Source organism: Microcebus murinus, chromosome 2 (assembly GCF_040939455.1).
Source record: "Microcebus murinus isolate Inina chromosome 2, M.murinus_Inina_mat1.0, whole genome shotgun sequence".
NCBI classification, from domain to species: Eukaryota; Metazoa; Chordata; class Mammalia; order Primates; family Cheirogaleidae; genus Microcebus; species Microcebus murinus.
The window spans coordinates 97,040,190-97,170,201 of NC_134105.1; the positions used below are offsets into that span (position 1 = coordinate 97,040,190).

Genomic DNA, 130,012 nt, shown 5'->3' on the forward strand with positions numbered 1-130,012 from the left:
TACTTATAAAACTCAAAGAAATAAACTGAAAAAAATGTTAAAATTAATAAGAACAATGGCAAGACCCAAGGCAAATATAATTCAATAGTTTATTTTGCTAATAATAATAAAACCCATTTTACACGAGCACATGTTGCGTGGTAGGCACTGTGTCAAGGGCTTTACATGCACAATCTCATTTCATCTTCTTAAAATCCTTCAGTCATTAATTAATAAAACTTCACAAATCTGATGAGATACATGCACTGTTATTATCTCCATTTTATAGAAGAGGAAATTGGAGCTTCGAGATACAAATTACCTTGCTCAAGGCCCAAAGCTAGTGTGAAGCAAAGCTACAATCCACTAAACTTTCCTCTTCATTATTATTATTATCATTATTATTATTATAGCTATTGTTGTTATCATTATTGACATTATGACAGGCTGAAAGTGTTGGGAGACAATTTTTCATGAGCTTCTCCTATTTCTGCTCCCCTTGTGAGCAGAAGGCACTGGTTACCTTTGTTCTTGACTATCTTTTCCAGGCTATTTATACAGTGCACAGCCTTGGGAAGCTAGAAATGGCATCTCCACCCCGAACAAAGGACAGGTTTGTTTACTGTCCACTATAATAAAGATAATGTCTCACTTCAGGAAAAAGTTCCTTTATAAAATAGAAACTTATTAAACCATTAGCAAATACAAACAAAGCCTGGAAGAAAGTCTAATCTCTGGATAGGGAGCATTTCAGAAAGCTTTTTAGAATTTTTAAATTAACATGTCTTTGACCCAGTAATTTAACTGAGAGAATGTAAACTTCATCTTTATGGATCTAAGGCAATTGACCTGCTTGCTTATTGCTGCACCCACAGAAGAGTGGGAATTCAATATATATTTATAAATTTAAGAAATGATGCACAAACATTTAAGGGCATACGTTCAAGGATGTCCTTGTGGTCCTGTTTGTGGAAGTCAGTTGCCAGCAGCCATCCAGTGCCTGGAGGTTTAAATGAAGTTCTCTAGGGAATCCTGAGGCTGTGGAATGTTCATTGCCCTCTCTGTGATTTCTGCGAGTTTTGGCTGTTTTATCTTCTCATAGTTACTTCTGTCTTGCTCGAGCTCTGGCTGAATCCCATTTGCATCTCCTCTCTTATAGCCGGTCTTATCTTTTTGACCTGAACCAGCCTAGGTGTGGAATTCAGTCCTTTTTTCCTTAACCTTTTATCTTCTTAAAACAAAACCAGACAAAGAAAAACAACAAGAGCGCCTCCCAAGGCATTTGAACATGTATCTCTTTTACAGGCTTGATGATAACAAACGGGACTTTTACAACCACACAAATTGACTTATTCAAAAATTAATATTAGACATTCTCAGACATAAAAGTCCTTAGTCCTCTCTCCCATGAAGAGTTTTGCACCAGCCCCATTTGTGCGTGGGCTCCGGTATCCTGAGTGTCACTTGACCTTCCCTTCCCACTTCATTGTCCTCACATCAATTCTGCATTTTCAGCACTTGCTTTCCCATGGACTGCTTAGGGACAGTCAAAATGCCTCCCTTTGGTAATGTTGACTAAAGAAAAAAATAAACCAAGCTTTTAAAGAATTAAAGACTCAGAATTAGTCTTGCTGAGGCCTATAGAGTGCGACTGATAGCGGCAGGAGGAGTCTTTCAGAGAGGCTCTGTCAGACTTCCCCACAGCAGTGTTTCAGCCGGCTGTTTACACAAAGGTGGTGGTGGAGTTTCAGTACGTGCAAAATCACATCTAAGTTTGGGTCCAGGAGGACATCTGGTTACCGTTTACTAAAGCACATCGGGTTATAGATTGGTGAAGCATAATCAGTAACCCCATGAGATGATCTTATGTGTAAGAAAAGGCAAGGACGAGGGTCATTGTTCTTTTAAGGAATATACTGACTCAGGCTAGAGACGTGGGAGCTGTGTGCTGCTATCTGGTTTTATCTTCAAAGTATCTTTCCCTAGAGCTGCAGTCTCACAGAGTCAAGGGCTTTGGGAAATTTTGCTGGCAAGCAGAAACCAGCAGCCAGGGTTTGTTATGTTTGCTACTTTATCTCAGTATGTAGAGCAACTCCGCTTTCTAGGCCTTGACCAGTCCTGGACCCATCCTTGCATTTCTAAAGCTTTGATAATATCTATGCTACTCAAAGGGCCATTAATTTGGTCTCAAGTTTGAGCAATGCAGAAAATGAGTAGAGGTTTCCATGTTTCAGACTTCCTTTGCTCTTGTACCCATCAAGATTTTTGTTTCGCCTCTGCTATGCAATATGGCTTTCCTCTTTCCTTAAAAGTGGCTACAGACAGCTTATGTTTTAAATAACATTTTTTCACCCAGCTATGTTTGTAAAGGAAATAAAATTAGAAATGATCATTAGTAGGAGATACCACGTTAAATAAAATCACAATACAATAAAGAATATATTAATAATAGATCGAGAAGTCCTGAAATGAAAAGATAACCAAAATCTATTTTTAAGATTAAAAAATTAAATTTCATTTAAAAAGCAAGTTGCCAGAAAGTCTGTATAGTAGGAAACCATTGGGCAATGTCTGGATACATTTTTGGTTGTCACTGCTAGATGGTTGTGGTTGTCGTGGTGCTTCTATTGGCATCTAGCAGGTAGAGGCCAGGGATGCTGCTGATCGTCCTGCAATGCACAGGGCAGCCTTCCAAAGAATTTCCTGACCCCTAATACCACTAGTACTGAGATTAAGAAACCCCATTCTAGATGAATATACCAAACTTAACAATGGGTGTTTCCAAGAGTTGAATTATGGAGGAATTATACTCTTTCAAATCATTAATCCGTTTGCATTTCTTTTAATGAGTTTATTAGAAACCAAAAAAAAAAAATTTGAAAAGCTTGCTTGGAAGAGTTTGCACATTTAAAAAAAAATCAATATAATAAAATTATATATCAGATGAGCAGGCAGGGAGAGGGCAGGGCGGCTAGGAGAGGAGAGCGATGGCGGCTGGGTATTGCACTCACTTAAGCAGCCCTGCCTGCACTGGAGGGATTTCTTACTCTGGAGCCTGAGCCCACGCACCACCTGTTCTCCCCCAGTCCCAGGCTGAAGACTGCGATGTTTGAAGGGCACGGGGTGGGGGGGGGGCGCGCTGGGGGTGCTTGTGTTCCTCCCTGTCCGAGCAGTTTGGGGAATGTAACAGACGCTTCACAGGAAATGAATTAACATTTAAGTACATGTAAAATAGAAGTCACAGTGCTGTTTGTTCTAACATGGGGTAAATTTCGCGTTTTTAACTTTTCTGTAGTTGTTTTGTTACATTAGTATCTCTTGGGCGCCATCTGGTGGAAAGATTTTCATCGCCCAATCAGGTGGTCTCCTGCTTTACCAACAATCAATTTTAGCCACTGTTTTTTAAAGATCCTTTCATGCAGGACCATGTTGTCTTCAGTTCCCCAGCACTTTGTGCGGTTGACACTTCATAGGCAACCAGAAACTTCTGAAAGTTATCAATCTGTTATAAACTGGGAGTGAATATGGAAGTCAAGTATGAGCTGGTGTGTAGCAAAAGGCAAGCTGAAAACCAGGAAAAAGCTGTCTTGGCTGTGAAGGGTGAGTGCAATGCCTATAACTGAAGAATAAAACCAACTCCAGGCTAAGGATCATCGGAAATCCCAAACAGGCTCCCTGAGGATACGTGGGGAGCCTGATACAATTTCCTGGAAGCCTAGTCAACTTCTGATAGGAGAGGACTTGGGACCTTCCCAGATGAGACACCATGAGGTGCACAAAGAGCTCTAATATGTAATTTGAGTCTTTTCTGTCGCTTCAGCTCTTCTCCTTTCAATTCCCTAATAGCACAATTCCCAGCCTCTGAGAGTGGGCCCCACGGGAACTTGGAAGCACTTCACCTTCTAAAGGGACAGCAGCCACTGAGTGGTCCCCGATAGAGAAAAGGAAAATTCCACTAAGCAAAACCCCTCCCCATGAATAACCCCCTGTGTAACTGCTAAACTGCTGCCGCTCTTGCTTTTGCAAACTGCTTGCAGCAACTCCTGCCATGGTAAGATAAGGCAGGAAGAAATTCTATAGAAACTCTATACCAGTAACTGGGGTTGCTGGACACCCTGCCCCACTAAAAATAACCACGTTGTAACTGTGCCCTACACCCTCCCTAAGACGAAATGTATGAAAGACTGCTACGCTCTCTGTTCAGCGCTCAGCATTTGGAGGCAAGCCCCCTCTGAGCCCACCGGCGTAAATAAACCTGGTTCTCTCCACCCTCTACGTGCCATTCGGTTTGTTCCCAGTCAGCCTGGCTGTAACAGTCCCACTGGGTACTTGAGGCCAGTGTTGCAATGTCTTCAGACTTTTCCAAAGAAATGGCAATCTTGATTATCACGTGAAATCCCTTAATTTTGCAATGTTGGCTCCGATGACTTTTGAAACACTCCATGGGCCAAAAAACACATGTGTTTGTGTCCAACAGTTTGTGACCCGTCAAAGAGGATCTCTCACCTTCCTTCAGCTCTTCTGACACACTGTAACTCTGACCTCTGCTCACATCTATGTGTGGCTAATTTTTAAAGGAGGTCAACTGATAATCCTAGGTCAGCAAAAACCAGGATGTTCTTTCTTTGAAGTGTCAGGACAGTCAGCCTCTCTTTCGGGAAAAGACCAAGGTTCCCTCTGGGTAAAATATCTTCTAGAGCAGCCCCCTGCTCCCCATCCCTCAACCTCACCTGAATACAGTTGTCTCCTCTGCCGCTCTCTGCTACAAATCTCTGCAGCCCCATGTGTTTGACACATCTGAACTCTGCATTCTGATCGCTTCCCCACAGTGGGACCTTTCCCTTTCCTTTTTTATTTTTTTATTTATTTTTATTTTTTGAGACAAGGTCTCTCTCTGCTGCGGGGCCTAAGAGTGCAGTGGTGTCATCACAGCTAAATGCAACCTCAAACTCCTGGGCTTAAGCGATCCTCCTGGCTCAGCCTGCCAAGTAGCTGGGACTTCAGGCATGTGCCACCACGCCCTGCTAATTTTTTAAATTGTTTGTAGAGACAGGGTCTCACTGTGTTGCTCAGGCTGGTCTCAAACTCAGTCCTCCAGTTTTGGCCTCCCAGAGTGCTGGCATTACAGGTGTAAGCCACTGTGCCTGGCCTGCGCTGTCTTTTTCTAAATTTTCTATTTTCATTTACTTAGAAGTAAGTTCATGATGTTATCAAACTGATTAAACTCATTCCAATCAAACGCCACATTCTGAAGCTAGTGAATCACTTTGACAGCTGGGCTTTACAAAGAGCAGGGCTGAATATGGACTCTGATATATTTTATGTGTGTGTGTATGTATATGTATTATATATGTATTTATATATGTAAAGCTGGGCTTTACAAAAAGCAGGGCTGAATATGGACCCTGATATATTTTATGTGTATGTATAAATATATATATATGTATATATATATGAGAAATGTTTGACCCCTTATCTTAACCTTGCTATTGTGAAAAAGTTTCTAGAATCTAGAATCTTAACTCATAAGCATACTATTTCCCAAAGCCTAAACATAGACCTTAGGCATACATGAGCCCTGGGTTAGAATTCCTGCTATCTAGGTGAGGGGCAAAGCAACTGCTCAAAGCCTGCCTGTGTACTTTGATCTGAAAGTGGCTTATTGACCAGAAGCTCTTCCTCGGTACATCACACCTTTCAGAAGAACCGAACCAAGATTCTGAGACACGCTTTTTTATGCTTGCTTGGAACTTAGGGCCCTGTACCATACATAGCTTCTCTGGGTATAGCTTCTTATACCAATCAGTTCTCTGACATCAACGGGATATCTAAAACTTCTACCGCAACACTAACTGCTGGGAGTTTGTGCAGACCCACAGGTTGAGGGCTCAGTTCTATGAGGCTGCACCCACTTCTGACGCCATGTCCCAGGCCACCCCTACTTCTGACCTGCCAGCTATATAGTAATCAGGCCTTCCCAAGACCTCCTCGTCAGGTTCAATAATTTGCTAGGTAAGCTCATAGAACTCAGAAAAACAGTTTACTTATGTTTACTGGTTTATTATAAAGAATACAACTCAGAAACAGCCAAACGGAAGCGATACATAGAACAAGGCATGGAAGGCGGTGCAGAGCTTCCATGCTCTGCTGGGTGGGCCGCCTCCCGGCACCTGGTGGCTCTCTGAATCTATTGTCTAAGAGTTGTTAGAGAGTTCTGTCTCAATAATCCCACTTCCCAAAGGTCAGAGGACAGAGCTGAGAGCCCAACCCTATCACTTGGCCTTTCTGGTGACCAGTCCTGTTCTGGGGCCATCTAGGAACACTACCCTAAGTATCCTCATTAGCCTAAACATTGGTGTGGTCTAAAGGAGCTCATTATGAACAACGAAAGATACTCCTATCACTCAGGAAATTCAAAAAGTTTTAGGAAATCTGTGCCAGGAATCTGGGACAAAGGCCCCAAATACATTTTTGTTTTTTATACTACCGCAGCTTCCCCGTGCCATCTGGGCCTATTAAGATCATACATGACCACTAAGCATTCCCACCTCTGACTTTTTTGCTTGGGTACTATCTCCTCCTTTCATCTGTATCTGTCTCCCTTCAGATGGATTAGAATTGGGTTTAGGGTCAGAACCAGGGTTCTGTTGGCATTGGCGATGGGTCAACCAGGAGAAGACTAAGACCTCCAAACCCGATCATTCTACCAGGTTGGGACCAGCTTCAGTAATAGGTAACACAAAGATATCCAGGGAACTGCAGCAGGCAAATAACCAGGCAGGCGGGCAGTGCAGAGCCTCCAAACCGCTCAGCAGGGTAGCAGGTGGCATCAGAGATGCCTGGCAGCAGGAACATTGCCAGAGGATTGAAGTTTCAGGCCAGGACTTTAATCCTTAGAATTTGGAGGGGCAAGACAGACTCTAGAGTTTGAAGTCAGCAGTCAAGGTAGCAAATTAACACAAGGGAACAAAGCAGGCTCCTGGTCACCAATGTTGTGGTACAACGTAGTGTATTTAAAATAAGGAAATGCTCCATAAACAAAAAGTACAGTGTCTAAGCAGGGCTACCAGTAAGGCTGACTTTATTCCAAGTCAATGAGTTTTCACCCTATTCTTCTTAACACTCTTTCTGAGGATCAATGTATCTCTGAGTTAGGATGGAGCTGAACCTGCAAAGGGATATCAAAGGGATCTCCTGGGTCTAGGAGGTCTTCAGGGAGCAGAAAGCTAGGCAGAAACCAATAGGAATGTCATTAGCATCCCCATCCTTGTTAGTATTTTAAATAATAATCAGTGTGGGAAGTTAGTGCCAAATATATCTTGGACCCGAGGCAGATAGTCTAGGGGTTTTTTCTTGGTTTTATTTATTTATTTGTTTTCTGTAAAGCAAGTAGAAAGACAACAAGGTGTTGTGGTTATAGGTATGAATCTGGAGCCAGGCGGCCTGGATCCAAATCTCAGGCTTGCCATGAGGTTAGCTGCTTGGCATTGGCAGCTCTTTAAATCTCTATATTCCTCATGTAGAGATCAATATAGTGTTTATTATGTCATGGAAGAGAATAAGAAAACCCAACTCATAGAGTTCTTATGAGTAATGAATGAATGAATTATATAAAAGTGCTTGTAACAATTCCTGGCATATAATAAACACTGTGTTGAAATATGAATAAAACAATTAAAAACATTTCAGGACCCAGGACCCACCTCAGTACGAGTCCCAAGTCTCAAATGAAAGCTCTGTGGACAAGGAGATGGTTAAGAAATTGTCCAGAATGAGGGTAATACTAGAGTGGCAAGACCACAGGACTCAAGGGCCCTATTGAGACTTGGCCCTAATATATTTGATTTTATATAATGCAAAATGTCAGCCTAAGAGTGAAGAATTAGAGTCAATACATCAACAGGGAGAAGCAACTATCTAGGACAATTCATAAGGTAATATTTGTCTCAAACAACACAATTCCCTTAGACTTGTGAAATTTTAAGGAGGTGAAAAAGAAACACATGATGCATCCAAATATCATTTTATTCTAGTTGATTTCAGTTTTTTCAGGACTAGGACAACATTCAATTCTTGTTTATATTCCTTGTACATGGGAGCGGTCCAAAATTTTAAGAAGTAGCTGTTGAATCAAGTGTGCAAAAAAAAAGCAAAGGTATTTAGTCCTCCTTTTGTCTGTCTGTGTTCAGGTTTTTTTTTGTTTTTTTTTTTTTATTTTGGCATATTATGGGGGTACAGATTTTAAAGTTTCAATAAATGCCCATTTCCCCCCTCCCCCCAAAAGTCTGAGTCTCCATCATGACCATCCCCCAGATGGTGCACATCTCACTCATTATGTATGTATATACCCACCCCCCTCCCCCTCCCCCCTCCCCCCTCCCACCTGCCCAATACCCTATTACTGTAGTACCTGTGTGTCCACTTAGGTGCTAGTCAGTTAATACCAGTTTTCTGGAGAATATATCTGGTGCTTGTTTTTCCATTCTTGGGATACTTCACTTAGTAGTATGGGTTCCAGCTCTAACCAGGAAAATATAAGATGTGCTATATCACCATTGTTTCTTAGAGCTGAATAGTACTCCATGGTATACATATACCACATTTTATTAATCCATTCTTGGATTGATGGGCACTTGGGCTGTTTCCACAGCCTTGCAATTATGAATTGTGCTGCTATAAACATTCGAGTGCAGGTGTCTTTTTTGTAGAGTGTCACTGGATCATTTGGGTAGATGCCCAGCAATGGGATTGCTGGATCAAATGGTAGATTCAGTTGTATCGCTTTAAGGTATCTCCATATTGCTTTCCACAGAGGTTGAACTAGTTTGCAGTCCCACCAGCAGTGTAGGAGTGTTCCTCTCTCTCCGCAACCACGCCAGCATTTATTGTTTGGAGATTTTTTGATAAAGGCCATTCTCACTGGGGTTAAGTGATATCTCATTGTGGTTTTGATTTGCATTTCCCTGATGATTAGAGATGTTGAGCATTTCTTCATATGTTTGTTGGCCATTCTTCTGTCTTCTTTAGAAAAATTTCTGTTCAAGTCTTTTGCCCACTTTTTAATGGGGTTATTTGATTTTTTCTTCCTAATTTTCGTGAGTTCTAAGTATATTCTAGTTATCAGTCCCTTATCGGATGCATAGGATGCAAAAATTTTCTCCCATTCTGTAGGTTGTCTGTTTACTTTCATGACTATTTCTTTGGCTGTGCAGAAGCTTTGTAGCTTGATCATGTCCCATTTATTTATTTTTGTTGCTGCTGTGATTGCCTTTGGGGACTTCTTCATAAACTCTTTGCCCAGGCCGATGTCTAGGAGATGTGTTCAGGTTTTAAGAAGTTTAGAAAGACTAAGCAACATAAGTGGAGTAGGGGTTGCCTCAGGAAAAGAGGGATATGTCATGAGAGGAGAATCAGGGAAGAAAGAAGGAATAAGAAAAAGAAAAAAGAAAGTCAAGAAGGGGAGGATTCTGATTCAATGATTCTGTGTTAAATAGCTCGTTGTTAAGCAGAGTAGCATTGGTTTTGGTGTTAGAGTCCTCCAGAGAAGCAGAACCAATGGGACATGTATAACATATACATAGGGAAAGAGATTTATTCTGAGGAACTGCTCGTGAGATTATGGAGGCTGGCAAGTCTCAGTCTGCAGGGTGGCTGGCAGACTAGAAACCCAGGAAAGCCAATGGTGCAGAGGAAGCCCAAAGGCAGTCTGCTGGAGAATTCTCTCTCTCTCTCTCTCTCTCTCTCTCTCTCTCTCTCTCTCAGGCCAGTCTTTGTGTTCTACTCAGGGTTTCAACTGACTGAATGAGGCTCACCCACAATATGGAGGGCAATGTGCTCACTCAAGAGTTCACAGATTTAACACATTGACTGCCACACTAGAAAAAACAAATTTTTTCCCTGGGGCCATGGTGTTTTATTATAAAAATAGAATAAAAACTTTGAAAACAAAATGAACCTTTCTAATTGAATGAAAAATTTGTTATTCTTTATTATTTTCTGTGCATGAGTTATGTGAGACTCACGTGGCACTAGGATTAATTTTTAAACTGCACACCAATTGAGTTTTATGTAACTCATGACATATTTATTGAATTTGTTTCAGAGAATTGAATCTTCATATGTTTCATGAGGCCCCGGACTCAAAACTAGCATGAATTAAATATAACTCACAAGGCAATTGTGTGAAATGTTAATCTCATCCAAAAACATCCTCTAAATTGACAAATAAAATGAACCGTCACTGGCCCTAAGCTCCTCTGAAACCAAAAATAACCTATTGTTCTGTTTTGTTTTGTTTTTGTTTTTGTTTTTTTGAGATTGAGTCTTGCTCTGTTGCCCAGGCTAGAGTGCAGTGGCATCATCATAGCTCACAGCAACCTCAAACTCCTGGGCTCGAGAAATACTCCTGCCTCAGCCTCACAAGTAGCTAAGACTACAGGCACAGGCCTCATGCCTGGCTAATTTTTCCAATTTTTGTAGAGACAGGGTCTTGGTCTTGCTCAGGCTGGTCTTGAACTCCTGGCCTCAAGCAATCCTCCTGTCTCAGCCTCCCAGAGTGCTAGGATTACAGGCGTGAGCCACCATGTCCAGCCTAAACTTCATTTTTTTAAAAATACTATATTTTGGGGACTTGGTTACAGCAGCTTAGCCTTTACTAACTAATATAAACCATTGGTACCTGGAAATGGATGCTGCCATAGAATGACTTTATATATGTAGCATCATCCTAGTGGTCAGGGATTGGCAACAAGAACAGATACTGTGGCCCAGAAAGCTGGTGAGCCTTGTGCAAGGCATACCACTGTCCCTTCTTTTCTCTTAGGAAAAATGAATGTCTCTCTCAACTATGTTCCACAACACACATGAATACTTTTGACACACAATTGTTTCTATATGCTTCTTCAGAATACTTGCTTAATGGAACTGTTTATCCTCAGCTTATCCTTGAACACAAATGCAGGCCCAGAAATACAGGTTGAATGAATAAATAAATAAATGCTCAATGAATGAATGATTAATGAATGTTTGTTAAGAAAATTATTTTCTGAGGCTTCAGCTAGATAGGATTAACTATAAACACTCGGAATCTCCAGATGTCACGAAAGCCTGTCCCTCATTGTAAGATTCACATTACCTGTCCATCAAGGAAAGTCACTGGTGAGCCGGGGCTTCAGGACATGTATTAATCTTAAGCTTTGCTGACTCACAATGTCACTGCTGGGCCTTTGTTTGCTGCCTTAAATTTTTTTCTATAAAAAGGGCCACGATCAAACTCCAGGAGAATGGTATAAACTTGCTATTAAGATGATAATACAAGATGCAAGCAATTTAAAATTTTTTAAAAAACCTTTTGAAACCCCCAAATATCCTTTATAGTAGATCTATGTTTATTTTAGAACATACACTGGCCAGAGGAGATCGTGATGTCTTGTTCTTCCTATTCTTGTAATGCCGATGCTATGAGAACAGAAGGGATACATTATTCAGGAATTATAAAACAAATAACTGCAGGATTGAATTGTCTATCATATTACATTCCACAAAGGCAGTAATGACATGTACAAAAATCAAAACAAAGAACAAGGTCATCTATAATCCTAGCATCTTACAATGTTTTAATTTTTATACGTTCTGTTTCATATTTTATGTTTGCCTATTTTTTCAAAGGCACAATGAAAAAAAACACACACAGATAAATCTTACCTGTGTTCAGGCTGGACCAGCCCTGGGGTGAACCTCAGGTCACACTAATAGTCATCAGTCAGTATTTCTCCCATTCCACCCCTACTCCTGCAGAAATTCCAGCCCTCCTCAAAACCCTCCCTACTAGTTCTTGAGTTCTCGGGAACTAATCTTCCCAGCGATCATGTGTCAGTTCCAATTTTCTTCTCCTTTTTAGCGTCTCCCTTTGGAAACGAATCCTGTGGCTGATGCGAACACAGAAACCTCAGCTCTCAGAGGCTGTCCAACTCCTCCTCCCTGGTGTGACCCCTCTCTGTTCTCCCACCAGCCAGTGAGGGCGGCCTCCGGTCCGCAGGTAGCTTGCTATCCACCCATCTCCACCATATCCATCAGCAAATGCACTGTGTCAGAATAGGGACTCGGGCTACCAGGCAGTGCAAATGTGGAGATTTTAGTAAAACTGCCCATGTGGTTTGTACAGGCTTTTTTTTTTTTTTTTTTTTTGAGACAGAGTCTCGCTTTGTGGCCCAGGCTAGAGTGAGTGCCGTGGCGTCAGCCCAGCTCACAGCAACCTCAAACTCCTGGACTCAAGCATTCCTCCTGCCTCAGCCTCCCGAGTAGCTGGGACTACAGGCATGCCACCACCATGCCCGGCTAATTTTTTCAATATATATTAGATGGCCAATTAATTTCTTTCTATTTATAGTAGAGACAGGGTCTCACTCTTGCTCAGGCTGGTTTTGAACTCCTGACCATGAGTAGTCAGCCCGCCTCGGCTTCCCAGAGTGCTAGGATTACAGGCGTGAGCCACCGCGCCCGGCCTGTACAGGCTTTTTATTGCAGTCCATACTCCTTTCAGCATCTGTGTGTCCATAGTTTGGGGAAGGAAATGGCTGACAAAGTCTGCTTAGGGTCGTCTTTTTCTTTTTCCTGACCGTCCTGGGCTGAGCTTATCATACTTGATTCTCTTTTCCTTGTGATGAAGTTTTTACTCAATAGGTTCCTTAGTCCCACATGCAAACACATGCCAAGTAGGCCTCTTCACACAGGCCTAAATATGTTTAATTCGTCAGACAAACACAATTCAGGGAGTCTGGGTGTCCTAATACAATAGCATAGATAGAATTCTGTGTTTCGATTTTTTTTTCATTTCACATTTTGAGAGCATTTCCAAGTTACTACATAGTTCTCATAATTATTATGTAATTATTATGTAAGTGGTTATAAATAAATATCATATAGGATGGATATACCATCATTTACTTAATCATCTTTTATTTTGGATGTACAGGTTATTGGTGATTTTTCTCTAGTTGAATAAATGTGAATTGAGCAAGGACAATTTAAATGGTCTGGATTGTGTGTTTTACTTTGGAGACATATATATTAGTCAAGAAAATCATTGCTTCTGTAATCTCACAAATGTCAAGGGTGCAATGCTACAAGTGCTTATTTCTCAGGTATAAACAGTCCAGGGAGGGGTTCTTTGTCAGCAATGTTGGGGAGAGTTCTGCCCCACACATTCACTAGGAGACACAGGTGATGTGGGTTCCACCATCGTCAACAACATGGCTTCCAAGGTCTCTCTGGCCAGAGAGACCTATCTAGGCAAGAGAGGTTCATGTGAGGGTTTCTTAAAATAAAATTTACCCTTTTAATGGTCCAGTTTGATGAAATTTTGGTAATTATGTACAGTTGTATAACCACCAAGAAAATCAACACATTTTTCTATACATTTTTGCTTGTCCAGCTAATTTCTTTCTATTTTTTCAGTAGAGATGGTTCTCACTCTTGCTCAGGCTGGTCTCAAACTCCTGCCCTCAAGTGATACTCCCGCCTCGACCTCCCAGATTGCTAGGATTACAGGCGTGAGCCACCATGCCCAGCCACAAGTCTTTTTATAGACATGTTTTTATCCTCATGAGTATACACAAGAAGAGGAATTGTTAGATCAAAGTTAAACATATAGCTATTATATGTTTATACCTTTAGTAGGAATTGCCAAACTGTTGTCCACATGGTTTGGACTTTTACCCCTCCTCCCAGCCATGCCCCAGGATTCCAGTAGTTCCACACCCTCACCAACCCTTGGTATTGTCAGTCTTTATATTTCATCAATTCTAGTGTGAATGTAGTGGCATTGTGTGTTTTTTAAGTTTTTGCTATATTTTAATTTTAGATACTGTCAATTTCACTTTTTACCATATGAAGCTCTGTGGGGTCTGACAGATGTATATAGATATATACCCACAGTCAAGACCCTGAAGAATGCTGTTACCCCGGAAACTCCTCTGCTATCCCTTGGTAGTCAACCACCCCTCCACATTTAATCTCTGAAAAAATGCTGCTCACTTCTCCAAACCTACTGATATACCCAATAGACCTTCTATTGGCTATTTGTATATTTTCTTTTGTGAAGTGCCGGTTCAAATATTTTACGCATTTAAAAAGATTGGGTTGTTTGTCTTATTATTGAGTTGAAAGAGTTCTTTATACATTCTGCATATAAGCAAGAAGAGTACCCTCACTAGCCAGCACTTTCCAATACCTTTAGGTGTTGCTTTTTCATTATGTTCAGATTTGATAGTTGTTTTCTGTGGGGGAGTTGGTCTTGTAGGATCTTACTGTATCATTATGGGGAAATGGAAACTATGAAGAGGGTATTAAGGGACAGGATTGGAATTGGCTGTCATCAATTCTACTTGCAGTCTGTTGGCTGGAATTCAGTGATGGGACAACCCCCAACTCTACAGAAGGCTGGGAGATGTGGTCTATCTGTGTCCACAGGGTGGTATGCCCTGGAGGAGAACAGGGTTGATCAGCTATGATATCTGCTGTGGGGCCTAGAAGGAACATGCAGTGGCAGATGTTCTGGCCCAGGGACATGGTAAGTCTATTTCTAGATCCCTTCCACAAAAACTAATCACAACATACCTACCATATGCTAGACATGGAGCTACAATAACTGAGGCTAACATTTACTGGGCACTTACTGTGTGCCAGGCATACCTAGACTCTACAAACATTTCTTGACTGTTGAATGGACCTGATTTCTTGGTGTGGCCCAGCGGGGACTATCCCCACATCTCACTGTTACTGCTGTATGATGATGTGCCCCGTGGTACCTCCAATCTCACCGGTCTAGCAGAAGCAGGCTGCTTGCCAAGCACAGTCTGTTCCCGAGAGGGAAAGGATCATTGGAGAATCAGAGAATTAATATTCCCTAAACTTCAAGAGGCCAGTTTTTCCACTCTTTGGCTCATTATTTATGAGCTCCTGCTCACCCTCCAGAGTTTGGGTAAGATTCTAATTTGCAAGCTCTCTCTTTGCTCTCTGCTATGTCTCTGCACCAAACTCATGACTATTCAAGGCGTTCCATCCTAGAGCCGTTCGCAGACCCATGTTTTTTATCTTTTCATGGATTTCCTGCTTCCCTGCATAGTGTTGCCAGATTTATTTGTAATAGTCCTTTGATTATCCAAGTGTATTGGGAATGCTGTCTTTATTATAATTTCTCTGTTCCAAGCAGCTAGATAAAACATGTATAATAATAATAATAACAGCTAGCACTTGTTGGGCACTGTTGCTCACAAACTGCTTCTATTTTGTCCACCCCCATTACACAAATCATTTGCATGACCAGTGGTAGAGCTGCTTCACTTGTTCACATACTTGTTAGAGTAAAATGCTCAAAGTTAATTTATTTTTCCCCCATTCTACTCTTGTTACAGAGATAATTGACATTGCAATGGTCAAAAGATACTCAGCAGGAATGGCAAGCAAGGGAGGTAAAAGGACCAAATGATAAAAATAGGATCAAAGGCTCCTCAATATTTCATAATTGCATGGCTGTCAACACACCCACACCTGGAATCTCTCTTTTGTATTCCAGATAAACTCCCTTCCCAACCTGATCATACTGTCTAGTGCTGTCCTTCAATGCTGCCCTGTCTCTTTTTTGGTAACACACAAACTCCTCTGATCACACAGCTCTTTCTGACCTGGCCAGCTCCTGTTCTGTGTCATTACCCGTTATTATTCAGTAATACCTGGCTTTACTCTGATATTCCCTTATCTACCTCGAGACTGGACCTGCCCAGGAGAACACAATTTCCTTTGACCTCCTTCCTGAAATCTATGGCAGAAAAGAAGACTGGGGAATGCAACCATTCCTGGGTAGACTCTTACACAAGATAACGTATGTCCACCTCTCAGGATCATTCAAATTCTACAACTTAATTTCTGTCTCCCACGTCCATTCATTCTCTAATACAGTGGTCCCCAACCTTCTTGGCACCAGAACTGGTTTCATAGAAGACAATTTTTTCCATGGACTGGGGGTGAGGGTGGGAGGGTGGTTTGGGGATGATTCAAGCGCATTACATTTATTGTGCAGTCAAACCTCTCTGCTGATGATAATCTGTATTTGCAGCTGCTCCCCAGCACTAGCATCACCGCCTCAGCTCCACCTCAGACCATCAGGCATTAGATTCTCATAAGGAGTGCACAGCCTAGATCGCTCACATGTGTGGTTTGCAGTAGGGTTCATGCTCCTTTGAGAATCTAATGCCACCACTGATCTGCAGGAGGTGGAGCTCAGGTAGTTATGTGAGTGATAGGGAGCGGCTCTAAATACAGATGAAGCTTCTCTCACTTGCCTTCTGCTCAGCTCCTGCTGGGTGGCCCTGTTCCTAACAGGCCACAGACTGGTGCCAATCCATAGCCCAGGGGTTAGGGGCTAAAGCTCTAATAATCATGACACAGAAGAATTGCCTACATTCTCCATCTTCCCTTCTCCCTATTAAAAAGGATATTTTTAAGCATCTAAACCTCATAAAGTTATTGAGCAATCATTCTGCTATTTCCCTGTGTTTAAGCATGTGGGTAAACTTGTATGCCTTTTTTCCTGTTACTCTATTGCTAATCCATTTTTTTAATAGACTTAGACTGGAATCTCCAGAGGGAGATTGAACTTCCCTACAGGAAAGAATGAATGAGGAATGGGGTCAGTGCACCCTCTCCCCACTGTCCCCTCTGCCACCTAAGTACCCCAAAGCAGCATGCCCTGTGTCTCAAGGACACCTCCTGCAAATAGCTCTTTCAGATTTTGTCAAGAGTGCCACACTCCAAAGGCTCAGAATTTAGCCCTTTGAAATGACTAGGGGGTGGGCAACATTTCCTATCACACTCATCTCTGGATACAGGAGTCTTTAAACAGCTAATCATTCTGGGAAATACGAATAGTTGTTGAGGAGTGGGGAGCTAGAGTGAGGAGAGTTCTCTGGTCCCATCCATCCTGCTTCATTTTAGGGTAGCTGGAACTACCCAGGTTTTTGTTGTTGTTATTTTAATATAAATTCTCTGGTTAATTGCATGCGAGAGAAGAGGGGTGTCCATTACTGTTCTGTCTATCTTTCCTATCTTCTAAAATTTCTTTTTGATTTACTGCAACTTACTCTCTCTGTCCTTGATGAAATTTATTCTTTCATTTTGCCTGGTTTTTAAGTATATTTGTTTCCTATTGCTGCTATCATGAATCTGTCAGAAATTTGGTGGCTTACAGCAACACACTTATTCTCTGGCAGTTCTAGTGTCTAGAAGTCTGATGTCAAGGGTTCTAGGCTGAAGTCAGGGTGTCGGCAGAGCTGGTTCTGCAGGAGGCTTTAGGGAAGAATCCATGTTCTTGCTGTTCCCAGTCTCTGCAGGCCCTGCATTCCTTGTGGCCCCTTCTTACATTTTCCAAATACATCACTTCAGTTTCCACTTCATCATCATATGGCTTTTATCTCACTCGGATTCCTCCTGTGTCCCTTTTATAAGAATCATTGTGTTTATATTAGGTCCATCTAAATTATCCAAGATAATCTCCTCATCTCAAAATCCTTAACATAATCACATCTGCAAGTCCCTTTTGTCATAGATGGTGACATTCGCAGATTTCAGGCATTAGGGTATGGATATCTTTGGGGACATTATTCTGCCCACTAGAGCAGGACTCAGATTTCTTAGTAAATATCAATGTGTTGGACAACTTCCCAGGCTACACAGAATCCCTGATTTCTGCCTGTCATCACCATGACATTGAAGCTTTTTGTGGTATTGTTTCTAAATTTAATATAACACTTTAGAGATTGAGAAAGCTCAGATTTCATTTTGAAAGATTCAAAGGACAGCACAGTTAGAAGGTTAACTAGAGAGTTGAAAGAAATCCAATAATCTCAACTTTAATACTTATTGTTGTGTAACTTCCCAATAAGTCATTTTACTTCCTTAAATTGTAAAGTCTGGGTAAATACAAAGGTATACCTCAGGTTTGTCATCTGTAAAATGAGAATAGTAATGCTACCTACCCCATAGGATTGTTGTATTTACTGATTTATACTTACTTGTACTTTAAAAGGATTCATAAATATTTGTATCATTATTATGGCTATGTTTGCATTATGTTTCCATGCCTGATCCATCTAAAATATGGGTTTTCAACGAAACCCATGGGATCCTAGGAGGCCTTCGAACAGACTTCAGGAGGTACATGAATACCCAAAACTGTGTACATAATTTAGAAGGTGAGAGGTTTTGTAGCTTTCCTCAGATTCTTGTAGAGTTCAGTGACCTTAACAAGTTTCAAGGCACTGCAGTTGAAGGTAAGAACTTCAACTTGAGATATTAGAGGGAAGCTCTCTGATCACTAAACTTCCAAGGTAGCAGCTCAGCCTCCATCCTCAGGTCAATAAGCTTAAGAATGTGATTTTTATCAGAGCCCCTAGTGTTGAGCAGAGTTTCGGACTAATTAAGTCACACAAGACCAGTGTACAAACCAGAATGTCACCACGGTTGTGAATGGAGGATTGGGTGTCTAGTGACTGCAATACCAGTTGTCCTCATCACTGTTGCTTGGTGGGGGGGGTGCCTGAGCAGCACCCCCATGCTGATGGGGAGCCCTTTAAAAAACAGTCTCTTAGCTTCTGCCTGTTTTCTCCTTTTGCCACAAAACTTAAAAGACAATGGGAACTGGCGGGAAACAGTTCCACTGAGCAGCCCTTACTGGCATCAAAGTATCTGGAAAATGAAATAACTATTAAGAAAAGTAGTAAAGAAAGGGGGTTGCAGAACCAGAGGGGATGTTGTTATATAGACTCTGATAAAGTCTGATGAATCTTGTCTGTACCACGTCAAAGCACAACTCACAAATGACCACAGTACCCTTGTCTGTCACACACATGGCCTTCCTCTCTTTCTCTTGGAACAGTGCTGGGTAAAGGCCAAACTTCCCTTGGCCCATTTCTGTTGAACATGCAAACTAGCCCTTTCTGTTAATATATTCTTTCTGCAAAAGAATTATACTACAATTCATTGTAAGTTTTTTTTTTCTTTTTAATGTTCAGTTACATTTTGATAAAACAATTATCTTCTTCCCGTAATTCGATCTGGTGTCCTCCCCAAACTCCTTTTTCAGGCTTTTCCCTTCTCTCAGGATAGGTTACTCTCTCAGGTGGTTACCTTCATTCATTATTCATTGATACTTACTAGTTTTCACTGTCAGAGAGCTGCCTTTTCAAGTTCTCGGTGTGCCTTACCGAGTCCCTTCGTGTGCCAAACAAGGAAACTGTGATCATCATTGCATCCACTGTCATCGTGATAAAGAAAACAGCACTGTGAAATGGAGCTTTCCTCTGTGTGTTAATCTTAAGAGATCTTTTAAAGATTTAGATAATATTAGTTCCCTTCTTATAATTAACTTTTCCATCTTTTCTTCCCACTTAGAATAAAATCTAAATAAAATAAAATCTTTCCAAGGTGGAGTGGTCAATATTGGTGTTCTTAGCCCGCCCTCCAATCCCCATTTTCCTTCTTTTGGCTCAGCATCCTGAGTTTTTCTTGGGGACTCACTTTTCTCCTAATCTTAGCATATACTTTAGATGGAACTAATTCTTTTCTCAGATCTAAAGTGGGTGCTTTGCTTAGGGACTGAGCAATCAGCATATCTATGGTGATTGGTCCAGGGACAGACACACAACCCAAGCTGGCCCAATGAGGATCAGGTCTGGACATTTTAGGGTAATTATTAGAAATCTAGTAAGTCTTCTAGGATCGCTACACTGCAAGAATATATGTATGGCTGAATCTTATGTTCTTCATTAACTTGTGACATTTCTTGCCACATTTCACCTTTCTGGAAATGAAGCAAACCCAGGGGAAAACAGACAGGTGAGAGAGACCCAGCCTGCCAAGATGCCGTTTGAGAGTGTTCTTGTCTACACTTGAGCTCTGCAGACACCTGAGCAGATACATTCCCTCTTTCCTTGCACCAGTTTAAATTGCATTTCTGCTACTTGCATCCCCCAAAGCCCAGACTCTTCACATGGCCTGAGTGGACAGGCTCCTGCCTCTCTCCCCTCATCTTGTGTTACAACCCCCTTGTTCTCTGTCTTGTAGCTGTTCTGACCTTTTGTCAGTTCCTAGAAAAAATCCACTCTTTTCTACTCAAAGGACTTTGTTCTTACTGTTCTCTTTCTTCCAAATGTCCTTCATGGGTTCCTTCTCCACCTTCAGATCTCTGCCTAACCGCTCCTCAGAAGCTCCCCTAACTATGCCATACTGACACACGGCTCGCACACTAGACCGCAAGTTCCCCTGGGGCAGGGACCACATGTGACCTGTTCGGGTTTATTACATCAGTGCCTGGCATTGTGCCTGGTAGGTAGTCAATGTTACAGAAATATCTGTGGGCAGATTTCTTGAATGTGCCATATTTGTTCTGCTTTTCCCTCTGCCTAGAATTTTCCTTCCTTAATTCTTTGCATAGCCAGCTTCTTCTTCTTTCAGTCTCAACCCAAATACCATCTTCTCAGGAGGGCCTTCCCTGATCATAAAGTCTGGAAAAAAAATACCTCTCTTCCTATCCTTTCTATTACATTGTCTAGTTCTATATTCTTCGTCATACTTATCATGCCTTGAGATTATCTTGCTCAATTTTCCATTTATTTATTTATTTTCTGTCCCCAAGCAGAATATAAGCTCTATGAGATCAGAGATTGTCTTCATCCGAGCTTCATCCCTGCTGCCCTTGGCAGCGCCTGGCACATTACAGGATCTCCCTAAATATACGTTTGTTTTATCGAATGGATGAGTGAATGAAAGTCAAACACTACAGATTGCACTCATTTGTATGCTTTGCCTCATTTAATCCTCACAATTGCGTGAAATAAGCACTATCATACTATTAATTAGTTTCATATCACAGGGAAGAAAACTAAGTCTTAGAGAGACAATGTCATTTGTCACATTGTTAGTAATTTGAGAAGCTGGAATTCAAATCCAGATATGCCTGTTCTGTGGATGACAATTCATTTTCTATCTCTTAAAAATATCTGCTTTATTTCTCATAATGCCAAGTAGAAAAATAGGGTTCCTACTCCCCACTCGCCCTCCCCCACTAACCCATTAACCTTATCCTTATGGCTACGGGCAGCTGGACAGATGTAGCTCCTGCAACCTCAGCTGCATGGGGTAGGGCCTGCCCTGCTGGGTTCACTACACACAGGAAGCAGGAGAGTGCTTCCAGCTCCAAAAGGAGAGCCAAGACAGGCTGGCCTGGGCACGCACCAGGAACTTTTCCCCAAACTTCGCTGATCAGAAGAGTCTCTCTCTTCCCAAGGGACTGGAGCCAGAGGAGGTAAGAGAAAGAGAGGTCTGAGGAAAAGGGCAAAACTGTTTTCCTAATACTTCCAAGAGGGCCAAAGTTCTTGTTTAGTGGATGGAGGCAATAACACAGGGAGAGGGAGAAATTTCCCCAGCTTCAGCCCTCAATTATAAGAGAAAAACTCTTAAGTTGCCATTGATGTTGGAGACTCTGGAGTATGGAGCACTATCTATACTAGCAGTATCAGGGCTCAGCTCAGCCAACACAGGTAGTCATATCACTCCTAAAAAATCACTTGGCTCCTCTATACTACTTTTAGGGTCACGTTTAAACTCCTCTGGGCAAGGCCCTCCATGAGCAGCCCCGGCCCCTCTGCAATCTTATCTCCTGGTCCCCTGCTGGCAACCCCACAGCCATGGTGGTGGAGCCATGAACATCTTACAATTCTTCACATCGCTAAGCCATTGCGCATGTCATTTCTTCCCTGTCTGGCTAATTCCTATTCAGCTCTCAAGATTAGGCAGTTAACCACGAGTAGCTCGAAGGCAGGTTATGAACCCTGGGCTTCTCAGAGTGGCTGCCTTGAATGAGTTTCAAGAAGGTGGCTGAAAGGCAACCTTGCTTGGAAGCCTTCCTGGAACCCACAGGCAGTGGTTCTCAAAGCATTCCAGTGCATCTCTATTTATAATTCTTAAGCTACACTTTACATGTTGTTTCCCTTTCTTTCTGACAAAAGAGGTTGTGTCTTGTGCATCAACATATCTCCAGTGTTAAGGCTCAGTACCTAGCACATAGTAGGTACATGATAAATAATTTTTGAATAAAACCTCTTTGAACCTGTACAAAGTAGAAAGCATTGTGCTAAGCACTATTGGGGAATATAAACAAGTGTATCTGATCTTAATGAAATGACAGTCCACGGGAACAAGACATGAAAGGTTGACAATGTATTCTAAGAGGCACTGTGAGATAACTTGAAGAAAATGCTATAGAAATTTAAAAGAGGGAGGGACCATTTCTGAATTGCTTATAGTAATAACAATGACCACATACCCTCCTTTCCACCTGGAAATTGACTCTTATCTGTTAACTATTTTCTTAATAGGTTTAGAAGCATCTTTCATTGTGTGTCTTGGATCTGTTTTAAAAGTAGGTGGGGCATAAATAATAAATAAAGAAAATAATGCCCAACGCAGGGTGATCAGGCTTGGAAGGCCCTTTGAGTTGTGGGCTCAGACGCTATCCTAAAAGTTTGACTTGGTGTTAAGGGGTGGGGTTCTAAGTTAGAGATAGCAGGGTTTAGATTCTACACTGAAAGGAAGCAGCTGGTGAGCCCTGGAAAAAGTTGAAGGAAAGTGGTAACGAAAATGGATGCTTCCCCAGTCCCTCCGGGGATAGCTCTACTGTCTGTCCCCAAGACTCTTGAAGACTTCCGGGCACCTCCTGGGAAGCAGAGAAATGAAATATTTGAGTCCAAACAAGTAAATGGCATAGACAAATTATCTTCTTTCCCATTGGGAGCATTTGGTCTAAAATCTGATTTGTGCCTAGGAATTATCAGTCCAGAATTTTCATTATTTTAGAGGATTGATATTCCATAGTTCGGTAGGATCTGTCACTTGAGTTTAGTGAATATCTCAGGACAACACATGGCAGGCCATGGTTAACTGGTTGGATAGGTCTGTTAAACTGAATTCTTATTCAAATATGAGCATCTCTGATTCTGTTTCTGACCGTAGGTGACTTTAATTCCAAACTGAATTTTCCCAATATTTCTGTTACATGGGGCATGGAAGAGAAAGTTTGTTGTGGGGTTTTAAACATAAAGGATTTAAGAGCTGGGATGGGCCTTCTGGGTCAATATGTAAATTAAGACATACAGAAATCTCATTTTCTTTTTCTTCTTTTTCGTAAAAGAGGAAGTGGAGAGAAAGGAGGATACATAACTTGAACACAAAGTCTGGCTTTTCTAAAATGCCCCAGGTCCTCGCTCTATTTTAAACTCAATAATTCTCATGGCATCGTTCATGTGGAATTAATCACAGCTTGGTGACATCTTAGAAATAGTTTCGTGTTGCTTTTAACTACTCAACTTTTTATGCCTGTGCGTTTGGTACTCTCGGATACTAGGCTACCAGAAGGAAGGTGCTATCTCTTCTTGATGTTCGATCTCCCTTCAACGTCTAGCACAGTGCCTTGCTCAAGAAATGCTTGTTAAGGAATTAACGAATAATCCTTGGAAGGAAAGATGTAAAGATGAAATTTATGTCTCTCACGGTGAGAACGTGCATTTTCTCCGTTTATTTAAGATATGAATCAGCTAGTCAGCGTAAATTGCGCTTTTTATATATGCTCCCTAGGTGTAGGTAAGAGCTTCTGCTGAGATTGAGAAATTCGTCTCAGGAGGATAGCAAAGTGGGCGGGGATCTGGAAGGCTCGGGACCTCGAGGAGGAGGCGGAGTCACGGGGAGTTTGAGCCTTTCTGTCCAATCAAAAGGAGTCGGTAGGAGCCCGAGGGGGAGGCAGAGGGGGAGCGGGAGATCAAGAATCCTGCCCAGTTACGCGAGCCCGCCGGCCCGAACGGCAGCTTCTCAGCTCGGGTGCTTGTGCCCACGGACAGCGGCCGACTCCGAGGCTGACTCCAGCAATGGCCTTTGCAAATCTGCGGAAAGTGCTCATCAGTGACAGCCTGGACCCTTGCTGCCGCAAGATCCTGCAAGATGGAGGGCTGCAGGTAGTGGAGAAGCAGAACCTGAGCAAAGAGGAGCTGATAGCTGAGCTGCAGGTAAGGCGAGCGGGAGAAAAGCGAGGTCTTCAGGGCAACCTCTGCCAAAACCAGCTGGCTGCGCTCGGGCCAGCACGCCCCCTCCCGTGTCCCCTGTGTCAGTTCCGGGGCCTCCAGAGATTGGGGGATAGCGAGGGGTAGGGGAGAAGGAGGAAGAAACGAACGCCGGCGAGCTGCAGGATGCAAACTTTCCATGCGGTTTGCAACCGCGTGTTTGGCGTTGGCTTGCCTCCCGCGAGCATTGCAAAGTGCAGGCTGCTCCAACTGGTCCTGCAGGCTGCTCGCGGGATGCCAGCACTGCTCCCTGCGCCTTCGTGCGCAGCGGCCCAGGCAGCCGGGTGCCGTCTCCCTCCACCTCCCCCACGCGCGAGGGCTTCGGAGGAGGGGCACCAAAGTGGCCTCTCTGCCAAGAACCCGGGGACCGGCGACTCTTCCCGAACCAAGTCCTGGCCCGCCCAGCGGATTCCAGCCTCCCCTGCAGGGCGCTGGCGCAGTCCCAGCCAGTCTCGTGGCTGCTGGGGAGCTGCTGGGGAAGGCGGCCCTCCTGGGGCAGCAAATGCGTACCCGCCTCTCGTCTGATGCAAGACTGCAGCGAGCTTTCACCGCCCCTCGGCCTCCGGGAGCCCTTGGAGGAAATGGGGTGGGCCAGGGACCCGCGGTCCAGGCTTAGCCTCCATCCGGGCCCGGGCTCAAGGCCTTACCTTTGGCTTCCTGCCTGGTTAGGAGAGACCATACTGGAGTAGAATCCGATCCCAACACACCCTCACCCCTCGAGGAAATTTATAGTCTCAGTAAATCTTAGAAACATATCTCCATTTGTTGTGATATACGATTGATTAAACCTATTTCAAATCTTTACCTTGTTTGAAAAGATCCTGCAAGGTTTGGTGGCCTTGGCCAGTACATTTATTTTGTGAACTCTCCACTCCAGTGCCTGCACTTCCTACCTCTTGCGATCCACCCAGCTGCCCAGAGCCTGTGCCTCACCCCGTGGGAGGCATTCTCCCCACACCCGCACCGTGGCGCAGTGGTTTGGGAAGCAGCAGGCTAGTTGGGGAGCATGGCAGACACGCGGAGGCAGCTGAGCCCACGACCCTCCAGCTGCCTGCTTCTCTGCTGCAAAAGTGGAGAGAGGAGAGCCTCCTCACACTCGTCACCTCCTTTCCTGTGTGAAGGTAGCAATAGCTCTGGGCAATGCCCAGGAAGGCAGTGGCGTGGCCTCCAGACCAGCTGCAGACCCTCAGACTCCACCAAAGCACCAGATTGGGAAGAGTAGCCTCCATTAGGGGCTCTGCAGCTCTCTGATGGATATTAGAAATCTTATGCCCCAGTGAAGGGGCCAAGGAAGAGTTGACGACCGGTCATGGGTTCCGTGAAGTCAGGAGTTGGCTGGGTGGGTGCTGGGAGTCTGTGCTGAAACTTGGAGAACTTTTTAAAGGCACTTAAAACCCTTGGCAGGAGAGAGGGAGTGTTGGTTGTCTAACTGGACTGCTGGGCATCGTTGGGCTGTTCAGGGGGGCTCAGCTTTCATGCCTGTCTTTGTAAACCATTTGGTTCAGAATACCAATGAGTCTCCCTGGGCAGCCTGCCGAAAGGTCCTCGTTTCTGCACTCTGCCTTTTTCTTCTGCATGTAGAGTCATCTGGCATAGTGTCTCCTGCCCTCCCCATTTAAATCTTTTTAATGCTGAAAGACGCTTTAGCACCATTCCTTGGTTCCCACATTTGCTCTCTCTCACTCCCCAGTCAGGAAGTGCAATCATCCCTCCCTTCCCTCTCAATGGTGCTTTTCAGACTGGAAGCAAGTCACAGCTGGGTGTCATGAGGCATGACCAGCATTTTAAAGAGCAAAGTAGGAAATATCAGAGAGCAATACAGACAGTAAGGCTATAAGTATTGTTTCATGAACTTTGTTTCAATTATGTGTGTGTATGGGGAGGTATAAAACCACAATATAAAGATGTATTTCTTATTGCAGGTCTCCGTCAAAAACATTTGGAAAACACTGGCTTAGAATAGTAAAGCATCCTGTTCAGAGCTCACATCTTAAACCTAATATGCAGAAAAACATTTATTTAGTCTTAGCATGCATCAGTGGCTTTTAAACTTTGACAATGATCCACAATAAGAAATTCCTTTTATATCATAACTCTTTATACTCATACATATATGTACACACATAACATACACACAGGTTTTATGAAGCGATACTACATCTGATGCATTCTGATATTTTCTTCTGTTTTGTTAAATAACAGTGCTAAAGGACCACTAAATTGAACAATGGTAATGCATTTAAGTTACTGAAACACAGTTATATCTTTATATCTCAGAATTTTAAGAAAAATTAAGAAAGGAAGGTGGCTCACGCCTGTAATCCTAGCACTCTGGGAGGCCGAGGTGGGTGGATCACGCAAGGTCAGGAGTTTGACACCAGCCTGAGCAAGAGCGAGATCCTGTCTGTACTAAAAAATAGGAAGAAATTAGCTGGACAACTAAAAATATATATATATATATATATATATATATATATATATATATATTTAGCCAGGCATGGTGGCACATGTCTGTAGTCCCAGCTACTTAGGAGGCTGAGGCAGGAGGATCACTTGAGCCCAGGAGTTTGAGGTTGCTGTGAGCTAGGCTAATGCCATGGCACTCTAGCTGGGGCAACAGAGCCAGACTCTGTCTCAAAGAAAAAAAAGATTAAGAAGGGAATAAATCTTTCTGTGCAAGAGTTCATCTTTTCAAGGGCTCTTTAAAGACAACAAGTTCCCAGCTTTTACACAGAATTTAGTTTATAAAAGTTAAATGGTCACCTGGTCGAACAGGAATATAGGGTATATCTGCCTCCTCTGTAGCTGGGGAATAGGACTTGGAGTGTTTCAATGACTGATTTAAGACAGAGGCAGGAGCCATGCTAGAATTACCCCTAAGGCCAAGTCTGTCCTCTTGGGAAAGAAAGCTTGTGTGAACTTGAGGAATGAGAATAGGTTTCCACAGCTGAATTAGCATAGTTTGTCTGGAACTGGCATAAATCAAGCAGTTTTCCAGCTGAAAGGCAGCTAAGGGCAGAGGGATGGGGAGGACGATGTGCAGGGAGTATGGGAAGTGCCAGTTCCAGCCACATTAGGATATAGAAGGGATACAGAAACCACACCAGAGAGCAGTAAACTGCAGAATGTTGAGACTTGCATTCTCAGCCAGGAAGTGCCAAAGAGAAGGGAGGACCTCAGGGCCCTGGGGAAGAAAGTTCTAATCGCCAACTGCCAACTGCACCGAGGATGTGAGCAGAAGTGGGCTTTTGATAGTTTGCAGAAGTAGAGGAGAGAGCTGGCAGGGAGCAAAGTCTTTGAAGGAGAAGATTTATAGCCTGAGGCAGGAGGGACCTTGGAGTGCAGGGGTTACAGGGCTCAGCGGGAGGTGGGTTGGCTGTCAGTAAATGTGTGCTGATTGGATGAGTGGATAGAGCAGGTGGGTGAGCTTCTAACACGCTGTCTGGGAACTGCTGTCTGGGAACTCGGTTCTAATGTGGGGGCCAGGGTCTCCTGAATGGGAGTCTCCAAAGGCAGATTCCACCCTGGGGACAGGTGAGCTTTGACACATGTCTGTACCAGTCATATTGGAGATTCTTAGATTCCCTGGCATCAAAGAAGGCTGGTTCGAGGGAAAAGTGGAGACACTACGGGATATATCTCTGTAAGGGAGATCCATCCAGAGAGACTGATCATTAAAGAAAAAATAGTGCTGTTTCTGTGTTTGTTCTCAGTGACTGCAAGGAGGGGTGGACTGCTGGGGTGTCTGCAGTCCCTAGAGCTTGTATTTCCTGTGCAAGCAGATTGGCCAGGTTTGGGAAGCATGGTGGCCACTTTGGAGAGAGCACTGAAGGGCCCAGGGGAATGATTGGGGCCTGAGACATGGGCCCTGGAACTCGATACTAGAGAAGAAGGATGATAAGATGACTCTGGGTGGTCCCTGCTCCACTTGCTCCCTCCCCCCTTATCAGTTGAACTTTGACCTTTGGTCCTGGGTTGACCACTTCAAAGGGGGTTTATTTCCTCAGTGCGTTACCCATTACCTAAGGTGTCCTTGCTGGTTGCAAAGGAATGCACGCTAAAAATTGCTCATGCACCGCCCAGCTGCCCTCCAAAAAAGTTGTGCAGTGTGCACTTCTGTTCCCCTCCATACTCACCAACACTGAATATTGTCAATTTTCTTATTTCTGATGGGGGATTTTCGGGCACACAGAGTGTTGAGATTACTTGGGGAAGGATGGTGGGTGTGAGGATGGGGGCCGGTGTGGGTAGGTTTCCCTGGGCCTCTCACATCACTGAATTCATTTAATCAGTGGGAGTGGTTTATTACCAACCATGAGCTCGCCTATAACCTAAAGGCAAGTTGCTCTTCTAGTTAGAGGCATTTGTCTCTACCGTCCCCCAAAGGCAGGCTGGCTGGGAGGAGCAGGTTATCAGGCGATCGGGACACCTTTGTTAAGGACCCTACATGCCATCTTGGAGAAGCCAAACAATTTCTGGAGTGTGTCTCTAGGTTCAGCTGTGGTTAAATGCTGTGTTTGGGAGATAGTTGAGAACTTGGACTTTGGTGCTCAACAGCCTTGGACTTGATTCCAGCTTCTGCCATATCGTAGGTATGTGACCTCAGCAAGGTCACATAGCTAAATTCTTTACATGTCAGCTTACTTCTCTGTTAGGTGGGGATACGTATAGTATCTGTCTCAGGATTGTTGTAAAGCTCAGTGCCTGACATAAAGTACTTGCTCAAAAAATGGTAGCTATTATGACTGGTATATCCCTCCAACAGATTTTATGGTTTGGTTTCTGCACCCAGCTGACTGTAGCCTTGGCTCAGGCCTTACAATTTTGACATCTTGGCAGGCCCACCAGCTCTTCCTTTATTACAGCCTCAGATTTGGCCAATGACAATGACTTTCCAGTTCTTGGGGCTAGTTTTTTGGCCTGTAAGAGTGACCTTGGGCAGGTTACCTCTCAAAGCCTCTGTTTCTTCATCTGAAAAATGGGGATAATTATGCCTATTCTCCTTGGAGTGAGGTGACCGTCCATGGTGACCTACCCCGTCATTGGCAAGCCCAGGACTAGAACCCTCCCTGGCTTCCTGATTTTTGGTTTGGTGCTTTTGCAACTATGCTTGCTGTTTTCTCACCAACTTGGGACAGCCAACTGGGACAGAGTGTGGACTTGTTCACCTGCTCCATTTCTTGGGGCTTCTCATTTAGTGTTTGGGCAAGAACATCCTTATTCTGGGAAGATACAACATACCCCAGGTTTCTGGGTGAGTCTGAGGAAGGGCTCTAACTTAGTGCAAGTATAGTGGCCATGATGAATTCAGTGTCTTATTTTTTGCATATGTATATTTTAGTCAAATATTGCCTAGGTCTCTAAGCAACTGAAGATGAGTTTAATTGCTGTTATGGCCCTCTCCTCCCCCTTACTTTGGTCTCAACTTCAGGAAATGTTTTTCTTTCAACCATTGTTTCATTGACTTCATTTACTCATTCAGCCAACCAATTACTGAGTGCCTTCTGTGTGTCGGGCCCAGGGGCTTACAAAGTGGAGTCAGATCCCCCCTGCCCGTCTGTAGGTCGACGAGCATCTAATGGAGGAAGTGATGTTCATTAAGCACGGCCAGGTATTGTCCCAGGTGCTGTACCTGTCCTAGCTCATTTCCTGCTCACACCCTTGAGGAAGCTGAAGCTCAGATTCATAGCTGGTCAGGGATGGAGCTTAGATTTGAACCCAAGCTTGATTGATGGCACAGCCTTTCAGATGTGACTACAAATGACATTGCCTTTCTTTCTTTCAATTTATCCAAAGCCAGCCAGCCTGGAAGAACTGCCACTTTGAGGAAAGCAGTGTGCAGGAATGATAGGGTGTGCAGAAAGGAGTAGGAAATGGTCCTTGACTTCATCGTGTGTCTGATAGACACGCCAAGCGTTCATCCAGGAAGGGCTGGCCCTGGGCACGCCCCAGGCTGCAGGTATTGTGGTGCTCTCTAGAGAGATGAGCTAGGCGCCCAGGGACTGATGCTCCCTCTTGCTGGGCATGCCAGGGAAAATGGTTGGTGTGTTAGAGCTGCAGTCTCCCCCCTCTAAATGAAAATCATCATGGGTCCTAGTCCACCCTTCCCTGCAGTCTGTAGTGAGGATGCCAGAGACGTCTATGAGCATCCATCATCAATGACTTCCCATCGTTCTGGGAGCGCACCTCTTACCCAAGCGTAAGCCATGATGTGCCTGAGGTTTTAGGAAGCCTTGCAGAAGGACTTTGTAGACCCAAGTGTTTCTTCTGCCTCAGGATTGCGAAGGCCTTATCGTGCGCTCAGCCACCAAAGTGACCGCTGATGTCATCAGTGCAGCCGAGAATCTCCAGGTGGTGGGCAGGGCTGGCACGGGCGTGGACAATGTGGATCTGGAGGCCGCGACAAGGAAGGGCATCCTGGTCATGAAGTAAGTCTTGGAGGGACGGGTGCAGAAACTGTCCAGGACATGGGGGGAATCACACAGTAGAGAAAGCAGAATGAGTTAGAAGGGCTTCCAGGAGGGAGCCTTGTCTAGGGCCTGGGTCCAGACAAGTGGGCCACACTGACAGCCTAGTGGCTCCCAAGGCTTTTGAGATTGAGGCCTTCTGAGTGATCTCAACATGTTTCACAAACCCACCCCACGTGCAATGCTTGCACCTCTGCAGCCTGGCTCGGGAGTCAGAAGCACGTAAGTGAATTTATCTGCATTCTCTGCAGAAGCTCTGTCCTCTTTGCCTCCTTTGCTCTGTTCCTGGAAGATTTTTTTTTTAGCTGTACACACAACCTGTTTTAGCTGATGCACAACCTTTGCTAGTAGACTATCGACTCTACATTCTTCCTATTCCTCATTGCCCTGCACCCTTCTGGAGCTGAGACCCCAGTTTCTCTTGCAGTGCTTCCGGGTCAAGAGAAGGGTCTCCTTTAGAGCTGTTTTTGCAGAAGCCCAGGGACAGAGGTCGTTGTCAGCATGCCTGTGCTGTGCTGTACCTTTTCTGGCACTCAAGTGGTGTGGCAAGGCCATCCCCAGACCTCTTCTCTGTCCTCAGCCTTTTCCCTGGGGGACCTCACTGTCCTCAAGACTCCCCCCACCCCACCCCCTTGTCTAACTTCCCCATGCACTTCCCCCTGGAGGGTAGGGGTTAATTGACAGGCACCTGACTGAGGTCAATATCCGACAGCAGAAATGTTAAACGATAACCCATCCCACATCCTTGCCCTGGACTCGAGGCAGCCAGCCCCCAGCCTCCACACCTCTGCCCCCTCCCCTACGCAGCTGTTGGGGGGGGGGGGACAACGAGAAGCCAGGTGGCTTCGCAGAAAGACAGTCTCTGAGAGTCCTTTTATCTTATACAGCATCTCTTGACTTTTTTTCCTTGTGATCTTTAGTTCTAGAGATGAGAAGACAGACCCAGTAGGGGAGGAAGGAAGGTGAACATGTAGGTTGAATTCTTTAAAAAGCATAAAAGGACCTTTGAGAAAAGAAAAACAGCTTTGTGCATTGCCACCTCTGTTCTCCTTTCTATAAAATGGGCAGTCTGCATTGCCTGTGAGTTAGGGTGTGAGAAGGCTTTCCTTAGTGAGAGACAGGAGGAGAGGTCAAACAGGTGGAGGTGAAAATATTAGCTTTGTTACTCATGAAAGCCATGCTGGGTAACTTGATGAAGATCTGTGGGCAGTGGGCCGAGCTCTGAACCCAAGACACTTGCTCAGTCATCACGGGCTCGGCGTGGAGCGGCAGGGCATTTGTGCTGTCCGTGGGCAGGTAGATCCTAAGATGAGAGCAGAGAGAAAAGGGCTGAGCCACACACAAATCTCCAGCTCACTTGAGACATTTCTCCTCTGCCTGGGGAGGAGCAAGTGAGTTTGGGCAGAGAGGCCAGATGTGTTTCTCTAATGGAGGTCCCCCCCAACAGGGAAGCATAAAGCCAGGGCCAGGGGCTTTCTTTCCAGGCCTGGGCGTAAGGCCAGAGTACGGGAGAGAATCCAGGAGGACAGAATGGGGTTGGGGGTTTGTACTAAGAACTGGTCAGCTCATGTGCAGGAGAGAGATCACAGCCTGCACTCAAGGCTTTCTCTGGGGGTGGGAGTGGGAACACTGAGTCTTGGCCCACTGACATCACCCCTTTTCTTTGATCTTTAGCACCCCCAATGGGAACAGCCTCAGTGCTGCGGAGCTCACCTGTGGGATGATCATGTGCCTGGCCAGGTAAGTCCCTGACTTCTCAGCAGAGCCAGTCTCCGTTATGCCGATTCTCACCACTTGTCTAGCAAACTGATTCAGAGAAACTCAGAAACATTTCAGCCTGGCGACGTGCAGACTACTGACAGCCTTCAAGGCCATCAGTCCTGTTCTCAGCATTCATTACATAGGTTCCCTAGTACAGAAAAGCCAGGTGGCTTCTCAGGTGTCCAGTGACTGCATACGGGGAGGGCAGTAGATACAGCCATTGCTTGTTACCCTGGAGCAGGCTCACTGGGGAATAAGGGCCTGCATGGCATGATTTTTCTTCTGTTTCTCCTCACTCATTTCCCACTCCACATGCAGACACTGTTCCTTCTCTAGCCGCTCACTTGCAAACGCTCTCCATACCCAGCTGCCTGGAGCATCTTTCTCCATTGTTTGTCTAGGTATTCTCTGCTTATTTTTCAGGATTAAGCTCAAGTGTCAATTCATCATCCAAGGAGTTTGAGGTTGCTGTGAGCTAGGCTGATGCCACGGCACTCTAGCCTGGGCAACAAAGCGAGATTCTGTCTCAAAAAAAAAAATTCATCATCCAAGCATCTCTCTCTGGCTTCCCCAGCTGTGCTGTGCCCCTCACTGATTCCCCTGTCCCCAGGGCTTACTTCTGTCACTGTCCTTACAAATCTGTATTTTAACAGAACGAAATACAAACCTGTTTCGGGATCCCCGTGTCTACCTGTGGCTTCATAACACAGTAGAATGCAAATGGTCAAATCTCGTGCTCTTCCAGCAGGAGTCCTACAAGGTATGGGCCTCTCGAGTAGAGGGGACAGCCTAGAAACCAAAAGGATGTGGCTCATAATGTGCACAAGTCCTATTGTGTTAGGTGGTGATTTGGCAAAACTGGTTGCATTGAGCCCTTCTGTTGAACAGGCAGTTTGAGCATTTCTGCGGTCGGTGGGAAGTGCAAGCTTCCCAGTAAACAAGGCAGGAAGCTGTTCTAGGTCCCTTCGAAGATCCTTGGATCCTTAAACCAGGGGATTTAGGCAGTAAGGTCTCTTTCATTCAGGTCTGAAACCTTCTAAGACCAAACCTTCTAGGAAATAACCTTTTTCTCATCTTAAGACCTGCTTTCTCTCCTGCTGGGGGAGGATCTGGAGAGTTAACCTTTGCTCTAACTCATCCTCAAGCTATCTACCTGAGATCCCAGGTATGTGCGGATCCTCACTGGTCGGTGAAGGGGGACGGTGGGGAAAAGGAGACGCAGGGCAGCTTACACAACAGAAGGGTTAGGGTTATGGTTAGTGTTAGTGTTAGGGTTAGGGTTAGGGTTAGGGTTAGGGTTAGGGTTAGGGTTAGGGTTAGGAGACCAGAGCTGGCCAACTGGATCTCCCAGGCCATCTTGGCTGAGTATATCTCCCCCTGGGGAAGTACAGAACCCTGGTGTCCTGGTTTCACTTGAGCTGTTAAATTCGGTGATTTTAATTTATTTTATTGAGTGGGGAGGGATCTCGCTCAGCTTTCTATCTAAGTAATTACTTCACTTTTATTTTCTGGAGGTGGAAGGAAGGGATGGGGATCCAGGAGTAATTTCCCTGCTAGTCCAGGGCCAGCTTTATTTAAAGGAACAGGTGAAGTGCTGTGATTTGAAGGCCGCTTTCTGTTCTCAACCACTCTTGTCCATGACCTCACTCATCAAATATGCATCAGTACTCAGGAATACACACCCCTTTGAGAAGCCATCACCAGTGCCTTTTTCTCCCTGCAACCTATTGCATGTTGACGCCATCAGGGGGGTTCCTGGCAGGGAAGCAGAGGGGGCAGGGGTGCTACAAATGGTCACACCGCGCAGTGAGGGTGGAGAGCGGGCCCAACGGAGACTCATGGTGGGGACCTTGAGCAGACGCCAGGAGCTCCTGAGGTCAGGGGAAAGGGGAGAGTGCAGCAAATGCCGGGGTCACCGTTTTTGCCTGCTTCACCTCCTCGTGTAGGTCAGGCCAGCTACATTTAACTCTCAGGAGGCCCCTTGCCTGCATCGTGGTCCTCCCCAATCTGGCCTGGTGAGGACCCCCAAGTGTTGAAAATATTGAGACCAGCTGAGTACAGCTGCAATGGCGGGGCGGGGGGTGGGGGGATTGAGGATTTCCTGTGCTCTGTGATGTCGCACACACGTCTCAGCACTGTGGAGACAGGTGGGCAGAAAATAGGATGCGACAGAGAGGCAGGCAGGCCCTGTCTCACTAGGTCCAAGGCTGGCTTTCCTCAGAAGCCAGCAGATCCTCAAGGCACGTCACTGCCCTCATTACATTCCGGGAACGAGGCCCGGCTCCCGAGGCCTGTTGGCCCAGAGCAGCGAGGTGGAGCCCGTGCCCCTGGGGGCCTGTTACTTGAGCCCTGTTGAGCTGACCGTAAGATCACAGGCTCTGTGATGTAGGGGACACGTTCCACCCGCAGCATTACTCTCAGATGCGAATCTATCTCCTGGCGATGTGCAGACACGAAAGAATGTTTGTGTATTAGAAGTTGGTCGAGTGAAGGTACAGGAACAGGATCTTGGAATCTCTCTTTTTACACACGTACACTCTCACACTTACACACTGAGTTTTTGGCCGGCAGGAAGGCCTGCATTTCAGTACTTAGGAGGCTGGCTGTGGTGGGGATGCCTGTCCTGGCTTTGAACCTATCCAGGTACTTCCAGCAGGGTGATGCCGGCAAGTTGGTTGGCACCGGTGCCGCCTTCCATGCAGTTGTGAACTTCAGAGGAGCTCATGTGCGTCTGCACATTTCTTGTGCGATATCTAGAGTAGAGAGGGTGCTCCTTAAACAATGTTTCTCATCCCTCCCTCTTTTGCCCCCAGAGATGCCTTGCTGACCCTTGTCCCCCATGATATATCTTACCCTTTGACCTCTGATTTTGCCCTAATTGCTGCTTTCTCTGTCCCCTCCAGAAAACACACATGGAGACTCAGACCTCTGTATGAACCATAGGCTGTGAGTGAGTGAGTGAGTGTGTGTTTGTATGAGAGTGTGTGTGAGTGTGAGAGTGTGTGAGTGTTTGTGTGGTGGGCCAGGATGTTAGAAGTGTAGGGACCGGGTCATTCAGGACAGAATGGAAGTGTCTGGACTGTGGCCCACTCTAGACTCGAGTAAGACCCTTGTGGCTTAAGAAACGCTCAGGGAAGAATGAGTAATTAGGTAGAAGACATTGCAGGTTGTGGTACTGGGTGAGATAGGAAGATGAAAATAATTCCTTGAACGACTGGAGCACTTGATGTCACCACAGTCACCCAGTAGCCCACTCAGTTATCCCTGCAAACATGGAGGACTGACCATGGCCTAGAGGAGAAAATTCTCCCAGAGTCATTCTGATTGGGACCTCAGTGGCCAACGTGGAATCAGAACCTCCAGACTCCCAGCTGGAGACAGAAATCCCAGACTTCCCAAATCAGGCCTTGCCCAAGGTTTCCCTCTCCTACCCTCCTTTGCCCCCTTGGTGTTTCTGAACCTGAATCCCCAGACTCAGTCTGAGCCTGGTTTCTGGGGCAGTGACCATCGTGGGCAGTGGCTGTGCAGGCCTGATATTGCACCTCACTTCCTGGGCTGGCGGGGTCTGCTGACCTGTGTCTGTCTTTGCAGGCAGATTCCCCAGGCGACGGCTTCAATGAAGGATGGCAAGTGGGAGCGGAAGAAGGTGAGCAGCCGGCCTTGTCTCACCCCTTCTGTGCTCAGGGTCCGAGGTCCACTCATGGTGCTGACTTCAGCTTCTTTGCCTTTTGCCTGTTTGGTTACAGTTCATGGGAACAGAGCTGAATGGAAAGACCCTGGGTATTCTTGGCCTGGGCAGGATTGGGAGAGAGGTGGCCACCCGGATGCAGTCCTTTGGGATGAAGGTAAGAGGTCACTGGACCCCTTTGATGTGGGACTCTGTAGCAATTTTGGAAGAAGCAGCTTGGCTTAGGAGAAGACAAGGGCTTTGTTCTAGGAGGTTAGACCATCCTTTAGAGCCCCTGAGTAAACAGATGGTGAAGCCAGGGAGAGAGAGAATGTTGGCCTGCTGATGTGCACACTTGAACTCCAAAGCTGGGAGAACTTGGGGGAGTTCCTGTCCTACGTCTCTAGAGTGAGTGACAGCTCTGAGTCCCAGAGACCAGACGGGGTTCTGTGTCCTGCTCATCCTTTCTTCTCTTGCTATGAGGGCTTCCTGGTTTTGCTGTGTCTGCTGTCTTGTGATAATTAAGAAAACGAGAGCAACTTTATAGCTTTACAACAGAGCGATTGCCTGTCCATCCTTCTAGTTTCCCTCCACATTCCAGAAAAGACTTAAGGGTGCTTGTATATACACTGCGATGTGATTCTAGAGCCCACGGTGGCTGGAGCACCTCATGCGTGTCTCAGAAACCACGCTTGACCACTGCCTCTTATACTGTGGTTGCTCAGTAGGCTTCCGGCCGAGGGAAGGCTGCTATCAGTAGCAATGCCACCCCCTTAGGCCAATCCAGGAAATCTTGCAAACAGACAAAGCCATTATGCCAAGAGAGGGTGTTTGCAGAGCTGCCCAGATAGGCCAGAGAGACCAGGCAGCTAAGAAGAGGCTGGCGGGCATCTGGCATCTGTATGTTCACTGTGGCTGTTGAGGGAATTACAGGGATTATGGGCTCAAATTGCAGCCAGGAAGGCTGTAGTTAAACATTGAGGGAAACAGTTTAACAATCAGATCATCTCAGGTCTAGTAAAATTTACATAGAGCTGCCATGAAATTTTCTCTTTCTCTCCATCCCCCCTACCTTTTTTAAGTTAGAAGGAACATGGATTATTGCCATCCAGAATTGGTAAACCCAGGGACTCACAGCAAATGGACAGCAGTGAGAGCCTGGGTGGGCATCCTGTTATACACATTGAACATCTTCCTCTTCCTCCTGCCCCCAGTCCCTGCCTCACTTATGTAAGTGAGTCAGATGTCTTTCCTGAGCATCAGCCCTGGGCGAGGGGGCCTGGGGGTGCCAGCTATATTCTTCTAGATCCCTGAGAGCAGTGTGTGGCCCAGTGGGAGCCCTTTGACAACAAGCCACAGCCTTGTCCTCTGTGCAGGGGTAGTGGGATAGAGCACTTTCTCCTCCTTCTTCTTTTGTAAGGGATCAAACGCAAAGCTTAGACCATGGAGAATTCTGATCTTCTAAAAGCAGGGCTCAGGGGTAAGTAAAACTAAGAGCCCATGTAGCCAAACTGGTAAGCATTTCCTTGATGAAACAGCGACTCGAAGGCAGGCTCCAGGCCTGTGGCCATTCCATGGCTCCCACCCGCCCTCTCTGTGGCCCCCTTCCCCATGGTTCCCCTTCCCTGTGGCCCAGTTCCCCATAGTTCCCCTTCCCCAGGGCTCTCCTTTCTCATGGCCCCCTTCCCTGGACCCCATTCCCTGGCCCCTCTCCTTTCTCATGGCCCCCCTTCCCCATGGCCCCCATTTCTCTGGGGCTCTCCTTCCCCACATCTCATTCCCTGTGGCGCTGTGTATCAGACTGCTCTGGTTCAGGAACATTCATTGTCAGGGAGACTTTGGCAGTGACTTAAACCACACAGAAGCCCCACCTCATCCTGAATAATTGAGGGGATAGGCAAGCTTATCTGTTCCTCCAGCACCACTCGGCTGAGCCGCTGCCCCAGGCTGCTTCCGGGGGCACAGGGGCTTGTGCAACCTGGAGCATGGACATCAGGAAGTGACCGGCACCTCTCAGGCCTGTGTGTGATTCAGACAGACATCCAGAGCCTGCTCACTGCAGTGGTCACCTGTGGCTCGGGGTACATCACCAGTGACAGGCCTGAGGGCTTTATTCTCACGCCCAGCACTGCCCTGAGGGGGCTTCTGCCTTCACTTTGGGTTTCTTCCATCCAGATGTCTCTGGAGGTCACTCTCTGCTGCCTTGCTTCTGGTTAATGTCCTTCATAAACCCCAGAAATGTGGCTTGAAGTGTTTCCCCTCACGCTCAGCCAGCCCCTCCAGAGCTGCCTGGACCTGGCCATTCGGGAGGGTCCAAGTGGCCTGGCCCCCTGGTCAGCTGCTCACCCTGCCCACCGTGTGCCCTGTCACATTTCTGGGTCTGGATGCATTTTGTCTCAGGGCAGAGAGATCACCAACCTGTGTCATCCCAACTTCTGTCCATGTTTTAGCACTCGTGGATAGCAAGATTTTCTAAAGGGGAAGAAAGAATCTTGAACAAATTATGAAAGAGATAGTTCACAAGCATCCAGACAGGAGACAGTGCTCAGTGTTTATTAAACACAAATTGTTAAAAAAAATAAATAAATAAATAAACACAAATTGTTGCAAACTAGCTTCCTTCTCCCTTTGGAAGCCATTATTAAACAGTAGAACATGGAAATCTCTAGATGTCATATATCTGATTATTTAAAACTATATTTTAATCGTGTAATAAATGAATGCTTTCTCATAAAAATTAAGATATAGAGAAGGATCTTCTTGATTACCATCCCAATCCTAGGCTCCTCATGTTGACATCAGTTTGGCATGTGTCATCTCAGACTTTATGCATTTACACAGAATGCATAGATTAAATAGTTCCATCCCTATAGATGGCTTCTGCACCTGCAGAGAATAGAATATTGTGCATGGTGTTAAGATAAAAAGGTATGTCTTGGAATGACTAGATCTACCATATTTTTAAACTGTTTCGTGTAATTCTATGTGTATAAATGACTTTGTATTTGGCCATTCCCCCAATGATGGGTGTTTAGATTATTTGCAAATGTGGACTTTAGCAATGCATCGCTCATGATTCTCCTGGGGTTGGGATGGAGCACGTGAACTTGGCGCTGTTGAAGGGATTAGTAGGGGCTAGTAACTGGGTGAAGAACGGGCCAGTCTGGAGGGAGGTTGTACATGGCAGTGCAGGGCTCTGCCTTGTCCACCATTGTCATCAGCAGCCTGGACGATGTGTCATTGGTGGATGACAGGGAAAAAGGAAGAGGCAGTCAATACTTAAGAGTGGAGAATCGGGGCTGAAAAGACACAGGAAGGCTAGCGTGATTGGTCATCCCAACAGGAAATTTAGATAGAACACATTTCAGTGTCCTACACATGGGTCCAAAAGCAACTTGACAGGTTTTGGATGTATTCATAGTAGCATTTGCCAAAAGCGTTTCTGTGGGAGGAGGACTTCGGTTGACGACAGAGCAATGTGATTTACAATGGCATGGCTGATAGAAAAGGTGATGTGACTTTTGGCAGCATTAAAAGAAATCTGGCTTCCAGAGCAAGGGAGGCGACATTTCTCACTGCAGCCTCCTGGTGTTCATGTAGGCCTTGCACTCTGTGCTGCTCTTTCTGTGCGTGAAACTTTTTCTCAGTAGTTTGCCGAATAGCAGTTTGCAACCTTAGAGACTCAACTCGTTCATGCTGGCACGTTCCCTAGGATGTGTTTACAGGCCTGATCCAGTCAGGAGCCGAGCCTTGTACTGTCTTATCAAGTTTTTCCATGAGGAGCAGACCAGCAACTGGTAACAGGTTCTTTGTGGCTACCGTCTTTCAAAGGGGTGGACGTGGAACCCAAAGCACCAGTTGTCACCGATTCTTTCAGGTCCAGCTAATGTTTGCTGAGGTCTTCTGTATCAGTTCCTGTGCTCAGGAGTACATGCTGGGTCAATATTATTACCTCAGGTTTACAGATAAGGGAAGCGAGGTCCAGAAAGGTTCTACGACGTGCTGCAGATGATGTGACCAGTGAGTGCTGGAGTCCCGCTCGGTCACTCTCCCGACTTCCCATCTGGTGCTCTTTGCCCAGCGCCACTGTTTTCATTCACGATCTGTGATAGTAAATGGTTCCTCCTGAGCCTTGTCACTGTGCCCAGCTGTTCCAAGCCCAGATATTGTCCAGTTCAGGGCAGGCAGCTCCTATCTCAGGCTGGTACCTGGAATCCTTACTGCCCCAGAGCAGTACGAATTTTCACTCTTCTCCAAGCCTCAAGCTCTGGAAAGGTGCCTTGGGGACACAGGAGGGAGCGAGGAGGGGTCAGAGGGACAGCAGGTGGTGGGACTTTGGGCCTCCACCTCTGTAGCTTTGAATTGATCTGTTTTTAATTCAGGTTTCTGTTTAAGATTCCACTGCAGCAAAAGGGGCAGTTCCAATGCTAAGCCAGAAAACGTGGCTATGGGCTGGAGAGGGGGTGTGACCAAAGGGTTCTTCACTGGAGCCCCTGTAACGTGAAGGCCTCCTTGCCCTCCCGTGCGCTCTGCTGAGCCAGCAGGGCCCTGGAGCCGGCGTGATCAGCCTCTCAGGGCTGCCTCCCATGACGGCAGCCAGGAGATGCCCTGGACTTCTGCTTGGAAACCTAGGTCTCCTCTGCTGCCTCAACTTCAGGAGTCTGTCCTGGGGCTGGGGCCGAGGTGGGGGAATCCCTTCATGCTTCTCCTCCCTAGGAGTAATCTCTGAGTTGTGTGTACCCAGAGGTGCTCCGACTTCTCCGTATTGGGATATCTGAGCCTTTCCAGAAACACATCAGCATGCTGGGAGGGACAGGTCTTCTGGGCCTGATGTCAGCCTTTCCACCCACCCAACATGGTCTCCTGGTGTAAGAGCCCCAACCTCTACCTGAGTGCAGCTCCCTTCTGCCCTGGCTCGCTCAAATGAAGAATAAGAACAGGGGTTTTCTGAGCCAGATTCTTACCCTGCAGTCATCTGCAGATAAATTACTCTCTTTCTGTGAAAGAAAGGAGCTGGGTCAGTGCCTCACCGACTGCTGAGGAAGGTGCTCATCTGCTCGCCCCTCCAGCCCCGGGCACCTGCCCCTGGGGCACTAGGCTGGGCGAAGCCTGTGGAGCCTCCTTTCTGCCAGCCCTGGCTGTTTCTTGGCCCCTGAGAGGGAGTAGGCGACAGGGCTCTGTGAACTGGCTCAGTCAGGCTCAGCCTGCAGTCTCTGTTGCTGTGTCCTCCTCCCCACGGCACACGAGAGAAAATGCATCTGGATTAGAGATGAACAGGCCATTGTTCCGGCCAGCCTCAGAGCCAACAGACAGACAAGGGCAGGGGTCCTGCCTCCTCCCCTGGACCGTGGCTTCTTCCTACAGGAAACGAGCAGGTCTTATATGAGGAGACAGCAATGTCTGAAAAAGCCCTTCTTAGTGCTGTGGGCCGGTGGTCCTTATAGGACATGGAGGGGGGCATCTTTTCCCCAAAACCCCCACCTGTGGCTGGGTAGGGCCTCTTGGCCTGTATTCCATAAGGCTAAAGATGAAAAATGTGATATAGAAGCTTTACCTTATAACCATTTGTAATTTCTTCCTAGAGTACTGAAGTTTAAATAGAAGTACTGAATTTTAAATAGAAGCCCTCTTCTTCATTATTTTTTTTTTTTTTTTTTTTTTGAGACAGAGTCTCACTCTGTTGCCCGGGCTAGAGTGAGTGCCGTGGCATCAGCCTAGCTCACAGCAACCTCAATCTCCTGGGCTCAAGCGATCCTACTGCCTCAGCCTCCCGAGTAGCTGCAACTACAGGCATATGCCACTGTGCCCAGCTAATTTTTTCTATATATTTTTAGTTGACCAATTGATTTCTTTCTATTTTTTAGCAGAGACGGGGTCTTGCTCTTGCTCAGGCTGGTTTCCAACTCCTGACCTTGACCTATCTGCCCGCCTCGGCCTCCCAGAGTGCTAGGATTACAGGCGTGAGCCACCGTGCCCGGCCTTCTTCTCCATTATGTTTTAAAGTAGCTTTTATGTTTCCCTAATTTCAAAAGTAATTCACGTACACGTGCCCTGCTCCCCGGACACCGTGCACGCCCAGCTGGCTCGCCTCCCCCGTCCGATGCAGGGGCGTCCAGCAGCGTCAGCACCCTGCGGAACAGTGTGGTGGAGAACTTAAAAAGCACAGGAAAGCACAAAAGGGGAAAAATAATCCCAGCACTCAGAGACAAGCGCTGTTACAGTATTGTATGCTGTGTGTTCTTTCTGTTTGTTTGTGTTTAACCCTGAGCCGGCTCTGAACGTTGCCCTCTCAGGGTCAAGAAGAATTTCTTTCTCTTCCAGTAATTTTGAATGAATGAAGGTTAGAGCAGGCGATGACCAAACTGGCCCACCAGTCCAGGTGCAGAGGGCGGGATGACGCGTGCCTTCGCGCACAGCTGACAGTCAGTGGGGGAGGACGCAGGCCCAGGTGCTCTGGCTTGGAGCACACCTGAGTCCTGTCTCCTGATCCTGCCCTGCTCCACTGCCATCCTTCTGCCTCGCTTCTGCTCGCTCTGTTGAAATACTTGGTGCACCTGCTTGTTTTCTGGACCTATGGAGCCCCATGGCTGCATCTACCATCTCTCTTGATGACGCCACTGCTCCCAGGTCCAGCCACACATGCGGGCTGCTCTCGCGTGTGTGTGGTCAGAGAGTGGCGACAGACAGACCTCCCTCTGAGCCGTGGCTGTGCCCCCTCCCGGTTGAGTCAGCCTTGCTTCCTTTGGCTCTAAAGCAGACAGAAAAGTAGTACCAACCTTATTGTTTTGTCATGTTAATTAACATGGAGAATTAAATTATGCTCCATAAATGGTTGCTGTTGTTGATACTGACAATATTAATGATGAATAATGACTCTTCCTCCCTCTTTCTTGCTTCCCACCAGACTGTGGGGTATGACCCCATCATTTCTCCTGAGGTCTCGGCCTCCTTCGGAGTTCAGCAGCTGCCCCTGGAGGAGATCTGGCCTCTCTGTGATTTCATCACTGTGCATACGCCTCTCCTGCCTTCCACGACAGGTAGGTGTGTCCCTACTTTGTGGGTTGGCCATCGAAGCCACGGACCAGTTACCGTGGGCCCTCGGTCTGGGCCTTCTGCACAGGCTGGTAACCAGTTGCGGGGAGGGGCCCCGGGTCCTGCAGAACGCGCTGGTGCTATGCGATGCCCCTGCATCAGATGCAGGTGGGGCGAGCCAGCCGGAAATGTGCAGTGTCTGGGTGAGCTGGGCTCATATACAACCAGTGACCCTTGTGGGTGCTTCCTTCAGCCCCTGTGGGGCTTTCTGATTCCTGCACCCACTCGAGACAGTAATATCTCAAGAACTTCCAGGATGTTCCTAAACTGGGTCTAGGCCAGACCCAGAACAGGACTCCTGTCCCAGGGCATGCGAGAAGGAAGAGGTGAGAACAGAGAGGTTGTCGTCCGGCAAGAAGAGAGGGCCTTGGGGCCGCCTGGGATCAGCAGCAGGCAGCGTCTTCCCTTTCTTCCAGGCTTGCTGAACGACAGCACCTTTGCCCTGTGCAAGAAGGGGGTGCGTGTGGTGAACTGTGCCCGAGGCGGGATTGTGGACGAAGGTGCCCTGCTCCGGGCCCTGCAGTCCGGCCAGTGTGCTGGAGCTGCGCTGGACGTGTTTACGGAAGTGAGTGCCCGTCGGCCTCAGTGTGGGGGGAGGAGGGTGTAGGGATGGGCAGAGGGGCCATGGCAGGGCGAGCCCAGCGATTTACAGAGGCCTTCAGCCTGCTGCCTCCAGTGCTCATGGCGAGCTTGGTACAGAGACACCCTCCCACCTCTGTGTTGTCTTCTGCAAAACTCAGGAGGTTTTTGTTTTTGTTTCCGTATCTAATTCTGGACTTTATAGCTACCCCATAGAATGCATCCTTGGAACAGAAAAAAAAAAAATGAAGATTTTGTTGCCCCCTCATCGTAAAGCTATCGTACCCAGTCTGGGCACAGCCAGTGCGACATTGTGCTCAACTGCCCAGGCTCCCTTCCCTGTCACAACTATTTATAGCAGGGGTCCTCAAACTTTTTAGATAGGGGGCCAGTTCACTGTCCCTCAGATCATTGGAGGGCCGTTGGAGAGTGCGGCGCACTTTCCACACATGCGCACTGTGGGCCCGGGATGAGTCAGCTGCTAAGCAGGACAGGCAGCGGCGGCAAAAACACCTGGTGGGCCGGATAAATGTCCTTGGTGGGCTGCATGTGGCCTGCAGGGTTGGAGAACCCCTGATTTATAGTATACTTGGGTCTCTCATAGGAGAAAAACTCTGTCAGCATCTATAGTTAGGAGCATTTTCAAAATACATTTTGTTGTCTTGAATAAAAAGCTTAACTATTTATTCTATCAGTACAGTAATTCTATATGGTCTTATTCCTTTCTATCTTTCTATACATAAGATAGGATCTTTCAACATTTGTGTAGGTAAATCTTTCCTATGGGGTTTTTTGAGGATTCCCAAAAGACTTCTAGGGGTTTAAATTTTTCATAATAAAAGAAAGGAACAGTGTCAATTTATGAGAGTCAGACTAGCAAGTTTAAGTAAGACCCTCTGCATGCTCGATTCCTGGTTACGAAGAGTTTCAATACAATCCCTTCACTCTCAGTTCTTAGAAGAACTTGAGAGGTATAACAGCAGTAACCATCTGGGTTATTTAATAGCCTAGGAAGAGAGGAAACATATATAGTAAATAATATATAGTCTCAACAAAATAGAAGCCAAATCCTCTCAGCCCAGGATGTCTGAAAAGGAGATTCTATACAGAGCATGGATGCAGAAAAGAAGGAGTCACTCCTATCAGAAAGAATGAATTGTGGCTGTAGTCACTCAAGACCAGAGAAACAAGCACTGAGAGCAATTAACTTCATTTTCATTGTCACCAGGAAGGCACGCACCAGAGAAAGCCTGGGCCAGAGCCCTTGCCATTCTCAGGCTTCCTGGTACTATGGTTCAACAGTCTTTGGGGGGATGGGGAGAACCAGAGACCACCAGCACAACGTGTAGAAAGAATACTGTGGCAACAACCTGGCTGTCAGAAATCGGCTGGAGCTCAGGTTATATACCATTTGAAATCCAGCCCGTGCTTGCTTTCTTGTGAGAGGCTTGAGACATGTGCAGAGACACCTTCAACATGCACAGACGACCATTCTTTTGAAAGACAGAGGAGGGCTGCTTCGTGAATTCTTTCTACTCATTAGCTTTCCTATCAGTTCACTGTTTAAACTAGAAGAGACACTGCAAGCTCTCTCAGCTAGCTTCCAATCTGGACGCAGCACCAATGCTACATGCACGATTGAATGAATGACCACATCTCCCTGATTCTCCCATTCGGCAGGGTCAGTACACTTCTTTGGACTGAATAGGTGTGATCTTGTTCGAGAAAAGCATGTAAACATAGGGTCAGATTTTGTTAGTGTCCGTCCCAGAACATTGGCGGCACACTCCTCGGCTCTTGCCGAGTCAGTGACTCGCTTCGCCACATCCTTGTGCTGTCTAAGCCTGGCAGCAGCTGCTCGGGCTTGCCATCCTCCTGCTGGACTGATGGTTCACCAGCGATGCCATCAGTCCCGTGTCCATGAGGTGGACCTAAGTCCAGGTTATACACCCTTCCGCTAGAAGGATGCAGCCAACGTTGGCCAAGACGATCTTTAAGTGTCTCGAATGGAATGTTCAAAATGATCACTAGATCCAGGCCACAGATTTTGTTCAGGGCTTCAGCTTGTTCTGATGTCGCAGGAAAACCATCTGGTAGCCAGTGCTGGCTGCGCCTGTTCTCCAACTCTGACTGCGTGTGATCACATGACCTGGGACCCAAAGACCTTTCTTTCTATACTGCTTTGCCATGTCACCAACGACAGTGTTGGCCTTGACATTCTCCCGCAAGGAGTGATCGCTGTAGAGACGCTGGAGGCCAAAGTTCTGGGCGATCTTCTGGCACACAGTGCCCTCGCCCAAGCCAGGTGGGCTGAGGATGTCCGTGCACAGGGGTTTGGAAGCCACTGCCTTGGCGAGGAGGTGGGCAGCCCAGACTGCAGCCCTGGAGGGAGCCCCAGGAGCCTTGTTTCTTGGCCCCTTCCTCTGGCACCCTCAGCTTGCGCTGGAACTTGCTGGCCACCTCTAACAGGGGGGAGGAGAGACTTTTGAGACAACCCCTCCCCTCCTCAGCCCAGTGCTGGGACCGATCCAAAACTCAGGTTTTAGATGGGACCCAATTCCTGGTCCCAGGCTGCTCAGATTGATGCAGACAAAGCTGCAAACCAGCTCTGAGGGTGAGGATTTGGGGCAGAGAGAGGGGGTTTAGTGTATTCTTACAGGTCCCTGGCTGACATGCCATCCCAGCATCCACTCATGTTCCTCTTCCCTTCTCTTTGTAGGGAGGGGCAGAAGCCTGAGGCTGAGGATGCTGGCAGTATTCCCCCAGGGTCCTTGGGGTGGGCTAGCCTCCTGGCAGGGCAGAGGCCCAACCTCACACCAGATCCAGTGGTGTCGAGTGCATTTCCACTGGGATCCTGCCGCCCTCTCCTCAGAGATCCCGCCCCTGCATTAGGGCTCCTCCCGTGATGCAGCAGAAAGAGCCTGGACTTCGGATCAGGCAGTTGTGGTTTGCAGGTTACCGGCTGTGTGGCTTCAGCAAGTGACTGGCCCTCTCTGAGCCCCTGTGGCATTCATGGTCTATTCCCAGCCCAGGCACACAGTGCATTTTGCACAGTACTCCTGGTTGTCTTTCTCAGCTAGATCATAAGCTCCTTAAAGGCAGGGGAAGCCTCTGCCTTCTGTGTGTCACCATCCTCCCTGACACCGCACTGTCTCCTCTCCTCTGCATCCTTGTGCCACTTGCTACTATGTGGCTGGGACTCATAGGGTCACATGGTCTAAATTCAGTGGGACCAACAGAGCCTGGGGCGGGGGGGGGGAGGGGAATAGGCAGAAGAGAAGACGCCCAAGTGACATTCCCTAGGGCAATCCTCTGCTCTGTGAGCAGAGGGCTTGAAGGGACACCAGAGGCAGGATGGAGATGGGCAGCCTGTCCCGGGAGAGCCAGAGTGCAGCTCTTGTGTGGAGCATCTGCCGGGAGCGGGGCGCTGCTGAGAGCCCAGCCAGCGCGGCACCGACAGTAAGCGCAGCAAGGATGCAGGGGGGTGGGCTTCAGGGGAACAGCCAGCAACAACAACCTCCTGTGTAAAAGATGCATAATCCCCACGATAATGTTGCGAGGTAGATAGTAGTAACTCATTTCGCAGATAAAGAAACTGAGGCTTAGAGAGATCGAGGTTTGCCCCGAGGCACCTAGGTGGTGCGTGGCGGAGGTGAGATTTGAATCCGGTCCACAGTTTCAGCTCTGGTCACTCTGCTGTGAGGGAACGTTCGAGAGGAAGCTGGTGACTGAGCCCCGTGACCACTCTCACAAAACAGAAGTAGAAGGTGGCAATACCCCTGCCTGCCTTCGCTCCAGCTTCCTCTGTGCCCTGGGATGGCTCAAAGAGGGTATGGTCCGTCCATAGCAGCCAACCTGGAGGTGTCTCTTCCTTGGCAGGAGCCGCCACGGGACCGAGCCTTGGTGGACCACGAGAACGTCATCAGCTGTCCCCACCTGGGCGCCAGCACCAAGGAGGCCCAGAGCCGCTGCGGGGAGGAAATTGCCATCCAGTTTGTGGACATGGTGAAGGGGAAATCTCTAGCGGGGGTTGTGAGTATCGCCACATGGGCTATGGGTCCCAGGTCAGAAGGGGGGAGGAGGCGTCTTGCTGTGGGGAGATGGTGACCTCGTGTGTGAACAGATTCAGCCTGGGAGGCGAAGACAAAAGGAATCTGCTCAAGTCAGCCCTCTCTGGGAGGGGTGGGCAGGAGCCGCCCAGTCTCCAGCCCTGATAGCCGCGGCCTTGGCAGCAGACAGCCCAGCGCAGTTCTGTTACATTGTAGACTCGCTGCAGAGATTGTGGCCCTTCTCAGGGCCCAGCCTCTGGAGAAAGGCTCTTTTGTTCTTGGGGGTGAAGGAATGTTGCTTGGGTGACAGCTGCATGCAGCGGTGGGGGCGGGTGGGCTGTGTAGCAAGCCCCTGTTGGGGAGCTTGCACCCTGCAAACTCCCAGCGCACTCCTCCTTCATCGTGTCCAGCTCAGACCTCCTCTCCCCACTCCCAGTGCGAAGCCTCCCTGCCGGCCAGCCCCCCTTCCCAGTCATGGCATAACGTCCCCACATCTTGTCTGGGCTCCCATTGGGCCCCTCCTGGCATGCATGTGTCCTCTGAGCTGAACCCGACTTCCATCCTGTCTCGTTCATCCTGTCTTCGGATGTCCCTTCAGCTCCAGTGGGGACCAGACACTGTCATAGCCCTGGGGGTGCAGAGGTGAATGAGGAAGGCACAGCGGTCCTGCACGGGGCGTGCAACCTCCTTCATGAAGATTTTCCTGGCCTTTCCAGCTCCTTCTCAGGTCTTTGGATCATCAACCACGTTCTCTCTCGTTACGAAGGCTCCACGAGTTTATATCTTTCTCCTTTTGTCTCTGAGGACAAAAACCGTGACTCAGGCTTCTCTGCAGCTCACATGGGTGGGCCCAGAACATTTACTCGGTACTCTAAAGAGTCAGCACACGGGGGTGGGGATTCCCTGACCTCCTGGCTGGCCCTCACCCTGGAGATTTCGCAGCGAGGACAGAGCTGTGGCAGGAGAGACCAGGACGCATTGTTCTGCCCTCTCGCCTCTGGAATGATAGCACAGCTCTGCAGGCCACTCTGCCCTCTGCATCCTGACACAGCAAGGGCACCAGCTGTTCCCAGCCCAAGGAGGGTAGGAGGGGCCTTCAGGGCCAGCTGTCCCGTGCCACGGGAGGCCCGGAGAGCCTGGAGCTGGCTGCAAAGACTGGGTCTGCCCATGTCCTCTGTCCTCTCTCTACTGCGTTGGCACCTCCAGATAGAGCACACTTCTCACTCATCTTGCACCCCCTGGGCTTCTGAGAAGGTCCGTTCCTCCCAGGTGATGCTGATCCTGTCTCAGGCTGAGGTTTGCACCCATGAGCTTGCCTCACCCTTTCCGCCTTTCCGGAAGGCTGGTGTCCGCTCTCCCCGTTGCAGCCTTGCAACGTATTCACGTCATCGTTAGGCGCAGTGGCATTCCAGGGCTTTTCCTGAAGGGGACACCTTAGTATGAGTTCTGTCAAGTGGGACCACAAAATGTCCCCATCTTACTGAGGACGTAAAATGTCTTGGTCCAAATAGCTAAACTGAGGCAAATTGAATTCTCTCCCCAGAGCGGCCAGTAGTCTTAGAGTAGCCATTTGAAAAGAAAGACAGTTTTGTCAAGTAGGAAATATCTCTCTTTCTAATTCTTTCCTATGTCTTCTCCAGCTCAAGTCTGTTCTTTTCAAAATTTATTTATTCACTTTTAGAGACAGGGTCTCAGTCTGTGGCCCAGGCTGGAGTGCAGTGGTGTGATCATAGCTCACTGTAACCTCTAACTCCTGGGCCCAAGTGAGCTGCCTCAGCCTCCAGAGATGCTGCGACTATGGGTGTGTACCACCACCCCCGGCTTAATTTCTTTTTTATTTTTTTGTAGAGATGGGGGTCTCACTATGTTGCCCAAGCTGGTCTTGAACTCCTGTCCTCAAGCGACCTTCCTGCTTTCAGCCTCCTGAGACCCTGGGATGACAGGCATGAGCCACTGTGCCTGGCCTCAATTCTGTTCTGACCTTAGATACAGAATAACATTAGGGTCAGGCTAGTGTCCCAAAGCACCTGACTCCTCCCTGGAGTTCTGCGGTGTGTTTTCTAGAGAAGACGGATAACCCTCCTTGTACCGGGCAGTGCCCTGGGGCTGGGCTCTGCAGACCCCACACAGAGGCCAGAGAAGCGAGGCGAGGGGCCTGCCTTGTGGCGACTCTTAGTTGATCGCTTGTCTTCTGCCTGCTGCGGGCTCTCAGCCCAGCCAGCTGTAGCGTGGTGCGCCAGGTCTCCTCTCAGCAGCTGGTCTTTCTCTTGTTCCACTTCCCAGCTCACCGTCCTCTCTGTGTCCCCGTGGAGGGGGCAAAGCTACCCTGTGCAGGAAGCCCTCGCACCCAGCCACCCCCCACACAGACGCGGCCCTGGGAAGCCCTGTCCCAGCCACCACTTCCAGCATTCTCTACCCCTGTCTTTTTAAAGATACTCTTCCAATGATACTATTTATGGAAAGAGAAATAGAAGCATCTGTGTTTTTTCTTTTCTTATTTTTAAAATTTCAGAATATGATGGGGGTACAAAGGTTTTGGTTACACCGATTGCTTTTGTACCACTTGAGTCCAAGTTGTAAGTGTGCCCATCACCCAGATAGTGTGCGTTGTACCCGTTAGGTATGGCTTCACCCATCCCCTCCTCCCCAGCCCGTGTTTTCTTTTAATTATGTCTTGTAGCTGCCTGTTTGATTTGTGTCAAACCCTGGGGTTCTCATTAAATCCTTCTTAGATGGTTGTCCTTACAAGTTCCCTCAATAAAAGTGACCAAATTACCTAACTCAGAACCAGAGCATTTTGAACCACAAAATGGAATAGAAATTTTGGCCCAGAACAAGCTGGCCCTGTCATCAGGCCCCTGGTGGGGACCCAGCCAAGCAGACCCTAGACTTACGACTTTAGGACGATATGTGGCTTCTGCCCCCCACAACTTCCTAGCGGGGCTCATGGTGGATTTCATGTGGATCGATGTTTGAAGCGTGATAGGAGCATCAAAACTTTGCAACAATTGTTCATAGTGTTTAGTGACAAACATTCACTTCAAAAAAAAGAAAATATAAATGAAGACATATTAGGAATGCCATCCCAGAGAGGCCCGTCATTCCATGTCCAAGCTATCTGTGACGCCTCATACTTTTTATGTCAAAGACCCACCTTGATTGTGCTGTCCAAAGCCTCCCCCAGCACAGCAAAAGCAAGTATCCCCTGGAGGGGGACAATTTTGAATGGTCTCAGTCTTCTGTGTCCATTTCTGGCTCCACTGCGCTCCTCATCCATAAGAACAAGTCATTATCTTCTTGTTGGGGGCTGGTGGAAGTTGCCATCCACCAGTCACCCAAAGCATGGGTGGCCCTGTGCCCATTCTCCGTGTGCAGCTGAGACCTGGCAGCACACCCCAGGGAGCTGAGCCGGGCAGGTGCGCCCCTGCCCTGCCTCCTTCTGACCTCAGCCCTGCTCCCCCGCCCTCTGCAGGTGAACGCCCAGGCGCTTACCAGTGCCTTCTCTCCACACACCAAGCCTTGGATTGGGCTGGCAGAAGCTCTGGGGACACTGATGCGAGCCTGGGCCGGATCTCCCAAAGGGACCATCCAGGTGGTAACACAAGGTGAGCTGAGGACACTGCAGGGGCTGGGAGATGGGAGCGTGGGCTCTGCCCCTGCTGCGTGTGTCTGCTGCAGGTCACAGGGCTAGTGCGAGCCTCAGAGGTGACTCGGCCCCTGCCCTGAGTATAGTCACTCACCACTGAGGGTGGGGGAAAAGGGGAGGGACATAAAAAGTCATTGGGAGGATGTATTTAATTTTCACAAATTGTATTTATGCAGTATTTTAAAGGTGTGCATGTTTTGGGTGCAAGAGAGACTCTACAGGAGATAGGAGATTTGTGCAAGGGAAGGTATGATGGGTGGAAGGAGTCACCAGTTAAGCAAGACAACATTCAGTTCTGGTTTTGGTCCCGTCACTAACCTGCTGTGTGACTTTCCCTTCCCTGAACCTTGGGTTCCCCACATGTCAAGTGAGAGTTGGGGGGTGCACGAGCCAGCTGAGGTGGTGGGGACATCTTGTGCTCTGTGACACTCTGCGGTGGGCTTTCGGGCAGTCTGACCATCCTTGGGGTATGCTCAGGCGAGGAGTGGGAGCGAGAGCAGTGCCCGCATCCACCCTGCTGAGCAGCTGAGCAGGCTCTGGCCGCCTTTGTCGTGGACCCAGCACTGTGCAGACGTGGTTGAGTGACCGAGGAGGGCTCTGGTTCCCTTGACCCTCCCCCACTGACCTCTGGCATCTGCACACTGGGGAGAGATCGCAGGTGGGGTGGCTGAGCGGCGAGCACCGGCAGAGCCGGGAAAGGGCAGAGCCGGCGGCTCCCCACTGGCCCTGGAGGATGCAAGACAGGGGACCGGGCAGCAGTTGGTCCTTTCTGCTTTCATTTCCTGAGGCTGGCAAGGAGCTGAGCTCCAGGTAGCAATAGGAGCAGGGAATTTTCCAGTGTCCCGTGGGAGAATGATGGGCAGGCCAGGGTAGCCAGGCCAAGGGCAGGGTGGGGCAGAGAGTGGAGTTGGGCTGAGTTTTGGAGGGGCGTTTCTCAAGGTGGCTAAAGTAACAGGTTTCCTAAGTGGAACCGCCCGGGGCAGGCTGCCGTTGGGGTCCCCCGGGCTGCAAGGAACCCATAGCCCAGAGCTGGGTGCCAGTGGCCTCCTGTCCCTGCCTGTGGCGCTCAACAAACAGTGACCTGAGGGTAGCTTCTCCTTGTTCCCAGGAGTGTCCCTGAAGAACGCCGGGAGCTGCCTGAGCCCTGCGGTCATCGTCGGCCTCCTGAAAGAGTCTTCCAAGCAGGTGGACGTGAACTTGGTGAACGCCAAACTGCTGGTGAAAGAGGCTGGCCTCGATGTGCGTCCCCCTCCCCGTCTCTGTCGGCACCGCTCTTCTCCCCACCTACCCAGAGCCCCCTCTAACCGCCCTGCTCGTTGAGTGGAGTCCTGGGTGCACGTCCTGCCTGCAGCCAAGCCACCTGGGAGAGACAGCTGCAGTCCCTCCCTCTGCAAAGTGGAGACACTGCCTGTCTCTGAGCGCCGCAGAGTGAACTAGCACTGGTGAAAGTGCTTTGTGTGTGTGAGAGCACTCTGTGAACCCAGGTGGCGGCCCCCACTCCACAGCCGGGAAGGTGATGAGCCAGGCTGCAACAGACTTGGCCCGGGTCTGCGTTCAGTGCCCCTCGCGCCATAGCACCTGGTTTTCTTTATTAGCTTGCAAACTCTGGGAGCAGGCGACACGCCCTCTGCTGCCTCTCACGGCTGCTCTGTGGTGCCTTCCCTTCTGGGTCCCTGTTAAGTTCCAAGTCTGTGTCTCAGCCAGTGGGAGCTGACAGGAGCAATCGCAGGCAGCCCTCTGATTCTGTGCAGGGAGCTGTGTGTCGGGGCAGGGGGCCCAGGGGGACCGCTGCGGCAGCATCCTCCTCAGCCCTGCCTCCCTCCCGCCCCCCACGCCCCCATCCTTTACCTGTGCCTGGCAGGTCTCTCTGTGCCCTCCCCTTAGGGAGTCACTGGCTGTCCCAGGAGGCTGATATTCAGGGCACAAGGCTTATTAGCCCATTCGCCTTTGCTGAGCATGTCAGGCCGGGCACACCAGTGATCAGGCTGAGAGAGGGCGCCAGTGTGGTGCAGCCAGGAGGAATAACTGTTGCCTTGCCTTTTCCCTGCAGGTCACCACGTCCCACAGCCTTGCGGCACCAGGGGAGCAGTGCTCCGGGGAGTGCCTCCTGACCGTGGCCCTGGCAGGCGCCCCCTACCAGGCTGTGGGCTCCGTCCAGGGCACCACGCCTGTACTGCAGATGCTCAACGGAGCTGTCTTCAGGCCGGAAGTGCCTCTACGCAGGGGCCTGCCCCTGCTCATGTTCCGGGCGCAGCTCTCCAACCCTGCAGTGCTGCCTACCATGATTGGTGAGGAGGGCCCTGTGGGGGTGGCTGGGGCTCTCGAAGCCAGCATGGGACCTGCCCTGGGTTGGGACCCTGTCTACTTTCTGCCTTCTTCAGCCGCTCTCCCTGCCTCAGGGCATCTCTGGATCTGCACCATACCAAGGGTCTATCACGCCAATTTTCCAGAACATTCAGAGGTTGAATACTGAGTTCAGAGAGGGAAAGTGCTTTATCCAGGGTCACAGAGCAGTGTGGCAGGGGCAGGACCTAGCCCGGCTATGGCTCCCAGCTCGCCATGTTAAGCACCCTGTGGAGCCGTATTTCAGGAGGGCCTGCCCCAGTCCCCTGGGTTGCCGGGAGTTTTTGCACCCCATCCAGGTTTGGCAGAGGGTGTGTTGTGTCCCTAAACGCTGAATGGCCTGATTTCACCATCGTTGCAGACTGCCCAGTGAAACTTTCCTGCTTTTCTCCTTTGCTCTTGACCAGGATAAAACTGGCAGCCAGTAAGTCAAGAGCTCCAGCTCTTGGAGGCTAGACCGTCCCTTCCCTGCCTGGCCCGAGGTCAGGGTGTTAACGAGCCTCTGGAATGTCAAGGGAAGCTGGGCAGGTGCCCTGTTGTTCCTTCCGGCTCAGGTCTGTGATTCTGAGACTGTCACCCCCCCATCGCAAGTGTGATCACAGAGGCCCACAACCTCGGGCTCCGCTCCCAGCTCCTTGCTCCTCCCCTCCCCGTGCCCTGTGCCAAGCTGGCTTTCTCCTCCTTCCAGGCCTCCTGGCAGAGGCGGGCGTGCAGCTGCTGTCCTACCAGACCTCGGTGGTGTCGGAGGGGGAGGCCTGGCACGTCATGGGCATCTCTTCCTTGCTGCCCAGCCTGCAGGCGTGGAAGCAGCATGTGACCGAGGCCTTCCAGTTCCAGTTCTGACCTGGGGCTCACTGGTCCCAGCCTCAGGCTTCTCTGAAGTTGGCTACCCACTGAGCAACAGGGAGAGGAAATCCACATTGCAGGGGCGGGACCAGGGCCTCTGGTACAGCAGTAACCATCTAGTAAAGAGCCTCCCACTTCCTCCTGTGTCTTTGTGTTGTCATTTTCCTGAACAGCCAGCAGAGGGCATCTGCAGGCAGCCAGGGACTGGGTGCTGGAGGGTGTGGAGGAAGATTGGGATGAGCGGATGGCATGGGTGTGGGCGCTCTGAAGATGACCTGCTCCTGTCTCTAAGGTGATTCAGAGGCATTTTTATAGGAACAAAGCTCAATATATTTCAGAATGCTGTAGTATTTTAAGATCCCTTCCATCTGTGAATATACATGCGCATTAACAAGTAAAATTCAACAAACACGCACAGCATTATGTGCCAAGCACTGGGCTAGGTGCTTTCCTTTAAGAGAAGAGTTCAAACCTGGCCCCGTCCCATAGAAGTCTCCTGGTGGGAGGAACAGAACGTACAGAGGTCACAGGAAGCCATGCGTGATACGACAACAGAGGTATATAGGAAATCTCTTGAGTCCAGAGCAGGAAGTAATTTGAACTGAGGATGTTGGTGTCTTAAAGATGTGTGGAAGGACTTCATAGCGGAAGATTGTGTGTGTAAAGTCATGGGGGCACGAGAGTAGGTGGCAGGTTCACAAAGTGAGTTCAGTGTGGGGTAGACAATGTGTTATTTTTTTTTTTAAGATGATTTTCTTGGCCGTGCACGGTGGCTCATACCTGTAATCCCAGCACTTTGGAAGGCTGAGGCAGGATTGCTTGAGCCCAGGAATTTGAGGTTGCAGTGAGTTATGATGACACCACTGCACTCCAGCCAGGGCAACAAGAGTGAGACCCTGTCCCCGCTCTCTAAAAAAAGATGACTTTCTTGAAAAATATGGCAGAATGGCAGTCCTTTCCCCCAAAAGCCTCACCTTTTCAGAGTTCACCCCCCCCCATTAATATAGGGTGATGCGTTCCTTTCCTACCGTGTGCCCAATAGCATCTGTTTCTGAGGCTCCTGCCCTGGCTAGGAAGTACTTGGCACTGCTTTGGCTTCCTCAGTGCCTCAAAGGGGCTGAGTGTTGCAGGAACTCCAACAGTAAGGGTGGTGCTAGCATCTGCGGCGAGCCCAAACGTGTGTGTGTGTGTGTGTGTGTGAGAGAGAGACAGAGAGAGAGAGAGAGAGAGAGATGGCACTGCTAGAGCAGACCTTGAAGGGCTTGGGCCTGGGTGTGAACACTAAGGTCAACTTTGGGCAGTTCTGTGACCTGGAACACAGTGTTTAATTCCCGTAAGCCTTTATTTCCTCATCTGTAAAAGGGATAATGATGCCTCTAGGATTTACATGAAGTGCCCAGGGCACTTGGTGAACGTTGGTCTCTTCATTCCTGTGCCTTTCTGAGAGTAGATGAGCAGGTCTCAATCATTTATATAGAAACAACTCCACAAACCAAACCCCCATGCCTTCATCGCGATGTGTTCAGCCAGATCTAGATGCCGGGTGTCCTGACTTCAGACAGCACATTCCTTCCTGTTGGAAAAATGCCCGTGCCTCATGCGGCTTCTGCTGGGGAGGTCACTTGAGTCAACTGATAGCTAGAAAAACAGGCTGAGACTGAAGTTAAAAAAACTCAGTTAAAAATTGAGCTCAACTTTCAGCCTCTAAGCCTCCTTCCTCAAAACTCCCTGGGCAAAGCACATTTTGTACACTAAGGTGGTCAGAACAATTCTAGAAACCCAGATTACTTGAACATCTCAAAATACCCTCCTAGACATGGGTCACACTAGAGGGCGTGGGACAATTTCATTGCATCACCTATACCTTGGCAGTTCATATGACCTCCCAAATTTAAAGGGCAGGATTAATTTTAAAATTTAGCTATTGATAATTTCTTTAGGAGCCTCCATACTGTTTTCCATAATGGCTGCACTAATCTACATTCTCACTAGCAGTGTATAAGTGTTCCCTTTCCTCCACACCCTCACCAACACTTGTTATCATCTGTCTTTTTGATAATAGCCTTCCTCACAGGTGTAGGTAATACATCATAGTGGTTTTGATTTGCATTTCCCTGATGACTAAGTGGAATAAGCCAGACACAGAAAAATATCACATGACCTCACTTATACATGGAACCTAAACCAAAAGAAGATCAAATATATACAGATACAGACTAAAACTGGTTGTTGGGGCCCAGGGGTAGGGCACGGGGAGGAAATGGGGACATATAGGTCAAAGAGTATAAAGTAGCAAATATGTAGGGTGAGTAAGTAGAAAGATCTAATATACATGAGCATGAGGCCTATAGTCCATAATACTGTACTGTATTGAGAATTTTTGCTAAATGAGTAGATTGGAGCTGCTCTTGCCCCAGGGTGGGTGGTTGGACAGGGGAGTGGATAACTGTGAGTTAGTGGCTATGCTAATTCGCTCCTTTATAGTAACCATTTTACTACACACACACACACACACACACATATATATATATAATCACATCATGTTGTATACCTTAAATATACACAGCAAAATCTTTAAAAATCCAGCTGGTGCTGCTAGGAGGGTCCTATTAACTCTTTTGTGTTACTGTGTGGCACGGGGCCCCGGCATCACCTAACTTTAGAGTGGAATTTCTTTCCTGTGCATGTTAGCTGGGAAGCAGAATGCCTTCTGGAGGCTCAGTGGTGGAATCAAGGCAAATGCTGGGGCCACACTTGGGAAATGCCTCAAAATGCTGACTCCTGGAGCCCTGGGGTTAAGAAACGTGTGTGTGTGTGTGTGTGTGTGTGTGTGTGAGAGAGAGAGAGAGAGAGAGAGAGAGAGAGAGAGAGAGAGAGAGATCAGTGTGTGTATGAGGTCAGGGTGTTGGTGTGTGTGATCAGCATATATGTGTGATCAATGTGTATATGTGTATGTGTGGTGTGTGTGTGTGTGTGTGTGTGTGTATGATCAGTGTTTCCCCCTAGAGACCCGCAGTTGCAACATGGTCAGTGGGCTGGGCCGTGCACACCTGTTTCAATATCCCATGTTGAGTACTCTCATTTGAGATGAGTGTATCATGGCTCAATACTTGCCTAGTATGCCTTCCTCTTTCCTGCTGTAGGTCCCTCTGGGTGATTTTTTGCCCACACAGGGAGGTTCTTCATTTGCATGGCATCAGCAACCTTTGGGGTGAAAGTGCTGACAGGGTAATTGGAATCTCATTCCTTCACGTGCTGACCTTACAAGGGGGAGGGGGCTGTGTTCAGAGCAGGCGGGCATCAGTGTTCATGAAGTGGATCCCAGAGCTGCTGGAGGAAGGCCTCAGGCTTGGTATACAAGTTGGTGAGGAAGGGGACCAGGGACCTTGGTGTGTGCCGTGCTGGCAATCACTAGCGCCATCTGTGCACCCTGCAGGTGAACCCGGGCTGATATCCAGCTGGTGTGCCGGGGTATGGGCAGCATTTATCCCGGTTGTTAAATATTTTTACTGCCATCCCTAGGTTGTGTCCAAGTGACTCCCTAGTGGAGGCAGGCCTGGCCCCAGGAGCAGGTGGTATGGCAGGTGCTGGTTGCCAGGGCGGTAGGGGACAGCTCCAGCACCAATACCCCACGGTGAGCTCCCGTGTGATTAGAAGGCCAGGCCTGGTGTCCTGGACTTGGGAGCTGGGGTGAATGCTGGCTTTCTCCCATGAACACTGACACTGCTCCAGAGATTTTAGAAAAGGCAGATCTTGTCCCACCAGGGACACCAACCAGGTTGAGGGCTCTAGACAGCGTCGGCGGAGGTGCGGGCAGCAGGGGGCAGCAAAGAGGTGCCGCTAAACTGCAGCAGCGGCTGGTGCTAGAGCCGGGTGTCAGCAGCACCGCGCAGGGGCTGGGACACGCCAGGGGCTGGGATGGCAGTCAGCTGATGCTGGATTAGCTCCACAAATTAGGGCTTATCTAGGATTTGCTGGTGGCTGTTGAGACATGAACAGCCTTGAGCAAAACAGTGAGGGGGAGAGACCCAGCGTCACATTCCCAGGTGTATCCGTGTGCCCCGCCACGTCTGTTCCCTGCCAAGGAAACAAACTTCTCTCTTCTAAAATGCCCTTTTCCTCATGGGGGTAGCTGGGGAAACTTTCTAAAAAGAAATGAACGATAACCTGATATCCTCCCATCTTCTCCCACTCCCCTCCTCAACGCAATCCCTGTCTTCCTGAACCATTGCTATTTCATGAGGGGACCCTGGAAAAAGCAGTGCCCTAGCCCAAGGAGTAAAGATCCTCTAGTGGAATAATTTCCTGCTGGATACATAATTTAATTTAATATATGCATTTATTATTATTATTATTATTTTGGCTGGAGAAGGCATGAACTTAACCTGAGTTTATTTGTCCAAATACCACTGGTAAGGTATGACTAAGGAGGTGTGATCTTTAGCATCTGCTGCCCTGTCTGCTGGCGCTCCAGACTAGAGAAGCGAGCTGGGGAAGCTATGTGCCGCCATCTTTACTTGCCTTGCACCTGCCAGAATACTTGGTATGTGGCAGAAACTGAATGGAATAGGAAGGGGAGAGGGGAACATGCGAGGTGAGGATGCAGCCCTCCGGCCGGGGGGGTCTGGCAGGCTTCTGTGTTGTGTGTGTCGACTGGTACCATTTTTGTGTTCTGGGTTCCAAGAAATACAGGAGTCTTTTCTTCCTTCTCTCTTTTTAATTGTCATTTATTAGCTTAGAACAAAATACAAAATTTAGAAATTCACAGGCAACCTTAAGAAATGACCAAAGACAAACTAGCACAGAAGTTTGGTAATAATGAAGGTATAACAAATTGGGAAGTTTTTCTGGATCTTCAAAGGGACAGCCGATCTGCACATTTCTGGAGGCCGAGTAATTCAGGAAGAGCCTTCGCTCCATCCCCCATTTCGCTCGCTCACAAAGGGCCGCTAGTCCATCACACCAAAAGCCGGGACAGGGACTGCGGCTGGCCAGCTGGAGAGGGTGCACCGCCCACTCGGGGTGGCGCCTCGCTCTACCGCGCTCACAGCTCATGGGGGTTCCGATGTCGATTCAAATTTATTTACCAGCTTTAGAGCAGGATTTTAAGGTATGATTCACGGGCAGAAGTTCTGGCAGCATATTTTCCCCAGGAGCCATTCCACAGATCTGCAGAACTCAAAGAAAAACAAAAGAAGATCACTGCAACCCGGTCTCACCTTGGGCACAGACCCTAGGGCTGCGCCTGTCCCAGGCAAGGCTGCCTGGGGGAGGGGGGCACTCCTAGCCACGATCAGGGTCTGGGCCTCCTGCCACCTGCCTGGCGCCCGGCCTGGACGCCTGAGGGACCCGCGCCCATGCTAGGGGGAGGCGTGGGCAGGGTCCCCAGCGCAGGTCTATCCGCCTGTGGGGGGAGGGCAGGCTGGGCAGCGTAGCCCTTATTTCCGCTAAAACCTCACTGTTGCAGCTTCATTCCTTATATGAACAGTCAGCTAGAGAAAAGTTCACAAGCACCAGCTTTCCTCTTTAGGAACAGTGCTGCCTGAGCACTCGTGAGAGGCGTGTCTACGGTGAGAGGGAGGGAGCCGGGTTTGGAAATTCTCCTTGGAAAACCACGAATCTCTTTCTCTCTCCTTCTGATGCCTGATCTACGCTGATGTGTTTAATACCCCCTCTTTGCCACTGACCTGCCCTTAAGACCCACATTTCAAACAAACAAACCAATATACACGCACAGACTGCCTGGCAGTACAAAGTCCTGTGGGCTGGCTTCCTGGGCTTGCACTTCTCCACGGTCCTGCAGCTGTGGCCAGGCAGCTCTGCTGGTCGGCCTCTCCTGGCCCCAGACTCCCAGCCCCAGCCCTTGGGCAGCCTGGCACCCAGAACGCCCAGTGCTTAGGAATGGGCCGAGGCCCCGCCCCCCGCACTTACTGCTTCCTCTCCTGGGCTTTATCTGTTTGTCTCCTTCGTCCTGACTTCTTCCCTCCCTTCCCCTGTGCCCTCCCCTGCCTTGGCACACCTTTTCCTTCTTCCCCCTTCATCTACCAAAGGAGGAGAAAACTTGGGCTTGGGGACTGTATTAACTGAGATTTATGGGTTGCAAAAGAAATCCCTTCTCACTCTTCCATTCTGCTTATCTTAGCTACTTGGTCCATAAACTGAAGGCAGATATCTGGGCTGATGAACTACAAGTTTCCAATCCTGAATCCTTGCTGTTCCTCTTAAAAATACCCTAAAGAATTCTCCCACTTCTCCTCTCACCCCCCTCCTCTTCCATCCAATTCTTTTCTCTTTACACCTGTTGGCACTAATATTCTGAACCTCACTGCTTTTCCCCAAAAGGAATCACATGAGAGGAAGATTGCTACACAGCCCCTTGGCCTACGGCTCCCTCCACCTGAGGTGTCTGGCTCTACCAGAACCTTCAACACCCTGTTTCCTTCTGAATGTCCCCAACACACAGGTGTGTACCTTTTCTGAGGCTATTCATCTTTATTATTGATATCATCCTTTTGGAGTAAGGAGTTCCACAGGTTTAGGTTCATAGCCTGCTCCCTCTCACAGATGCTAATTTTGTTTCTATCAAGCTTCTAGGAGAGCTTCCTATCTTGAGCAGATCAGGTAAAACAAATCAGACACATTTTTTTCACATTCAAAATTTCAGAACATGTCCCTCACCCAGCTTCTGCCTTTCCAAGGCAAAGAACCCCAGGAATTTTAATTGGTCCTCATGGTACAAACTCCCCACCTCTGATCCTCTTGGAAGCTATGGACCTTCCGTGGCCTGGTTACAGTATCAGAACTAGAGGAAAACATTAGAGTTTTATGCCACCAACCCTGCAAATGCTCACGTACCACCTTTAGATGGGACGCCGGGCATACTTTCGGCGATGCAGCTGGTCCACTTGCTCCAGGTACCAAGTACCCGGGAAAAGACTGTTGATATCACCAGGTGGTGAGAAATTCACTGCAGAATGAGGAGAAGAGGCAATACAAAGAGTTGCATGAGTTTGGGGGGAGAGAAAATAGTAATAGGGACGTCTACAGCTTCACAGTGAGGATCTCTTGGCCATGTTGCAAGGGGCCACAGGTTACCTGTAATACTCCAAATGGAGGACACTGGACTGGCAGAAGAGCCAGAGGAGCAGCCATCTTGGATCTAGCACTTAAGGCCTGGCTGTTAAAAATTTTATTATAAGGATATGACATTCCCCTACAGTAAACATACCCTTCCTCCACTGAAATCTTTATCACATCCTTCTGCCAATAGTACCTAGGTTGAGGAGGACCCTCAGAGCCTCTGTTTTCTAACAGAGACTTTCTTCCTAGCTCTACTTCAGTGCTTTGTCCATTGGTGTTCGTCTCAGAGGTCCTGTTTTTGTTTTCATTGTTTTTCTTTGCTAAAACATATCCCTTGATCCAGATGAGATCAATGACCACTAGAACCTAGGTCTAGAACCTAGGTCCAGAACCTAGGTTCTGGAACATTCCCAATTCCAAATGTTCTGTCTCCTTTTCAGACCATACTGCAAACCATGTCTTTAAAATCACCATCTGGTCTGCCCAGTGCTAACTTTGGCTTTTGTTTCCTTTTCATTTGCTGCTTTTTGGGGGTAACATTTTGTTTTTACGTTTGGTGGAAGAAAGCAGGCAATGGGCCAGAGACAGTAGTATGTGCTGGTAACTTATTCATGTATAGTAATTCATTTAATATCTGTTTGCAAATCCTACCAAGTTGGTGTGATTTTAGAAATAAGACAACTGAAAATAGTTCAACAATTTTTGCAAAGACAAACAGCTAGTAAGTGGCGCAGCTCAGGTTTAAATTTGGATATCTAGCTCCGAAGTCTGGACTCTTTCAACTGTTGCACAGAAAGCATATTCAAAGACTATACTTCTGGCTTCCATGGCACTGCATTGTCCAGTATCATGGAATCTGAGGTGAATTACCTTCTCTTCCCTCTCTTCCCGCCCTTTTTCTTACCCTTGTGGTAGAATTGTTCTCTTTCGTTCATTATTTCTGTGAACTCTTCAGGAGACATTCGCTTTCGGGAGTCTAGGCGTTTTGGCAGGTCTGATGTACTAGACACCAGCTGCTCCAGGGGGGAACCTGGGAAGCAAAAGCGAGATCATTACACCTTCTTGCTTGTCATTGTCACTACTGCCAAACCACAAGTCCAACAGAGAGCCAGGTTCCATGGAAGCTCGCACCCTGGGGAAAAGAGCTCTGTGCGTGGCTTAGAACACCAAGATGTCATAAGCAAATATAACTGTTAGCAAAACATACAGGCAGACACACTTACTTAGTCAAGGTATATCCCATATAGTAATTAGATATGTTTCCTGGAGCTCATCAATCAAAAAATAATCATCATGTACCCACTGGATAGCTCACAGGCGTCAACTTCTCTTTATCAGTTGCAACCAAACCACCATGACCCCTTGACTGGGCTATTTGCTGCAAGAAACTGGTTTCCCCATGTCCCCCTTTGCTCCTCTTCAATCTAGTCGCTAAGTAATAGTCAAGGAAGTGCTTTAAATACATAAATTAGACAGACTTTCTCCATTGCTTAAATCCCTTCAGTGTTTTTTCTTTGCTCTTATTCACAACCCGGTTTCTTTCACCAAATGACTTTTGTCAGGTATGCCTGGCAGAAAGCTGAGGCTCACCTGGAGAAGCATCCTGGGACACTCGGAATGAAAACAAACTTGCTGCCAAGCCAGAGCCGTAGGAGAAGGCGCCGATCCTAGAGCCGGCCAAGTCCTGGGCAGAGTGCCTGCAGGGACAGGAATCAAAGCCCGGAACTCATCAGCATTATATCCTGCACTTCAAATAAAGCACCCACCTATCAGGCCAGTCTCCTCCCTGTCCACTTCATGCAACTAGAAATGGGGCCCAGGCCCTCTGCGTGAAGAGCCACTTTGGGCAGGCCCCGGGGACAGGCCCAAGAGCAGGAAAGCTTCCAAAAGGAGAGCAGCAAAAATCCAAGATACACGAGGCACAGAAAACACAACAGAATGTCAAATGGAAATGGAACTTCTCCCCACTCATGAGGACAAGATGAATTTAGTGAATGCTGAGGGTGCTTCCAAATGGAGGCCAGATCGCTGGATTCCCCCTCAAGGCTGCATGTTGACTGGCAGTGGTTCAACAGTGGTAACATTTTGATCATCCCTCATCAGTAATAATTTGATCAGATTCACCCACGACTATAAAAAATATAGCTATATTATATGCAGTACTTCCTTATGAAACCCACAAAACAGAAAGTCAATAGAAGTAACAACTAGCTCTGCTCATGGTGGCTCACACCTGTAATCCTAGCACTTTGGGAGGCTGAGGCAGGAGGATCACTTGAGCCCAGGAGTTTGAGGTTGCAGTGAGCTATGCACTCTAGTGACATAGTGAGACCTTGCCTCAAAAATACATACATACATACATAAAAAAATAACAACTAGCAATTGAGCACCCGCTGAGCACAGCTGTTTTAATTGTTTTAGACAATGCTCATCAAAACAGTAGAACACATATTATTATCTATGTTTTGCAGATGGGGAAAGTGAGGCACATAGAGGTTAAGTATTTTTCCAAGGTCAAAACTAATAAATGGCAAAGAGATTTGAACCTAGGGTGTGGGCTCTAAAGCTAGACTCTCTTAACGACCGGGCTCTAGTAAGTATAGAAATTTTTAAATAGATGAGAAAAAAATATGCATAGAAGTTCTATTTTATTACTGCATCCAAATAGATCTTGCACAGCCCCTGACATCCATGTACTTCACTTTGGAGATTGCAAATCTGCCTATACGTATACCTTTGAAGCAAGTTTCTTTCCTCTTCCTTCCCTCCCTGCCTCTTCTCTCCCTTCCTGTCTTTTAAAAGTCTGAACCAGAGAAGGAAACAAACTTGCTTGACCCCTCAGACCATGGAGGAGGCATGGAGGAGGTGGAGCCGGACGCAGTACTCACCGAGACAGAAGTGAAGCCAGGCACCCATACAGGGACGAGGTGTATGTATTCCCGTTGCGTGTGGCCAGGTAAAGGGAGGCCTTGGTTTTCTTGTTGAACATGTCCAGAGAGGCCTTTACAAGTGCTTTCTCCAGGGCCTTATTGGTGTAGGTGTCTTCCAGCTTTAGCCCCCTGTTGGGGCAGCCAGAGGTGACCAGGTGAGAAGCCACAGGGGGAGGAGGGAGGGAGCAGGGGGAAGAGTAACAGCTTCTAGAGAGGAGACTCTGGACGTGTTTTTATTACAACATTTGTAAATACATAAAAGCACACACACGCAGACAAAAACACATGCCACTAATAGTTCTACCATTCAGAGATAAAACTTAGGGAATATTTTTAATATTTTTCTTAGGGAATCTATACCCACTTTCATAAAGTGTATTAGAAAATTGGAAATGAACTCATACTATGCATTCTGTTTAGCATGCTTTTTAAACTCTGTGTATGTGAGTGTGTGTGTATTTATCCATAATATTAAATCATCTTCTTTAACATTATTTTTAATGGTTGCAGAATGGTCCCTGACATGATGTACCATACTTTAACTAATCTCTGTACTCCTATTTCTCATTAGTTAAAATACTGCAGGGAATAGCTACATGTTCTTTTACATGTGGAATTAATGAGCCCAGAGGTATGCACATCTTTAAGGCTTTTGCTTTATACTCTCCTATTACTCCTCAAAGCACTTATATAAATTTATACATCCACTATTGCCCATTCTCCAATAGCCTTGTCAATACTGAGTCCTTATTTAAATTTTAAAAGACCTGCAAAGAAAATGGTAACTTGTGTGTTTTACTAATAAGCATCCACATTTACAAATATGATTATATTCATTTTTTCTTTGAGGAAATCTTTTGTTAATATCTTTTGCTCATTTTTCCACCATAGTGTTTATTTTATTATTGATAAGATCATTATATATTATAGATATTATCTTTATCTTTGGTATATGTTATACTTTTTGCTTTGATAGGGCAGGTCTTATAAGCAGTGTTTAAGCTAGTTTTGATTTTTTCATTAGTGGCAGGGTTAGTAGTAGTTAATAATAGGGGCATATACTGGTAGAATAGTTCAAAACTTGAAATAAATAGATACCAAGAAGAAAGGGAAAGATTCTCTTCCCAGTGAGAACTATTTGCATTGAAGATATTTCTGTTTTAAATATCTTCGATTAGTGCATCCATAAATAGCATTCTTCCTGCTTTTTAGCATTTAAGGTAGTGAACTGAACTCTGTCCATTTTATAAATGGGAGAAATTGAGGCAATAAGCAGGACATTACTTAAGACCATGGCAAGTAAGAATAGGACCTGACTCTTCCCGGGCTGCCACCCTATACTGTGATCATTTGTTTCTGTGAATCTGTGTCTCCACAGCCTGTGAGATCCTCCAGGACAGGGATCATGAAGTCATCCCCATTTTATCCTGAGGGTTTAGAATGATGTCAGGCACACAGCAGATGTTCAGAAAAATATCTGTTGACTAAATGATTTAACCGTACTCCCCTTTCCCTTTTTCCTTTTTCTCTGTAGCTTCTTATGGTTACCTGGTCCAGAGGTACTGACACATTCCCCATGTCTCCCTGAGATAGCACAAGGAGGGCCCTATGCAGACCATGACCCATCACCCCATGCAGGAACTGGTATCCTTTCCATCCTGTTGGAAGGTTGCCATTGCCCCACAGGAGTGCCAGTAACCGGGGCTCAAGGCATGCGGGAGCATCCTCCTTGCCCACCCCTCACGAGCCCCTAGGAACCCCATGAACAGGACTCACCTGAAAGCCTCTAGCTCCTTATATAAGCTGGATTGGGTGCTGCTGCTGGATGACAGGAAGTCGTTGAGCATCAGGCGAGCCAGAGATTTCTGGACCATCGTGCAAAAGGGTGTGTGAAAGATCATAAACTGGAAATCGTCAAGGGTGAAAGCTTGATTGATGCCAGCTGGAAGAAGAAGTGTGAAGGCAAATACGTGGCATGAGGGACGAGCCATTTCGACCTGTCTCAGATTTAATGGTGCCGAAGGACTCTAGGCCCCCCAGAGAACTAGTTCCTGCCTCCAGCAAACGCATAAAGTTTGTTCATTCATTTTTCACCTCTTTACTAAGCCCTTCTTCATATATGGAAAGAAGAGAAAGAAACAAGCATATTCATATCTACTATTGCCAGCCTCCCTGACAGATGCTCGCCCCATATCAATTTTGTGTTGTACCATTTTGTCCATTTTCCAGAGAAGGAAACAGAGTCTCCAAAAAAATCATGTAAAGTCGTATGTCCAAGGTCACCCAGCTTGAAGAGTCTGGCTTTGGATTTAGGTTCACCTGTCTCTGTCGCTGCATTACTGACTGTCTCTCTCACTGGGCAGAGGAGGTCAATGCAACTTCTGCCCTTAGGAAAGTTTATATTTTAGTGCTGTGATCCAAAGTACCATCCGTCAGATCCCATATGAAAATAAGGAGTAAAATGAAAATGCTATAAGAATTCAGAGGAGGCAAGAGCAATTAGCCAATAGCAATTTTACAGTGGATGGGCAGAGGCAGAGAGGCCCAAGGTGACTTCTTACCCTCAGGGGTGGCCTATGGCAGGCAGTGCCCCACCCAGTGCAGCAGAGAGGGGCCAGAGGTGGCTCCTTATGCCACCAGCAAAGCACCCATGTCCTGGCGCTTCAACACGTGCTCCTTCCCACACTGACACCTGCCTTCTGCCCATCTGGCCATGGCTGAGCAGGTAAGACACTTTCTATTTTTTTTAAGTGGGTTTCTCTGTATTTTTAAAATAAGATTTATTCACTTCTTTTCTGATCATGAAAGCAGTATGTATTTTTTTAGCAGGGAAATTCCAAAACTAAAGATGGAAATAAATTTGACCTATTACCACCATACAGAAAAAAATCACTGATAACACTTTAGTAGATGGAAAATATAAGATAAGGCAAGATTTTCCAACATCAGACTTTAAAAGGGGGCAAACTACAAATCAAGAGTCACATCATGCCTGACTTAAAACAGAAGCAAATCCTGACCCCTGAGGATGTGGTTACCCGGGTCACGCCGCATTTCCCAGGTGGCTGACACCCACAGGTTTCATACTGGTGACTTCGGCCTGCATTGTTTGCTTTCTTTCGTTCAGGTCCAGTTAGAGGCAAGAGGCAATTTTATGCTTGAATTTGAATGACATTCACATGGATTTCAGCAAAGACCCAGAGAGGAGAATAAGAAGGGAACAGGAAACAATTCTCTTAACATGGTTTTCAAAGAGGAGACCTTGTCTCAGGAGTTTAGGTGCAAAGGTGCAGACTCTTGGCCCCTGTAAGCAGAGCCCCCACTGCCTGCTGCTGGAGTCCCATACCTCGCTTCCGCTGGTTCTGGATCTTGTGGCAGTATGATGCGTAACACCGATCCAAGGCCCGAAGGTAGCACTGGATGGAGAGCTTCCCATCCACCATTGGGTACTCGGAGGCCAAATTGGGTTTGTAGAAGTCATATACATTCTCCATATGGGTTGCCCTAAGACCTGGAAAGGCACAGGGAGGGTTTCAGAGACTGTACAGCCTACCTGCAGCACAGAAGTTGGGAGAACCACATAACAGGGGCTTCCTGGTCTACCTGTCTCCCATGCCCAAGCCTGAGCCCACACGACATCCCTCATAGTCAAAAGGATTTGAACAGGTCATTGGTATTACATAAATGAGGTTTACATTTCCCTTTCCACACCTATGTGGATTTAACAAAACTTGGAATAGAAGCCAAGTCTCACAGGAAAGACGTTCACTTTTTATGTAGTTACCTCCTTTCATAGTCAATCACCCGCACAACTCCCTAAGGCACTTGCATGACTCATCCATGGATTATTATTCCCATGCCATGATGATGCAGAAGAGGAAACCTCGCAGATTCCCTTTCCTCCTTTCCTCCCTAACCTCTGCTTCTCAGGCCAGCCTTTTGGAGGCAAGGGATAACACCTTCAAACCCACACCCCAGCCCTGAGTAGCAGGTATGCCAGTGTAGGATATGGAGCTATGTATTTGTCTGTGCCATGCACAGCCTCTTGGTAATGGTTTACCTTGCTCGAGGGCCAGAGGGGCATTGGGGCCAAGCAGCATCGCCACGGCTCCAGCCCCACCGGTGGGACGAGCATTATCATTGGGATAGACGGCGATATCCCCACAGACCACCATTGCATAGCGACCTGTAAAGAGAGACAGGAAGTAATTATTACCACTACCAAATCTAGAGTAGACTGCGTGCCTACTGTGCGCCAAGCACAATTCTAGGTACTGGAAATAGAGTGAACAAAACCACAAACCCCAGCACTGTGGAGCTTATGTTCTAGTAGGACTCATGATACACTTGAAATGCAAAGCCAAAACTTAGTGTCCTGACATTCTAACTGTAAAATGCTCATTTATTCAGAATTCTATTTCTGACTTCAGTGAGAAATTCACTAACCGGCACTTTTGGAGATAATTTAGTTTTATACTGATCACCTTACAGCACTCCATGATCATGAAATTTTTCCCAAATCATAAAAGGCAAGGGATACAGAGGGAAACTAACATTTAAAATACTGTCCTCAAATAATCCTTTAATCAATCCAGTGAGGGAAGAAGTAATTTCCACATTTATGTATGAAGACACTGCCTTCCAGAGAGATTAAGTAACTGGTATAAGGTCCGGTTACCAACTGAATACAGAATCTGATATTCAAACTCAGCTCTAACTGGATCCTAAACCATGGCCCTTGAATTGCTTGGTGTTACTTTCATTGTGAAAAGAGTTTATGCTGAGCAACTACCCTTAATGTAAATGATCCATAGTGACTAACTCTATGGCAATCTATTAGACAATAAATAATTGTTGTCTTGACTATTATTTGTTCTACTTTCATCTGATAAAAGTACTGCCCCCCAAACTTGAGTCTGTGAGAGAGATGTAGTAGTAATTCCAGTATTCTGTCTAACCTGTGAAGAAGCCCCAAGTATTCACCCATACCACTGAGTTGGAGCCTTAATTTTATATAATTTAATGCCCATGATAAGCCTATATAGCAGATATAGTTATCTCCTCTTCACAGATAAAGAAATCGAGGCCTAAAGAACTTAAGTCACTTGCCCAAAACCATATAGCTAATAAATGGTAGGATAAGGATTCAGAGTCAGGATTCCAATCCAAATTCATTAAAATCCGAGGACCTTCTCTTAAGAATTATTACAAATCCAGATGTAACTTCAACAAAAAGAATTTTTTGCCCCCAATGATATAAGTGTGTATAAAATATATAAATAAGTTACATAAATATATTAAGAGTATTTATATGTTTGACATATAGAAATATATGCATTTAGTATATATATAAAATTGGAGAAAAAACAATACTTTTTTGTATATGTATACACACACACACACACACGGAGTGAAAAATTTACAAACTATAGACATGTACTTAGAAGCCATTTAGGAAAAGGCTGGTAAATGTGACTACCTAAAAAATCAAAGCATTCTATCAAAAACAATGTCGAAAGACAAATTGGGGAAGTATTTACAGTGCCTACAACCAACAAAAAGCTATTTTCCTTCCTTTATAAAAGTCTCATCAAAAAGACAAGTTATATAACACAAAAATGGCCAATAAATATAATAAAAAATCCAAGCTTTCTTATAATGAAAAAAAGGCAAATCAAAAATTCTAGAATTTTACTTATTAGATTGACAAATATTAGAAAGCTTGATAATACATATTGTAGGAATGTAATTTAGTACAACATTGTAAAGAGCAATTTGGCACATTTTATCAAATTTTTAAATCTACTTATCCTGCAATTCTGCTTCTAGGAATCTATTCTTAGAACACATTGAAACAAACATACAAAGCTATCGTGCAATGTTCATTAAGACATTATTTAATTGCAAAAACCCACAACAATCTAAATATTTATTTATATGGGGCTAATTAAATAAAATTTTCCATACCCATCAATAGAATATTATGTAGTTTTTAGAAGAAAGAAATAGACCTTATATATGCTGCTACAGAATGATCTCTAAGACATCAGACATTAGGAATAATATGTATAATGTTTAAAACTGAATAGCTACGTGTATGCTTGCAGATACAAAAAATGGTAGAAGAAAATTAGAAAGCATACATAGATATTAATGTTAAATTCTTAGAAGTGGTAATGGAGTGTCAAAAGGGGACTTTTTCTTTATACCCTTTTGTTAATATGTATATATATTTTCCCAACTATAAATTTCAATTGCTTTCATAAAAAAAGAAAAAAGACAAGAAAACCTGGGGACTACTAGCCAATCTGAGCCAGCCCCACTCTTTCCTTTCCTCATACTCTCCTCTCTCTTCTGGAGTTGTTCAGAACTCCCTGGTGAGTCCCAAAGCTACTTTGTCCCACCAAAGAAGGTCCCCGGGTGGATGGTTGGCTGGGTCAGAAGCAGAGATCTCATGCACACTGGCCTCATCTGGTCTTGGTGGTTGTTATCACTGCAGAGTGTGTAGTCCAGGAGGTCAGGCTCAAGCTTAGACATGCTTTTTGTTTCAAATACAAACTGAAAATTCACATTTCAGTAGTTGGTTTTTTATTTTTACTTTTCTGCTAAGACATTATGTTTAAAGAAAGATGCATTTGCAGGCCTCATCTGTGGAATACCCAGCCACTCAGCGGAATCTGCTCATTTTAAATGGTGTGATTAAAGCTGACAATGCTTCCAAGAACAAGTTTTTTGATTTTTGGTTAAAGGCTAGTGAATGTCACTTATCCTTTGTTTCTACTTTCCAACTAAATACTTGCTTGGACATATTGGTGGTAGTAATGTTCGTAGGGGTTGCTAGAGAGGTTGTAATACAAGTGCCAAGCTGGAGAAGCACTGTAAGAAAAGATTTGACAATGACATAAAGACTGGACCTTCAACCCCTATCAATGGAACCATTAATGGGGAAGGAAGGCCCTTGTAGGCAGTTGAAGAATCATGGGATGGACTTATGGAATTGCAGTTTCTTCCTGTGAGAACAGAGATCAACTCCTCTTGGCTTTTTTTTTAAAGCAAAGGATATTCAATTAGATAATCTCTGAGGGTCCTGTCAACATTAAGACTTTATGATTAATTTTATCATGAATGTTCATTGTCATTTTCAAGATTTTTAATCCTAGTTTCAAACTTAGTAAACACAGAGTGCCTTGACTGCCAAGGAACTGTTCTTTCACATCTCTATGGATTATTTTATTCAATCCTGCAAGGCAGGTAGGCAGATAAGAACCCTGAGGCTCAAAGAGGCTACAGAACTTATCAATAATTATTGACAGGGTGTCTAACTCTTATCTTGTACTGTTTCCTTTCTTTTCTTGCCATCACAACAGGGATTATTCCTCCAATATAGCACTGGGGGTATAAGTAAGATACAAGGTACTGTTAATATGTTAATCAAAAAGCAGTATCCGGCCAGGCGCGGTGGCACAGGCCTGTAATCCTAGCACTCTGGGAGGCCGACACGGTCGGATTGCTCGAGGTCAGGAGTTTGAAACCAGCCTTATCAAGAGCGAGACCCTGTCTCTACTATAAATAGAAAGAAATTAATTGGCCAACTAATATATATAGAAAAAAAATTATCTGGGCATGGTGGTGCATGCCTGTAGTCCCAACTACTTGGGAGGCTTAGGCAGGAGGATTGCTTGAGCCCAGGAGTTTGAGGTTGCTGTGAGCTGGGCTGACGCCACGGCACTTGCTCTAGCCTGGGCAACAAAGCAAGACTCTGTCTCAAAAAAAAAAAAAAAAAAAAAGCAGTATCCTAGGAGCCAGGCAGGGGAGAAAGAGTAGAAATAGTCTGTGTAACAGTCTATCCTGTGATTCTATGGGCCTATTTCTACCAGGGTGTTTTTCCCTTAACATCCAAACATGCATAAATTTTTCAACATCACCAATTTCTCTTTCAGAGACTTAGGAGATGTTTAAGAGAAACAAGTACAATAAAATGGGAAATATATTACATATAGTTTGGTGTCTTGCCTCTGTCACTCACTATGTGTAAGAAATCAGATCTTCCATATTCTTGCCTATAAATCAGGTATAAGGCTAGGCATGGCAGCTCACGCCTGTAATCCGAGGCGGGAGGATCACTCAAGGTCAGGAGTTCCCAACCAGCCTGAGCAAGAACGAGACCCCATCTCTACTAAAGATAGAAAGAAATTAATTGGCTAACTAAAAATATATAGAAAAAATTAGCCGGGCATGGTGGCACATGCCTGTGGTCCCAGCTACTCAGAAAGCTGAGGCAGGAGGATTGCTTGAGCCCAGGAGTTTGAGGTTGCTGTGAGCTAAGCTGATGCCGTGGCACTCTAGCCCTGGCAACAGAGTGAGACTCTGACTAAAAAATAAATAAATAAATAAATAAATAAATATAAATAAAAATAAATAAATAAATATATAAATCAGGTATAACACTCACTTCCTAGGCTGTTGTGAGGACTAAATGAAGGACTGTGTGAACATGCTACCTAACTAACTGTATAAAGGTATACAAGTCTAAGTGGTTATTATCATCATGGTTGTTGGATGATAGAACCAGCCGTGTGATAATGTTGTCCTTCCTTCACTGAATGAAGCCACCCAGGGAACTGAAAAGCAAAACTGATAACATTCAGCCTCCAACCCCAGCTCCTTTTGTACATGAGTCCCCCTGGCAGGACATACCATCCCAGTAGCTGGACTCCATCCAGTTGGCAGCATTGAAGAGGGAGGCAGTGCCACCGTAGCAGGCATTGGTGGTATCTATGCCCTCAATGTCAGTGTTGCCCGAATCCTGGAAGAGTTCCATGAGCACTGTTTTGACAGCTTTGGACTTGTCGATGATGGTCTCAGTGCCCACTTCCAGCCTGCCCACAGAGTCCCATGGGAGCTTTGTGCGCTCCATCAGCCGTTGCACCACCGTCAGGCACAGGGAGTTAATGTCCTCCTGGACTGAGCAGAAACCCATTTCAGTCTGGCCCAAGCCCACTGTATACTTCCCTGCTTCCACATTGTTATACTTCTCCAGGTCAGTCTGGTCCACATATTGGGCTGGGAAGTAGACCTCCAAGGCAAGGATGCCCACATCCTTTGGCCAAGTATCTGTTTTGGCCAGAGGGACAGCAGAGGCTGTAGAAAACCTAAGATGGAAATAACAATCAATATCCCATTAATGATCTGTAGCTAGTTTTCTCAGAAAATAGTGATACACCAATCCTTTAATTCATTTTTTAATATATTTTGAAGCTATGTTATCATACAACTACAAATTTAGTGTTGTTGTTATCTTTCTGTTGAATTGACCAAAAAGGGTCAATTTAATAAAAAGGTTAAATATCTTCTTTCATCTTTATAAAACTCTTGCCATAAATTCTACATTTTCTGATGTCAATACAGCTGTACTAGCTCTTTGCTTACTGCTTGCACGACATATATTTTTCTGTCCTTTTTACTTTCAACCTCTTAGAGTCTTTATATTTAAAATGTGTCACTTGTAATCAGTACATAGTTGAATGTTTTAAAATTTTTTTCACAAGTCTTACAATAGTGGTGTTTTGATTGGAGTATTTCGTCCATTTATATTTATTGTAATTACTGATATAGTTGGAATTAAGCCTACCATCTTTCTGTTTGTTTCCATTTGCCTCATATATTCTTCATTCCTTTATTCTTCCTATATTCTTTTTTATTAAGCAAATATTGATTATTCTATTTTATCCCCTCTATTTCTTTAAGTTGTGACACTAGAGATTATAATATGCATACCTGGCTTATTATACTCTAACTTAATTTAATGCTTCTATTACTTTCTGAATAGTGTAAAAGCCTTACTTTAGGTTAACTTTATTTACCCTCTCCATACTTTACTTCTGCATATGTTATAAGTCCTTATAGAACATAATTTAAAATTTTTTACTTATTTTTAAAACACATCTCTCATTTTCCTCCTTTCTCCTTCTTCTTTCTTTTTTATACACAAGAACATATGCACTGTTTTTCTACTTTTTAAGGAAGTTTTCTGCTTGATTCCATCTTATCTGCTTTTTGTGATTCTGCCTTCTAATATTTATGGAACACAGCTGGCCAAGATACACAACAGTGAATAAGACATCCTTTTTGCCCATGTTCTAACGGAGGAGGAAGACATCATTACAGCTAAATACATAGCGGAACAAGCAAACCTGTGAGAACACAAAGCAGAAAGAGCAATTCTAAAGGGGGGCAGAGAGAAAAGAAGAAAGGAGTCAGTAGAACAGGAAAGAGATAATAAATTTCTTTTCTGGACCCATCTGCATCTCTTAAACCCTGACTCTTAAACCCCTGATGAAAATCTGGAGATTCTCCTCCTAGCTACAAGCACAGAGCTCACTAGTCCACCTCTCATGTGCTTCCACACGAAAGCACTTGAAATCTGGTCACTTTAGTGACATTCTTCATTTTATAGATGGTGAAATCAAGGCACATACTGGTGAAGTGATGTGGTCAGAATAACTTCCAGTTTTTATGTGTTAGAAACAGTCTGTCCCTTCACTGTCTTTGGTGCCAGACTTATACATTTAGCTCTGTGCTACAGGAGCTATGACTCAGATTGAATGTATCTACCAATTGTTTTTAGGATTCTGGGCCTCTGATAGCTCCAATTCTCCCATCAGGAAAGTCATATTTTTAATTTAATTTAATTTTTTTTTTTTGAGACACAGTCTTGCTCTGTCACCCTGGGTAGTGTGCAGTGGTGTCATCATAGCTCACAGAAACCTCAAACTCCTGGGCTTAAGCGATCCTCTTGCCTCAGCCTCCCGAGTAGCTGAGACTATAGGTGTAGGCCATGACACCCAGATAATTCTTCTATTTTTGGTAGAGAAGTGGTCTCACTCTTGCTCAGGCTGCTCTCAAACTCCTGAACGCAAGCAATCCTCCCACCTCAGCCTCCCAGAGTGCTAGGGTTACAGGTGTGAGCCACCGCACCAAGCCAGGACTGCTCTGAAGCAAAAAAATGGATTATGTGATCACAAGACAGTGAGACAAAGCATTAAATGTGCAATAATATCCGAAAAGAGAGGTTTGGAAATTATTTATCTGCCTTATTTATTTGGTACCCTCCAAATAATTGGAATTTGTACTCTCAAATATTTATGGAGGAGCTTTCCCAGTACCCAGGAGCTAATGGTTAGCCAGCCTTTGGTCCTGCCAGCTCAGTTGCCTTTTCCCTCAGCCTCAGTCTCTACCTTCTCTGGGCTGACTCCTTCCTTCCTTCTCCTCTCAGTCAGAAATCAAAGGTTGTAAGGGGAGAGGAGAGGTTCTAAGAACGAGTCAGTGGTAACTTTTGTAACTGTCTTGGTAGGGGGCTATTTCTAGAAATAGATTACAGAGCCTTGAAGGAAGTTAACGCAGAGAGGCTTCCAGGAGCATCAAACCACTGTAGCTAAGAGTATCTCTCTAATCTTGTGCTTTCTCTAAAGAATGATGTCTTTATTTAATTTAAAATCAGTTTTTCTGGTGTTGTCTAGTTCAAGAACATGCATCAAGCTTTCATGCACTCCATCTTGCCTCCTTCTCTTTGTGTTTCAAAATTAACTGTGACTAGCCGGGCACTGTGCTGGGGAAGGGTGGGGGTGAGGGGCTGGGCAAAGGAGAGAAGAGGACAAGGCTTTGGAGGACTTCCTTGACTGTGTGAGGAATGAGATAAGCAGATACACAACCCAACTGTGAGGTAGAAGGTGGTGAAGGCCACAAGAGGCACAGGGCAAAATCCCACAGTAGTTCAAAGGAAGCAGAGATTCTATGGGTTGGAGGATCAGGAAAGGCTTCATGGAAGAGGCTGCATTTGAAACCAACCCTGATGGATGAGACAGCTTCTGCCGGTGAAAAATTGGAAGCGGATGAAGCAGGAGTGACCACAGCGGGGAGTGACTGAACAGACAAGGGCCCCAGCAGAGGAGGGCGTGTGGGGGAGTAAGGAGACAATATATGAGAAATTTAGGAAGTAGAGGACCAATTCTTACTTAATTTTAGAGGTAGCAAAACAGATGCTGAAATGGGGGTTGCTCTTTGGTTGGACTTGGGGCGGATGCAGGCTGGATTAAAGGGGCTAGACCTGCAGAGAAAAGGTGACCCACAAAAAGCAATGTTAGCTCAGGCCACGGATGATGGGATCGACTGTCAGCACAGCCAGAGGGAAATGTGAATGATGATTCCAGAGTTTGGACCAAAGAAGTCAGAATGTTGGTGAGGACTGATGTTTGCCTCTTGGCTGGTGCCACCTGTTGCTTGAACTGAGAAGTTCCACATCAATCCCTTCCTCACAAATAACACAGAAACAGGTTAAAGTCTGAGACGGGACATTTGACCTCTATGCAGTGGTCTGGCAGGGAGTGTAGAGGATGGTAGTGTCATGAAGAAAATAAGATGGCTAATAAGCTTCGCACATCTATACACCCAGCTTCCCTGGGTACCAAGCAAGGGAAGGTACCAGGTCAAAATCGCTTTTCTAAGTATTCAGTATTCACAGAATGCAAAGGAAAAAATGGAAGGAAAGAAAGAACTAGTCCAAAAGTGTCTGGGATGGTTTAGAAGTTAAATAATAACACAGAGGTGGGGCCGGGCATGGTGGCTCACGCCTGTAATCCTAGCACTCTGGGAGGCCGAAGTGGGCGGATCCTTTGAGCTCAGGAGTTCGAGACCAGCCTGAACAAGAGCAAGACCCTGTCTCTACTAAAAAAAATAGAAAGAAATTAGCTGGACAACTAAAAATATATAAATAAAAAAATTAGCTGGGCATGGTGGTGCACGCCTATAGTCCCAGCTACTCGGGAGGCTGAGGCAGTGGGATTGTTTGAGCCCAGGAGTTTGAGGTTGCTGTGAGCGAGGCTGACACCACGGCACTCTAGCCTGGGCAACAAAGTGAGACTCAGTCTCAAAAAAAATAAAAGAATAAAAAATAACACAGAGGTGGCTGGAAGCCCAAGTCACCAAATATAGCTGTGTTATCATCTTCACTGGGAAAACACAAGCACTCGGGCCACACTGAGGGGGTGTTTACAAAGAAAAGGAGTGTGTGTGTGCCTGGCACATGCGCAAACACGCACATAAACACCTACACACATTCTTATCTTCACAATTTATTTCCCCTTTTCATAAAGCTGGAGTGCAGGACAAACACAGCTTCCTACCCCGAGTCCATTTTAGACGTTACTGCAGTGACTTAAAGCACTGCTTCTGCCAACCCTGTGGTTGGCGCAGAAGCCTGAGGGTCTTGGCAGAGTCGAGAGGTCAAGGTGGGAACGGCGGTGGAGAGCTGTGGGCCCTGGTGCTGATATTTCTACTGCTTTGTGCAGCTGGCAGAGTAAAAGGTGCTGTTTTTCACAAACACAGCATGCGTCAGAGGTTTGGGATCCTCTAATTCTACAGCCGAAAGGGACTATTATCCATTTACAGACCAGGTAACTGGGACCCTTGGGAAATTAAGTTGTTTGTCTATGGCTGTGCACAAGCCTTGGCAACTTATGACTAGGATTCTAAGTTTTTCCCAGTGGCAGGGCTTCTGACTGTCTTTTACTGGCTCCAAGATGCTCCTCAAAGAGTGATCTGTGCAGACCCTTGGAACAACCGGACTCACCTTCGGTGGGCAGCTGGGAGCAGGCGAGCAAGTGTGAGGCAAGGCTCCTGCGTCGCTCTTTGCAGCCGCAGGGCCTGCTTCAGTGGCGTCAACAGCCGCTGCATTTCCGGAGGAGCGAGCGGAGAGCAGCACTTCACAGCCTTTGGGGCGATGCCCAGCGGAGCCTGGAGCCCAGCGTCGGGCTGCGCTTTATAGATCCCTGAGACTCCCGCCTCTGGAAGCCCCGCCCCTGCCCAGCCCCGCTCCGTCTGCTTCTAAAACTAGGCCAAAGGGCTCACGCAGAACACGGCCAAGTCACACACACACCTCATCTCTCCAACATGTAAATACCCGCCCCTGGCATGTATGGGAATGGCCGGCCTGACTCCGCCTCTCTCGGGCTCTCACAGCAGCTTTATTTCCGCCCAGCCACCAAAGGGGAAGCTCAGAATGTTCCTCGTTGTAACACATCCCAGGGTAACCCCTCCTGGCCTATCTTGGACCCTGGCCCCTCACTGGGGTTACTGTCATTGGGTGCTTCATAATCTGCCCCATGGTGTTAGCTGTTATTATTTTAATGTGATGCATTATAAGGAAACTCTTTCAAAACCAAAAGGCATGCATCTTTTAAGAGTCCTCTCCATCCCTGTAGCTGGGAGAGAATATTGGCACAGAGGCAAGGGCTGGGCCTTAGACTCTAGGGAGCCTGCTTTATTTCTCCTGTCTTTATGGCCACCCTTATATTTGCGCAGCTCTGCACGATTCCCAAGTGGGCAACTAGTGCTGCAGCAGAGTTACGGGAGCCTCAAAGGAGCAACTGTCATCTGAAGCCCTATCTCCCAAGGAGGAAAGGTTTGCTTTGCAGATGAGGTCGGAGATACACAGAAAGGTATGATTGTCCTGCAGATTAGAGACTCAACCATGGCTTTTGCCTCTGGATTCTGGTGTTCTGCTTTGTTCTTCTACTTCTCAGTAAAGAGGGTCCTGCCATCTGATCTTCCAAATGAATGTTTCCCTCCAATCTTCCTCCACCTTTTATGAGGGTCACACTCACTAGTTCATTCAGTTACATGAACCCCCACCTCCTGCCTTCCCCGGTCTAATATATGAGTCTGTGGTAGAGGACCCAGAGAAAGGCCAGAGCGGTTCCTACTGTAGGGAGTGTTTAGCTGAGTTCATTTTCCTAAAGATAGAGAATTTCTATGTGCCCCCAGAGGTCCAGGATGGCTAGGTCTTTATCTTTAGATTCTTATCTCCATACATCTTGGTGCATTATTGCTCTACCTCCATCACCCACCTTGCTCTGTCACCTCGTGCCCTTACACTGAGCTTTTTGCAAAGTTCTGTCATCAATAAAATCCTTTGCTTCCAATTTTTTCTCCAAAAATGCCCCGAAATGCCTGTGGCTTCTTGTCTATGTAAACCTGTCTCTCTTTCAAATGGTGGCCACACTCTTTGCCTCCCCCACAGTCCCACGCTCTGGCTGCCATGATATCCGATGCACCTCAGGGCTTAGAACAAAGCATGTGTCCGCTTTGCTGTTGATTGGTACCTTCAGAGTACTTTCCTCTCCCTCCTTGCAAATACCCCTGCTGCCTTAAAGCACATGGCATCAGTCTGTGCCACCAGTGCCCTTCAATCTTGCACCCAACTAACAGTCGTGTTCCACTTTCCCTCATTCACAAAATTTAAGCTCAGGGATCACTGCCTTCCTCCCACCACCAAGGCTCTCAACATGCTTGGAGACGTCAGTCTCCACATAACATAATTCATCCTCCCCAGCCTCTCTCTGAGTTGCCATTTCCATGATTTGTTTTCCACGTGACTTCAGCCTCCCTCTCCACAGTCATAACCTTCACCTTGTCATCACAGTGTCATTGCCACCTCCAAAATTTAATTTTCATGCATCACAATTTCCAGCAACCTCTATCTTCCCAGCTCACTTTTAAAGTACCCCTACCTTTGCCTTCCTTTGGGGCCACCATTGACTCCTCCACATTTTTGGCATCACCCTCATGACCTCTTTTCTCTCCTTGCCCAGCTCAGATTACTCACAGAGCCTCACCATGAACAGTGCCTTGTATCACTTTGCCGTCTACGCTCTCTGTCAGACGGGCCTAGCAAACCTTCAACTCTGGCTAAATTCAACTCTCGATCTACTCTGCGTCTGCATCTGAGCAGCTGAACATGGCTGAAGAGAAACGCAGCGTGGTGCTGACTGGTTAGCTTTAAATTAGCAAGCGCACATCCCAAGGGGACGCGCAGCACAGCCTGGCGACCTGCTACATTGTCCCAGACCATTTGCTCTCCCAGTCCCAAGATAGCTAGTCCCAGCTTCTGTTCTGTCTTCAGTTCCTCTCTGCTCATTCTCACCTGATCACTTTGACTCTTATTTCACTGAGGACATAGAAACAATCAGAATAGAATGCCTCTATATTTATTCCATTAGCAGCTTCAGAAAAGTGAATTTGCCTTTATTCCCCATGCTCTGCCTTCTTACTGTTACTATGTAGAGGAACAGTCCCTGCTGTGGCTCAAGGCCAGGGTCACCACTTGTGCACCGATGACACTGCCTTTTTTCTACGTGAAGAATGCACTCTTGAAGTTACCCCCTCCCTTTCTCATGACCAATTTTCCCTTTCTATTAGATTGCTCTTATCGTATTATTCTTGTACAATCCTATTTTTAAATACCTCCCCTTGACCCTATGTGTCTTACTGAGTGTGCCACCAAATCTGTGCTCCCCTCTATAGCAAAATTCATTAAAAATGTATGTTCTCGGTGTTTTTCAGTCTTTTCATTCTGTTTTTTGATCGATCATTTAGGCTTTTGTTCCCAGCACTCCACTGAAATCCCTCTCATCAAAGTCACCAGCGACTTCCTTGTTGCCAAACCCAATGGTTGGTCCTAAACTTTCAGCTTATTAAACCTCAGACCTTACTGGGAGCAAATGGCGAGGCTGCTCTCCCTCTTTCTCAAAGTCCACTTAGCTAGCCTAGGACCTGACAATCTCATAGTTTTCTCCCAAATCACTGGCCACTCCTCACAGGTGCTGCTCCCTCCAGGTAGTCCCCATATATTCTTATTTCACTGAGAAAGTGGATGAAACTGAATAGTGCTAAAGTAGATTGAATGTGGCCTAAACCTGCCTCCATACATAGCACACTATAACCTAACTTAATACATAAATAAACTGCAAGCTAACTTGAGAGTATATTCTTGTGACAAGTAGCTGGGTCTTGGCCAATTGCAGGCTACAGACTGTTGGAACATGCTCATATAAGGCAACTGCTGACCTGTAACCAATCAAGCTGTTTCTGTATGCTACTTCCTTCTTCTGTCTGTAAATACTGCCTACCCACATTGCTCGTGGAGCTCTCTGAACCTGTACTGACTCAGGGTGCTGCCCGATTCATGAATCATTTCTTTGCTCAAACTCTGCTTAATTTAATTTGTCTAAACTTTTTCTTTTAACATTTAGGAACATTAAGCTCTTACACAAACATTCAAACAGGATTATGGACATATAACAGAGCCTTTGGATAAAATCAAAGACCAAAACCATCCAAACTAATGCAAACTTTACTTAGAATATATAAGAAATTAAGCATTGGGTGGATAGATGAATACACTTCATTCCCTTCTTTCTTTTAAGCTGGCATGTACTAAGCAATTAATGTGTGCCAGGCACTGTGCTAAGTACTTTGTATGCATTCTTTAGTTTCAATTTTACAGCTATCTGAGGTTGGTACTGTTGTTATGCCCATTTTACAAATGATAAAACTGAGGGTTAGAAAAATTGCATAACCATTTGTTATTTTAGACATAGTAAATGGCTGAAATGGGCTTTGAATCCAAGTATCTAGCTCTATACATAAACTGAGCCTATCATTTGACTTGAAAAAGTGGCAATCTCATGTGGTTCTACCTAATATTAAGTAGTTTCTTTGGAATAAGGGAAACTCATACAAGGAAGTACCAGAAATACATTATATAAATTATAAATTGGGGGGAAATAATAGTGAAAAACCATCAGGCTATAGTTTTTCACAAAACTAGTTGTGAATTTAGTTGACTCAGTCAAATAATTGTACTCAAGTACAATCAAGTAATTCATTTATCTATTAATGTATTGAAGGAAATGGATCACAACATTTGTGTCTAAAGAAGATACCACCTCCCAAACACATAAACGAACCCACATTTTGATACTTCTTAAGTGAAAACAGATATTTTTATTTTTACTTTGAGGTCCTTCAATTCCTAGACTATAGCTTTTCAGTGTTGATAAAAGGTAGAATTAATTAAAAATACATATTAGGTGTCAGAAAAATATTATGGGTAAGAAAAATTGATTGTTAGGGACTTTCAAAGTTTAAATACCTAGTGTGAGGTCTTGCAAAAACAATGTTTATTTTTTAAGCAACTCTGCCAAGAAGGCTGGTTTAGGAGAGCAAAATGATAAACAAGGTTCCCAGGCATCTGGATTTACCCATTTTAGCTCACCTAAAGTCTGCATGTTTTGTATCTCAGAAACCCACAGTCCTCCTTTCAACAAATACTCTGAAGATGCAGGGTTCCATGCCTGATAAATTGAAGAAATTCCCTCCCATGCAGATTTGCATTTTACACCTGGACTTCAAGGAAACAAGCTTTTATAAATTGGGTAGGAAAGCCATTTCTATGGAAAGTCTAGACTTAGAGATAAGTCTTTATACTTGTAGAGTCTTTGTACTTTTGGAAATAAACTCTGTTTATTTCACAATGACACTAATAGAGTACAGGCCTATCTGCGGCTCTGTCAGTTTTCAGGTGCCCTCATATACAGTCTGTTCTCACAACAGTTCTAGGGAGTTGGCCTGAATTATTCATTAGCCCCAATTGGAAGATGTAAACATTAATGCTTTAAGAGATTAGGCGTCCTGGCTTGTGAGTGTGTTATTAGTAAGTGACAATGGCTGGGAATAGAAATTCCTGCGGTGGCTCCAAATCTGGGGCTTTTTCATTGCACTTCCAAGTGGATTCTTCTGCGGAAGGGGACGAGCCAATGCTGTTTATAACTCTATTGCTGCTTAGCCCAATCTCTCTTATTTGCTGGGTCTTGCCTTTTATGATTACCTGAGGTGATATTCAGACCTTTGATTCCAATGCATTAGAGCTGGCTAGGGAGGAGTGCTGATCCCTGGGATAGTGTATATAAATTCCTAACTAATTAGGTTGAGAGGCTCAGAGGAAAGTAGGGGAAAGGGCACAGCTCAGAACAAAAACAATCAGCACTGGTGTTTTGATGTTTCTCAAGTTTCACCATTCCAGATGTTTCCTCGTGCATGTTTACATCTCCTAGGAAACAAAGATACGAAGTCTGCAGTGGGAAAGACCCGGCATTTGCATGGGGAGACCCGGCATAGAGGTGGTACAGCTGCCCGTGGCTCTCAGAGAGCAAACCCGGCTGTCTCGTGCCATCCCTTCTCTGGCGTCTATTGTCAAGCCTTCATCTTCACAGACATTTAAGCAGTTTGGAGACAATTCTGTTCTCACAGTCATTTTATGCCGATAACAAATAATATGTCACAAAAAATATTAATGCCCGATTTATATAAGTAACTTACTTTTCTTTTTTTCTTTTTACTTTTTTTTTGGCGAGTTCTCAGAATTTCACTGATAGATAATTATCAAGTATTTGTCCTAGTTCTTATCATAATTTATATTTACACAGCATTTTATCATGCCAAAACTTTTCTACTTGGCAATACGACAAACCACTGTAAGCTGTAAAATGCCTCTTCCAAATCAGCCAGGAGGGCATTAGGGAAAAAAAAGGAAGTATGAATTTGGAAAAACAAGTTTTAAGTTTTAAAAACATCTGAGAGTCATCCTTGAGGAGTCTGAGGATCCCTGGAGGACGGATGTGGGCAGGGGCAGAGGCAGGACTGGGGACAGGAGGGGCCTTGGGTGGAGGATGGCTGGGGCTGGCACTGTATAGCCCTACTGTGGAGCCTAGTAGATGAAAACAGTCGCAGGGTGGCCAATCATACTCTGACAATCACTCCAACAAGCCTCCATTTCCATCCCCCAGACAGGTGGCCCGGCAATACTTACTCCTGGTGCTATTTCTTCCTAGCAGTTGAAATGTGAAGCCTTGGTCAGGGGAGTCTTCTGGGGAAAGTGGCAACAAGCAGGGGTGGTCAACAGTGGATCTGCAGTGTCTGGGGCTCTCCACTCAGGGACCTGTCCCCATCTTGCACCTTAAATATGCCCCGAGGGACACAGGCCGGGACCAGGCCTTCAGTGCATCCCTGACACACAGCACCAAAAAGAGCAGCCACTACCTCCAGGGAACATGAAAGAAACACAGCGAGATAACCACATGCCTGAGCACTAGAAAAGGAAGACAGCACACTGAGCAACATGCATGCCCTGAAACAGATTTTTGAAACAGACAGACCAAGAATTTAGAGTAACCATGGCATGTGTAGAAGACAAAGATTTCCCACTGCAAGGCACAAAAAAGAAATCGTGACTAAGTATTACATATATAGCTATATACAAATATAATGTTGAAATAAAGAATATGCTAGATGAGGAATATTATACGATAGACATAACTAACAAGAGTGAGTAGGAATATTTGGTTGGGAAACTCTGAAAAAAAGCCAATAAGAAAGAGACCAGGTGCAGTGGTTCATGCCTGTAATTTCAGGACTTTGGGAGGCCAAGGCAGGAGGATTGCTTGCACCCAGGAATTTGAGATTGCAGTGAGCTATGATGATGTCACTGCATTCTAGCCAAGGTAACCTATCTCAAAAAAAAGTGAGAGCCTATCAAGAAAGAAAGAAAGAAAGAAAGAAAGAAAGAAAGAAAGAAAGAAAGAAAGAAAGAAAGAAAGAAAGAAAGGCAGAAAGAAAGGCAGAAAGAAAGAAAGGCAGAAAGAAAGAAAGGCAGAAAGAAAGAAAGGCAGAAAGAAAGAAAGAAAGAAAGAAAGAAAGAAAGAAAGAAAGAAAGAAAGAAAGAAAGAAAGAAAGAAAGAGAAATTGGAAGAACGGATGTAGAAGTATCAACAATAATGGGAACTCCCAAAGGGAAAATATTGGAAGAACTAATACAGATGTGCCTTACATGGTTAAAGATCGATGACACATCTCAGTTTGAAAAAAACTCATCGAGGAACAAGAGAGTTAAGAAGAGAATGGACCTAGAGTACAGACAGGCAGAGGGGACATCTAAAAGCTTCTAGAGAGAAAGTTCACCTAAAAAGAAACAAAAATCAAGTAACATTGCACTACTCAACAGCAACGCTAGACTCAATTAGACCATGAAGTAATATACTTACAGAAATGACACACCAAATTATCATTCAAATGTATGGGCATAATAAATATGTTCTAAGGTACTCAAAGACCCAAAATAGAAACAGAATTGGAGGAAGAAGCTAAATGTACAGAGAACCAAATTCAGGAGGATGCAGTCCTAGTTAAGGAAAAAAGTATGGGTGATCAAAATACTTTGGTGAATGTAATGTTGATTCAGCAAAATTGCCAAAGAAAACAGTTTATAAAATTAACAGGATTTCTCTACACAAGTACTAAGGAACTAGAATATGATGGGGAAAAAAATGAACTAACAATAGCAACAAAACTATATAGTGTCTAGAATTAATTTAACCAAGACTGTTTAAGACCTCTAAGAAAAAAATTTTAAAACTTAAAGAAATGTAGAAGGTCTTTTTTAAAAAAAAAGAGAAGAATTTTGTGCTCTTGTATGGAACAACTTGCTGTTATAAAAGTATTTATTCTTCCTTAATTAATCCACAAATTCAATGCAATCCCAATAAAAATTCCAGTTGGATTTTTTTGAGGAATTTGATGTTTTTCTGAAATACTAATATAAAAAGAAATAATAAAGGCCCCAAAATAAGTAAGTTAAAATTGAAAAATAAGAATAATGAGGAAGACTTCTCTTACCAGAAACTGTGACTTAGTATCAATCCCCAGTGATAAAAGCAGTGTGGTTTTCGTACAAGAACAAATACACTCTGGGAGGCTGAGGCAGGAGCATTGCTTGAGGTCAGGAGTTCGAAACCAGCCTGAGCAAGGGCAAGAGCAAGACCTTGTCTCTACGATAAATAGAAAGAAACTACTTGGCCAACTAATATATAAAGAAAAAATCAGCCAGGCATGGTGGCACATGCCTGTAGTCCCAGCTACTTGGGAGGCTGAGGCAGTAGGATCACTTGAGCCCAGGAGTTTGAGGTTGCTGTGAGCTAGGCTGACGCCATGGCACTCACTCTAGCCTGGGCAACAAAGCAAGCCTCTGTCTCAAAAAAACAAACAAACAAAAACAAATAAACCATTGGGGTAGAATAGAATAGAAACAGACTCATGTATAGAGGGACATTTTTATGATAAATATTGCACCACAAATCAATTGGCAGAGAACAGGATGGATTGCTTAACAGATGATGCACTTGGTGAAGAAAAATAAAACTGAATTCAAAGAGGGAATTTGGATGTCCATCTTTAGGGGGAGGATGGGTAAATGTGGTTGGAGGTACAGTGTGCAGCTCTCTGAAATAGTTAGAAACAGCAGATTCAATGCACAAATGGAGAGACGGATACATCTTAAAGGCAATGCCCCAGTCATGCAAGATAACAGTTGCGTAAGTGTAAACTAAAGACTCATAAAGTAACAATATATATTTTACAAGAATAGATAAAAATAAGATTCGTTGCCAAGGTCGGGTGGAGGAGGGAGCTGGGAGTGGAAAAATAGATAATAAAAACACAAATTTCATATTTATGGCTACATGATCTTATAGTGCAATGGTACGGAATAAATTTCCTCTTGTACCTACTGGTGGATTTTTTTCCCTTTCATTTTGAAATCAGTTGTGTTTGGTTATGGGGCGGCAGGATCTAGAGGAAAAGTTAAAGCCATTGGACAGAGCGCATGGGCTCAGAAAAATAAAACGTTTTGTTCAAGTGTACACAGCTAGGTAAGTGGTGGTGCCCAGGACTTTGGACTCTTACTTCTGTGAAACTTTGGTGCCTGTAAATTATTTTAAAACATCTGGAATTCTTAGTAAAACCATCTGGAAAGCAAATGTGCATTTTTCCCCCCACAAAGGACTTGGTTGTTCTCTTCTCAATATGAAGACAAAACTCATTTCAGCAAAATGCAAATAAGCAAACATAAAACATACCATGATTCTATCACAACCCTATTTTTTTTTTTCATTTTCAAAATAAGGAACTGAAATGAAGTCTGAGGGGAAATGACTCTGAGTCCTAGAACCTTCTTTTTTGGAGAAGGCAGGTCCAGAAAAGTGTTGTTTATTTGGAGGTAAAGATTTCAAACCCTGTGTTTTATTATTTATTTATTGTGTTACTTTGGCATCTGCTAAGTTAAACAGTGATCAGAAAATCAGGGGAACATCAGAGACTGTGTGAAACAGGCAAGACCCTGTCAAGCTCAAAAGAGAAACTTTCAGGACCCCAGAGAGCTGAGAGCTAAGGAGAAGTATCGTCTATAAAAGTTTAATCAAAGGCCTTTCCTAGGAAAGGTCAGTAGCAGACCTGACCTCCAGGAGGGATTCAGGGGCCTCGTAGGCAGCCAGCTATCGCTCTGAATGCAACTCACTGTTTCCCAAGGGTTTTCAGGCTTATGAACCCGGACAATTTCAGAACTGCAACTAACCTGAGAAGTCATTCCACTCAAAAATTCTGAGAAGATGGTGGTGGCACAGTTTTGAAACTTTGAAACTTGGAGGCATTGTCTGGAGTGGAACCACATTGGCCTGTCCTTGTTCTTGCTTTATGATGTCTGCTTTATCTAACATTTCAGTACTCTTTCCAGTCAAGATGCAAGTATTATTCCCTAGGGGAAGTAGTGGGAGAAGATTCTTCTGGTACCTCGGCATTTCAATCCAGGGGGAGGAGAGCTTCACACTGACTATCCCTCATGCCAGCCCTCATCTCTGTCGGTTGTCCCCAGATTGAGCAATGGGCATGCTTTTGTAACTCAGGCCACTAAAATCAGAATTCTGGAACCTGTAGTTCCAGCTACTCAGGAGGCTGAGGCAGGATGATTATTTGCTCCCAGGAGTTTGCAGTTGCAGTGAGCTATGATGACACCATGGTACCTTAGCCAGGGCAACAGAACAAGATCAAATCTCAGAAAAAAAAAAAAAAAAAAAAAAACCAGGAAAACATCCAGGCAGAACTAATCCATGTTGTTCTAGGTTAGGGTAGTGGTTACCTTTGGGGAGAGGTCTTGAGTCAAGGGGTCACAAAGGCAGCTTCTGGATGCTCCTTGATTTAGGTGCTGGTTCCATGGGTGTGTTCTGTTTGTGAAAATTCATTAAGGTGTATACTTCTGGCATATGCCCATTTTTCTTTCTATGTTATATACTCAATAAAAAATAGAACTTCTTTTAAAAGTTAAAGAAACTTTATTAGCCAGTCCTGCTCTTCCCAAAGTCCCTCCTTGGCTGCCTGGCCAATTAGGGCTGTTCCCTTCTCCTCTCAGCTGTGTCCCGCTGCACCCCTCATGCTCAGGGGTCCTGCCCTGCACACAAGGCTGTCTTTGTTTTGCACACTCCCTGGAAGGCGTGGTCTTCCACTCTACCTGCTTCTCTCTCAGAGAGTGGCCCTGTCTGGCTTTCTGGTTGGTCTTCACTGGTTTTTCCACAGTGCTTGCGAATAAAATATTATCCATCTCATTACATTTGCAACCTGAGAAAAGTATTTACAAATATTTACAATTTTGGATTCACACATTCTCTCCCTAAGGAATCAGTTAGGAGAAGAGACCTGATATTCCACTGACTTACAGTCCATACCTACTTTTTCATCTTCCTCCTGCTCCCCTGCCTTTCCTTCTCTCAGGGACGTTAGATGCTAAGTACTAGCTAGGTGCTAGTCTAGTGGTCACATTTGTGACGCTTGCAATCATGAAGCTGCCATCAGGGCTCTGCCTATATCCTCTCGGTCCTCCGCATCTTCAGTGCCCGCTGTTGGTGTGCAAACACTTAGCCCCCCTTACCCGCGGGTGACACTCTGAGGCACATGTATTATGTGGGCTTCCTGAGTGCCGCAGACAGATAAGCGTTCAAGTTGCCCACAGTTTGTAATTTATTACCACACCCCTTCTTAGCGGCCTCCCTCCCCTATCTCAAGCCCCCACTCCCTGCAACCTTGCAGGTGTTTCCTAGGTTATCTCCCAAACAGAGCAGTTCCACATGAAGCCCTGTCTCCGAGTCTGAGTCTGGGGCAACACGAACAAGGCAGAGATCTTCCTTTCCTGTAAACCTGCACACGCGCCCGTGTGCGCATGTGCACGCCCGCACATCCACGCACAGTGAGTTATATCCCTGTGCGGCCGACCCTAAGGTGACCCCAACGAGTCCAGCCCTTTGTCTAATTCCCTCTCCTGGAGAGTGGATGGAACTCGTGACTTACTTCTAGCTAGGGGAGTGTGGCAAAAGTGATAGAAAACTCACTCCTGTGATCATGTTCCGTCACAGCGGACTAGAGAGGGATCCTCCCGCTGGTTTTAAAGGAGCAGACTACCACGTCTGAGCTGCCTGTGGGGTCACATGACGAGAACTGTCGGGGCCTCTAGGAGCTGAGTCTGGTCTCTGAACAACAGCCAGCAAGAAAACAAGGACCTTGTTCCTACAACCGCAAGGAGACGCATTCTGACGACAACCTGGGGGAGTTCCATGCTGAGCCGCCAGGGGAGAACGCAGCCCCACCGACACCCTGGTTGCAGCCCTCTGAGACCTGGAGCAACAGGACCCAGCTAAGCCATGTGTAGACTCTTGACCCACAGAAATTCTGAGATAAAAATGTATGTTGCTTGGAGCCACCAAGTTTGTGGTAATTTCTTAGGCAGCAATAGAAAACTAACACATTCTTTGTGGAAACTTTTGACCTGTGCAGGGGGGGACTCCTTTCTAGCTCCCCCAGACCTCAGGGATATGACCTTAAGGTGCCTCCCGTCCCATTCTGCTCTTTGGTTTTGTTATGGGAGGACAGCCGGTATTACCACCCTTTCTCGTTCTTCCTGATTTGTTTTCACTAAAAGTAAATATTAGAGTGGCCCAACAATTATCTGGTGAATACAGGTTTCCTTAGCAATGCTGTCTATGAATTCCTTCTGCAGACTTGATCTAGCAGAGCCTGGTTTTCCCAATGTCAGGACCAGGTCAAGGCTCACGGGACTTTGTTTGATGGCTCATTGCAAAAGTCTATTGGGTTGTAACACAGTTCGTAAAGTTGTTTCCTTCCTGAACGTGAATGTCAGAGATTTAACTTATGAATTTGTGCAATCCTCTAAAATGCTCACTCCTCTGCTAGGAGAAATTTAATAGCATTATTTGGCAGCTCTATGTATTTTTGAACACTGTTTTACTGGCTTCCAAGAACTTCCCTATGGCTATGGAGGCATTGTCTGGAGTGGAACCATATTAGCCTCTGCTTGTTCTTGCTTTCTGATGTCTGCTTTATCTAATGTTCCAGTCAAGATTCAAGTATTTCTTCCTAGGAGAAGTAGTGGGAGAAGATTCTTCTGGTATCTCGGCATTTCAATCCAAAGGAGGGGAGCTTCACACTGTCCCTCATGCCAGCTCTCATCTCTGTTGGTTGTCCCCAGGTTGGGCAATGGGCATACTTTTGTAACCCAGGCCACTAAAATTGGTCCTCTGTATCTATGGGTTCCACATGCACAGATTCAACCAGCTGCTGATCAAAAATATTCAGAGGAAAAACCCCAATGAAAGTAACAATATGACAATAAAAAAATACAAATAAAAAACAATACAGCATAACAGCTAGTTACCTAGCATTTACATTGTATTAGTATCATAAATAAGCTAGAGATGATTTAAAGTATACAGGAGGATGTGCACAGGTTATGTGCAAATACGCTGCCACTTTGTATATGAGCCTTGAACACCCACAGATTCTGGTGTCTGTTGGGGGTCCTGGACCCAATACCCAGTGTACATACACCAAGGGATGACTGTACTGTGTTCACTTGTGCTCTAAGAAGAAGAGTAGTCTTTTGAGAAATTTAGGCAAAGTTAGGATCTTAAAAAATCACCCTCTAGTTATTTTCCTCCTCTATTATTATCACACTGGAAGTCAGAAAAATTAATATCCTAATAAAGCTTCAGGTTATTAATATCCTAATAACCTTCTCTTCTTCCCCAAATAATACTTCAAACCACTTTTTATTTACCCTCTTTAAAGGAAAAGTCTTCAAGTAGGATCCTTTCAAACTTGGTCTCATTCCAGCCCACAGGTTTTCCAAACATCAGCAGTGGCTCTGAGCATACCACCCACGAATATGGAGCCTTCCAGGGCGGGCTGCTTTCTCAAAGACGGGACTCCTGCTGCTGTTGCTGTTGGTCCCACTGTTGTTCTGATCATCGGAATGTGGTGAGGCACATTCAGTTGATGCATTCATCCACTGCCATAGGAAGAGCACATCTGGTCAAGGTCTGGGCCCACGCTTGGGCTCTGAGCTCACCACTCCCTCAGGGCCCCGTCTCCTGCTAGCCAGGGTTCCCTAAAGCACAGCCACTGTGGGGGGAGAGCTACCATAGTTCCCAGGTTTGCAGAATCGGCCACGGGCTGGGCTGACAGACACCCTCCCATTCTTCTGAGCACAGAGTGTCCCCCCTGCTCTGGAGCTGCCTGGCCAGATGATCCACCTCTCTCCCTGCAACACTTTTGCTCACTCTTTCTCTTAGGAATTTTAATCAAGTTTCAAAACTTTCTGTTAAATTCTTATCTCAGAACAATGACTGCCTGGGATGATGCATAGTTACAATATACTGAGAGCTACCATTCAAACGTGTTCTTTCTTGAACTGGCAGGTTTGCTACAGGGGTCTGCAGGCACATGTCACTGTGTTGCTAATTTAATACCGGCCTGAAGAAACAATTTCATTAAATATATTCGATGACCCTGAAAAAAGGTCATTTTTCCCCCTTCTACAGATGGGAAAACAACCTCAGAGAGATTGAGTGAGCTAGTCAAAGTCACACAGCTTTGGCAGGCCTGGGATTGGAGCTCTTGTATTTGGCAATAAAATTCATGTCAGAAGGCACGAAGGAAGAGAATATAAAGACCCACCTTATGAACCTAAACACTGAAAGGTATTTCTCAAACGAGAGCCCACGCACCTGTTGTGCTCAGTAGGAATATTTTGGGGAGTTTGATTCTCCAAAAAATAATTTTAAGTGTATTTTCTTTTTGAAAAACCACCTTATTGAGGTATTATTGCTATAAAAGAGTTGTAGATATTTAATGTATACAACTTGATGTGTTTGGAGAAAAGTATACACCTGTGAAACCATCATCACTGTCAATGCCATAAACTTATCCATTACCTCCAGAAGTTTCCTCCTGCTCCCTTTGCTTTTTTAAAAGTGTATTTTCACTTTGATGATAATTGTGGGGGGGGAAAAGAGAATTTTCTGAATAATATGCTTGAGTGATTCTGAGTAATGCTGCATTTTACATTTATGTTGAAGTTCATGGGCACTAAGTCTTACTGCTTAGATTATGAGCTAGTGGGAGATAATACAGTCTGACTTCTTAGACACAGGGTGTAAGGTGAGGCCAAATGCCTCGCAGTAGTTTGGATGAAGAAAAGTAAAGTGATATTTAAGCCAAAATGTGACTGTTGAACTCCCAAAGAACCTTAACTATAGTAAAACATGCCAAACTCCTTTTGTAAGCCAAGTTTAGTTGCAGCAAACCAACATTGTCTGTTTAATCAAATTTTTTTGTGAACTTGAAATTTATTAGATATATAGTTTTATTTCTATATAATGTCATTTTTTTTGGTTTTATAAGAGTTGCAAGCACAAAGGATACATACCCAGTGTAATGTTTGTATATATTTTACATAAGAAGATAATTTTCTTATATACTAGAGATCCACAAGAATTTTTCCCTGTATAAAATCTAAACATTACTCAAGTTTCAAAATAATTTTTTATTGAAGTATAATAGCTTTACTGTTTTTAGAAACAAGATGTGCATGTTATAAAATATTAACTCTAAAAAATACAAAGAAAGTAAATTTTTAAAAAGTTATCTCGACCTCACCACTGTAAAAATAAACACTCTTAACAACGGTGAACATAGTTTCTCACTTTATTTTATTTTTTTATAAACGATGATATTTTATTATACTCTCTGTTTCAATAGATGTAGAAGGTGCAAATGGTTTTTGGTTACAAAGATAAATTGTATAGTGATGAAGTCAGGGCTTTTAGTGTACCTGTCACCTGAATAGTGTACATTGTATCCCATAAGTAATTTATGATCCCTCACCCCTCTTTCACCTTTCCCCCTTCTGAGTCTCTAATGTCCATTATACCACTTTGTATGACCTTGCATAGCTATAGTTTAGCTCCACTTATAAGTGAGAACATGTGGTATTTGGTTTTCTATTCCTGCTTTACTTCACTTAGGATAATGGCCTCCAGTTCCATCCAAGTTGCTGCAAAAGACATTATTTCATTCCTTTTTATGGCTGAATAGTATGTCATGGTATATACATAAACCACATTTTCTTTACCCATTCATCAATTGATGTGCACTTGAGTTGAATACATATCTTTGCAATTGTGAATTGTGTTGCAATAAACATATGAGTGCATGTGTCTTGCTAATATAATAACTTCTTTTCCTTTGGGTAGATACCCAGCAGTGGGATTGCTGGATGGAATGATAGATCTACTTTTAGTGCTTTGAGAAATCTCCATACTGTTTCCCATAGAGGTTGTACTAATTTATATTCCCACCAACGATGTATAAGTATTCCCTTTTCACCTCACCCATGCCAACATCTATTGGTTTTGGTCTTATTAGTAATAGCCATTCTGACAGGGGTAAGATGGTATCTCACAGTAATTTAATTTGCATTTCTCTGATAATTAGTGATGCTGAGAATTTTTTCATATATTTGTTGGTCATTTGTATATCATCTTTGAAAAATGTCTGTTCATGTCCTTTGCCCACTTTTTAATGGGGTTGTTTTGTGTCTTGCTGATTTGTTTAAGTTCCTTGTAGATTCTGGATATTAGTCCTTTGTCAGATGTATAGTCTGTGATTATTTTCTTCCATTCTGTATGTTGTTTGTTTACTCTGTTGATTATTTCCTTTGCTGTGCAGAAGCTTTTTAGTTTAAGTCCCATTTATTTATTTTTGCTGTATTAGCTTTTGGGATCTTAGTCATAAATTGCCTAGGGCAATGTCCAGAAGAGTTTTTCTTAGGTTTTCTTCTAGAATTTTATGGTTTCAGGTCTTACATTTAAGTCTTTAAGCCATCTTGAGTTAATTTTTGTATATGGTGAGAGATATGGATCTAATTTCATTTCTTTGCATGTGGTGATCCAATTTTCCCAGCACCATTTATTGAATAGGGCATTCTTTCCCCAGTGTATGTTTTTGTATGCTTTGTCAAAAATCTGTTGCTTGTAGCTATATGGTTTTATATCTGGGTTCTCTACTTTGTTCCATTGATCTATGTCTCTACCTCTAAGCCAGTACTATGCTGGTTACTATAGTCCTCTGGTATAATTTGAAGTCAGGTAATGTGATGCCTCCAGATTTGTTCTTTTTGCTTAGAATTGCTTTGGCTATTTGGGCTTTTTATTTTTTATTCCCTATGAAATTTAGGTTTGTTTTTATTAATTCTGTGAAAAATTATGTTAGAATTTTGATGGTAATTGCATTGAATCTTTAAATCACTTTGGGCAGTATGAACATTTTAACAATATTGATTCTTCCAATCCATGAGCATGGGGCATTTCTCAATTTGTTTGTGCCATCTACAATTTCTTTCATCAGTGTTTTATAGTCCTGCTTGTAGAGATCTTTCACCTCCTTGGTTAAGGATATTCCTAGGCATTTTTTTTCAGCTGTTATAAATGGTATTGAGTTTTTTATTTGATTCTCAGCTTGGCTGTTACTAGTATATAGGAATGAGACTGATTTGTGTACATTAATTTTGTAAACTGAGACTTTACTAAATTCCTTTATCAATTCTAGGAATCTTTTGGAGGAGTCTTTAGGGTTTTCTAGACATAAAATCCTATCATCAGCAAACAGGGATAGTTTGATCTCTTCTTTTCTGATTTGGATGCACTTTATTTCTTTCTCTTGCCTGATTGCTCTTCTAGGACTTCCAGTACTATGTTGAAGAGATGGGGTGAAAGTCAGCACCCTGGTCTTTTTCCAGTTGTTAGGGGAGAATGCTTTCTACTTTTCTGCCTTCAGTATGATGTTGGCTGTGGATTTGTCATATATGACTTTTCTTATTTTGAGATATTGAAGATAGTTTTTTTTTCTTTGTTGCTCGGAAACAATACATTTTATTTATTTATTTCAAAATAGTAAGGGACTACAAATGTTTTTGTTACATTGGTCCACTGTATAATGCTGAAGTCTGGGCTTTCAGTGTGCCTGCCACCGGGACAGTCTTCATTTTTCCTGATAGGTAAGTTTTTATCTCTCACGCCCTCCCAACCTCTCCCTTCTTAGTTTCATATGTCCTTTACATCTTTTTATGCTTGTGTGTACCCATTGTTTACCTCCCACTTATCAGTGAAAACATGTAGTGTTTTTTTCCCATTCCTGAGATACTTCACTTAGGGTAATTGTCTCTAGTTCCATCTAAGTTTTTGTGAATGACACTATTTTATTCATTTTTACGCCGGAGAGTACTCCATGGTGTGTATATGTGTGTGTGTGTATGTATACATACATACATATATATATATATATCACATTTTCTTTATTCATTCATGAATTGATAGACACTTAGGTTGACTCTATATCTTTGCAATTATGAATTGTGCTATGATAAACATTTGAGTGTGGGTGTCATTTTGATAAAATTACTTCTTTTCCTTTGGGTAGATCCCCAGTAACGGGATTGCTGGATCGAATGGTAGGTCTACTTCTAGTTCTTTGAGGAATCTCCATACTGTTCTTCCATAGAGGTTGTACTAGGTTACAATCCCACCAAGAGTGCATAAGCATTCCTTTTTCTCTGCATTGATGCCAGCATCTGTTCTTTTTTTTTTTTTTTTTACTTTATTTTATTTTATTTTTTGAGAGATAGTCTCACTCTGTCATCCTGGTAGTACAGTGCCATCATCATAGCTCACTGCAGCCTCAAACTCCTGGAATCAAGCGATCCTCCTGCCTCAGTCTCCCCACTAGCTGGGACTACAGGCACATGCCATGACACCTGGCTAAATTTTCTATTTTTATTAGAGACAGGGATCTTGCTCTTGCTCAGGCTAGTCTCAAACTCATGAGCTCAAGCAATCCTCCTGCCTCAGCCTCCCTGAGTGCTAGGATTACAGGCATGAGCCACCATGCCTGGCCTTGACTTTTTAATGGCCATTCTGAGAGGGGTAAGGTGATATCTCATTGTAGTTTTAATTTGCATTTCTCTGATAATTAGCGATGTTGAGCATTTTTTTCATATGTTCATTGGCCCTTTGTCTATCTTCTTTTGAAAAAATAATTTTCATGTCTTTTGCCCACTTTCTGATGGGGTTATTTGGGGTTTTTTGTTTGTTTGTTTTTTTTTTTGCTATTTTGTTTGAGTTCCTTATAGTTTTGAATATCTCTCTACATATATGCAGATGGAAGGAGAAATAGAAATAATTTTACAGATATGGCATTATATGGGAAACAGCATTTTAAAACAAAAGTATTGTTTGGTTTTTGTAGAAAATAGACACTTTTAATGAAACTAAAGAACTGCCTGTTTTCAGATAAATGTTCTTTGTGACAGAAAATATTAATATCTGAAAAAGTATTTTAAAAAATTTAAGAGCCCCAACCGTTTATATTATTATAAGTAATACATGTTTCGACTTCATACATAGAGTTTCTATTACCTCCTTGCTAAAGAATAAGGAAATTTATACATTTATAATTTATTCTATCTCCTCTCCATTTGCATTGTTAATATTAATATAATGCTTCTTTTATGATTAAGGGCTAAAACCAGGTGTGGGAAACCTGTAGCCTTAAGGCCACATATGGCCTTCTATGTCCTTAAGTGAAGGCTCTTGACTGAATCCAAATTTTACAGAACAAATCCTTTTATTTTTATCAATATATTTTTGTTCCTCTTTTATATTTAAAATGAATGCATTTAAAATACCAAAGAATAAATTAAGGCTCAATAAAATAATCCTCCCAGATTGACCCAGCAAAATTAGAACATTAGTAAGCCATAAGGGCTAAATTGACAGCTGCTACACTCATGATTTGGTTTTAACTTCCCCCACCTGACTGGCACCACTACTGCACAGGCTGGTTTGGTGAGAGTTTATGGGGATCAAGTACACCAGTCTTTTATCAGCTTTGGACAGTGGTACACTGTGTTTCTATTTGAAGTGAAATTTGTGAATAGTTGCACAGCTCAACAGTATTTTTTAATTCTGTATGCTTAACAGCCCATCATGTCAAAGAAGACCAAGAGAACACTGAGGAACAAAACAGATTTTTAAATGAGGATTGGGAATTGTCATATTATCATGTTTATGCTAAAGATAAAATGATTTGCTTGCTTTGTGATACTGCAATATCAACATTAAAGAAATTGATGAGCAGGATGATATATGTGAATCACTTGAAGAATACACAGCTGTTATAAACCTATTAATTGGAGAATACAGTGAAAGGTTCACTGACTTTGAGAATCATGACATCAAACTCAAAGTAGCATCTCAGCCTTGCCTAGTTGATATCACCAAGTCACCTAAAGAACTAAAGATGGAATTGATTGAGCTCTCAGTAGATGACATTTTAAAGTCATGTTTTGAAGCTAAGAAAGATTCAGCAACAAAAATAAACAAATGGGAACTAATCAAATTAAAAAGCTTCTGCACAGCCAAGGAAACTATCATTAAAGCAGATAGACAACCTACAGAATGGGAGAAAATATTTTCTCTCTGCACTTCCAATAAAGGTCTGGTAAATAGAATCTATCTAGAACTCAAAAGAATTAACAAGAAAAAAATCAAACAACGCCATCAAGAAATAGGCAATGGAAATGAACAGAAACTTTTCCAAAGAAGACAGAATAATGGCCTGCAAACATATAAAAACATGCTCAACACTCTAATCATTAAAGAAATGCAAATCAAAACCACAATGAGATATCACCTAACCCCAGGGAGATTGGCCTGTATCAAGAAATCCCAAAACAACAAATGCTGGCGAGGATGTAGAGAGACAGGAACATTCTTACACTGCTGGTGGCACTACAAATTAGTGTGACCTTTATGGAAAAGAATTTGGAGATACCTAAAAGAGCTAAAAATAGAAATACCACTTGACCCAGCAATAGCATTATTAGGTATCTACTCAAAAGAGTATAAGACATTCTATTATAAAGACATCTGCACCCGAATGTTTATGGCAGCACAATTCACTATTGCAAGGACGTGGAAACAACCCAAGTGCCCATCAATTCATGAGTGGATTATTAAAATATGATATATGTTTACAATGGAATATAACTCAGTTCTAAGAAATGACAGCAAGCTAGCACTGCTTATGTTATCCTGGATTAAGCTTAAGCCCATTATCCAAAAGTGAGGTGACACAAGATCAGAAAAAGGTTCCACATGTACTCGCCATCAAATTGGTACTGACCGATTATCAATATGGTGCTCAAATGGTGGTGGTGTTCACCAGGGACTTGGGGGTTAGGGAGTAGACACACATCTGAGGGATGTGGTGAGCATTGTGGAGGGGAAGGGCATACCTCTAACCCTTGCTAGGGAGAGGCAAAGATGTAAAATGTAACCAAAATGTTTGTACTTTCATATTTTCTTGGGAAAAAAAGAAATAGGGAAAAATGCAATAGAATACCCACGCCTTGGCAACATGCCAGAAAAATGCTTTCTTGCTCTTCAACCACTTATTGCTGTGAATCTACATTCTCCTACCTAACCCAAATTAAAACACCCTTAAGGTCACAAATGACTGATACCCATCTAGAGGACCCACTGAAACTGCAGACCTCTGTGCTGCACCCAAATATTCAAATGCTTTCCAAAAGAAAGTAGACACAACAAAGTCATTAAAAGGCTAGTTAACTTTGAAATTAACAAATCATCTTCATTTTTTGAAATTAAGTATGTAGTAGTTAGATTTTTTAAAATAGTGTACATTTTTAAGTATATCTGATTGAAGTTTTGAATGCAGCCTTATTTGATTACAGCTAAATTCATGTGGCCTTCTCGCATGAAAAGCTTCCCCACCCCTGGTCTAAAAACATTTGCATTTCATTCCACATGACCATACTTCTCAAAGTTATTTAGCCTTAGCTTTATAATTAATTAGGTTCAATAGCCACCAATGGTTTTAGCCTTAATTTTAATTAATTTATTACTATTATTATTTTTAATCACATTTTCTCCATTGCTGAGATCTTTATTTTTTTCCTCTTTTTATTGTTTGGATTCCGTCATTAGATAAGTTTGTTTCAGAGAGGTTCATGGGGCCTGAGTTTCCTGAATTCTTGGATGCTTGAATATTAACTGCCTTTATACTCAATTGAATAAGAAATTATCAATCATACTTCTTTCCTTCAGAAGTTTGTATATATTGCTACACTCTCTTTCAACAGTGAATATTGCTGTCAAGGAATCTGAGACTGACATGATTATTTAATCCCATGTATTTGACTTTACTTTTATCTGTGTACCCATTGGATTCTTTATCTCTACAGTTCAGAAACTAAGACAGGATATGTCTTGGTGTCTATTATTTTGAATCAACTTTTCCAGGAACATATGTGCCTTCTCAACAAACAGATTCTGGTCTTTAGTTCAGGGAAATTTTAAAAATATTTTATCTTTGAGGGTGTTTTTTTTTCTGTTCTATATGGTCTGTTCTTTTCTTCCAGCACACACATTTGTTCTTTTATGTCTTCTATATCTATCATCTTCTCTCTAACCACTTAAATATAGTTAATATTTTCCTTTTCTTTGAGTGATTTCCTAAAGCCAATTCACCATGCCACATGATATTCTTGGTAATATGCTTCTCCCTTTTATTATTTCTACTTGAGCTCTCAATGCTAATTTCTTTTTTCCTTTTCTTTCTAAAATTCTGCCAGATCCCCTTATTTTTGGCTCTTTAACCTCTTATTTAAAGTAAGGTATGGAGTGGTTATCACATTATCTGCAATAATTATTTGAATGAATGGAGAATTACTTTTCTGATTTCCTCCATAGTTTCCTTGAGCAATTCCTATTGGGATGTTTATCTCCTTTTTTCCCCTATGTTACTCTCCCTTTTACTTTTGCAATATCTATTCATTGTTATTGTGATAATTATTATGTTTCAATGAAAATCAATGCATCATCTGTAACATACTCTTTTGGGTTATCAGATTCTAGACCCGATTGTTGTAATTATCTTAATTCTATCCTTAGAATTTTTTGAAGCAATAATAGGATTAAATTAGACATGATTAATCAATCTAGTACTTACTATTTACTATGACATCTTACTGTATTCTCAAGCCTTAAAATGGCCTAAATGCCATTGGTTGGTAATACTCCCAAATCCAGGCTTCCACTTGCAAATTCCTTTGTGCCTTACCTTGTCCCTAAAACTTCCTCTCCAACTGTCTTCATGGGGCCCTCATGATGCAGGGCAGAACCTTGAGATTGGTCATAAACGTCTACTTTCATAACTTGTTTATACGTCTATACTGCCTACCCCTTGGTTACAACACAGCCTGGAATGACTGTTCTCAAGTAGTACACTGTTGGGAGCTGTCCCGAACACGGGAGAGTTAAAGTGCGGTTGCTGCCCGGAACACTGGGGTCCTTGAGACACAGCACCTGGCGCCTTAACTCAGAGCTCTGACATTCTTGACCTTTCTTCTAGCTCACGGAGGGTGCTGGAGATGGCAATAGCAGTTATAGAAGGTCACTGAAGTAATCCTGTGCACACAGCCCTCGCAGCTTATAGCCGCCCCCCCCCCCAAGCCCTGCACACTCCTTTCCCAGAATTGTTAATTATGCTTGGGTGCTCTTTTCCTTGAACTGTCTGAGTGATCATAGTTGAGTATTTGTAGCTTTTTGATGTCAGAAGAAAGTTAAGTTGTAGATTAGAAAACTTCTTAAGCGAGGGAAAGGGCTATCAAAGTGACGCATGGTTGAGAAAAAACAAGAACTGTTGTGTTTTCTGGTTTAATGAAGACATGTACCACCTGTTCCATTGCATTTCGCTTCTCCTTTGTTCTTATCTGTATAAGTACAGCAACTGAAATAAACGAGGCATGGCAGTCACCAAGGACTCCGTCCTCCCGTCCCCATCTTTTTGTTGTCTCTTCATTACTCAGCCTCACCCCCTAACTCCAGGTGCCGCACGTCGCCGGCTGGCTCTGGCAGTACACATCTGATCCATCATTATTGTGCATATTCTTTTATTGTGCATATTTTTTATTTTAAATTTTGCTAAAGTTCCCAGTGACATTTTTAAAATTTTATTTCATTCTGTTTTTGAAAAATGGAATGTTTCACGAATGTGCCTGTCATCCTTGCACAGGAGCCATGTTAATCTTCTCTGTATCCGTCCAATTTTAAAATATGTGCTGCCAAAGCGAGTACCCTAATGACTTTAGAGACGGACCCCTGATTTAAGAAACTGTATGATCCAAATACAAATAGAACAAGATAATGTTGAAGCTGGAAGGGATTGTTCATTCCGGGGTTTTCGACTGGCCCCCATAGGCAAGATCAACAGATCTGCACTGTTTGGCTCACACATAGTTGAAAGAAATTGATTTGCATGTTGATTTCCCAGCACTAAATGCCCTACATCAGGCCCCTTCGCTTATTCCTATCTGCTAGACCCTGTAAGCACACACAGATTATTGGCATTTCAGTACTTTGAGAGGGGGACACTTTGCTATTATTACAATCACCAAGATTATCTTAAGCTGGTGATGCCTTTTGACTGGAGCTATTATTTTAAGGTATGTTTTAAATATGTTAAATATATTTATAAAATGACTATTAGATTTTATTTTGTTTTTGTAGATCTGCTATGTATATAACTTTTTAAATTTCTATTTTGTTCATCTCTACTAATTTGCTATCATAAGATATTTTTCCTCTTAAAAATGTAAATGAATTAGGAGAAGAAGGTGGGTCATGGTGCCTTTAATCTCTCCTATGTGCCATAGTCAGAAAAAAATTGTGAACTTCTACCTTTCTGGGATTTCCTCGTCCATTATTTCCTTTGCCTTCTTTTAGTTCCTCCAGGCAAAACTGCAGAACCTGGCACTTAACTCCAGCAGGGCTCTGCCGGCTCCTGGTATTCTCAATTTATCTGTCATCTCTACCATGGAATCTGATACTTTTCTTTGTTTTCTGACAGTGAATTGCCCATAGCTGCCTGGGAAGGTGGTGGCTGCCAGTTTCCTGAAGCAAAGCAGTGATACATTATTTCTGATGTTTTCCTCTTTGACACCAAAAGAGTGACACGTATGTGATGGGCAGAAAGAAAAAGACAGGAAAGGAGAGTAAAGAGGGGAGAAGTGGTGAGGCCCCACCCATGGCCCCTTTCTTTTTTGTTCCTTCTTCCAGCCAGCACCCAGGAGCTGCCCGTTGCCTGCTCAGGTGACAGGTGAGTGTTCTCGGATCAGGGTGTAAGATGTTGTGTGCAGTGCAAAGCGGATGAAGCTAGTGGCTGCCTGCACAGCCTGAACTGCAGGCCAGCCCACGTGGCCTCTCCTTTCTGGTGGTATCCCTTCTGAGGAAGGTGGATGTGGTCACACCAAAGCCACACTTTCCATAATCATCAAGTCCATATTGTTTCTTCTGACATCGCCATGCAGATTCGTGACCCAGAGGGTCATAGTGCTGTTTGAGGCAAAATTACCTCCTTGTTGTTGGAGCACTGACCCACAAGTAATCCCCAAGCTCACAAGGCAGAGAGAATTGCACGGGGCCACACAGGCTGATAGTGGTGGGTGGATGGGGGGTGGGGAGATGAGCACCCAGGGCCCAGGGCAGCTCCACGGCACCTGCTTTGACTGTCACCTCCCCTCGTAAGCCGAGAAGTGCTCACTTAGATACCACCCACTCACCCATCCCTGCTCAGCGGGTGGCAGCCATGTCATCTGCATCCCTCCTCTGCTCAGACCAGCACCACTGCTGGGGAGGAGGAGGCAGAGGAGGGGACAGAGAGGAAGGGGATAGAGAAACACTTGGGTGCATTTCTGAGTCTCATTTCTCATTTCCCCTTTCCCCACTGCTGATTGCAACACAGCAACTTCCTATATATACACCGTTTATTAAAAGAATTTATGGTCCACATCAGCCTAGTGGGAACTCTGCTGGTAAATGTTCCCTCGGCCAAAGGAAAAGCAAGCAGGTGGCTGAGGGGGAGGATGTGGGCCGTGGAGGGTAGAGCGTGCAGAAGCTGAAGCGGGCTAGGGCTCATCCCTGAGTTTCTTCCTCCTGTCCTCAAACTCCTTATGGCCAAAGTCCCAGCTGTTTCATGGGTTGGTGTGGGGTCACACTTTCCTAGACTGCTCGAGACAGCCGGAGAGGGGAGAGGAGGACGGAAGAGCACTACAGACAGAGATCGCGGGGTGACCATTTAAAGCTAGAAGCCACTATTGTACCAATGCTAACATCTCTATCTCTGAGCCTAAAAAGTCAGTGCAGTAGGAGTCTACTGGCTCTTAGTTGCTAGGTTTACTCTCTGAGATAATGATCAAACTTAGCCAGCGTGGCAGAGAAGGGAGAGGAAGGAGTTGTGCAACAAGGTGCAGCAGTCTTGACTCTTGCACTATGGTCGGTACTTGCACAGGAAATGCTGGCGCTTGTTGCATTCATTGCTGTTCCAAGCTAAAAAGTCTGTAAGAAAATAAACAGACATTTACATTCGCCTGGTTCTGTATTGAGCTGACCAGATTATCTGGGTGTTTTGCTTGGAGTCATGCCTAAGGTCATATGGTACTTGATTTTATGTGTCAACTTGGCTAGGCTATGGTGTCAGTTGTTTGGTCAAACCCAGTCTAGATGTTGAAGGTACTTTCTGGATGAGGTCCATTTACGTCAATGGACTTCATGTAAAGCAGGTTGCCCTCTATCACATGGGTGGGCCTCGTGCCATCAGTTGAAGGCCTTAAGAAAAAAGACTGAGGTCTCTAAAGAAGAAGGAATTCTGCCTCCAGACCGCCCTTGCACTCAAGACTGCAACATCAACTCTTGTAGGAATTTCCCACCTGCTGGCCCGAGCCGTGGATTTCAGACTTGCTAACCCTGCAACTGCATGAGCCAGTTCCCCAACTGATACACACTTTGCATGTATTAAGATGATCAGCACCATTATTTCCCCCCTTTTATGGAGGCATCTGAGGCACAGAGAAATAAGAAATCTGCACATGGTAACACAGCTCAGTGAAGTGGAGGAGCTGAAATTCTACCCTGGGCATTCAGAATCCAGCACCCATGCCCTTGACCATAAATTATATTGAATGTGAATTTTTTTTTAACTGGAAAACTCTAATTATCAATATGAAATGTCTCCAAGTGAACCAGTAGGTAAGTCTGGAAATTCTGTGAGCTGCAATTTTCCAGAGACACAAAGCAGTGACATTGTGATAGAAAGGGGAGAGTCAGAAAGGCTGAGAGCAGGACACAGAATAAAGTGCCCCTCAGTTCTATCTAAAGAGACACAAACAAACAAATGGATCCTGTTACAGAGGGAAAGAGAATGAATGTGTGGCTGTATTTTGGGGACATTAATATTATACCTTTTGAATTCAGAAAAAAAATAGCAACTGAGTCTGGGGGCAAAATCCATTATACAAAAATAAAACCACATTGACAGGACTAAGGGAGATGTGCTTTGAAATTCTACCTTCCACCAGTTTTTCTCGAGTCCTTGCCTCATTCCTTGTGTTTTTCTGTCTTAGAAGCCTGTGTTCTGGGGTGAGTAACTGAGGGAAAGGAGGGGAACCCAGAGTCGTGGAGTTCTCAAGACGACATTGGGCTTCCAGCTCCCATTGATACAACACGAACAAGGTCACTGTGGACCTTTGCTGACATGGTCATGGACTGACAGGGGCAGGGTTTTTGTTTAAGAACCTCGTCCAGTAGGAATCTCAGGACCCTGGGGACAGGAGGGGCGTGGGGAGGCGTCTGGTCTACTGCTTGCCAAAAGCTGTAGACCAGCTTCCAGTCCCAGAGATTCGGATGGTATAGGTCTGAAAAGAGAATCCCTGGGATTTTTATTTTTAAGCTGTTCCTCTCATTTGATTATTTTGTGCCATCGAGCTTCTCCTCTAACATTTTAATGCTTCAACTGCAATAAAAACCACAGGGTCTACCTTTTCCTTGGTTCACTCTAGTGACAGGTTTCTCACTACTTCCTGAGGTAGCCCATTATGTGTTTGAACAGTACTAACTGTTCGAGACTTTTTCCTTCCTTTGGGTAGAAAGCCACATTAGTGGCGTCTACCTTCCGGGCTTCGTTGTGATCCTTCCATCTGAGCTAATTTGTGCCCTGAACAGCAGCAGCTGTGGTCTCTGCTGGGCTCTGAAAATCCTTTCTCTGGCTTTTTCTCTCTGAAGGTCTTCCTCGAAGTGTGTCTCCTCATGTCCATCCTTTACCCCTTGTTGGTGGAAAGTTTTCTGTTTTCTTGTTCATGCTCACAAGCTTTATTCCTCAGAAAACAGTCAACTCCGCACCATGCCCTGTGGGAGCAGCTGGGTCTCTCTCCACCTCAGCCCTGGTACCCTCGTCCTCGGGCTGGGCTCCATCCCAGACCCACTTCTTAGCCAATAGGGGGTCCTGGCAGCAGGTCACTAGGATGACCTGTTGTACCCACTGAGATGTTCTCAAACACGTTAGCTCTGATGGCAAGTCTTTTTATCTTTAATATCCTGTGTTCTTGTTTTACAGCTGAAATCTTCCATATGACTTATTAGCTGTGGTCCTCAACAGGGGGCAAATCTGCCTGCCACAGGGGACATTTGGCAATGCCTGGAGATATTTCCAGCTGTCACAGCATGGGAAGGTTGTGGCATCTGCTGAGTAGAGACCAGGAATGCTGCTGAATCTCCTACAGTGTACAGGGTAGCCCCTACCACAAAGCATTATCCAGCCCAAGATGTCATTGGTACCAAACTTATTAGCATAAAGAGCAAAGAAGAAAAGCAGGCTGGGGAAAGGAGACGGCTCAAGTGATTGTGTACAGCTTGCAGCTGGTGTTCCGGCCCCTCGTTTTTGGGGGACAGGAGTCAGGGAAACGAACAAGAGGGAAGAATCCAGGCAAAGTCTGGGTTTCCAGGGCTCATGGGGAACCCTGATTTTAAAGAAGTCAGAGGAATTCACCTGCTTTTACCCTGTGGTCTGTGTTTCCCAAAATGTGATGGATGTCCCTCTCTTAGTATACAATATGATTCTAAAATAAATGTATTTAAGAACAAATGAGTGGATTTAAAGAAAACATTGAATAAATAACTAAACAGCTGGCACACTGATACGGCAAAGATTGTACTGTGGTCACAGAGGACTGAAGGTTGGTGACCAATGTCTGTGGCAAGGCCATTGCCCTGTGGGAGAAGAGTGTTGCCCCATGGGAAATGGGGAGGGTGGGAAGGGAGGGCCCCTTACTTCCATTTTGCCCTTCCTAGGTGAAGAGAAGGCTGCACACTGGGGAGCAGTGAGGATGACACACTGGAACTTACTGTTACTGGAGCTCAGCTCTGCACAGTGCTTGCTCCCACCCGTGGCCTTGCTGGACCAGGGCCTATACAGGTACGTGTCCCCGTCCATCCACTGCCACTGCTGCTTCTGCAACGACAGGAGGTGGAAGAAATTACAGGTCGGTGCCCCCCGCCTGCTCACAGCCAAAGTGGTCCCATTAGTCCCCTTTAAAACTTAGTTTTCATTGCAAAAACTGGGAGAGTACAAGAAATGCATAAAGAAGGAAAAATAGAAGAGTCACTCTTCTATTCACAACCACTAAGAGGAAAACATTAGCATAGTTACTTAGGGTATAAATATTTTCATGTACCATTACATTTTGTTATGTACCAAAAATGTGATCTTTAAAATATATATTCAGTTTTGTGTCTTGCCTTCTGCACATTTTTTTAATGGTAAGGATGTACTGTAATTTACCTTAATATTCTATTGATTGATAGGTATGTTGTTTCCAATGTACAATTATTATAAAGAATACTGCTATGAACAATTTTGTTCATAAACCCATTTCTGCACTTAAAGTTATTTCCTTATGATAGAATCCCAGAAGTAGAATTAATGGGGCAAAGAGTATAAAATTGTGAGGTTATTGATATGCACTGTCAAAGTACTTTCCAAAAATAGTTCCATTGTAGGAATTTACATCCTCACCAATTGGGCACAAGGACAATTTCTCCATATCCATAAAAATATTACTTATTAAGACAAAGCAAAAGTTTGACAATCTGAAAAGTCAAATTATATTGTTATTTTATTTGCATTTCTTTGATTACTAGAGACATTGCACAATTTTTAGAATGTTTATTTGCCACTTATTTTCTTCAATCATAAATGTAAAAGATTGAACTACAAAAATATCTTATGGACATAGATGTAAATATCCTATCTCTCCATGACAGAGTTCTGATTAATAGCCAGGTGAATATAGAAAACTGTAAAATTTCTGATAGTTAAATAAACACCATTAAAAGCAAAATAATTACATGAAATATTTGTAACAACTATGGCAAAGGATCACTAGTTTTTCTATAACATAATGTTCAAGAGGGGAAAAGCATGAAGATACTATATTTACAGATGAATACGAAAGGATAAACACACATTCGTGAAAGAGGGTGTGTGAATGTGTGGCATCCTTAAGAGTTTTATCAAGAGACAGAAAGTACGGCGACTCTGTCCTTATGTTCCCCATGTTTGTGTGAGTTAACTATAGAAGCCCAACAATGAATCTGTAACCGCAGACCCCCTCCTCAAAAAAGACCTCACATGCCATTCCTTAAAATAAGGCAGGCATCCTCGGGCCACATGCGGGTGTTTTTGCCCGTTTGTTTTTTTTACTTCAAAACAAGAAATGTGCAGTGTGCATAGGATTTTGTTCATAGTTTTGTTTAAAACTATAGTCCAGCCCTCCAACAGTCTGAGAGACAGTGAACTAGTCCCCTGTTTAAAAAGTTTGAAGACCCCTGCAATAAGGTATTAATGAGAGAACACTAAGAGCCTAGTGAAAAACATCAAGGATAACATGATAAACGTAAGAACATCTAAGAAAAATGTTAGCTGAAAGTTTTCAGCTTTAACTCAAGATTGAATGGGGATTTAATTAATCTGAGTCTCATAACAGGTCTGTGTACACACGCACACACACGTATACAATACAAACTTTTTCTTTGAAGGCTCTGGAAAGCTGGTAATTTTGTGTTCTAAGATTCAGGAGGACCTTAATTAAACAGAAGCTCTATGAAATGGCGCCGTTTCAATCCTGTTCTCCACTGAGAGCGAGACCCGCCACCCTTGTTAGCAGGCCCGGAGGCCGTCTCCCAGGAAGGCCCTCTCCATCTGGCCTTCCCAAGAGGGACACGTCCGAGGGCCGTATCTGAGGTTACCTTCTGCGGGTCATGCAGGCCAATCCATACAGGCTGGTTTCTCTGATAGCCTCTTATGTACTCTGCTATGACGCTGGCTTCCTTTAAGCTCAGGATAGACGCCAGGTGGGCTCCGTTTTCATAAGACTGACACTCGAGCTACATGCAAGGAGAGGTCCCATTAATGACGCCTTGAGGTGTAAAAGCACAGCCTTCTCGGCAGAACCCTCGTGTGCCAAGCAGAAGGGACTCGCACAGCCCTGCCTCCTCCAGAAGTTGTGACCTAACCCCCACAGAAGTCGTCCTGTCACCGAGGGAGAAAACGCAACTGCCGCAGCCTCAGGTCCCAGAGGGAGAGACAGCTCAAGGCCAGAGCAAGAGATTTAGGGTCAGAGGAAATGCCTGGGGTCCTGGCCTTGCCCCTCATTAGTGCATGTGACCTTGACAAGTCACTTTACCTCAATGAGGCTCAGTTTCCTTGTCTGTAAAATGGAGAAAATAATGACTGCTACTTGGGAGTTTTCATGAGGGCTAACTATATGATAATACTGCCGTTTGACAAATCTAAGAAACCACTGATTGTCAAATGTGCCCTTATTTTACATCTCACTAAGAAAGAAAGAAAAAAAATCACTGCCAATGAATCTATGACACACCGTTGTCTATAGCGCGCACCTGATTTCGGAGGTGTTAGAATGTGAACGCAGTGTGCATTGCGGAACAGCTGATACAGCAGTCCTCTTCACGGGACACCTCCCAGACACTGGGCGCCTCACATATGCTGTCGTGTTTAGTCCTAACAACAGTCTTAGGAAGTGGGGCCCGCTTTTACTTTACAGCTGGGGAACTGGAACGTCAGGAAACATATACTAGACACTGGAATAGAGCCCGTGCCTGCCTAACTCCCAGGCCTATGTCTTTGCTATTTTAAATTATTATTACCCTGTTGTTACACAAGAATAACAATGCATTGTAAATTATAAACAGTGGTCTTTAACTTATTTTTACTTGCTACCAAATAAGTATAGGCTAAATTGCCTAAAAATCTGAGGTGGAGGAGAGGAGAGGAGACTCCTTGATAGTTTGGTCTAGAATTCCTGGGTCCGTGGAATTCACTTGCTAATTGAAGATTGTACCTGTTCATTTGCCTTTCCTCAATGGTAGCCACGCCATCAAATCTGGTCAAATTTGGGGGTTTCTTCCCACCAGATAAGCTGCGCTAGAGCTTATATGTAACTACCTGCTCAGCTACAACTTGTGAAAGTTTCAGCTCTAAATCCAAATCTGTTTCACTCCTGCATGTCTTGATACTGATCCCAAATTCTTCCTTCTTCCTTCTTCCTCTGCGAAGGTGCTACCTTCTTTCATATCCAAGGGTGTGCAATCTGAATTTTTCTTATAGATTAATAAACGATAATCATCCACTATTTTAAGGATTGTATGGAACACATACCATGATTAATTCTTGTTCTATAACCAGAAACCTATTGTCTGATTAAACAGGGCAAACATTTTTATGTATGTGTGTGTAAAAATTTTATTTTGTACACTTCTGGAGTTGTGTCACAGGATCTGTCTACCTGACAAGAAGTTGAAGTAATTTAATAAAAACATAGTTTGGGCTGTGGTTGTTTAGGCTTTTACTGCTCCCATTGTTGCTTTTACTATTTTACCCAAGATTTAAGACGTGATTACTGTTTAATAACAATTTAGTCCTCACACTTGCAAAACACCAAGATGCTTTTACACCTGTAATTCTACTTGATTCTCAAATCGGTAAGGCAAGCAAGCCAGATTGCCAGCCAGCATTTACCGAGTGCCAACCGTGTACCAGCCAGCAAAGAGTCCAGTCACAGAAGGGGAAGCAGGCGTGGCGTGTTTAGGTGATTACCTCCCCCACCCCGCTTCACACAGCTGGTAGTGACAGATCTGTACCTAGAACTCAGACCTTTGCCTCTTAAGTCTGTGACCGGCTCTGCGTGTGCTTCTCACCGTTCCCTCCATCAGCAGCACCGGGGAGGAGTCAGTTCCAGGCCCGCTGGCCCTCCATTCCCAGCGCCCTCCGGCTCTCTGGTTCCGGGCTTGGTAACTTCGGAATTAATCCCGTGGGCTGGTCTTTCTTTGAGAACCTGAACTGAGCATCTGACATGTGCCATGGGCTCTGTGCAAGTTGTTTTCATGAATCCTCCCCACTGGCCATGAGTTAGAAAGCGTCGGCCCACGTTATAGTAGGGGGGACAGGCAGAGGGAGGTACAGCGTCACCTAGCGAGTGGCGGAGTGTGCTTGAGACGCAGGCCAATGCTGTCACAGAGTTCCTCAAGTTCCTCAGATGACATGGAATTAACACTGGCTTCTCTGGAGACAGGCGGCACAAGTGTCTTTTCAAGATTTCATCAAGTTACCTCCCAAGAACTGAAAGTCCACGGCTCTCCGTGAGCACTTTCTCCTTCCACAGCCCCAGTCTGGAAAATCCTTTCTCAACACTTTCTCTCTCCACTGCCCCCCCCTTCTCTCTCTCTGTCTCTCTCTCTCTCTCCATACAATTATTCAGGACTCAGCTCAGACTTTGCTGGGTTTGTTCTGCTATTGACTCTCAGTGTAATCTTGGGAAAGTCGTTTATGCTCACACCGCATTGAATTTTCTGTTTATATGTCACAAGCCTGCATCAACCCTGGACGTTTTAAGGCCAGAGAATACTTTTTATCCTCAGTGGCTGTCGTGTGGGAGGTGCCCATCCCCGCCTTCTCTTTTTTCCCTGTCGAGTTATGTGCGGGGATTCTCAGGCCACCCGGGCCCAGATCATGCCACAGTGTACCCAGGGGCTCCCCAGTCGGCCACTTCAGTCCAACAATTGCCTCACAATTCAGAGAGCACTGACCGCCCACACTTGGCTGAGGGGACTGACTTTGACTATCTGTTTGCTTATCCCTTAGACACAGCCTCCGTGGTAAAATCGCTGCGTCTGTGGGCTGTGTGGGCGGTGGCCCTTCCCTCCCTGGGTTTGGACTGCTCCCCCTGTCGGGAGGCTCCGAGGCGTCTGTTCCAGGCCTATCTACGCATCGCTCTCTTTCTGTCAAATCCCCTACAAAAACTTGGTTATTCTTTCTGTAAGTCCCTCATCTTCTCATCCTTCCTTGATTTGCATAGTTTTGTCTTCTCTAATGACAGTGAGCACGTTGAGGACAGGGGCCATTTCTTATCCATCCTTACGTCGTTGCAGCCCAGCCCGGGTCTGGGCATACAGCACCCGCTTCCCCTGTGCTCACAAAATGGAATGAGTCTCTCCACTTGTGCAGACAGGCGGCTGCTCCTGACAGTGCCAAGGAAGGACCCTGCTCCTGGACCAGATGAGATCTGAGGCTCAGGCTGGCCCCTTGCTCTAGAGAAGCCAGTCCAGCAGGAAGCAAACTCTTACCTCAGCATCAGACCAGCTCCTCAGCTTCCGGAAGTATCCATAGCAATTGGACCTGTAGTAAAACCAGCCATTGGCACAGCTGGGCCTCATGATGATATCTGCACACAAACAGAAGGTGATTACAAGTTCTGATAGAAACATCAATCTGTTCCCAGGCTCGATACGGTTTGGACATCCAGAACCCCTTGAATGGAGACAGAGTCCCTTCAGGAAGGACCTTGCTACTCTGCCAAAATTTATAATGTTAATCTTTCTCCTAGCCTTCCCCAAAGGGACCTATGGCCTTTCACCAGCCAGATCAGGCATTGTTAAACAATCAGACTTTTCTGGGATTCCTGACACTGGATCTGAACTGACACCCAAAATGTCACTGTGGTCCCCAGCCAGAGTATGGGTTACAGAAGTCAGGTGATGGAGAGAGTTTCAGCTCAGTGTGTCTCACAGTGGGTCCAGTGGGTCCCCAGAACCTACCCTGTGGTTATTTCCCCAGTTCCGGAATACATCATTGGAATAGACATGCCCAGCAGCTGGCAGAATCTTACCTGGGTAGTGCAGGTCAAGCAACTATAACTTAAGGCAGCACAAGAATGGACGAGGGGCATGAATTGGTGGCTTTGGGCATCACTAGGAGGGAGACGTCTTTTGGCGTGGGGGACACGGGACAGGTGAGATGGCCATTTGGCTGGAGCTTGAAACTAGATGGGCTGTGTGTCCGTATCAAGGAGGGGGGCATTTTGGGCAAAAGGCATGGGCTGGGCAGGCGAGTGGAGACAGGAATGTACAAGGCACACACAGAAACAGCAAGCGCTTAAGTCTCCCCAAAGTGCAGGCTGTCGGTCAGGCAACCACGGCAGAAAGGAATAGGGGAGAGTCAGGGCCTAGACGCAAAAGAAGCGGAGATTCAGGGAGGCCCGCACTCTTCCTGCTGGTCAGCTGGTGGACAGGCCACGTCGCTGAACTTAAAGGTTTATGAAGAGGGGGAGGTGGCTGGATGAAGGGGACACCAAGCTAGCGAGTTTGGGCTTTGTGGCAACGTGGCCTCCTCTGACACCACAGGTGGATGCCAGGGTCTTTCCTGCCACAGCGGATGTCCGCAGACTACAGTTGTCACAACCGCGTTTCCTCTCGCCCCACTCAAATGACACCACTGTAACTTGTTTGCCCCACTCTTAGATTTAATTTCATCCTCTGCCTATAAATCTCCAAGGACTCCCCACTGCTTTCAAATAAGCTCCCTGCTTATCTAGCTTTTAAGAGATTTTACAACCTGGTCGTATCACTCTATCCACCCGTGTCCTTCTACGCAGCAATCCCGGCTCTGTTTGGAACATGATGCTCATTACAGATTTAGATCTTTTGTGTGTGTGACTCCTTGCATCTGTGAATGATGGATAATGACTAACCTAGCTAAGGCCTGGCAGAAAAGGTTTCGAGGGGTACCTCAAATATACTAGGAACAAACAGCAAAGATACTCATGTATTTAAATGCCTCACCTTCTACTACCTTTAGAAATATGGACATAATTTTATGTTAAATAGAAAGCTAGCCTTTATGCCATTGCTGCTACTACTGCCGCTATCACCAACTTCCATCTATAAGGTGCTTTCTGGGTGCCAGGCACCACGCTGAGCAGTTAATTACCTTTTCCTCATAATAGCTTAGGGAGGCAAGGAAACTGGTTAAGGTGGTCACCTGCCCAAGTCACACAGTAAGATGGAAAAGCTACTTTACACATTTAGTTCTATGACTTAAAAACCTATGTTTCTGCCATCAACCCTCCCAACTTTGGCCTTTGCCTGTCAATTCATGAGTGGATTATTAAAATTTGGTATATGTATACAATGGAATATTCTCAATTATAAGAAACGACAGTGATCTAGCACCTCTTATATTTTCCTGGATTGAGCTTGAGCCCATTATCCGAAGTGAGGTGACACAAGATCAGAAGAATGGGCTCCACTTGTACTCGCCATCAAATTGGTACTGACTGATTAACACTACGGTGCTCACATGGTAGTAATATTCTCCAGGGATGGGGGGTTGGGGCGGTAAACTCACAACTGTAGGACACGGTGTGCCTTGTGGGGGGGTAGGGCATGCCTCTAACCCCCGCTAGGGAGAGGCAGTGATATGAAGTGTAACCAAAATGTTTGTACCCTCATAATATCCTGAAATAAAAAAAATTTAAAAATAAAATAAATTTTAAAAAAAGAGGTCGAGAATTTTTGCATCTATATTCATAAGGGATATTGGTCTGTAGTTTTCTTTTTTTGTTGCATCCTTTCCTGGTTTTGGTATCAGGGTTATGTTTGCTTCATAAAATGTGTTGGGGAGAATTCCATCCTTCTCAATGTTGTGGAATAATTTCTGCAGGAGTACTATTCAGCTTTAAGAAACAATGGTGATATAGCACTCTTGTATTTTCCTGGATAGAGCTGTAACCCATTCTACTAAGTGACGTATCTCAAGAATGGAAAAACAAGCACCACATGTACTCACCAGCAAATTGGTATTAACGGATCAACACTTAAGTGGACATATAGGAATAACATTTATCGAGTGTCAGGTAGGTGGGGGGGGCATGGGCAATATACATAACCTTAACATTTGTACCCCCATAATATGCTGAAATAAAAAAAAAGAAATAGAAAAAAAAGAGGTCAAAAAATATAAATGTGAAAAAAAAGAAATTAGAAATTTACCAACAGAAATAATTAGAGGGTTGGGATTACTCAGTTATTTTATCAGGAGGAAGGAAAGCAAAGGAGAGCCTTGATTCTGAAAGTAAAAATTGATCTTGTTAAGAGGAGGCTGGCCATTGATTACCATTCCAAAAGGGATAGGTAATGGAATGGGCTTGAAGTTCCGGAGGGGCAGCTGGAGAGATATCAGGAAGCATACCTCCCACTAACACTGATGAAGACATTCTGACAAGGTGGCAAGCAGGACCCTCTGGCCGTGAGTCTGAGGACAAGGACCCCTGACATCACACTTGATGTCCCTAATTCAGTTCATTGTGATTGTCTTGTGCACTCTGAGGCGATTTTCCTCGGCATTCTGTGCACAAACATGTGAGGACAGATTCCCTGCCACCATGGTATTTATTTCCCCTGAATCCAGGTAGTGAGAGCAGAGTCCTAGGGATACACACGGAGGCCCCGGACCAGGTCAGGACAAAGGAGGCACAAGATCACTCTCTAAGCCAGCTGTCGGTAATCTCTCTCTCTCCTTTCTCTGTCTATCTTGTGTCTCTGTCTGTTTGCGTGTTGTTCTCTGTCTCTGCCCATCTCTCTGTGCAATTTTCTCCCTGTATGCATCTCTGTGTCTTTTTCTCTCCCTGTCTTTGCACTCTCTGTCCCTGTCTCTGTCTCTGTTGTCTCTGTGCCTGTGTGTCTGTCCTTGCCTATGACTCCTTCACCTGTGTCTCTAACCCTCATCTACCCACCCCACCCCACCTGAATCTCCCTTCTCCTTTCTGCCCCTCACCCTGCAATATTGCAGCTCTAGCTGAGCACCCCTTGGTGGAGACAGTTTAACTCACTGCTGCTCTGCCTTCTACTATTCCACATGTTTATTGAGCATTTACTACATACCTGGCACAGTTGCAGGCAGTTTACACATATTCCAATCATCTTCACCATAACCATGTCCTTATCCTCATGTTCCAGATAAGGAAATGAAGGCAGAAAGAAGTTGTTATGGCCCAGGGTCCCACAGCAAAAAAGCAATAGAGGCAAGATTTGACCCCAGACAGTCTGACTCCAAGTCTTAGTCATCTTAGTCACTATGCTCAAGGTATTGGTTTTAAATCCTGTATGGGCCAAGCACGCTCACTCAAGTTACCTTGTTTGATTATCAAGGCCTCCATGAGGCATAGGGGTGGATATTCACTTCCATTGTACACATAAGGAAACCTCCTCAGAAAGGTGAGTGACCAGCTGAGGTCACCCAGAAGGAGAGTGAGGTGGGAATGGAAGAGGAGCCCACGTGTCCTCAGCGGCCCTAGAGCTCTGAGCCCAGCTGTCGTGGTGCCAGGGCCGCTCATCACTACACATGCAGTGTCAGGAAGTCTCAGCTCCCAGATCTTGCCTGGACAACTCTAATAGCCTTTCTACTCCATTGTTTTCTAGACGTGTGACCTTGGGAATGTTATTTTATCTCTCTTAGCTTTAGTTTTCTTGTCTGTACAATGGGACCACCAACAAATACCTTCTTCATAGGGTTGCTATACATGAAATAATGCATGTATAGTCATTAGCACATAGCCTAGCATGTGGTAATTGTTCAGTAAATAGTAGCTAATTGAAAAATTATAGCTATTAAAAACCATCATCCTTATTATTATGCAATATTTGCTCCTGTCTTTCGCCTTACTGAATCAATGGCATGCATTGCATCAGGTGAATAGCAGCTACCCGCCAGGACAAAGAAATCACTGTGTCGGCAATAAGAACTATACTCTTCACCACCAGGTCCTGTCGAGAGAGAAAATTGACTTCTGAATCCCCCATAGGTCTCTTAAGTGCAAGATTGGACTTTTTCCATTAAGTGGTAGTGCAAAGACCATATAGAATATGTCATAAAGGATGTTCCCCCAAGATAGGAAGACTAAGTAGAAAGTCCTTCTATATCTGGGAGGAAGATCTATCTGGAAAAGGGCAATAGTAGGACCTGTGATGAATGTTCTGGCTGCACCTCCTCCCAGGGAGAGAAACCAGAGGTTGGTGAGATCCCAGGGATGAGGATGGGTGTTGTACCTCATTCCCCAGGAGATAGCTTGGGCAAATTTCAAGCCCTTTTAAGGAAGCCTGAGGTCAGCACAAAACCAAAGCATCAGGGAACCACCTGACCATATAGAAACAGCTACAAAAGGCAGCTCTGCAGGAGTGGCTCAAGGGCAGCCTCCCAGAGTCTTGCACACTCTTGCATGGTTCAGAGAAGGTGGCTGAGACCCACAGGTCCTAAGCAGCCATCGATGGTTGAGAGAACTAACTGGTGGCTGGAAATGGGAGTGGGGTTGAGGGCAGAGAGCTCTGGAGTACAAGGACTTGTCAAGTGTAGGCTATGGCAGGGACCACAAACTTCAGCCATGGGGGCCAACACGATGCCCAAAGAACCTTGTTTCTCTTAGTATTTCCTCTCAGTGGATCCTCCCCTTGGCCAAGTGCATTCCCCAGTGGGAGAAGTGATAAGTTACAGATAGCACTGGACCCTCAGGAGGCCCTCTTCTGAACAGAAGTGACACTCAAGCATGGAACTACACTCACTCTTCTCTTCCACATGCAACTCCCAGCAAGGCCTGGTAGGACTGCAAAAGTCACCCAAGACTAGGAGCCAGGGCATCACATAGTCTTGCTGTATGACCTTGGACAGTCTCTCCTCTTCTCTAGATCTCATTTTCCTCATAAATAGAGCAACGGAGTTGCACCAGACAAGCCCACATTTCATTTCCTTCCATTTCAGGTGTTCCATGATAGTCTTAGCTCACTCATACTGTTTTCTTCCCCTGTGCTCTCCATTGGTAGATTCTACAGTATTGCTACTAACTTGTTGACATGCTACTTTGCATTTGATGCTTGGTTTGTAAGCGTGTAAGAGCCAGCTCTCTAACTCAGTTGTAGGTCCCTTGCAAACTGGAATCTCTGATATGCTCAGAAAAGAAAACAGTGGATGAATATTGGGAAATTTTAATTACAGCTATGACTTATTAATGGTCTACTAGGCATCAGGTGCTCTACCCTTCACAATTAGTTCAAAAAAATAGCATTATAGTTTACACTTCATTGATGATTTTAGTATGGCTTACAATCATATAGAGTTGAATTTTGTTTGATTCTAGAGTCCTTACACTTTTTACCACATCAGATTGTTTCTCATTCCCATCTTTAAAATTTATTTCCTGCAGTGCCTAAATATTTTCTCGGCGGGTGAGTGGATGGCCATGTCCTGTGTACTGTGTGAACATTGGCCGTGGGCTCAATCTCAACTAAGAGATGGGTACTCACCACCCAGGACTTCAGGATTGGCCACAAAGCTGAGCAGTAGGAGCAGCCGCGTGACTTTGGAAGCCATCTTCCTCTTCCCCGAGGACACTTCTACTGCAAGGATCTCAGAGTCCTTGCGAACTTTTCTTTGAAACTCCTGGATTTGCCTAGATCTGCAAATCTAAACATATTTGCACTGGTGAGAAACACCCAGGAATTCAGCTGCCATATCACACATATATGGAGGAAAAGAATACAGTATTTTTCTGTCTCAATCCAGATTTGACAATGAACAGAAACTCAAATTAAACGTAGAGATGAAAAAAATTTCAACTTACGAGATTTTGTTCCCACCTTCAAGGCCTTGTGGGGCAGAACCAGAGACTTATCTACAGTGGGCTACGATTTGAAAGCTAGGGAGCAGGCGTCCTCAAACTACGGCCCGCGGGCCACATGCAGGTGTTTTAGCCGGTTTTTTTTTTTACTTCAAAATAAGATATGTGCAGTATGCATAGGAATTTGTTCATAGTTTTTTTTCAAACTATAGTCCAGCCCTCCAACGGTCTGAGGGACAGTGAACTTGGCCCCCTGTTTAAAAAGTTGGAGGACCCCTGCTATGGAGAGCTTGCCCCTGTTATTTTCAGGAGAACCAGCAGAGGGCGTCCAAGGCAAGCTTTCTCACAGATGAAGTGGTGCTATCAGGGCTTTTCACAGTCAGGAAAATCAAATCAAGTGGTTCCAACACTGAAGTTTTTGATGTTAGAATTAAAAGTGAACCTATGGTTCAATACCCAGAGTTTACAGATGAGAAAAATGTGAGGTCCAAGGGTGTGAAGTCACTTGCTCATGGTCACCAGCTACAAGCAGATCTGACTTTAGCTTAGCACTCTTTCTCTTATACTTACAGTGGATGTCACTTTTTTTGGAAAGAAAATGGCTTTATTATACTTCCCCATTACAAAAAATAAATAAGTTAGTATTTATAAAATAGCAACACAAAACTAGAAAATAAGAAGGAAATCTCATCTCCTAGATATATATAATTTCATGAATAGCCTATAGATCTCTCTCTCTCTCTTTGTACAATTTTATGTAAATAGAATCATGTCATTCTGTAACTTGGTTTTGTTTCTCAGAAATAGATTGATTGTAATAAATGTTCTTGCATTCCCATAAATTTGATGCAGTTTTAATTTCTTCTTGTGTAAATTCACATATGCAGGGGTGCAATATTACAGATCATGCCCGTTGTCATTTGGGTACCCTTTTTCCTAAAATGCCCTCTGACTATACCATACATCCCACCAGTAATGTGTAGGAATGTTGGTTCCCCAACTTCCAATGGAAACTTAATTTTTCCAATTTTTAAAAAATTTTGGTATATTAAAGAAAAACCTTAGTTTTTTTTAATACTTTAAAATTGCTAATGAAACATCTTTTCATGTGATTAGCTTTTTTTGTTTCTTTTGTGAATTTTTGGTTTACAGCTTTGTACATTTTTCTATTTCATTATTTCTTTGTCAGTAATTTATAAGATCTTTTTTGTACAATTATTATATTTCACATGTTACTAACAGTATTTCCCAGTTTGTATTTTTTCTTATTTATATTTTTTGCCATTCTTAAATTTTTGAAGATTATATTATCATTTTTATGGTTTCCCTTACAAATTTTGGAATTTATATAAGAAAGACTGGTCATCACTGTCATATACGGTGATTACATATATTCCTCTATATCCGTTTTTATTTTCATCTATCTGGGCTTTATTTTAGTATAAGCATGGAATTGAGTTCTGAATTTTCCTCCTATGTAATTATTAAGATGAGCAATTCATGGAATTCTCATTTGACCATTCCTTATGATCCCCAAATCAGGATATATATGGGCTAACTTTCAAATAACAGGTTGCTTAAGGAGAATGGTCAAAAATGCTATTTGAAATGGAACTTTTCCTAGAAAACCTAATCTGGGGTCCATATGAATACTTCTGTGCAGAGAAGGAGACAAAACACAAAGAGAGTGGAGCTATGATACCTCCCCCCACTCCTTCTTAATCATTGCATGAACCTTGTACTCCTTTGCTAAACTTTCCTTCCACAAGTAATAGAATATTTTCAGTGTCTTGAAACCCCTTTAAATGCAAATTGTTAAAACTTCTCTGTCAAGCTGACTGTCTGGGGGAAGGGAGGTACAGCATTTTTAGATTAATCTATAAATGATTTTTAGTTATTAATAACTGGTATTCATCGAATCACTGTATGCCAAGTCATTTAACCCTCATAACTAGGCCACGCTGCAGTTATCATTAACTCATTTACAGATGAAGAAACTGACATTCATTGAGATTAAGTCACTTTCCCAAAGTTTCATAGCTACCAGACTGCAGAGCTATGATTTAACCCAACACTGTTGGACACCAAATCCAATGCTCTCTTTACAATGAGAGAAAAGTGAAAATAAGTAATTCAAATCAAACAATGCAGCAACACAAAGCCCGGCTAACATCCTTGGAGCTATAATTTGTCTGGCCTGGTTAATAGCTGGCAGAGGAAAACGGATGTTCAAAGAAAGCCCTCCACCCTCGACCGCAGGGAGGATTACCTGGTTGGCGATCAAGGCTTTGAGGATCTCTGCCTTCTTTAGTGTCTTGCATGGTCCCAGGCAAAGTTTCTGGAGCTCTTATACCTTCTTGCCTCAGGAATTAATAATCTTTATTTTAATCATAGAGCAATAATGTTGTTTACATATAATAATACATCCATATAAACCTTATCTGCAGTTTAAAAAAATGACTGTATCAGAGATGGCTTGAGAATGCATGCAAGTTGTGCTCTGAATAGCCAGGAAAGGAACCGCTCCCTGTGTGCAAACAGAATCTTTTCTTTACATCCCATTATCAAAACCGACAATATCCTATCATCTGTTCTAAGCTCATCTTCCTCTCCCCTTGTTTTACTTTTTCTCTTGTCTCTCTTTTTATCCCTTTTTCCTTTATTTCTCCTTCCTTTCTTGGAAAATATCCCTCTTCAACTCCAAAGAATCAGGTGTTTATCCTTGCAGAAAGGATTTGCCATCAGGGCCGGGCATAGGTTATGAGATTGAGGTGCCCCTACAGGTCTCCTCCCTAGAGCACAAGCCCGGTCTCCCCCCAGCAGGCATCGCTTCCTTAAATATCTACTGTGTAGACATCTACAAGGCACTGAAATCTTATTCTCATGCAGGGCAATTAGGTCAAAGTAGCTTACACTGATAGAATATTTTACGATAAAGTGTTTGCATTTAAGTCATCAAATGAGATCCCAAGAAAATCCGTGAGCAACGCAGAGCAGTCATCCCCGTTACACACTCAGGAACCCGAGGTTAAGATCCATTAGGAAACCTGCCGCTGTTCACATGCTGGTCAGTGGTGGAGCTGGACATTGAACCCAGGCCTTCTGCCTCCAAATCTAGCTCTGTTTACCGTGTTATTGAGAAATAGGCCATTTGAAAAGGGTAACGACATTTTCTTTTCTAGCATAGATGGCAAAGGATTAAACTAGGTTGTTGGTGGCAGAGATCATTCAACCTCAAACTAGAGACTTAAGTCTGTAAAGGACCTTTATATCTGGAAACTTTACGTCTGGAATGGAGCGTGGTAGTGACAAGATCTTACTCTTTTGCTCTACTGGTGAGAAAGCCGGGGCCCAGAGAAATATCATGACTAGCTTAATTCGTAGTTAGTTATGGGTGAAGCTGATATCAGACGCCAGGCTTCCTTGCTCCCAGCCCAGTGTTGTCTTAAAAATGCTACTCAGCCTTTGTTGCTGGATTTTTCCATGCAAGTTCATGGTCGGATAGAGAGAGTAGTGTTTTTAGGGTTTACGAAGACTATTTTAGAGACCCTCTTCCATCCTGATGAGGTGTAGGAGGAGGAGCACAAGGTTGAGCTTCCTATGGCTGGTTCTTGGTTGGGGTCCTAAATCTGTTACTCACTCACTGTGTAGCACTGGGCACACCACTGAACCTCTCTGAGCCTCGGTTTCCTAATCTGTATATGGAAGGATGGTATTAGCAGATGAATTTATTTTTTGCGCTACCTGTTTTTAACACAAGCCACCCTCCCTTTTAGGCAGATAAATGGTAATCAGCATTGCCTCATGGCACAACAAAGAACAAAGACATTAACTCCAAGCCTTTTAAAATCAAAAGCCCTAGTCAAGATGCCAGACAGAACAATTTTGACAAAATGTGTGATTAGGTAGATTTCCTCTGCTCCTATGCCGCACCCCAACCCTCACTCTGCTCTCTCGATGGCACTGTGTAAAGACCTTAAGACTTGAGAGAGGAAAGTATAGGAGAACAGACAAGAGAATTTGAGAATTATAATAGATCTTCATAGAACTTTAAGACGTCTCTCACTAAACCCTCCTATTGATTAGCTCCACATGAAACTTTGGGATGGAAGAATATAAGGGACCAGAGAAATATCTGAATTGAAAAGGACCACTGAATACTGAATAGGATTAGTAAAAAAAACAATTGTACATATTGGCACACCATACATGAAATTTACAAAGCAAAGCAAGAACCCTAAAAGCTACAAATTAGCAATGATTACTTCACAATGGAGAAATAAAATCGAAACAAGACATCTTTAGAATACTATCTTCAAAGTGCAAAGGAAAACAACTTTCAACCTGAAATTAATTCTGTACCCAGCCAACCAATCATTCAGGGTGAGAATGAAATAAAAACAAGATAAAATTATAAGTTCTTAGAAAGGTTGTTGTCTGTAGACTCATTGAAATTACTGGTTAAGCATGCCCTTTAGTGAAAAATAAAATGATTCCAGAAGAAAAGAAAGTGTTACAATTAAGAAATAAGTTTTGACTGTATTGAAAAATTATAACAATGTTCAGAATAAAATTAATAGTAACTTTGTTTTATTTTTAATACCAACAGGAACTAAAATACCAGACAATAACAACTGAGATTAGGGAGAGTTTGGAATGAAGTTAAAATGTCCTAAAATCTGATGCTGATTAAATTGAGACTTTATTAGGAAACATTAAGTATATCTGTTATAAGAGTATTCTTTTGATAATACAAACTTGACGTTGTTGCACTTATGATGAAATATTCCGTTTGAGCCCCACCTTCACCCAGACTTTTATCACAGCAGAAAGACCCTCCCGAGGCTTAGCCCCTGCAGTTGCTCTCACCTCCTGCTCTTGTATTCCATCCACTCGAATTTACACTCCATCAACCCCACATGTTGGCACTTCCTGGAACACCCCACACAAGGTCATGCCTCCACGACTTTCTTCATGTCATTCTTCTCCGTGCAATGCCCTTCTCCTATTTCCTTGTTTGGGCATGTTTATTCATTTTAATGAATTCATTCAATAAATATTAAATGTGATTGAGTGCAAGGATCGCGGTATGTGGGTGTGGGTGCAGTGGGGGAAGAGACAGACGTAAGACAAAGCTGGAGGGTGCTGCTATGGTCTCTGTCTTCTGGGAGCTTGCAGCAGCAACTCAGCTTGGTTTGGGTCACAACTTGTTTTTGGAAGTGTTTCCGTATTCTACTCTCTGACAGTGGAGCTGCCTCTCCTCGCGCTCACATACCTGACACTTATACTTAAAGTTTCTGTTTTCTGCCTGTTTTCCTAACAGGTAAACAATGAGGAAATCACTAAGCTACTTCAGGTGAGGGATCTCACCTCCTCCATCTCAATAACCTTCTGCTCAGCAAGTGTCAGTGGCTAAACTGACCAGCAATCAAAGGAAGAGCAGTTGCTCCCAAACCTGCCCTGTTAATTCTTCGGTGTTTCCTTCTAGAGCTTCTAGGGGACAAGAAAGCTCACTCATATCTTTCTTTTTCCCACAGAGAAAACCTTCACTTAACATTTTTTTTTTTTTTTTTTTGAGAATACATTCACCTCTCTCTTAGGGAGAAATGTTTTATTTCATTTCTTGGAAGAATCCATCCTCTAAGCCAACTTGAAGCATCTTACCTTCATCTATGTGGTGATTCTACTTGACTTCCTGAAAGACTCTTCCCAGTGGCAACATGTACGTTGGGGTAGTTCTACAGATTGATGGCACATTCCTGAAAAGAGGTGAGTGATTAAACATGCTTAGATCAAAGTGTATTTTCCGAAAAAATAAAAACTGAAAACATGATCTCCCCTCATGTGTCCGCAAATATTCAGCAAGCTCTTATCAATTCGTGACCTGCTAATACAACTGTCCAGGAGACTTCACTATGATGATGGACACGATCTAATCTGTGGTGTCAGTGAGGTCACCACTAGCCACATACAGCCATCAAATGCTCAGATATGACTAGGGAGAATGAGGAATTGACTTTAAAAATGTATTTCATTCTAATTAGTTATATTTAAATGTAAGCAGCTATATGTGGCTAGTGCCTACTGTATTGGACAGCACAGACCAAAAAGATGGGAGAGAATTTCCTGTAGAAATAGGTGATGTGGAATGAAAGAGAAATTGCTCCTGTTTGTGGGGAAGTTTAGGGGCAGAGAGAAACTTGTAGAAGTAAGTCATGAGGACCTCAAGAATTGTGGGGAGTTTGGGAGGGAAAGCTACAGAACTTGCATTTGAGGCAAATTTAATTAGATCTGCAACAGGAGGGTCTCAGCTGACACCCAGGGTACACTTTGGTGAGAAATCTCTGTCGTTCTCTGAGATGGTATGTAGACTGAGTTCTGAGTTCCTGTGCTGTACCTGCAGCACGTTTTCCTGACTCCACTTGCCCTGGTTGACACTCAGCTGGCAGTGATCCCTTTGCTTTCCTCTTCAAATAATGGATAAAGTCCACTTTGAGTCAAATAGTGGAGGTTTTCATTTTTTCCTCATTTGAGGTTAAAGGTAAATTGTTTCTAGCTCTGGTATGACAGCAGCTCACTTACTCCCCATTTTAACTCATCAACAGTTTCTATTTTACTGTTGGTGCCTACTGGAAGTTTTTTAAAAGGGCCTATTATCATCATCATTATTATTATTTACATCTAAACATTTTAGTACCATTAGATTAGTAGGAAAGAAGCTCAGCCAGGCAGGGCAGTGGTGTGGAAAATTCCTCACCAACCATCATTGGAATGGTAAGTGTGAGAAAGAAAGAGATCAAAGACAGGTGTATTTTGAAAGAATGTAAAAATGTAATGTAATGAATGTAAATGTAATGTATGTATGTAATGTATAAATGTATGTATAATGTATAATATACATTATAATGTATAATAATATACATTATAATGTTTAATGTAATATATAAATAATGTATAAATGTAATGTAATGTATGTAAATGTAAATGAATGTGATGTAATGTAATGAATGTAAAAATGTAAGTGTGAGAAAGAAAGAGATCAAAGACAGGTGTATTTTGGAAGAATGTAAAAAAACAAATACGAAGAAGGATGTGGGGGAGATCTGAAGTGGCTATATAATGGGGAAGCAAATCTTGAAATTTTTTCCAAATCTAAATCCTAAGAAAACAGCATAAATGCTCATTATTATAAAAAAGGAAGCTATTGAGAGTTCTTCTGTGCCTCCATAGTGCACAGTTTTATGGGCTTGGACTTTGTCCTTTCATATTTGACAAAGATATTGACTGTGGTCACTGATGCAAGCAAGTCCTATGACTTCCCCTGATATTGAAGCAAATCCTACCAGCAGGAGAGAGGAAATGAGTCACTGCCGACGTGTTCATTAACTTTTGCAGCCAGTCTGAAGAAACCTTGTCTTGTGCGGGCAACAGGATTCATCCCACTAGCTCAGCCCTGTGTGGGAGACAGGGGCCATGTAGCCATCTCCTCATCCCCACTATTTAACAGACAATGATCTATTTTCATGCAAAGCTCCACCAGCAAGAAAGCATCAGCTGATTTGCCCAAGAGGCACAAGGGAAGTTCCACCACCAAGATGAAAATGAAAAACTATTCATCCATCAGGATTTTCAATTCTGGTTTAATCTTCTTCATGAACCTTGACCTAACCCACTAAAACTCCCTCTCCCCATAATAACATCTCCCATAGTACGTGGAAATTGTTTGTTTATGGACCTGATGCCCTCCACAAGGTTTCTTTTCTCAAGAGCAGGGATGTGACCTTTTGTCTTTGTCTGTATGTCTGGCACTTAGGTGATGTTCGAAACCAACATCGATGTTCACTGGACCAATTTCAATATGGAAATACCAAGGACAGTGCTTGACACATACCAGACCCACAATACATGTTAGTTTCTCTTTTCTATATTTTCTTTTAAAAATGTTCACTGACTACATTGGGCTTTTTATGTTAATAATTTATGCATATTTTACAGATGCATATGTAGAGGTGTGAAAGATTGCTATAACACCACACACTATAATTCATTTTGGGGCGCTTGCCTTTGATAGGGAAAATATCTTGATAAGTAAATTAGGGTGGAAAGTGGAACCCTAAGAATATTGATTAGGAGAATGCAAGGAAGTAAAACATATACCTGAATTGGTATGCTTTTGAGCAGTAAACTTGAAATTTGATGGAGGAGAGCAAAAAAAAGAGGTGAAGAGAATAAGAGAAAGAATTGTAGTGAAGCTTTGGGGTGTGTTCAAAGGACTTTTAAAAACAAGTTTGTCTAATAGCAAACTAATTCTTTTTACTAAATAAACATCTCCACTTGCCCAAGAGCTTTATAAGTTCTGTCATACTCATAGAAGCCTTGTGAGAGTGAGCTTTTTGGTTTGCTTTGGTTTTATTTTTATATTATGATCTCATAGTATAATGCTGATTGAAAATTACAGTATTATATGTATATTATGATTCTCTTTTTTGTAAAAAGAGATAAACTATTTAGATATTTACATATGTATTAATTTGTATGCATAAAAACATGCAAATCACACTGATATGTGATTATTTGGGGGGAATGAGGTGGAGGAAGGAAGAGGGAAGAACTTTCACTTTTTATGTAATTCTTTCAAATTACATAAAAATGTAATTGTCTGAAAATGGTCCATAGCATGTTTTACTTCTGTAATTACCCAAACAAATAAATAAAATAATCCCTTTCCTACTCATCTCACCAGACTGCCAGGAAGACCAATTAGCATAATCTATGTGAATGTCATTTTAAACTGTAAAGTGCTTTGTAAATTCAGAAGTGCTGTAAACACAAAGGGGATTATTTATGACATTGAGCAAAATATCCCGTGTCTTTGGCTCCCCATTTCATTATCATTAAAATGAGAGAGTTGGACTAGATGGTTTCTTAAGCTCCTGCTAGGTTCAGATTCTTTGTGGGTTGTCCCTGTTGCCTGGTTTTTCAGTCACCAGCTCTCAAAACCTCATCCTCCTGCCCTGCTTCATGGACTTCTGCAGCATGTCCTCAGGGCTCAGCTGGAATGCCACCTTAGGCTTTGTGACAGGAGATTATTTTGCCTGTGTTCAAGGAGGGCTGCTTGCTTGCATCTTCTAGATGTACAGGGTACCTTTCCTGTTTGCTGACATCATTGGGTTGCCATAAGACTGGATTAGATGTCTGTAAACATCTTTAATGAACAGGATCATTTGAGAACTTGCCAGTACCCGTTCTTGCTTAGAGAAAGCTATTTAACCAGAGGGCCATAGCCTGTGATTTTTGGTTACTTGTTTTCTTTTGTTTTTAATTTATTTGGATTCTGATGGCTTCAAAATTTCTCCCTCCCTCCTTCTTCCCTTCCTTCCTCTCTTCCCTCCTTTCTTCTCCCCTTGCCCTTTAAGTTATTTTCTTTCTACTATATATATATCCACTATTTCATGTCTGTTGGGTCTCACCATATCACCTCCTCAAAATGACTAGGTGAAAACATGGTTTCCCATATTGCCAAGTCCCTCGTTTAATTTTGTTTTGTTTTACATTTTAAGAAGATTTTTATGATGAAATTACTATATTAGGTTAATTTACATAGAATAAAATGCACACATCTTAAGTATTAAGCGTGAAGGATTTTGACACATCTACACGTGTGACAATGATCCAGAACAAGACAAAGAACATTTCCATCATCTTAGAAAATTCCCTTCTTCTCCTTCTCAGTCAATCCCTCCCCAAGGCTGCAATTATTCTCACCGCTATCACCATATATTAGTTTTGTCTTTTAAAACATTAAAAAAATATTTTTGTAGAGATGGGATCTTGCTATGTTGCCATGGCTGGTCTCAAACTTCTGGCTTCAAGCAATCCTCATGACTCAACTTCCCAAAGCCATAGGATTACAGGCATGAGCCACTGCATCTGTCCAATTTTGCCTTTTTGGAATCTTATATGAATGAAATCACATAATATGTTCTCCTATGTCTGGATGTCTTCACGCAACATAATGTTTTGGCGGTTTATCCACATGTTGTCTGTATTTATAGTTTGTTCTTTTATATCTGAGTAGTATCTTATCACATAAATACAGCACAGGTTATTTATCATTATTATTATTCATTCTTGGTTGAAGGACATTTTTTCTATTTCTAGTTTCTGATTAAAGCTGCTATAAACATTCTCATGCAAGTCTTTTGTTGAACTTTTGTTTTCATTTCTGCCTAGGAATGGGATTTCTGTGACACAGGATAGGTGCTTATTTAAGCTTATTGGAAATTGACAAACTGTTTTCCAGAGCATTTGGACCATTTTATACTCCCACCAGCATTGTGGAAGAGTTCCAAGTGCTCTACGTCCTCAAAAACACTTGGTATTGCGAGTGTTTTAATACTTTTTGTCTTAATTCAAAAGGTGACATATTCATTTCATGTGCTATAATTTATCACAAAGTAAGGGATTAAAAACTGCCCAACAATCAACAGAGTAAAAAAGGCAACTCACAGAATAGGAGAAAATACATTCAAATCATATATCTGACAAGGGATTAATAGCCATACTATGTAGAGAAATCCTAAAACTTAACAACAAAAAATAACCCATGTTGAACAAATATCTGCACTCCCATATTTATTACAGCACTATTCATAATAGTCAAGATATGGAATTAACCTAAGTGTCCATCAGTAGATAACTGGGTAAAAAAAATTTATGATATATATACACAGTGCATATACCACATTTATTCAGCATTAAAAAAAGAAGAGGCCGGGCGCGGTGGCTCACGCCTGTAATCCTAGCTCTCTGGGAGGCTGAGGCGGGCGGATTGCTCGAGGTCAGGAGTTTGAAACCAGCCTGAGCAAGAGCGAGACCCCGTCTCTACTATAAATAGAAAGAAATTAATTGGCCAACTAATATATATACAAAAAATTAGCCGAGCATGGTGGCGAATGCCTGTAGTCCCAGCTACTTGGGAGGCTGAGGCAGGAGGATTACTTGAGCCAGGAGTTTGAGGTTGCTGTGAGCTAGGCTGACGCCATGGCACTCACTCTAGCCTGGGCAACAAAGCGAGACTCTGTCTCAAAAAAAAAAAAAAAAAAAAAAAAGAAGGAAATCCTGTCATTTGTGATAACATGGATGAACCTAGAGGATATTAAATGAAATAAGCCAGACACATAAAAACAAATACTGCATGATGTCACTCATATGTGAAATCTAAAAAAGTTGATCTCATAGAAATAAATAGTAGAATAGTGGCTACCAGGGGTTGGGTTCGTGGGGTATGGTTGGGGAGATGTTGGTCAAAGGATATAAAATTTCAGTTAGGTACAGTAAGTTCAAGAGCTGTATTGTACGATATGGTGAGCATAGTTAATAATATATTGTACTCTTGACAAATGTTA

General features: G+C 44.5%; 3 protein-coding genes, 1 long non-coding RNA gene, 1 other non-coding gene and 1 pseudogene across 7 annotated transcripts; 1 reads left to right on the plus strand and 5 right to left on the minus strand.

Moving 5' to 3' along the window:
* Positions 1–11,346: 11,346 nt before the first annotated feature.
* LOC105869788 (uncharacterized) lies at positions 11,347–20,290 on the minus strand. Its single transcript, XR_001153283.2, has 3 exons — positions 20,166–20,290; positions 19,189–19,288; positions 11,347–11,436 (listed from the first exon to the last, which is right to left on the minus strand). It is a non-coding gene; the product is annotated as an uncharacterized LOC105869788 (long non-coding RNA).
* A 3,537-nt stretch (positions 20,291–23,827) lies between these two features.
* Positions 23,828–54,731, plus strand: PHGDH (phosphoglycerate dehydrogenase). Its single transcript, XM_012761861.3, has 12 exons — positions 23,828–24,089; positions 30,420–30,571; positions 32,285–32,350; positions 35,963–36,017; positions 36,118–36,216; positions 42,943–43,075; positions 43,547–43,695; positions 47,589–47,741; positions 51,231–51,363; positions 52,513–52,643; positions 53,455–53,692; positions 54,436–54,731. Exons 1-12 carry the CDS (start codon positions 23,952–23,954, stop codon positions 54,588–54,590), a joined length of 1,602 nt encoding a protein of 533 aa, XP_012617315.1. The 5' UTR covers positions 23,828–23,951; the 3' UTR covers positions 54,591–54,731.
* LOC142876889 (adenylate kinase 4, mitochondrial pseudogene) lies at positions 45,392–45,898 on the minus strand (annotated as a pseudogene).
* A 4,559-nt stretch (positions 54,732–59,290) lies between the features above and the next one.
* On the minus strand, positions 59,291–78,543 carry HMGCS2 (3-hydroxy-3-methylglutaryl-CoA synthase 2). Of its 2 annotated transcripts, none has more exons than XM_012761863.2 (10): positions 78,231–78,543; positions 73,301–73,755; positions 68,664–68,789; positions 67,950–68,114; positions 66,380–66,545; positions 64,562–64,732; positions 63,264–63,370; positions 62,578–62,703; positions 61,449–61,560; positions 59,291–59,762 (listed from the first exon to the last, which is right to left on the minus strand). In XM_012761863.2, the coding sequence occupies exons 1-9, from the start codon at positions 78,332–78,334 to the stop codon at positions 61,454–61,456; spliced, it is 1,527 nt and encodes a 508-aa protein (XP_012617317.2). In that variant the 5' UTR covers positions 78,335–78,543; the 3' UTR covers positions 59,291–59,762; positions 61,449–61,453. The 2 variants fall into 2 exon arrangements, with proteins under 2 accessions (XP_012617317.2, XP_012617316.2); XM_012761862.3 differs by having other exon boundaries at positions 59,291–59,770.
* A 23,236-nt stretch (positions 78,544–101,779) lies between these two features.
* On the minus strand, positions 101,780–101,886 carry LOC142869735 (U6 spliceosomal RNA). The gene has a single exon (XR_012918306.1). It is a non-coding gene; the product is annotated as a U6 spliceosomal RNA (small nuclear RNA).
* A 1,670-nt stretch (positions 101,887–103,556) lies between these two features.
* Positions 103,557–121,660, minus strand: REG4 (regenerating family member 4). Of its 2 annotated transcripts, XM_012761864.3 has the most exons (7): positions 121,518–121,660; positions 120,874–120,960; positions 118,291–118,450; positions 112,285–112,382; positions 108,889–109,026; positions 106,987–107,092; positions 103,557–104,145 (listed from the first exon to the last, which is right to left on the minus strand). In XM_012761864.3, exons 3-7 carry the CDS (start codon positions 118,355–118,357, stop codon positions 104,078–104,080), a joined length of 477 nt encoding a protein of 158 aa, XP_012617318.1. In that variant the 5' UTR covers positions 118,358–118,450; positions 120,874–120,960; positions 121,518–121,660; the 3' UTR covers positions 103,557–104,077. The 2 variants fall into 2 exon arrangements, with proteins under 2 accessions (XP_012617318.1, XP_012617319.1); XM_012761865.3 differs by lacking the exon at positions 121,518–121,660 and having other exon boundaries at positions 120,874–121,509.
* Between the last annotated feature and the right edge of the window lie 8,352 nt (positions 121,661–130,012).

Excerpts from the sequence above, each read along its gene's own strand:
- REG4 (XM_012761864.3), bottom strand. The coding sequence starts at position 118,357 with ATGGCTTCCAAAGTCACGCGGCTGCTCCTACTGCTCAGCTTTGTGGCC. Across the intron at positions 109,027-112,284 it reads GGAGCTGGTCTGATGCTGAG|CTCGAGTGTCAGTCTTATGA; the intron begins GTAAGAGTTTGC and ends CCTTGCATGTAG. Across the intron at positions 104,146-106,986 it reads AGAGCTGAGCTCCAGTAACA|ACTTTTTAGCTTGGAACAGC; the intron begins GTAAGTTCCAGT and ends ATTTTCTTACAG.
- PHGDH (XM_012761861.3), top strand. The coding sequence starts at position 23,952 with ATGGCCTTTGCAAATCTGCGGAAAGTGCTCATCAGTGACAGCCTGGAC. Across the intron at positions 43,696-47,588 it reads CGCTGGACGTGTTTACGGAA|GAGCCGCCACGGGACCGAGC; the intron begins GTGAGTGCCCGT and ends CTTCCTTGGCAG. Across the intron at positions 47,742-51,230 it reads GGAAATCTCTAGCGGGGGTT|GTGAACGCCCAGGCGCTTAC; the intron begins GTGAGTATCGCC and ends CGCCCTCTGCAG.
- HMGCS2 (XM_012761863.2), bottom strand. The coding sequence starts at position 78,334 with ATGCAGCGGCTGTTGACGCCACTGAAGCAGGCCCTGCGGCTGCAAAGA. Across the intron at positions 64,733-66,379 it reads AAGGAGCTAGAGGCTTTCAG|GGGGCTAAAGCTGGAAGACA; the intron begins GTGAGTCCTGTT and ends CTGCCCCAACAG. Across the intron at positions 61,561-62,577 it reads AGAACAATTCTACCACAAGG|TGAATTTCTCACCACCTGGT; the intron begins GTAAGAAAAAGG and ends CTCATTCTGCAG.